This window comes from Camarhynchus parvulus, chromosome 13 (genome assembly GCF_901933205.1).
Source record: "Camarhynchus parvulus chromosome 13, STF_HiC, whole genome shotgun sequence".
Classification (NCBI taxonomy): Eukaryota; Metazoa; Chordata; class Aves; order Passeriformes; family Thraupidae; genus Camarhynchus; species Camarhynchus parvulus.
This window is the reverse complement of record NC_044583.1, coordinates 16621761-16754698: the sequence shown is the minus strand read 5'-3', so window position 1 is coordinate 16754698 and position 132938 is coordinate 16621761. Positions and strand designations below refer to the sequence as shown.

General features: G+C 58.6%; 6 protein-coding genes across 8 annotated transcripts in view; 2 read left to right on the top strand and 4 right to left on the bottom strand.

The window, feature by feature from the left end:
* Positions 1-22606: 22606 nt before the first annotated feature.
* IL17B (interleukin 17B) lies at positions 22607-24147 on the top strand. Its single transcript, XM_030957642.1, has 3 exons — positions 22607-22627; positions 23490-23776; positions 23898-24147. Exons 1-3 carry the CDS (start codon positions 22607-22609, stop codon positions 24145-24147), a joined length of 558 nt encoding a protein of 185 aa, XP_030813502.1.
* An 868-nt stretch (positions 24148-25015) lies between these two features.
* Positions 25016-28038, bottom strand: PCYOX1L (prenylcysteine oxidase 1 like). The gene is made up of 6 exons (XM_030957321.1): positions 27930-28038; positions 27477-27683; positions 26857-27031; positions 26567-26778; positions 26338-26478; positions 25016-25827 (listed from the first exon to the last, which is right to left on the bottom strand). Exons 1-6 carry the CDS (start codon positions 28036-28038, stop codon positions 25169-25171), a joined length of 1503 nt encoding a protein of 500 aa, XP_030813181.1. The 3' UTR covers positions 25016-25168.
* Positions 28039-30472: 2434 nt separating this feature from the next.
* GRPEL2 (GrpE like 2, mitochondrial) lies at positions 30473-42979 on the bottom strand. Its single transcript, XM_030957720.1, has 5 exons — positions 42845-42979; positions 41145-41689; positions 37040-37208; positions 35850-35931; positions 30473-33934 (listed from the first exon to the last, which is right to left on the bottom strand). The coding sequence occupies exons 1-5, from the start codon at positions 42977-42979 to the stop codon at positions 33576-33578; spliced, it is 1290 nt and encodes a 429-aa protein (XP_030813580.1). The 3' UTR covers positions 30473-33575.
* A 317-nt stretch (positions 42980-43296) lies between these two features.
* AFAP1L1 (actin filament associated protein 1 like 1) lies at positions 43297-63037 on the bottom strand. 3 transcript variants are annotated; one of them, XM_030957326.1, is made up of 19 exons: positions 63022-63037; positions 50781-50909; positions 50298-50381; positions 49879-49970; positions 49632-49743; positions 48759-48857; positions 48193-48404; positions 47681-47860; positions 46937-47023; positions 46615-46708; positions 46344-46496; positions 45760-45971; positions 45371-45516; positions 44996-45074; positions 44725-44842; positions 44439-44603; positions 44084-44262; positions 43682-43810; positions 43297-43464 (listed from the first exon to the last, which is right to left on the bottom strand). In XM_030957326.1, the coding sequence occupies exons 3-19, from the start codon at positions 50362-50364 to the stop codon at positions 43441-43443; spliced, it is 2148 nt and encodes a 715-aa protein (XP_030813186.1). In that variant the 5' UTR covers positions 50365-50381; positions 50781-50909; positions 63022-63037; the 3' UTR covers positions 43297-43440. The 3 variants fall into 3 exon arrangements, with proteins under 3 accessions (XP_030813186.1, XP_030813184.1, XP_030813185.1); XM_030957324.1 differs by lacking the exon at positions 63022-63037 and adding an exon at positions 62405-62479; XM_030957325.1 differs by lacking the exon at positions 63022-63037 and adding an exon at positions 62405-62479 and having other exon boundaries at positions 44725-44839.
* A 769-nt stretch (positions 63038-63806) lies between these two features.
* ABLIM3 (actin binding LIM protein family member 3) lies at positions 63807-109902 on the bottom strand. The gene is given in 24 exon segments (XM_030957215.1): positions 63807-64062; positions 64490-64570; positions 65059-65066; positions 65229-65289; positions 65887-65945; positions 66303-66332; positions 66872-66943; positions 66946-67018; positions 67655-67719; positions 68099-68218; positions 69534-69584; positions 71024-71122; positions 71942-72071; positions 72537-72566; positions 73448-73603; positions 73966-74037; positions 74297-74355; positions 74849-74936; positions 76271-76364; positions 76447-76573; positions 78700-78812; positions 78900-79083; positions 82332-82469; positions 109601-109902. Coding segments are annotated over 24 exon segments (2037 nt in total). The 5' UTR covers positions 109614-109902; the 3' UTR covers positions 63807-63948.
* Positions 109903-123527: 13625 nt separating this feature from the next.
* Positions 123528-132938, top strand: part of SH3TC2 (SH3 domain and tetratricopeptide repeats 2) — a 14929-nt gene continuing 5518 nt past the window's right edge. The window contains 12 exon segments of the mRNA XM_030957516.1: positions 123528-123795; positions 125467-125571; positions 126376-126503; positions 126902-127007; positions 127296-127439; positions 127541-127742; positions 128222-128295; positions 129008-129203; positions 130139-130275; positions 131079-131120; positions 131376-132688; positions 132690-132938. The exon segment at positions 132690-132938 is cut by the window's right edge and continues 151 nt beyond it. Of these exon segments, the coding sequence (XP_030813376.1) occupies positions 123528-123795; positions 125467-125571; positions 126376-126503; positions 126902-127007; positions 127296-127439; positions 127541-127742; positions 128222-128295; positions 129008-129203; positions 130139-130275; positions 131079-131120; positions 131376-132688; positions 132690-132938 (2964 nt within the window).

Here is a 132938-nt window from a genome sequence, read left to right as displayed (position 1 = left end):
ACAGCTTGGATATTAGGAAGAAAATTTTCAGCCAAAAGAATAATAAAGTACTGGAATGCTCTTCCCAGGGAGGTGGTGCAATCGCCATCTCTGGAGGTGTTTAAAAAAGACTGGACATGGCCCTTGGTGCTGTAGTCTGGGCGAGGTGTTTGGGCACAGGTTGGGCTTGATGATCTTGGAGGTCTCCTCCAACCTCATTGTTCTGTGATTGTGTGATTGTGTGTGATTCTGTGATTCTGTGACTCTGGGATTGTTGATTGTGTGATTGTGATTCTGTGATTCTGTGATTCTGTGTGTGATTCTGTGATTCTCTGATTCTGCGATTCTGTGCGATTCAGTGATTCTGTGACTGTGACTCTGTGATTCTGTGTGTGATCCTGTGTGATTCTGTGTGTGATTCTGCGATGATTCTGTGACTCTGGGCTCTCTGTAGAAGCACTTTTGGCTCCCCGTGCTCGCTGCCAGCCCCTTGTGTCCCTGCGGGAGCATCCTCAGCTCCTGCGGGGCTGGGCCGGGACAGGCGGCGTTCCCAGGGATCTATCCCAGCCCGGGGCAGCCCTGGGGGCACAGAGCCGCCTCTCACTCGCCCGTCCTGCCAGATCAGCATTTCTGCTCTCAGAGCCTGCCCGGGCACGGCAGCGCTCCTGCCATCAGCAGGATCCATCGGGAACATCCCTGTGCCTGCTCCCCCTGCTCCCCCTGCTCACCTGGCAGGCTCTGCTGCTCTGCTGCCAGCGAGAGCCCCGCCAGGAGCGGGGCTGGGAGCCCCCTGCCACTGCTGGCCCACCCTGTGCCCCTCTCCTGCTGCCTCCCCCTGCGCCCGAGCCCCCAGGATGGCTGGACGTGTCCCCTGGCTGGACGTGTCCCCTGGCTGCTGGGCTCAGGATGCCATGTGCAGCAGTGTGCAGCACTGTGCAGCAATGTGCAGCCATGTGCAGCAATGTGCAGCAATGTCAGTTCCTTTCCAGGCTGGGCTCCCTTTCCCCAGCAATAAGAACTTGCAGGGCACTTTTGGAAGTGCTCTGCCCTGCCTGCTCTGTCCCGAGTGACTCTGGAGCTGCAGGGCTCAGGCTGCTCTGTGCCACCCCCAAGCACCCAGCTCCAGCTCCTTCATCCCACTTAGCCCAGATTTTCTCTAAATAGGTCACTCCTTAATTGAGGGCAAGCACAAAGTTGTTCTGTTTCTCCTTGCTCTGGACAGACCCACTCGAGGAGCGGCCAGGGCTGGGCAGGGCTGGCTGCTGGGAGCCTGCAGGAGCTGTGCAGGGCAGGCTGGGGCTGCCTCTGCCCCTCCAAGGCCGTGTGAAAGCCCAGCCCTGGCTGGTCTGCAGCAGGGGAGGCCGGCAGAGCCTGGCTGGTGGCTGCTGGCGGGGAGGGAGCAGGATGGGGTTTTACCCTCTGTGGTGCAGGGGAACAGGCCCAGAGTGTGTTCCTGCCCTCAGGCTGGCTGCTGCTGCTGGGAGGTGACACCAGGGTGACCCCAGGGTGCTGGGGACAGTGTGAGCTGTGCTCTCCCCCCTGTGTCTGGGTGTCCCTCTGGAAGGGGATCTGTCGCAGACATCTTTTATGAAAAATCCTTTCCTTAGGGTTTTTCCTCCTGAGAAGCTGAGAGGCCTCAGGAACAAAATGTAAGCAATGGTTATCTGCTGCTGTGGAATACAACAGGTGCATCTGTGATTGGTCTCATGCAGTTGTTTTTAATTAATGGCCAATCACAGCCCAGCTGGCTCAGACAGAGAGTCAGGGAGGGTCTGCTGGAGCAGGGCATTGGGTGCCACCCTTGGTGCTGGCGCTGCCCTGCTCTGGTGCTCCTGTGCTGCTTGTACCCTGCCCAGGAGCTCATCCCCAGCCCAGGGTGGGGTCGGTGGGGTTGGGGCAGCCTCAGGACCCGCTGGGAGGACTTGGAGGAGGAGATAAGGCTGGAGCCGGGCCCGTGGAGCTGTGCCTTGAGTCAATATTGGTTGTGGCAGGCCATGGGCATTGCTGGCAGGGCAGCAGGGCACTCAGCTGTGCCCTGGGCTGGGCTCTGCTCGACCTCTGGGCTCTGGGCATGGCTCAGGGCACCCTGGGGCTGCCCTGGTGGCTCCCACTGCCACCCCTGGTGCTGGGTAGGTGCTGGCAGCGCCCAAACCGCCTCCCCTGTGCCAGCCAGGCCCTGGCAGCCGTGTTTGGCACCGGGCTGGGGCATGCCAGGCTGGGACACGGCAGCGCCCTGCCCAGTGCTGAGTCAGCAGGCACTGCCTGTCAGCCCAGCCTGGCGCAGGGTGCAGGGACAGCCCAGCCACGCTGCCACCCCCTCCCTGCTCCAGGGGGCCATGGCTGCCCCCTTTCCCATCCCCCTTCCCTTCCCTTCCCTTCCCTTCCCTTCCCTTCCCTTCCCTTCCCTTCCCTTCCCTTCCCTTCCCTTCCCTTCCCTTCCCTTCCCTTCCCTTCCCTTCCCTTCCCTTCCCTGTGCCAGCAGGGGGAAACTGAGGCAGGGCCTGTGGTGGGTGCCAGGGCGGCATCTTGCCCAAGGGCATCCTCACCCACTGGGGTGGAGCAGAGCCCTGGCTGGGCTGTTCTGGGGGCAGGGCAGCCCTGTGTGCCTCAGTTTCCCTGGCAGTGGCTGCTCAGCGCTCCTGGGCTGGGAGTTGGGGATGCACCTGGAAGGTTCCATGGGGTCGTGGCTGGGAGCTGCAGCCCAGCCCTGCTGGGAACCAGACTGGAACGTCCCCACAGAGCCTGGCCCAGCTGGGCCACAGGCAGGCTCTGGCAATCAGGAATTCTCCAGTTAAAGAGCTTTTTCTGGTCCGAAATTACTGATGTTGTCCAAACCTAAACCTCTCTCAGGGACAGGGAAAACCTTGGCAAATTTTCTGGCTGGGAAAAAAGGGATAGGGGGAAGGGCAGAAGAAAGAAAGAAACTCAAAGCTCTCTGAGCTGGCATTTCCTGAGTCAGTGCCACATTTTTTTAATTTGGGCGTGTGAGAGCCGTGGCTTTCCCTCCTGCCCCGGCATGTCCTGCAAGCCCCTACCAACCCAAACCCAAACAAACGCTTGGAAAGTGTGGAACCAGAGCGGCTGGAGCACGGCAAAGCCCCGGTGCTGGCACGGGGAGGAGCAGGGCTGCATTTCAGCTCTCCACGATTTGTGATTTCCACTTTTCCTGCTGGTGTGGGGCAGGGAGGGCTTTCCCCTTCCCTTGGCTGGCTTTGGGGTGTTCTCCTGGGGCTCTCCGTGCCCCTCCCAGGCACCCCAAACCTCGCTGTGTGCCCATTCCATCTCCCCAAAGGAGTTTCCAGGTCCTGCATGGGGCGTGTGGGGGGTCCTGGCCCCACGTCATTGTCCCCTGGGACAGCTCTGCTGGCCTGGGGACAGAGGGACAGAGGGACAGCTCTGCTGCTGCTGCCAGGGCTGGGGAACCTCTGGGGAGCAGCCCGGGGGGCTCCATGGTGGCATCTGGGGAGCGTGGGATGGATGGGATGGGATGGGATGGGATGGGATGGGATGGGATGGGATGGGATGGGATGGGATGGGCAGGGCTGGCCCTGCCGGCTGCCATCGAGCCACCAGTGCCACCTGCCGGCCTGCCCAGCCTGTACCTGCACCTGCACCTGCCTGCTGGGCCAGGGCAGGTTCAGGGCGGGCAGAGCAGGGATTTCCCCATGGAAAGGGGGCTCAGGCACTGGAACTGCCCTGGGAGGGTTGGATCCCCATCCCTGGAATGTCCCAGGAAGGGCTGGAGGTGGCACTCGGGGCTCTGGGCTGGGGACAGGGTGGGGATGGGGCAGAGGTTGGACTCGATGGGCTGGGAGGGTTTTTCCAAGAGAAATGGTTCTGGGATTCTTCTGTGTCCATCCAGCACTGGGTGCAGGCAGGGCTGGGTGCAGCAGGGATCACTGCAGGGTGCCCGGGGGCTGCAGGGATCAATGCAGGGTGCCCAGGGGCTGCAGGGATCAGTGCAGGGTGCCCGGGGGCTGCAGGGATCAGTGCAGGGTGCCCGGGGGCTGCAGCGATCAGTGCAGGGTGCCCGGGGGCTGCAGGGAGAGCCCCCAGCCCATGCCCAGGCAGCTGCTGCCTGCAGTGCCCTCGGTGCCCCACAGGATCACACATCGGGGCTGGGCAGGGCTGGCCATGGGGGGACACTGGGGGACAGCAGCCCCAGGGCTGTGCCCCACAGGTGGTTCCTGTCCCCCCACACTGTGCTGGCACCCCCCCCCCCCAGCTCCCCCCCCAAAGGACCAGCTGGGACAGTCACTGGGGACAGGAGACCTTTATTGAGCCTGGGGGGCCCAGGCGCCCCCTGCCCATGAGCCACAGCCCCTGGCAGAGGGTGGTGACCCCCGGGGACACCCATCACCCCCAGGGGCTCCCCTCAGCCTCCCCCTCCGTACCTCCATTCCTGGCTCCTGCTCGGTCCGGGGCTCCCCGGGGTGGCTGCCAGGCCGTGGCCCCAAGAACAGTATTTCCAGGAATCCCCATCCTAGTGCCCAAGGGATTCCTGGGAAAACTGGACCCTGAGGACACGGCACCCCCGGCGCTGCCAGCCCTGCGTCCTCGCTGCTGCTGTCCGGGTCCGGCTGTGGCTGATGGGGGGAGCCACCATCCTGGTGTGTCCCTGCTGTGCCCCCACCCTGCCGTCCCTGTGGGACCCGTCCTGTCCCTGTGGGACCCCTCCCACTGAGCCCAGCACCGGGCTGGGGGTCCTGAGCAGACACAGGGGTCCCTCTGCTGCAAGGAAAAGCCTCCCCACCCTCCTATCCCTGCTTGCTCTCTGCTGGGAGCACTGGGATGAGCCCTATTCCTGCAGCCAGGGCCCAGCCGTCCTTGTGTCACTTGTCCCCGCGGCTGGGGGTCCCCAGGGCGTGCAGCTCCTCCCTTCCCGAGCTACAGTGCTTCATCTCAGACTCCCAATTGACCAGAGATGCAGCACTGCACCTTGGGCTGGGAGACATGGATGTGTCTGTGCCCCCTTCGCTGCGGGGCCGGGCCTGGGGACAGGCAAAAGGGAGTCCCCAACCTCCAGGGACAGGCAAAGGGGGGTCCCCAACCTCGGGGGACAGGCAAAGGGGGGTCCCCATCCTCCAGGGACAGGCAAACGGGGGTCCCCATCCTCGGGGGACAGGCAAAGGGGGGTCCCCAACCTCCAGGGACAGGCAAACGGGGGTCCCCATCCTCGGGGGACAGGCAAAGGGGGGTCCCCAACCTCCAGGGACAGGCAAAGTGGTGGGGCTGCCTCTAAATCCCAAACGTGTCTCTGGTGCAGAGCTGGGCGAGAGGGTGAGGGTGAAGGGGATGAGCAGGACGGTGTGGGGCTGTGGGTGCCACACAGCACATCCCTCCCTGCCCTTCCCCACCCTGGGATGAGGAGTGTGTGAGAGCTCCTGCTGTCCCTCCCACCCCTGTCCCTGTCCCCAGGAGAGCCTGGGATCCATGCCTGGGATCCATGCCTGGGATCCATGCCTGGGATCCATGCCTGGGATCCAGCCCTGGGATCCATGCCTGGGATCCATGCCTGGGATCCATGCCTGGGATCCAGCCCTGGGATCCATGCCTGGGATCCATCCTCTGACATGGCACTGCAGCTGGCCAGCACCTCGGCTTCCCAAGCCAAACCTTGGCCTGATCCATTCCCAGCTGGCAGAGCCCAGCCCAGCCCTTCCCACGGGCTGTGGGACAGGAGCTCCGTGGATCTCCTCCCTTGGGCCTGGACAGGCTTCGGCCCACCTGGCCTGGGAGTGAAGATCCGGGGGGAAGCAGGAGGCGAGGGAGGATGGAGGGAGCAGCCAAGCCCAAAACTCTCCTTCCCAGGCGAACACTAACATCCTGAGCAGGGCTGGAGCTGATAAACAGACCATCCATCACAGCCCCAGCAGCCCCAGCAGCCTGATGAGAAGCAGATGCTGCAGCTCTGCCCTGAGCCCCTGCATCCGGCCCGGCCCCCGGCCACGCTCACCCAGCTGGGACCCGGGGCTGGACCCTCTCTGTGCACTGGGCTGGGCTCCCCCTGCTGCCCCCTCCTCTGTGGGGGGACACAGCAGGGAGAAGAGCCCTGTGAGCCCCAGGATTGCAGCACCCACTGCTCAGGGACGAGGCATTGGAGCAGCCTTGGCCAGCACGGGGCTGTCTCTGTCCCAGCCACGGCCAGCCCTGAGCCCCGGCCAAGTGTGACAGCAGCCACAGGGACACGGAGCAGGGGAGGTGCTGCAGGGACCCTGCTGCCTGTGCAGAGCCTCTGCCTGGCCCTGCACAGCCCCAGGGAGGGGCTGCAGTGAGCTCTGCAGGAGGGATGTGCAGGGCTGCAGTGTGCCCTGGGATCCATCCTGGGATCCATCCCCTGAGATCCACCCCCTGGGATCCATCACTGGGATCCATCACTGGGATCCATCCCTGGGATCCATCCTGTGATCCATCCTGTGATCCAGCCCTGGGATCCATCCCTGGCATGGCTGGCAGCCTGTCCCTGCCTGTGCCCAGGCAAGGGCCCATGGTGGTGGCCGTGTGGCAGCGTGGTGGCACATCAGCTCTGCCCTCTCTCCTGGTGGCCGTGTTGGGGCTGTGCCATCCTCTCGTGCATTCAGCAGCTTCCAAACCCCAGGGGCAGCCCCAGCTGAGCCTGTAAAACACAGAGCAGGGGGGTCAGCAGGGTGTGAAGGGCTGAGTGTGCAGCCACAAGCTTTGGGTCAGGGATGGCACTGGGGCACGGGGATGGCACTGGGCCTGTCCTGGGCAGCTGCTGTGGGGCCCCTTTGGGTGCTCAGCCCCCCTGGGCCTGAGGACAGCAGTGCCAACAGCTCTGTGCACACAGCAATGCCAGGACAGCTCTGTGCCCACAGCAAACCCTACAACAGCCTCCCAAAACCCTCCTTTTGCTGCTCACAGCCCTGTGTGCCCAAAGCCCATGGGTGTGGGACACGTCTCCTCTGCTGGGAGCCACTGCCAGGTCCCCCGGGTGTGTGGGAGCCCTGCCCTGGGCCTGGGCATGGCCCTGTGCTCCCCTGGCACCAGCCCCTGGTGGGACAGAGCCCGGCGTGCCCCTGGGGCAGGGCTGGGACAGCTCAGCTCTGTCCCTGTCCCCAGGGAGGTGCTGGGGGGAGGAATGCTGGGCCGTGCATCCCGCAGGGATGGAGGCAAAACATCTGCACAGCTCCCCCTGCCCCGCCCAGAGGGGCTCTCAGGACAGACAGACAGACAGACACCCCAGAACTCCCTTCAGAGTCCCCACAATGGGACAGAACCCCAGCCCTGCGGGGCCTGCCCTGTCCCCCTTGATTCCGCTCGTGGTTTTCTCCCAGATTCCAAGGGAAGGATGACTGCCACCAGCCCAGCACTGCTCCCCACACTCCCACTGCTGCTGGCACCTCCCGTGGGGGACACCAGTGTCCCCTGAGGCAGGAGGGCTCAGCCCAGGCTGCCCATCTCACTGCTGAGGGTGTGAGAGCACCACACGGGCTCGGAATGATCCGGAATGACGAATGGCTGGGCGGTGCTGCTGCCAGCACCGGGCACCCACCCGCCACTGCCATATCCCCCTGCTCAGGGTGGCCAGAGGGTGCCCAGGGCACGGCCAGGACAGTGCCCTGGCACCTCCCATGGGCACAGCAGCTCTGCTGGCACTGCCCATGCCCCAGCCCATCGCTCACCTCCAGCCTCGCCTGTCCCTGGTGTCCCTGGTGTCCCTGGGTGTCCCTGGTGTCCCTGGTGTCCCTGGTGTCCCTGGGTGTCCCTGCTGCTGCTGCTGATGCCCGAGGAGGAGGAGGAGGAGGAGGAGGAGTGGGTGAGGGCTCCAAGAGCTCCGTGGCCACCCCGAGGAGCTGCTCCCGGCAGCGCTGGGCTGACTCAGAGCTCGGCCCTCCCCGTGGTTACAACACTGCGCCCTTTCCCCTCTCCAGGCTGCAGGAAATGTCCTTTTTTAATAGCACTTGGGATTTGTTCCTCCTTGAAATTCCCCAGCCCTGCCAGGCCAGGCTGGGGCTCCTCAGGGATGTCTGAGCCCCCAGGCCAGGGCGGTTCTGCTGTGAGCAGCTCCCTGCTCTCGGCAGGGTGGAAGGCACTGGGTGATGCTCAACCCCATTCAGGTCCTTTTCCCCTCCTCCTGGCCCCCAAAATCCCAATCCCCAGCAGCCATCAGAACCCCATCCCTGCCCCAGGCAAGCTGTAATCCATCAGCTTCCCAAACAGCCCTGATGGCACCACCGAGGCAGCACCAGGCAAGGTAAATCCTGCCCAAGAACCCCCCCGGATGCCCCTGCTGGTGCTGAGCACTGGGATCATGTAGGAGAGCGTGTCCTTGCTGCCAGGACTCCCTCAGCTCCAGAAATGCACGGGGCTGAGCCCAGGGCAGCTCCTGCAGGCAGTGATCACACAGGGTGCTGCTCCCTGGCACTCTGCAGCACAGGCTGCTGGCAGCACAGCCCCAATGCCCCTTCCAGCTCTGCCAGCGTCCCCATCCATCCCTCAGCGTCCCCATCCATCCCTCAGCGTCCCCATCCCGTCCCCCACAGACCACGGTGGCCTCTGCAGAGGAGAGGTGCCTCCCCTCTCCCTGCCTCCCTCCCTCCCTCGCCAGCGCTGCTATTAAATCAAAGCTTTATGAGAAAATGGAGGGGCCAGGGGAGATCCTAATCTGGTCACAGGCTGATTAACCCCGGGTTCAGGCTGAGGTCCTGATGCTCAGCTATAAATAGCTCTGCCTTCCCTTTCCCATCCTCTGCCGGGCCTGCGTGCCTGCCCTTTTATGGTCAAAAAGGCAGATTTGGAGCCCGAGCAGCCCCCATCTCCCCCCATCTCCCCCTGTGCTGGGGACGAGCCAAGGGGGCCCAGGGGATGCTGCTCTGGCTCCCTGGGTTCTGCTGGGATGAATTCTAGTGCCAGGAACAAAGGAGCAGGTCTGGGGGGCTGCAGCAGGGGATGGGGGCACAGGGGAGAGAGCATCTGCTTTGTGGGGCCAGAGTTGGGGAGAAATCACCTCACTTGGTGTCTCTGCACGGCTGGCATCCTGCACAGGCTGCTCTGCTCTGGTGGCACGGCACGGCACGGCATGGCATGGCATGGCATGGCATGGCATGGCATGGCATGGCATGGCATGGCACGGCACAGCATAGCATGGCACGGCACAACATGGCACGGCGTGGCACGGCATGAGGGAGCCCAGGGACCAACGAGGCCTCTGCCACGGCTCTGTTTGTCACCCCAGGGAAGGGCAGTGTCCCCACTGTCCCTGCCTGGCCACCGCCGTGCCCGGCTCTGCCCTGCAGAACCCCCTGGTGCCAGCGCTGTGGGGAGGGGCCGGAACCTTCCAGCTGCAGCTCCTGGCCTGGGGGTGAGGAGGCTGCAGCAGGAGCAGCAGAACAGGGGCTGGTTCATGCCTGGAAGAAGCCATGGCAGCTGCAGAAGAGCCCAGGCACACAGAGCCTGGGCGCTGCCATTCCCACAGCCTCAGCCCTGCCCTGCTGCTGCCAGGATCCCTTGGATCACCACTCCCCATCATCCCTGCTGCTTTCCTCCCCCAGAGCTGCTCCCCAGCCCTGTGCCCGCTGCCCAGCCCTGCCCTGGAGGGGGTTTTGGGGCACGGGGATGGCACTGGGGATGGGGATGGCTCTGGGGATGGCACTGGGGCACAGGGATGGCACTGGGGCACAGGGATGGCACTGGGGTGGAGGGATGGCACTGGGGCACAGGGATGGCACTGGGGCTGGGATGGCACTGGGGATGGCACTGGGGCACAGGGATGGCACTGGGGCAGGCACTGGGGTACGGGGATGGCACTGGGGATGGGGATGGTACCAGGGCAGGCACTGGGGCACAGAGATGGCACTGGGGTACGGGGATGGCAGTGGGGCTGGGGATGGCCCTGGGTCTGGGGCTGGCCCTGGGGCACGGGGAGCGTGGGAGCCCAGGCTGCAGCAGCCTCCCCACTTTGTTTACACGTCACATTCCCGGCCTGCAGGAAGTGGTGCAGGGGTGAAGTCCCAGAGGGGACAGGCCAGCACGTCACCGGGAAGGGCTGGTGGGAACCCAGAGCGCTGCAGGGAGAGCTCCCCATGGACGCTGTTCCCAAGCAGAGCAGGGAGGCTGCTCCAGCATCCTCCTGACCCCGGGCTCTGCTCCTCACCCCGCTCCTGCAGGGCTCCTGATGGCACAGCTGGCATGGTGGGCATGCAGGAGCTGCCCAGAACCCGGAGCTGGAGCTGCCTCCTCGGGCAGAGGCACGGCCATGGTGTGCTCCTTCAGCTGCACAGCTTTGGCTGCTTCTCCAGGTTCTATCAGCTTATCTCTTGGTAAGGTTGTAATTCACATCCCTCCCACGGGCTCCCAGCTGCCCAGCCATCTAAACAATAAAAGACACTAAAATGAAATAAATAAAATGCCCTAAATGGCTCCAGTTCCCAGCACTCAGGAGATGAGATGTGGAAAAACAGGGAGCACAAATTTGCACCAGGATCGGTGTAACAGGCATGGCAGAGCCTCCGGCAGGGATTGTGGGGCTGCAGGTGGGGAAGAATCAAATTAAATTTAAAAAATAAGGTTGAAAAAGGAGAGGGGAAAAAACAAAAGACAAATCTGCAGTGAGGGGTCCCAGTTTAAAAGGCCAAGCTGCAGAGAGACACTGTCCTGGGTACCAGTGGCCACGGGCTGGTCCCACAGCGAGAGCAGGGTGACCTGCTGTGGTCACCCCATCTGCCCCACATGTGCACACCAGACCCCACAGCCCCATCCCAGGCCCTGCTGCTGCCATCCCTTGTGCGAGGGGAGCTGCTCATCCCGGCAGGTCCAGCCCAGGGACAGACAGGGCTGGGGACACCTGCTCAGGGCAGCCCCAGCCATCTGGGGGGGGAATTCTCCAGCACTGCCAGCACATCCCAGCCCCTGCCACCACCCCTGGCACTGGCACAGCCCAGAGCCACGCAGGGCTGAGCCCCCTGAGATGCGCTGGGGCAGGTGGCACTGGTGGCACCCTGCAGGGCTGGCAGAGCCCTGGGCAGCCCCCCAGCACCTCCTGCACCTTGGGCACGCCCTGCAGCTCCAGCAGTGCACACAGCACGTTTCAGTGAGGGTGGCACAGGGACGATGCTGCTGCTCAGAAGCTCCTGCCTGGCAGTGTCACCTCAAGCAGAGCCTGGGCAGGGTGACCACGCACATCTGCCACCTCCCCAGCTGCACACTGGGCACACACTGGGGGCACAGGGCTGGCCATGGGCCTGCCAGCCCTGCAGAGCTCCCCTCCCCACAGACAGCATGGCCATCCCCAGCGTGTCCCCAAAGCAGCTCCAGCCTGACCTCAGGCAGCAGCTGCAGCCCTGGCACTGCCCCTGCACGGAGCTGGCTCCAGCCCCAGCCCTTGGGCTCCATGCCCATGCCAGCCTCTGTCCCTGCTGTCCCTGCCCTGAGCCAGGGCTCCCAGCCAGTGACCCCTTTGGGGGCACTACAGGAGGAGGAGACCCTGTGCCCTCCCAGTGCCCGGCTGGCGGGGGCTGTGCTGGGCACACACTGCCCCAGCTCCCCCAGAGCGGGCAGGCAGCACATCCCCAGCAGCCAGGCATGGAGACAGGGCCGGGATGAGCCCTGTGAGCACACCCAGCCCCGGGCAGGCAGAGGGTTTGGGGTTCAGGAGCAGAGAGCACCCCCAGCACCCACTGGGACGTGACTGGGGCTTCACCCGCCCCGGCCGGAGCAGATCTGCTCCCATGGCCTGCTCTGCGCTCCCAGCCAAGGTCAGGCCATGGTGAAACAGCCCCAGAGCTCAGATTTCAGCCTCTGGCCTCATTGCCGAGCTCTGCTGCCTCTGCCCTGCACAGGCTCAGCTGCTGGGGCTGCCCTGGGACAGCGGGGTCCCCAGCCTGGCACAGCCCCTGCGCTGCCCCGTGTGTGCCACACCACTGCCCAGCACTGCCAGGGCATGGCACAGCACCCACCATGGCCAGAGCTGTCACTGACCAGGAGAGAGCAGTGCCATGGCCAGAGCTGTCACTGACCAGCAGACAGAGGTGCCATGGCCAGAGCTGGCACTGACCAGCAGACAAAGGTGCCACGGGCTGAGGGAGAAGTTCATCCCAGCCCCGCTCTCCAGGAGCCACTGCAGGATGATCCACCAGGCACCAGCACTGGCTGTTCCCACCCAGCCCCAGGAGAGGAGCAGGATGCCAGGGAAGAGCAAAGGCAGGTTGTGGGAAATGGATTTATGGAAAATACCCGGGCACTGCAGAGGAACAAACCTCAAAAAAAGCCTGATCAGGGACAAGGGTAGTTCTTGGACAGAAAAGGAGAGCAAGAAGGAAAAAAGGGATCTTAATCATGTGCAGGCTGTCTCTTGACAAGTGTGGAGGGAAATGCCACTCTCTCCAGCAGCCACCCAGAGCTGCAGCCTGTCTAGACACAGCCTTTCCCCAATTCCTGCTGATAACTGCTTGGGAAATCTCTGGCGGAGGCGTCTGCCTGTGTTTGTTGGGAGTTGACTTCTCTCCCACCAGCAGGCAGTGAAGAGACAGCTCCACTGTCCTTTGGAGGGCTCCCTGGATGGTGCACAGGTCTGGGGAGCCAGGCTGGGCACAGGCAGGACAGCCCCGTGCCAGGGACATTGCCACGGGGATGGGGACACATTTCATGTCCCAGCAGTGGCTCCCCAGCCCATGCCAGGGCCAGGATGCTGCAGCTTCCCCAGGGACAGCCAGCCACCGTGAGAAACCCCTGAGGAACAGCAGAGTGGGGACAGACTGGGGCTGTGAGAGGCTGCAGTGCCCTGGTCACTGTCACTGCCCTTTGCAGAGGGACACAGAGCCCATACAGAGCCTCCTGCACCCCCAGGGATGGCACCGTGCCCTGGCTGGACCCGCTGTCCTTGTGCTGGACCCAAATAACACCTGGCAGTTGTTCCTGCAGAGGAAGGAGGCAGGAGGACGTGGCACCTTGCAGTGTCCCCAGGTGACCCACTGGGAGGGGACAGCCCCTGCCAGGGCTTTGGGGGCAGAGCCAGAGCACAGAGCCAGCCCTAAACCCCACAAAGGCAGCCCTGAGGGACGAGGCACCACCCGGGGAGCCTCTGCAAGGCCACCAGCCCTGCTGGCCGTCACCTGCTGCCCTCCCTGAGCCCTCCCCTGCGTCAGGACAGGGCTCAGCTGCTGACCCCGCAGGGTCACTCACTGTGCAGCCACCACGGCAGCTCCGGGGGCTTGAGGATGCAGCCACCGTTCCCCAGGACAGCGATGGGGCCGGGGAAGGGCCCCCGGCTGGGAAAACTCGATTTCTGGGCCCATTCCCGGGGGATAGAGAGAGGCAGGACAGGGCTGGGTGGGCCCGGGGTCCCCAAAGCCGTGGGCAGCAGGAGGATGCTCCCAGAAGCCGTGGGCAGCAGCACCAGGATGCTCCCAAAAGCCGTGGGCACCAGCACCAGGATGCTCCCAGTCGGTGTGAGCGCTCTGGGAACGGCGGCTCCAACACCCAGCGAGCCTCGGGCTCTGAGCCCTGGCCCCACTCCCTTCTCAGAAGGGGCAGCAGCACAGGGGCCAAGCAGGGGTTCCACGTCCCCGCTGTGTGAGGAGCCCACCTGCCCGGGCTCACCTCCACTTTCCCGGATTTTCCATCCCAGCCATCCACAGGGCAGGCAGCAATTCCTCCCCCAGCCCCGGGAGGGTCCATCCCCACCAAGCCCAGCACCAGGACGGAGCTAGAGGCAGAGATTTTGGGGAACCCCTTTGCCCAGGATCCCCTAACCCTGAGGAGGTTTCAGCCACTCCGTGCCCAGCAGATTTCCCTGCTCGTGGCTGTGCTCCACTCAGCTCCTGGGGTGCAGCCCAGAGCTGCTTCTGAGCATCCTGAGCTGGGCTCCACTCAGCTCCTGGGGTGCACAACCCTAACCCAGCTCCTCACAGCTGCTGCTCAGCATCCCAGGCTGGGCTCCACTCATCTCCCAGGTACAGCCCAGCTCCCCAGAGCTGCTGCTGAGCATCTCAGGCTGGGCTCCACTCAGCCTTGGGGTGCATCCCAGCTCCCCAAAACTGCTGCTGAACACCCTGGGCTGTGCTCCACTCAGTTCCTGGGGTGCATAACCCTAACCCAGCTCCCCAGAGCTGCTGCTGAGCATCCTGAGCTGTGCTCCACTCATCTCCCGGGTACAGCCCAGCTCCCCAGAGCTGCTGCTGAGCATCCCAGGCTGGCAGAGCGGATGCTGGACGAGCTGTGTTTCAGACAGTTCTCCCACCCCAACCTCCCCATCCCCAGTGCCCCACACACACACCCGTGCCCCCTCCACCCACGGCCACCTACCTGCGAGCCCACAGCCGCCCTGTGGCACCGCGGGGACACGGCCACGTGCCCGTCACCTCCCGGTGGCCGCCGCCACCCGCCACTGCCACCCCGGCCACGCCACTCGGGCCTTTTTGAAGTGGCCGGCACGGGAGCCCTGGGTGCAGAACTCCTCGCAGGCTCCCGAGAAGCTGGAAAAAGCTTTTTGTTTTTACCTTATATGAGCTGGCGGGGGAGGCCAGGCCGCGGCGGGCAGCGCTGTCAGGGCCGCCGGGGGGATCCATTGGCTGGGGGGCCATCACGTGGGGCCCGGCGCTGCTTTTACCCCCTAAGGAAGGGCCGCTTGACAATTTTCATATTTCTTCTAAATTTGGAGATTTCAGACAATGCTGGGAGGCTTGGCTCGGGCCGCCAGAGGCCCATGTGGAAGTCATTAAGGCGGAGAGGGGGAGAGGAGGGAAGGAGGGATGGGGGAAGCGAGGGGGAGGAGAGCGGCCTGGGCTGTGCCTGGGAACCGGGGCCATGCCGGCCGGAGAAAGTTGTTTGGAATAACTCAACTCACTTGGAATATCGCACTTGGAATAACTCAACTCACTTGGAATAACTCTTTTGGAATAGCTCACTTGGAATAGCTCACTTGGAATAGCTCACTTCCTCCCCGTGTCGTGCGTGGACCCTTGTTGCTCCATTCTAGCGTTAATTCTCCTATTTCAATATAGGCTAGCCTGTTAATGGGGAGGGAGTCGTAAAGTTCTTGTGTTTTTGTAGTGTAGAGCTTTAATGCACTCGTTGTTGATGGCTGCTTTGTTGATGCCCCTTCCCAGTGTAATTGGGGAATCAATATTTATCCACACGTAGAGATTGCATTCTTTTTTAAAGGAGCTGTACCCCCTTTAAATAGCCCGTATTTCGCTTCATTGGGGTTCGTGGGTTTTCCTTGGAGAAGAATTCATTCAGTAGAATCCCAGAGCCCATGGGGAGGATGGCTGCAGGGAGCTGGGGTGGTGTGCAGGCCAGCAGAGGAGGAGGAGATGCTCCCTGGCCAGGCTGGAGGGTCCCGTGGCTGCCATGACTTTGAAAAGCTCCACCTGGCCTGGGAGAAAAGGCCTTGCAGCAGCCCTGGGGCTCTGCTGGGAGGGCAGGGTGAGGTGCCTCGTTTTCCCAGAAGGGGCAGCAGCACAGGGGCCAAGCAGGGGTTCCACGTCCCCGCTGTGTGAGGAGCCCACCTGCCCGGGCTCACCTCCGCTTTCCCGGATTTTCCATCCCAAACATCCACAGGGCAGGCAGCGATTCCTCCCCCAGCCCCGGGAGGGTCCATCCCCACATCTGAAGAGCTGGGCGAGCCCCACCAAGCCCAGCAGCAGGACGGAGCTATAGGGACAGATTTTGGGGAACCCCTTTGCCCAGGATCCCACACCCCTGCGTGTCCCCAGGGCTGGGACACCCGTGGGGTGGTGGTGGCAAGGCTGGAGCTGCAGGGCTGGCTGCCTGTCCCGGTTCCAGGGGTGGGGGAGCCTGGGTGGGAGCTCCATCACCAGCCCAGCCCCTCCTGGCCCCGTGTGAGTCCATGTATGGCCTCCAGCCCCCACGACGAGCAGCAGTTGGCAGCTGGGGCGGGAACAGCCAGCACTGAGCGCCTTCATCCCCTGCTCCGTCAGCCCCAGCAGGGCAGGACGGGGTTTGTCCCAGCTCTGGGCACTGCTGCTCTGCTGGGTGACACTGGCAGTGAATCCAGCACAGAGCTCAGCTCTGGAGCAGCAGGAACAGCCTCTGCTGCATGAAATTACTGAGGGAGACACTGCCAGCTTCAACTCTGGTTCTCAAGGTGGTGACCTTCCCTGAGGGGAGCACAGAGCTGGGGTCTGTGTCCATCAGAACGTCCTGGCTGTGGGAAGGAGGCTGACCCTGAGCCATGCACAGGCACAGTGGTTGCTGTAACCTGCATGGGGACAGATGTGGAGCAGGAGTCAGGCAGGGCAGGACTTCCAGCAGGAACACATCCCAGAGAGGGCTCCTACCATCCTCAGACCCCTGAGTGGTTTGGGACAGCCCCAAAGCCAGGGCCAAGGCCTCTGTGCCATCATGCCAGGCTTTGCACAGGGATGGTGTGGAGTGCTTGGCATCCCTGAGGCTCTCCCTGGGCTTAGGCACCAGCTCAGCACCAGAGCCAGTGCTGCAGGAGCTGAACATGCCCTCAGCACTCCGGGGATATCCCTCATCCCAGAGGGAGCTGCCCTGCCAGCTGCAGGACAGGAGAAGCAGGACGAGGCACCAGGGAGCTGCCAGGAGAGCAGGGATGGAGCAGCAGGGCCTGCATCTGCCAGCAGCGTGCCCACACCTGGCAGGGACAGGCACCTGGTGGCCTCTGAGGAGCCAGAACCACCTGTGACCTACCTGGAATAGGAAGCACTTCCCAGGGGCTGCTGGGGAAAAAAACCAAAACCAATTATTTTTGAATTGCTGCAGTGGCCCTGGCAGCACAAGCCTTGGTTTTGCCAGGGCCCAGCAGGTCTGCCCACTGTCAGCAGGGCAGAGATGAGCCCAGGCTGGCTGAAACGCAATGGGAACAGAGCACAGCCACAGCAGCACACCCAGCACACCCAGCACCCCGTTCCCCTGCTGCAGACAGCCTTGGTGCACAGCACTGGGCTGGGACAGCACCTGTGGGATGTCCCCAGGGGCTCTCCCTGGGCACAGACCGTCCCTCACTGCCTCCAACCCCAAACTCCTCTCTGTCCCCAGCTCAATCCCCGTGCCATGCCCTGGGAGCCAGCAGGGAGATCTCCCAGCCCTCCCACTGCCCTCTCCCTCTGCTCTGGGAGGGCTGGCTTTGAGTGAGGCACAGCCATTAAACAAACACTATAATTAGAAACCAGGTTCCCTAAATGAAGTGAAAAATGTAACGTTAGCCTCTGTTTGTTCGTTGGATGCTGCGCTCTTGTTCCATGACCCAGAGGGGTCGTGCCCTGCGGTTTCTGAGAAGCCTTAATAAGGTAATGTTTAGGAGGTTACTATCTTTACAGCTCTTGTCTTATTACAACTCCATAAGAAAAACATTTGGGGCAAAGCAGGATTCCTTGGCGCGGGTTTGTTTTTGTTACTCCTTCACTAAGATGCTGCCCAGCCATCCCTCCTCAGCATGGCTTCAGTTTCAGTATCTCCACTGAAGTGACATTTTTGCTGACCTCCAGCCTCTCTGGCTGGGTGTAGGGACAGGGGTCAAGTGGCAGTGGCAGCTCTGTCCCAGGTGGGGAGGGGATCGTGGCTGTACAGGGGGCGATGCCACAGGGCAGTGATGGAAAGGGAGCCCCGGGCTGCTCCCACCTTCCAAGAGCCTGGGACGTGCAAAGAGAAACCTTCTCCTCCAAGCCCTGCTAACATCCAAACACACCAAATTTAGAACCTTTTCATCTGCTGCCCAACGCCAGAGGGGGCTGCAAGGGCAGGAGGGCATTTCTCAGCCCGTGTGCGATTACAGCCCCTGCTCCCTCAGCCCCTCGCAGGGGCAGGGCAGTGATGAATGGGGAGCTGGGCTGCAGCAGCTCTCAAGGTGACCTTCAGGAGCGGCCAGTGCTGCCCTGCAAATCCCTTCCCTCCCTGACTGCAGCACGCAGGAGCAGGGAATGGGGAGCAGGGCAGGGAACTGCCTGCTCTGACTTCAAGCCAGCAGTTCCCACCTGGGGGTGATTCCCCAGCAGTTTGGGGGTCCCTGCATGGGATCCCTTGCCCAGGGGCACGGAGGGAAGTTTGGCTTGGTCACAGCCCTCCAGGACAGACGTCAGTGCCACTGCTGAGCTTTGCACTTACCTCCTCCCTTCGCCTTGCCCTGGGAACTGGCAGCTTGGACTCCTGCCCACCAGAAAAAGCCACCAAAGCCCTTCAAGTAAGAGGCTTTCTCCTCACAGACCCAGAGGGCACTGCTGCCCTGGCAGCACGTCCCTGGGAGCATCCCCCAGCCCCCTGGCCTTGCAGGGAAGGTGGTGGGGATGGCTCCAGGCTGCTCCATGAGTCCCACATGGGGCTGAAGGACGAGCCCTTCCCTTGGCCAGGAGCTGGGATGCAGAGGGCATCCCCTGTCCTGACAGGGCTGTCTCACCTTTGCAATCCAGCACAAAATGAAGCCACCCCTCCAAAGCACTCAGGGGTTGGTGTCTGACTGCCTGGGGCTGCAGGGGGAAGGAAAACTGAATTATTTGGAAAGCCAGCACTGCCCAGCCCATGCTCTGTGCTGGTGGGCAGGGGGGCACAGGCAGGACAGGCTGAGGCCAGGAGCCCAAAGGGCTGGAAAAGGTCAGACAGCAAGCACAGGGGGCACAGAGTGAGCAGGGGCCAGGCTGGATGAGGGGACCCATGGGCAGGTAGTGGCTCAGTGGTCCCTGCCTGGAGGACACCGTGGTTGTGTCCCCCTCGGTCCTACAGGAGCCTGAGGCTGCCCCGCACAGAGGGACTCACTGTGAGCAGGGTCTGTCCGAGCCGTGCACCCGCACCGGCCCCTCCAGCCCTCCCCGGAGCCAGCACCGGGGACCAGAGCCGGGCAGGGACTGAAGGAAGCGGCCGTTTCCAGAACAGGCTTTTTCCATCAGCTGCTCTGTCTCCAGCAGCAGGAGGCAAAAGAAAACAAAAGGCGCGAGAGGAGCGGGACAGGAGGAACCTGCGCGTCTGGATCGTGTAAGCAGCGACGTGCTGTAAACGCGAGCGGGTGATGGATGCGCCGGAGGGGCCGCGCAAGATGTGCCGGACGGACGGACGGACGGACGGACGGACGCGCATCTTCCCCCGCCCCGCCCGCCCGGCGCTGCCGCTGCCGCTGGCCCGACAGCCCCGGTCCCCCCGGTCCCCCCGGTCGGGGGCTGCTGTCCCCAGCGCCAGAGGAGAGCCCGGCTCAGCTCTGCCTCCCGACGCCCAAATCCGGCTGTTACGGGATGGGATGCGAAGGACGTGATTTACAGCCAGCCCCGAGCACGGCCCAGCTGCCCGCCCGGGGGAGCTGGATTAGAGCTGTATAAATAATATTAATAATATTGTGCAGTGATGCAGGGCCCGGGCCAGCCAGAGCTCGGGCTGCCAGCGTGGTCCCCCCTCCTGCCCGCAGCACCCGGGCACCACGGTGGGGCAATGCCCCTTCCCTCCCTCCTGCCAGCATGAGGGATTTTGGGACAGTGGGGACACAGAACAGGAGGGGTTCTTGTCCCACAACAGCTGCTGAGGGGTCCTTGTCCCACAACCCATCCTGCTCGATGCCAGCAATAAATTCCTGCCCCCCTGTCCAGCCGTGCCTGTCTCTGTGTTTATGCAATGGCAGGAGGCGGCAGAATGAAGCACTTTTTGTTTTTCCCTTTTTTGAGAATGGGGAGTTTTAATTCCCACCAAACAATGTTCTTTTTCCAGCAAGCTTAAAATAAGCTTTTTTGGCTCGGGTGTCTCTGGAGCCGTTGTGCAAATAAGGATGTGAGCTCCGTGCTCTGGCGGGGCCAGCAGTACCTGCCAGGGGGGTTCTGGGGGGCCTGACCCCCCTCCCAGCACGGCACGGGGCTGCCTCTGGCCAGGACAGCTGGCTGGAGCTCTCCTTTGATGAGTGGAAAATGTTGCTCACGCAGAGATAGGGATGAGGCCGTGCTGGAGCCTCCTGCCAGACCCGCCTGTCTGGCCGGGGTGGGTGTGTGCTGGGCTCAGGTGTGCACAAACCCCACGAGGAGCTGGGTTCTGGAGCAGCCTGGTGCCCGCAGAAGTGGCCATGCCCTGCAGAGTGGCAGCAGCAGTGTTGCTGCCCATTGCCCAGTGCAGGTGGAGGGGACTGCAGCCCCCACCCCTGCAGGGACATTCCTGCTTGTGGGAAACTGCACAAAGCTCTTTTCTGCCAGCCTGGAGCTGTGGCCTGACTTCCCCCCGTTCCCTTAGCTGCAGTCCCTGTGGTGTGCTCTGCCACATGATCTCTGCCCAGCACATCCCTGCTGCCAAGCACGAGCCTGGCACGACACAGATGCCCTGCATCTCTTGGGCTGGGGTGGGTTCCACGACGCTCATCTGGCCAATAAACACCTGGGTTTACTCAGGGCAGGTGCAGCTTATCTTCACATCCTCCCCTGCCCCATTTGGATCCCCGTTCCTCATCTCCAGGCCTCACTCTCCACCCAAATTTCCCATGGCAGTGTGGCAAAGTGATGACAGCAGCAGAGATGAGCACAAACCAAACCTGCAAGCACCACCAGGCAGAGCTGGCCACGACCCAGCCTTGCAGCACTCCAAGCCCAGCACACGCTGCTCCCTCAGGGGTGGCACTGCAGCCAGGATGGGCACACGGAGCCCCCAGGCTGGAGGCAGAGCTGGCCATGGCCCAGCCTCCCCATCCCAGCCCCTTCCTGGGCGAGGCCGGGGGGAGAAGCGTCCCGCGCCCGCCCCCGCCTCCCCCAGCTTATCAAATTTGGCCATGTCTGAAAAGGCCTGGTTTCCTTTTCACCAAAAAAGATCAAAACTGGGTAATTGGCTGCCGGCACGGATGCCTCTGCGCCTCTCTCATGTGTAAACAGCATTGCCGAGCGCTGACACAACGCTCGCTCGGCACACGCAGGCGCCCGCGGCTGCCACCGGCCCTGCCACAACAGGGCTGGAGTGCCTGGGTGCAGGCTGGGGCTGGCTCTGCACCCCAAAAGTGCTGGTGGCCAAAGGCCGGGGGCTGCCCACACCTGGAGCACAGGCGGGTGGGTGCAGGGCTCCCCCGGCAAGGTGCTGAGGTGACAAACGGGACCCTCTGTGCTCAGACCTCAGCCCAGGTGCCGAGGTGACAAACGGGACACTCTGTGCTCAGATCTCAGCCCAGGTGCCGAGGTGACAAACGGGACACTCTGTGCTCAGACCTCAGCCCAGGGGACAGCAAAGCCTCTGGAGCACTATGCTGGAGCTGTCCTTGGGGGTGTTAATGTGGGCTGGGCAGGGGGAGCAGCCAGGCTGCTCCTGCTGCATCCCAGGGCTGCCAGGAGGAGGGGGACAGCGTGAGCTGGGCGTGCAGGGACCTTTACCCATTTATGGGGTTTCCCAGAGGCACGGTTCATGGACGGGAAAAGGAGGTGGAAATTTCCCTCTGCCCTACAAAGCTCAAGGGCCTTGGGGTCCCTGGGGATGCACAGCGAGGCGGGAGGAGGAGGAGGAAACATCCCAAGGAGCGGGGCAGAGCCCGGGAGCGTGGGGAACAGCGGCGGCATCCGCCTGCGGCTGGGGCTGCAGGGGAGGAGACGGGGAGGGATGCGGGGAGGGATGGAGAGGAGGAGGGATGGAGGGCGGGATGGAGGGACGGAGGGATGCGGGGAGGGGGGGAGAGGAGGAGGGATGCAGGGAGGGATGGAGGGAGGGATAGAGGGCGTGATGGAGGGAGGAGGGATGTACGAAGGGATGGAGAGGAGGAGGGATGGAGGGCGGGATGGAGAGGAGGAGGGATGCACGGAGGGATGGAGGGCGGAGGGATGTACGAAGGGATGGAGAGGAGGAGGAGGGACGCAGACGGGAAGGGCTGGGAGCGGTTGGGTGGCGGACAGCACCATCGCGTGGCTCTTGACCGCACGGACAGCGACAGAGCAGGAGGAGCAATGCCAGCCCTTGTCCCCTGGACGGGGAATTAAGCCGGCACCCCCGTGCCTCAGTTTCCCCCACCGCAGCACCCTACACCGCGGTGCCTGGCATCGGAAAGCCAGGGCATCACCCAGCACAGCCAGCCCCCCGCAGCCCCACGGCCAGCTGTGGGCACAGCTGCTGTGTCCCCACGGCCGGAGCTGCAGGACAGCACAAGGGGAAGGGTTTGGGGACAGACAGACCAAGGGTGCCATGAGTGATGGGTGCCACGAGTGATGGGTGCCATCATCTCACTGCTGGGCAGAAGGGTCTGGGGGCTCCTGGGACAGCAGAGCTGCTGCTGGGGGTGGCTCACAGATGACAACAGGCCCTCAGGCCCAGGTTACCCACTCACCTTGCTGCCAGCCCGGGACACAGCCACCCCTGCTCCTGCTGTGAGCCCCTGCTCTGCCAGCCCAGCAGCCGCGCCCCTCCAGCCTGTCCGGGCTGTGACCATGCTGGTGACACCGAGAGAGCCCAAACGCCCTCCCCAGAGCACGTGATTGCCAGGAGAGCCCCTCAGGGCTGCCTGCTCCACAAAGGGCACCCACCACTGACCACAGCCACCGCGGGCAGCAGAGCCAGCGCCCGGGGCGGGGACGGGTGGCCGAGTCCCAGACCACGCTGGCCCCCTGCCCTGGCTGCTGCGAGGCTCCCTGGCACCTTGGGGACCGGACACACCTCTGGCAGGGCACAGCCGGGGGCTGGGGCTTTCCCTTTTTAGCTGCCCGGCTCGCAGGGAGCGGCCAGAGTGCAGGAGAGCGGCCGGCTCCCCTCGGCGGCCATGGAGCGGGCTCCAAACCTGGTAGGTGCCTCCCCGGCAGCTCGGGGCTTGCTCCTCGCTTTCCTTCTCTAGCAGAACTGTTTGCATGCTTGTTTGCCTGGGGTTGTTTGCTTTGGAGGTGCTGCCAGGGCCATCCCCCCGTGCCCAGCAGGGTGAGGATGCAGCAGCTTGGGAAAGCAGAGCCACGGCCGGACAGACGGACAGCTGGACAGTCCGGCTCCGGCCACTGAGCCTCCCTGCCCCGGGGCACTGCACACCCACGGGCAGGGTGTGGGGCAGCCTGGGCCACTGCAGGGACACGAATAGCAGCGAGCAGCACTAGAGAAAGCAACTTTGTTCCCTGCTGGGCAGCCTGCCGGGCGGGCGGCAGCACTCGGCTGCGAGGCCGGAGGGAGAAGGGAGGGAAAAAAGCATCTTTTCTCTCTCACCGTCCTCAGAGCACAGAGGGAGGGCTTGGATAAAGATCTCATTCTTGACTGTGTCATCTCTGTATGGCTCCTTTCAAACCAGAGGCTGCCCAGGTACAGCCTGAGCCGGGTCACTCCCCATGCAGCTGCCTCAGCGTGGGCAGGGAGGGCACAGGGCACAGCTCAGGCAGGACAGGCAGGGGCACTTTGGGCAGCACAAATTGCCAGCTGCAAGCAGGGTGAGGGGCAGCCACACGCATCAGCTCATCACGAGTGTGCCCACCATCCCTGCAAACTGCCCTCAGGTGTTTCTCACCTGCAGGCCAGCACTGCCCTTGGGCATTGAATGTGCCATCTCAAAGCCAGTGTGGTCCTGCCATCACCTGGTGACCCCTGCGAGGAGGGAGAGCTCCCCTTCCATGCCAGTCCTGCAGCACAAGCAGCCCCTCACCATCCTCATCCTCCTTCTTCCTCAGCTTCTCCTCTGCATCTTCACCTTTGCCATGGTCCTGGTTCCCGAAGCCAAGGACCAGAGCAAGGCAGCCAAGGGCAGGAGAAGGGGCCTGGCACGGGCACCCACAGCCCCCCCTGGGCTGGCCTGGGCCCCGGGTGAGCCCTACAGCAGCATGGCAGAGTACGAGCACAGCATCCAGGACATGGTGCGCCAGCTGAGGAACGGCTCCGAGCCGGGGGACACCAAGTGCCAGGTGAACCTGAGGCTCTGGAGGTCCAACCGCAGGAGCCTGTCCCCCTGGGCCTACAGGTGAGCTCGGGGACAGGCAAGGTGGCTCAGTGCCAGCACAGGGGCTGGGGTGGCTGTGATGCAGAACCCACCTCACCCCATCACCACCTCTCCAGCCTCATCCTGTCTCCCTCTCCTCCAGGATAAACCACGATGCCACCCGGATCCCAGCAGACATCCCCGAGGCCCGGTGCCTGTGCAGTGGCTGCATTAACCCCTTCACGCTGCAGGAGGACCGCAGCATGGCCAGCATCCCCATCTTCAGCCGCCTGCCCGTGCGCCGCCTGCTCTGCCCGGGCCAGCCGGGGCACAGGGCACAGGGCAAGAGGTGCCACAAGAAGTACCAGATGGTGATGGAGACCATCGCTGTGGGCTGCACCTGCATCTTCTGAGGCTGCAAAGCTCAAACCCTGCAGCTCCCCCAGTGCTGGCCATTCTAACCAGCTTGCTCTTGCTTCCCCAGCTTGCCCGGCCCTTTGGGAGAGGCCACCTGGCTGGGCAGCAGGGTGAGGGGAGCTCCCTGTGCAAGAGCTCCTCAAAACCCCCTGCAGACTCCGTCAGCCTCAGCCCCAGCAGCTGCTCTGGGGACACCCAGGGCAGAGGCAGCCTTTGGATCAGGATCAGGATCAGGATCAGGATCAGGCCTCCTCCCTTCCCAAAGTCCCCACTTCCCTTTGTTTGCTCCATCGCTGCCACAGCTCCTGGCAACACCCAGCCCTCCCAGTCCTTCCCAGTCCTCCCACAGGTTCCTCTGTGCCAGGCTGGGCAGCCCAAGGAGCAGGGTGAGCTGCTGGTGCTTTGGGCAGCTTCTGAGGTCTCAATAAAGCGCATTGCTGGCCCTGGTCTGAGCTGCCCCTCTGTCCTACTCAGCTTCTCCCACCGAGGCTCTTCTGCCCCCCAAACACAAGCCTGGACACCCCCAGAAGCACAGAGCACCCAGCAGGAGCTGTGAGAGCCCTCCCTGCATCCCTGGGGCACAGGAGCAGCGTTGGGCTCCAGGCATGGGAGAGGCCCTGGGATCTCCAGCCCTCCCTGTGAGGCTCCCAAGGGCAAAGCCAGGAAGGCAGCAGAGACTGGTGGGAGCTGGGAAGCTTGGGGGGACCCATCTGCTGCCAATGCCAGCCAGTCTCACCCCTGAAAGCCCCCCAGGATCCCTCCCAAACACTGTGACCCTTTCTCAGGAGAAGGCACAGGCTCCTTTCCAGCAGAGCCTGGGGTGAGGGAACAGGGAAACTGAGGCACACAGCACAGACACAGCAACACTGGGCAGGAACTGTATTCCTGAAGGCCTTCAAGTCATTGGGACACAGCCTGTCCCTTGTCCCCCAGCCCCCCCTGGCCTCCCCAAGGCAATAAATACTCCCCAAACTACCACACACCCCCAAGCTCCTGGCCCACCACCCCTCAGGGGCCTCACAGCTCCGTCTTCACCTTGTGCATCAAGTCCTTCTGGTCGATCTTGTCCAGCTGCTGATGCCAGCGGTTGTAGGCCAGCAGGGCCACGTTCTTGGCCGCCACGGCCGTCATCTCCATGGAGCTGGCCACCCACTCCACGCCGCTGAGGTAGAAGAGGCTCTCGTGGAGCACGACGGGCGGCAGCGCCTTGGCGGCGTCGTAGCGCGGGTACGTCGGCCACTCTGCCACCTGCACCGAGTAGTAGGACCTGAAGAGGGTCTTCAGCTGGGGCTTGTCCAGCGGCCGCGGGGACAGCACGCGCCACACGGCCGCCTCCTGCGGCTGCTTGCGCCGGAACGCCGCCGAGATGTTGACGGGGCAGATGTTGTCCATGGCGTGGAAGAAGAGCTCGGGGGTGTCGGTGGTGAGGATGCTGGTGAAAGGGAACAGCTTGGGGTCGGGGAAGCCGAAGTAGGAGGAGTTGAGGTAGCCGTGCACCACGGAGGTGACGGAGGGCTGGAAGGCGCCGGGCAGGTCGGCGATGGGGGGGTCGAAGTTGTCGAAGGTGAAGTTGCTCCTGCTGGGGTGCAGCGGAGTCGTCACCACCACCAGGTCGTAGAAAGCCGAGCCCTGGCCTTCGGTGCTCTCGTAGTGGACCTGGTACAGGGCTCTCCCCTCTGAAGAGAGACAAGGGACAGTCAGGAGCAGCCCTGAGCCCCAGGTGGTGCTGCCCTCACCCTCTTTTTTCCAACCTGACCTCCATCCCCTGGTTTTCCAGCACACACCACAGCACCTGATGGTTACGGATGAGTTTCTGATGCCTTAGGGTGCCAGAAAGGCTTCATTAAGACATAAAATGTTTCCAGAGAGGCCCAGCCTAGTGGAGGCAAAGAGGACTGGGGGAACACAGCCCACATCCCAGGCCCCAGATGTTTTTTTGCTGTGGTGGAAAGGGGAGCGAGCCTGCAACAAGGATGGTGCCACAGGAGAACCTGATGGACCTCAGGAGGGAGGGCAACCTCAGGGCTGAGGTTGGAGCTGCAGGGTCCCCACTGGATCAGACAAAGGGAGAAGGACAGACCCTCAGGGCCTCTCCCAAAGGCCTCACCAGGACCAGGATGCCCTCCAGCCACAGCATTCCCATGCTGCCACCACCAACCTCCCACCACACCCGTGCCCAGGCTCACCCGAGCTGTGCAGGGAGATGCCAGTCACCCTGGCTGAGATGACATTGGCTTTGGTCAGCTTCAGCAGACCCGAGCACACCAGCTTATTCCCTCCTTCCACCGCCCAGGTGCTGCCCTGGGCTCCCGCCAGCGACATGGCCCCTGCAGAGAGGAAGACGAGGGTGGCTCCACAGCCGGGCCGCAGAGGGGACACTGAGGAGCGTCACGCAGCAAGAGGAGGTGGCTTCACCTGCGAAGGCGGGCACCAGCACGGACTGGCCGTAGCTGGAGCGCAGGACGGCGGCGATGACATCGTCCACGAAGCGCTGGGTGACACCAACCTCCAGCAGGGACTCGGCCACCGAGCGCTGGGTCATGTTCACAAAGGCCTCCCCGCCCAGCGAGCGCAGCAGCTCCTCCAGGCTGGAGAAGGCGTAGCCGTGTGCCTGGTACTTGTAGATCCTGGAGGGGACAGGAGCAGGGGGCACCCAGTGACGCCCCGGTGCCAGGGAAACCCCCCAGCCCCACGGGCTCTCCTACCTCATGAACTTCTCCATCACCTCCTCCACCCACATCTGCAGGCGCAGGAAGCTGATGCCATAGTGCCACCAGAGGCGGAAGAGGTTGAGCAGGTACCAGTCGGTCTCCTCCAGGACGAAGTGCTCCCCGCTGAAGATGGCGCTTTTCCCGGCCACCTCCCGCCGGTGCTTGAGGCCTGTGGGAGCACAGGGAGCGCGTGGCTGCCCCTCCCTGGGGCTGGCTGGCTCCTGGGAAAGGCCAGCACTGGACATGTCCCGGCAGGGATACAGGCAAAGATGCTCTTGGAGGAGCATCAGGAATGAGAGACCCCCAAGGCACGGATTCCCAGCCACATCATGTTGGGGCGTCCCATGGAGCTGCTGCCGACTGGGACAGACTGGCAGGAGTTTGTGAACAACCACCCAACACTGATGCCACCAGACCCCCTGATGGTGACCACCCTGTCCCCTTCTCCCTCCAGGGCACAATAGGAGAGCCAGCAAGGGGATCACCACATGCCTTGGGTGCCAAGGGGGGCTGGCACAAACCCTCCCCACCACCCCAAGCACAGAGCCTGGGGGTGTCCAAACCCTGGAGCTCAGCGAGGGAGGCCATGCAAGCGCTGGGACGCCCAGTCTCACCCAGGATCTTGACGAAGTCCTGCATGTGGAGGCTGAGGGCGTGGATGGAGGCTCCGCGGCTCTCATACTGCTGCTTGTTGACGGTGACGGTGGCCAGGCGCCCTCCCACGCCCGCCGCCTCGTACACGTCCAGCTGCACCTGCGGCCCGAAGTGCTGCTGCAGGAAGTACGCGGTGGCCGAGCCCCCCAGCCCGGCGCCCACCACGGCTGCGGGTGAGAGCGGCCAGAGGCCGGGTCAGCAGCGCCCCGGGGCCAAGGGGGTCCCGCCGCTCCCCCGGCCTCGGCGGGGATGCGCCAGCGGGGATGGGGATGCGGGGATGCGCGGGGATGGGGATGCAGGCTGCCGAGCGGAGGGGTGCGGAACGCTCGGTGCCGGCCCCGGCGGGGCGGGGAGGCGGCCCGGTGCTGCCGGTGCTCCCGGACGCCCACCCCAGCCAGGGCATCCCCGCGTACCGATGGAGCGCGGCGCGGCGCGGGCGGCGGGCGCGGCCGGGAGCGCGGCCAGGAGCGCGGCCAGGGCCGGCAGCAGCGGCAGCGGCAGCGCGGCGGGCGGCGGGGCCATGGCGCGGAGAGCGGGGCCGGCAGCGCCCGCCCCGGCCCGCCCCTCCCGCAGGCTCGGCCCCCGCGCCCCCCGCGCCCGCCCCGCCCCGAGCCCGGCGCGGCCCCGCGCTCCGCAGGGCGGAGAGTGGCGCTGAGGGGACGCGGGGGACAGGGACAGCCTGCGACAGCCCCTGCCGGCATCCCCCTGCCCTCCGCTCCTCACACGCGTCCCACTGCGAGGGCCCGGCCTGAGCTGCCCCGGCAGCACCGCGCTCCTGCCGCCGCCGTGCCGGGGCCGCGGTGCTGCCTGAGCACCCCGAGCACGCTTTCCATGAGCTCCATGTGCTCCGGGTGATGCTCACACAGCTCGGGCCCCGGTGCTGCCTGAGCACGCTTTCCTTGAGTTCCATGTGCACCAGGTAATGCTCACACAGCTCGGGCCCCGGTGCTGCCAGAGCAGGTTTTCCATCCAGCTCCATGTGCTCCAGCTCAGGCCCCAGCAGAGCAGAGCAGGCTGGGTCCTGCCCGCCTCATGCAGCAGCAAAGGCGTTTCCAGCTTTCGCTCGGACTTTCTGCCCTCGGCAAAACAAGGTGTCTGACAGAGAGCGGTTTGTGCCAAGGGCATCCCACGGGAGCCCGCTGCTCCTCGGATTACAAAGGATAGCAAAGGCTGAGCAAAAACTCTCGAACAGGTTGGACATGTAATTACAGACCCAGAGCCTGCTCCAGCCCAGGGCTGGCTCCTTACCAAGGGACAGAATTTTGTTTGAGAATCCATCACTTTGTCTCCAGGAAACACAACACAAGCACAGGCCCCTTCCTTTCCCCAGCCAGGAGGAGCCACTTCAGACTTTCTGCATGGGGAGCACGTACAGCCCTGAACCTCAAGGCTGAATATCTGGGGTGGGCACAGACAAAAATGACCCTTGGTCAGCTTCTCCTCACAACGGCCAGGATCCCACCTGGATGGGGAGATGATCACAAGCAGCTCAAAAAAGCACACAAATATCTTGCAGCACATCTCTGGTTTTAACAAGCTCTTACTAAACCAGCCCTGATTTCCCCAGGGCTGTGGGTGACAAGAAATGTGCTGTGCACACAGCAGGGCTCCCAGGCAGGTCAGCACTGCTCCAAGTCCCCACCCTGCTCGCAGGAGTTTGGATATTTTATCATGCCATAAGCAAAATGCTCTGCCCCAAGCTCTGAGGCTTTCCTGCACATGGTGGTTTGAGAACTCCCACCTCTCACTGCTGCTGCAGAGAAAAACCAGCAGAGCCAGAAATTGCCTAATGGCAGCAGCAGGATTTCCTGGGCTGGGGTGCATTTTAGCAGGATGAGGAAAAGCCCTGTAATGGGCCATCACCCCTGCAGCACGGCTGGCTTTGCTGGCAGATCTTTAGCACGGAAATATTGATCTCACCCCCATAAAGGCTATTTGTAAATGGTCTTTTGCAAATGCTTTTTATTGCAGGGAGAAGTGCCCGGGGGCATCCAGAGCTGTGGCAGAACAAGGCCCACCCACAGGGCACCAAGTGCCACGGCAAAAGCAGGAATGGAGGCCCAGCTATTTTTGCAGAGAAGGAAATCTGTTACAAACACGCCCTCACAGAGAAAGCCTCATCTTTTTCCCCTTAAATCCCTGAAATCACAGCCTGCCTGTGGGTACCAGTGTGAAGGTACCCTGTAAATTAACCCACCCTTAACTGCAGTGCTGCACAATCCCTGGATTGCTGCGGCACAGCACACACAGGGGCAAACAGGCAGCAGAGCCAAGCAAAGACAAACCCAGAGATCCAGATTTCAGCTGAACCAACCACCACCAGAGGCTGGCAGAAAACATTTCTCTCCACAGCCACCCAGGAGCAGACACAGCAGAAGGTGTGGAAATGCCTGGGCAGGTTATCAGTGCAGGAATCACTGACACCAACCCTGTGTGCGTGCATTTCTGGGAGGCCTCCTAAGGCATCGTTAATAAAATGCTCAGCCAAATGCTGCTGTGGCCCTGTCACAGACAATGGGACCAGGAACAGCCAGAAACTTTCCCATGTGCAGCCCCAGCTGGCTGGAGTTGGAATGAGCAGCAGTTTGAGGCAGGGAAAAGGCAAGAGAAGTCACTGCAATTCTTCTGTTTTATTAGCAAATGGACAGCATCTGGACAGCTAAAGGAAATCAGACCTTTCCAACATCAACTCAAATGTTGTAGTCAATTTCTTGCACTGCTCCCACACATCTCTGTCTTTCATACAGCCAGAACCTTTGGGTAAACAAAGAGCACAGAAACACACAAAAATTACAATATATACACGTTTTTCCCCCACCTCAATGGCCTTGGATTTTGGGACATTAGCAATGCTTTGTTCATTTGACTTTGCAAATAATAACAAAACACCTCGAGTTTTAAAATAAAAAAATACTACAATATTCACAATATAAAACTTAAATACTTTTTTTTTTAAATTAAGGTACTGCTAGGAGCTATTGAGTGATCACAGCTCTTCCAACAGAAGCTCTGCTGCTGAAGCACTGGAAGTTAAGGTTCACAAAGCAACATCCATTTCATTCTGCACTGCTCCTGGTCAGAGTTCAGATCTTGCCATGTTCATGACAGTGCCACTGGAGACTTGTCCAGGTGTGGAAATGTCTAAAAGGTACATGACACTTCCTCTCCTCTGCTATTCCTGCCCTGTTCATGTATTCCTGTGTTTTAGTGAGCAGTCACTGGATAAAGTGACTGCAGAGGAGCAGCTCATGTGTCAGTGCCCTCCCTGCAGGAGTTACAGAAACAGGGCAGAAAAAGCAGCAAGAAACAAGCAGAAATACAACCCACCCTTCCACAATCTCATCCAGGACAAAAAAAAAATCATTAAGTGTGCTTGAAAGGCAAGAGAATCAAATTTTACCTGAAATCTGGATTCTGTGATGGAATCCAGGTTTGGTTATTTCATTTTCACTTCACCTTTCAGAAGAAGCAGAAACTGGGACAAACAACAGCTAGAGGATTTATCTCTTTGGTAACATCTGTGAAAGTCTCTCAGCATTGCCTCAGTTTCACAGGAACCATAAAACCTGACAGGATCCTGTAGTTTTGTAGGTTTCACTGGGAGAAGAACTTGCCCCAAATTAAAGAGGGCCTCTGTGAGGGTGGGGAAGACTGCAGAGGGGCTGGATCCCTCAGAGTCCTGCTGCAGCCACACTGCAGTGCCTCAGTGGGAGCAGACCCCAGACAGACAAAATGATAAACCATCTCAGCACAGACAGAAGGTCTGGAGTGCATTTTAGGGTATTTCCTTAAGGCAGAAGTGGGTGAACACTGGCTGAGGAGAGAGGCAGAGTTGGCAAACCCAAGTTAGACTGAGTGGCTGTAATATTTTTTTTCACAGTCCAGTGGCTCCATGGGTGAGTTTAGAGAGGATTTGGATTCCATCACTCCTGGTCAGACCCAGCTGCAGCCTCTCTGTGACAGAAAACTGTAGTGTAAAATGTCAGTGTTTCTGTTTGGCTCCTTACAACTAAAGTTTCACTTTCAAAGTTGGTTTCCAGCTGTCCCCTCATACTGCAAGACTCAGCTGGTACAGCAGGGGCTGAAGAGGCAGCAGAGACCCCACTGCTCCCTCCAGCTGAGGACATGGGTTCCTCACTTTTGAGGAAGAACAGCCCCATTTGTAGTGTCACATTTCATATTTTACCATTCTTCTCCGGAGAAACAGCACACGCTGGTGACCTGCTCAGCACAACAATGGATAGGAAGTCCTGTTTATCTCTGAAACTTCCAAAACCATGGCAATAATACAAGACACTTAACAAGAGGTCTGCCCATGAGCTAAAGCTGCCAGAAGTGCTGTTTCAGGGCTGAAATCTCCAGTACCTTCCTCAGAACCTACTGCAGAGGCAGAAACCCACACTCCAAAAAGGATCCACAGACTCACACCACAGCTGCCAGTAAAAAAGGCTGCACGGAGCAGGTTAGAAATGTGCAAATTACTTAAATTTCTGGGGTGCCAACCCACTAACTGCACACAGTCTCCCCAGGTGAAAGACTGGCAGTATTAAGGCTGTGACAATCTTGAAGTCCACCACTAAAGGGTTTTTCAGCTGAAGCCTCCAAAGGAATGGGAGAAGAATAGATTTTCTTCCAAACCAGGGATGGCATCCACTCTAAAAGTAAAGCATTTTTGGAAGTGGATTTGTCAGATTATGAAACCAATTCCAGAAAGTAAAAAGGAAGGAATGAACAAATCAGTAAGAAACAAGCTGAAAACCAACCATTCCTGGTTTTGTGGCTTAACTGTTCTTGCTGTCATTTGACTGCTTGCTGCTCTGCAAAGGGTTAAATTCTGATCCTCCTCAGTGACTGCATCCTTTCAGCTGAGATAAATGAACTCCCAGGCAATAGGGCCAGTGGGAAATACATATGTGCTGTGACAACAGCATGCCTCCAACCAGGAGGACAGCTCGAGGTCAGCTTTCACTTCCTCAGACTTCTGCTTCTCTGGCTTTCTTGTCACTGCTGCTAAAATTGGTTCAAGGGCACTTGAGACTTTGGAGTAAAGAAGGTTTTTCTCCTTGCATCAAAACCTAAAAGGTTTCATATTTACTAGGATCATTGAAAGTAGAGTCAGAGTGAGGACTGGAAGTTGGTGTAATCTGAGGATCTCTGCCGGAGAGCTGAGAAAATAGAACAGTCCAGATTTCCTGCTTAAGGGCACAGCTCCATTTTGCCAGCAGCTGCAACAAAGAGCACATAGTTTATCATGCTTGAAAGCTGCACAAATACCCACCAGGGAAGAGAAATTACTCTCCTCTAAAACATACATTTGGGTTGGAGATTAAGAGATGTGAGGACAGTTTTCTGGCTCTACCACAAATCACCGTTCCCTGTTTTACCTTTGGGAAAAAAGAGTCAAGCTGGAATTTTACCTGGAGAAGGAATATTAACATTAGTCTGACCTAACAACTGAATTCTTTTTAAACCCTCATCTCTATTCAACTCTAGTACAACAGAGATTCCATGAATTCCAGATTGTTTTCCTGAAGCAACGTAAGAAAAAGCTGCCCCTAAATGTTATTTCAAGTGATCATCTTCACCCCATCTGAGGGGTGTTGGGACAAGGGAAGACATCAAATCCAGGTGATAATAATCCCTCTGGACTTTTCCCAGTGCTTTGCACATGAAAAGCCTCACCACATCCCTGTGAGGTAGGTCAGTATTAATACAGCTGGGGAAAGTGAGGCAGAGAAGTTCCTTTCCTGGAGGCCACTGCAGGAGACGGAAGAGGGAGACAAGAAGAGAATTTCCCTTTCTCTCCACATCTCCCCTCTTCCCCATACAAACCATGGAGAAATAAGCATAGAAGGAGGCTACAGTGCCCCAGATTTCTGTCAAACAGCAGGACCCCACAGCTCCAAGGAGGATCATTAAATACACGAGTACCTCGGAAGGAACGGCGGCGACCCCGAAGCCATCCCACGACACAAACCCAGCTCAATAAATAAGTAAATACAAACAGCTGTGACTGTCCCCAGCCCAGCAAGGTCCCAGGTGGAGCAGCTGGAGGCAGGTCACTCCTGTGCCTCCACGGCCACGCCGACCAGCGCGTGGCGGATGGTGCGGCCGTGCAGTTTGTAGCCGTCCTGCGTGACCAGCGCCACGGTGCCCGGCTGCATGCCCTCGGCTGGCACGTGGCAGATGATCTCGTGGTCGTAGGGGTCGTACCTGCCCCCCACAGGGTTCATCTTCTGCAGGCCGTGCTTGGCAAAGACGCTCTGCAGCTTGGCCTCAATGAGGGACAGGCCCTCGTAGATTTTCTGCAGGGTGGGGTTGGGGTCGCTGGGCTCCTCAGCGTGGCCCGCGGCGCTCTCGGCTGTCTTCTCCAGGATGTCTGCCACCTCCACCAGGTCTCTGCAGAAACTCTGGATGCCTGCAGGAAGGGAGTGAAGGACAGCTTACAGAACATCCAGAGCTCCGGCACCAAGGACAGACAAAGGCACAGCGGTTTGAAGGCACCTTTAAAGCTGCTCATTGATTTGGAGTTAATTTAGCAAGACCGGGAGGTGTCTTCTGATTGCTGGAACCAAAGCTTCAGCATTAAAAGCAATCTAAAGATTCCCCACACCAAGGTATATGCAGGAAATGCACATCCATACCATGACCATATCTATGTTTGGTACTCCTGACAAAGCAGAGCATTAATGTCTCACTCCAACAGCTTTTTGCAACTCACATTTGTCATTTAGGACTCTGCTCCACACCCCCTGCTCCAGTCCCACTGACATAATTTTGTCACACAAATGCCCATTCCACAGGGAACAAACACAATGGGGGGACGCAAAAACAATGCACAGCTATTCAGAAGTACAAAATCCCCAATTTATTCATAGCTTAAAACCATTGTGGAAGGACTGAACCAAAATGGTCCTTGGGTTGGTAGTGAAAAGCCAGGCAGGTTTTGTCATTCGAAAATCATGACAATAGGGTTAGATTGGCTGCATTTCCAGCGGTAGTTTCTTGCACAGTGCAGAAATTCCAGGAAAAGCAGCCTCCCTCAGTTACATAAATGTCATAACTCCCTGACTGGAATGACACATTAGGGAAACAGAGAAAATGAGGCAATAGTCAGGTGCTGTCTGCAGCTGTACATGTGAACAAAGGAGAGGAAGGAGATGCAGCAAAGCAGCAGACAGAAGCCCAGCAATTACCACTCATTTCATGGAATCAGAGTCATTCAGGCTGCTCAAGACCTTGAAGATCATCAAGTCAGCACTGCCAAGGCCACCACTAAACCTTTCACAGTCTTTCCAACACCTCCAGGGATGGTGTCCCCACCTCTTCCCTGGGCAGCCTGTGCTCAGTGAAGAAATTTCTCCTAAAATCCAATCTAAACCTCCCCTGGCACAATTTGAGGCTGTTTCCTCTTGTCTTGCCTCTCATCAATTGGGAAAAGAGACTAACTCCATCTTGCTATGATCTCCTTTCAGATTTTCCCCTTATCTACACATCTCCAAGTCTCACTCTGTGAGCAATTTCTAATAAAGAACTTATTTTTTCTTCATGCTACATATCAAACCCCAAAAGCTCAAAAAACACTCCCAAAATCAATGATCCTGTCGTTGATTATCTCCAAACTCAGCAGCCATTTTATAGCACCATGGGTGGAAAGTAAGAAAATACAGCAGCTCTAATTTCAAGGCTGCTAGAATTAGCTAACAATAAACCTCTTGAGATTCATGCAGTATGGAGAAAAACAGTTTTTCATTCTCAGAGATGGTTCTGGCACAGTGCAATGCCTGAACAGCACTTTCTTCCCCGCTCACCTGCTTCTGCTGCCAAAGCTACAAATCCAGCTCGTTTCACTGATGCTAAAATATTTCTTTTAGAGGTTTTAAACATCTAATCTAGAGATTGACAACTACTGCCCCAGGCTGCATCTACCTCCAATGAACTGAAGCACAGGAGGCTGTTAATACAGAAAAGGAGATCACAACCTGATGGCACAGCTGAGTATAAAATGCACCCTGCCAGAGCCAATCCTCAGCACACAGCAGAGCCTACATTTTCAACCAAGTCAGCAGAACTAAACTCAGTTGCAACTGGGACTATTTAAAAAAAATAGTCCCAATTCTGTGATTCTGTGGGTAAACCTGACAGGACAGGACACAGCTGGACACAGAGAAAAAAACAGTGATTAAGCCCAGATATCAAGAGTCCAGGCCAAGCATCACAGCAGGATCTGAAATAAACGTGGGAGGGCAGGACAGGGGGACAGAAAAGCTGCTGATCAGCATTTTCTGCTCAGGCAGGCAGGCCAGTGCAGTAAACACAGCTCTTCTGCTTACCAAAGAGTTTGGCATCTTCCACAAACTTCTGCGTTCTCCTCCGGACATTTTCAGAATCTGCCAAAGCTCGCCGGTATCGCTCCTGTAACCAGAGGGGACACATCAAACCTGCAGGTGAAACCCTCTCCTGACACTGCAAACCCCTCAGAAAGGCTTTAAAGAGAGAAGCTTGTGCTGGGCTGCTGCATTTTCATACAAAGACAAGTCTTTCCACTGATTAACCAAAAACTGCAACTCTTTCACAAGACCCAAGGCCAAAAATATTCTGGGCACTGAATGGCTGAATTCAGCTGAACAGCCACAGTCAGGCTGCTGCTGAGATCCTCCTCTCTCCAGCAGGCAGCTCTGTGACTGCTGATTTCTCACTCAGGGCAGCATTCTCAGGGTGATTATCTCCAGAACAGCCCAGTGCGGCGGCATTTAATCCTCCCCCAGTCACGTGTGTTCTTCAATATAGAACCTGATTTGAATCACACACAGGCACTTAAAAGGGCTTCCCTTCTCGGATAATCTGGATCCAGTGTGACATAAAGCTGTTAGGGAGTGTCCAAAGGAGGGGCATGAGGATGGGGAAGGGTCTGGAGAGGCCCTGGAGAGCAGCTGAGGGCACTGGGATTGTGCAGCTGGAGGAGGCCGAGGGGAGACTCCCTGGGGGCTGCAGCTCCTCCCGAGGGGCAGCTCCCATCTCTGGGACAGGGACAGGACCCAGGGAAGGGCTGGGGCTGGGCCAGGGGAGGCTCAGGCTGGATTTTGGGAAAGGTTCTGATTCCCCCAGAGGGTGCTGGGCACAGCCTGAGGCTGCCAGAGCTCCAGGAGGGCTTGGACATCCAGAGTGGGATTTTGGGGCTGTGCAGGGCCAGGAGCTGGGCTGGATGATCCTATGGGAACTCAGGATACTCCATGACTTTATGCCAACATGTGACGCTAATCAGCACGAAGCTACTGCCACAAGGCTGTGAAAGAAGTGACCAGCTCCAAGACACAGCTTTTCCTGCCAGGATCACACCATCAGTGCCCTGCTGCAGGCACTGCTGACAGATGGTGTTTTGGGTGCAATTTCACCCTCTCACACTCAGGGCACAGCAGCTCTGGAGCTCTATGTGTGTGTGTCACAGCATTTAGGGAAAAATCCAGGGCTGAAAACCAGACCAAGCCAAGGGGACTGAAGCAAAGGCGTCCAGCACACTCACAGTTAAATCCCGGACTTGCTCTTCCAATTTGATGGCTTTGTGCTCCAAGGCACAGTCAGAGAGGGGGTGCTTGGGCTCCTCACTGGGCTCCTCTGGGCCACACTCGTCTCCTGTACTCCTCTGCTGAGCTGCAGTGCTGAAGGCACAGGGGCACCCTCTGAAATACAAACTAGGGACACAGAAACAAAGTTGAGTAACTTCAGGGTCCGTGAGAATTCCAGATTAGTGACAGTATTAAACGCAGGCTCTCTTAAAAGAGGTACACAGGGTTCTAGTCACAATTGTAGTTCTTTTCAGAAAGCACACACAATCAGCAAAGAAACACAAAGAGGTGGGTTTGATTTATTTTATTTTAGACTAACATGGCACACAGAGGTTTTGCTCCACTTCTTTGGCATACCTTCAAAAGAGTCAGATTTTCGGAGAAACACAGAATGAGGTTGGAAAACCCCTTCAAGACCACCAAGTCCAACCTGTACCCAATCCCCACCTTGTGACCCACCCAGAGCCCTGTGTGCCACATCCACTCATTCCTTGGACACTTCTGCCACCTTCCTGGCCTTTTCCAACATAAATAATTCTGTGATTCCCTGATTGTGTTTCACTTTTCCTACTACTACACTCACTTTTACAAACCAACCTAGGCAGGGCTCATTCCTGCCAGTGTGAGCCTCAGCTCCACCTCCCTCTCCCACCTCACACCAGGAAGAATCGGCAGAACAAAAGAGAATTTACTTCCAAACCAGCTCCATCCAGGAAGCATTTCAGTACACACCTAACAAGGAAGGGTATATTCCCCTTTTTTGAGAATACCTGGGCTCTTCCTCTGAGCAAAGCTTCCAACACCCCCATCGTGCAATGTTTTATATCCCCTCTATGCAATATTTTCCATACATTAAGTGCACATCTAGCCCATGAAAGGCAGCAGAGCCCAGAAATCCCTGTGCTGGCACCAGCTCCACTCCCTGTGCTTTTACAGAACAATTCCACTCTGCACAGAGAGGCTAATTTAGACCCCAGAATCGATTCAGCTGCATTCACATTACCAGGCCTGCACCACGAAGCATTCTTCCTCTTTAGCAAGGCTGCACTGCTCAGGTTCAATGTCACACAAGTGCACAGAGTTTGTTCTGGGGTCTATCATGAAGCCTCAGTGCTGTTCAGCTTTTGCCCCCTTTATTCCAGCACTGGAGCTGAGCAGAATTCAATCTCAAGGAGTTAAACCAGCTGAAAAATAACCCTATAAAACAAGAGGACTTTTCTCTCAGTGTCCCTGAATAGGTCTGCTGCCAGATCAGATCAGTGCAAGTGCCAGTACCAAAGAGAAGCCAAATATGTGAGATGTGGGGCAGGGAGAAGGTGTCTCTGAGGGTTTAGACTGGCTCAACCCTCAAAGCCCAGCTCAAGAGATCTGTATCTGCCCCAAGACCACCAGGAATCTCCTCCCATCCCTGTTTAACAGCCCAGATGTTTCCTCATTTAAATCCTTAATAGCAGGGTGCTAAAAGTCCCACAGCACTAATGACAAACTTCCTCTCCCCACCGGATCACCTGTATGTTAAACCACTCCTTTTCAACAAATTATGTGCCAAATACAAACCTCAAAGTGCTTTCTCTACTTACACTTGCTCTAGAGGAGGATGTTCCTCAGACTAATCTTTAAGAACTGTCTTAAAGATTAGTCTTTAAGGGTTCCAGGAATGCCAACACAGGAAAAAAAACCCCACATTTCATCCCTGGCTGCTGTTTGGGGCACAAGACCACATCTTGAATGATTTTAAGATTCCTGTCACGTTTGTTTTATTGACTGATTAACAGTACTTTATCAAAGTTAGAGAAAGTACATTAAACTAGAGGGGAGGACAGAGTAAGACCCCTTCACCAAGCCTTCAAAATCAATCTGAGGCTTCCTTTGCACATAAAAACGTCCATGGGAAGCAGCAGCTACAAGCTTTATCCTTTATCATCTCACATTTCATTTCAAAGAGCTGCAAGGATGGAAATCAGCCATGCTACAGCTGAACCCAAGAACCTGAACCACAGCTGAGAAATCTCGCTGGGGCCCTCAGAGGTGAAACTCCAGTGTTTTGAAAATAGGCTGTGCAGCTCAGGTAACTCCTCTGCCCCCAAGATGCCAAAGCTGGGGAGGTTTTTCCCTCTGCCGGTGGTTGCTGGCAGGGATGGGTGTGTTCTGCGTGGGAGATGGGCACGGAGGAGCCGGTCCCAGCTGCCTACGTGGAGCAGGGAGCTGCCTGCATGGACTCCTCTGTGCAGCCTCTGAACCCAAATCCCAAATCCCAGAGTGCTCCCCCGAGCAGGGACATGCCCTGGCAGTCACAGGCTGCCCGGAAAAGTTATGGCCGAGAAATCCCAGCCTGACTCCAAAGGGAATTCTTCAGGTCTGTTATGCGGGAGTTGAAAATGCTGCTCGATTGACTCCTTGCTGCAGGATGAAAGGAATTCTCCCCAACAAGTGGCAGGAGCTATTTACAGGCTGTCCACTGACTGGGCTCCATCTTCCAAAGGCTGGTCTGATCACAGCTGCCCTAAAAATAGGGATGGATCCCACGGGAGGAAGCTGACACATCCTGAAGTGACAGACACGTGGAAGTCGCGGGCGTGTGAAGGGAGTTACACAAGTTGGTGTTACAGAAAGATTTACAAAGCGATGTCACAGAAAGCCAAAGAGATAAGAGAGAGCAGAGAAGTTGATTGCAGCCATATGGCTTAAGCCAACTGTCCTTCAAGATTAATATTTCAGTGATGAGAGAGGGTTTCTGGCCGGAGCTACAATGGTATCATCACCTCTTTCTGGAGCATCCGACCATTCCGAAGTGACAATCAGCTCTCTCTAACTCAAGGGTCCTTCCCCACCCTGCTGGAACACTCCCTCCTCCTCCTCCCAAATCTGCATGACAAAGCTCTCGAGTGCTGAGACACAGGAACATCTGCACTGGTTTCAGCTCTGACGAGCCTGCTTTGGAAGGAAATGTAATTACTGCCAATTCCTCCGCGCTGTTTCATCAGGGAGTGACTGCAGAGATAATGCAGCGCGAGCAGGGCACTGTCCCGCTCTGGGGTGGCCGCACCTCGAGAACTGGGGCAGTTTTGGGTGCCAGGATGTGAGAAAGGCCTAAAGCTCTTAGAGAGTGTCCGAAGGAGGGACACGCAGATGGTGCAAGACCCACTGCACATTTTTCAATGGGGCAAAGCAGTTTTCACGCACGTAAGAGGGAGAATTTCCTGACATACATCTACATTTAGTCCCAAACACAGCTGCCTTTACTATGTGCTGCAGATTTATTATATTACATTTAAATAGTCTTTTAGTGGTGCTTCTCTTCTAGACAAAAACAAAAAATTAACACGCATTTTGGCTTTTTTTCTTTTCATCTGCCCACACTTCAAATAAGCAAAGCACCTTTATGGAGTTCTCTTTTCTAAGCCATATTCCATGATGTAAAAAAAAGCATGAGTGGACATTGTTCCTGTCTAAATATTGACACAATTAAATGGATTCTCTGCCTGCGACCACCCAAAACACACTGATAGCATATGTGCTGCCTCACCACCAGAAACAAAACACGAGGAGCACATTAAACCTGAATAATTAATGAATAAATTAATGAATATATGGTTCCGCCGGGCGAGACACAGAACCCACCCACAGTGGCAGGAAACCACCTCCCAACGCGACTTATCGAGCGCGGAAACGCTTTGCCTTAAAAATGAACAATAATTTGCAAAAAAACACCCAAAAAAAGCCTTTTCTGGGAAAGGAGCTCGGTTATGGGGGGTATTTCTGCTCCAGGGCGTTCTGAGGAGCGCAGAACGGCAGCGCGGGGTTTCGGGGTGAGATGGGGAGCGGCGGGGGATGATGGAGACCGGCAGGGTCTGGCTGTGGGTTGGGGTCGGGGTCCAGATCCGGGCCCGGGTCGTGTTTGGGGTGCGGGTGTGGATCGGCTCCGTTGCCGCCCCCGGCGCGGCGCCCGCCCGGGCCCGGCCCCGCGGCGCTGCCACGTCTGTCCCCCACACCCCGCGGCTCCGGGCCACCCCCGGCCCCCATCCCGGCCCGGCCCGGCCGGTCCCAGCCCGCCCCACGTACCTGCCGGTGCCGGCCTTCCCGGCCGCGGGCAGCAGAGCCCTGAGGCGCCGCAGGAGCGGGCGGCCATGGCCCCGCACGGAGCGGCGGAGCAAGCGGCGGCGGTGCGCCCGCGGCAGCGCCGAACTACAGCTCCCACACGGCCCTGCGAGCGGCGGGCGGGCCGGCCGGCCGAGGGGCTGCGGCCTGAGGGGAAGGCGGGCATGCGGGAATGGAGGGCGGGCGGACAGCGCTCCGCCCGGCGCCGCACACGCGGCTCCGGGACACCGGGACTCGGCTCCGGGCACAAAGGGCCGGGATCCGGGGTTTGGCTTCGGGACCCCGGGACTCGGCTCTGGGCACAAGGGACAGGGACCCGGGGTTTGGCTCCGGGAACCGGGACTCGGCTTCGGGCACTGGCTCTGGGACCCGGCTACAGCTCCCGTGTTCCAGGGATCGGACCCGGGCACGCAGCAGCAATTCCCTGGAGCTCGGCCCCGGACCCAGCTCCATCCCCCGGGACTCTGATTCGGACTCGGCCCCAAGTCCTGCCCTGGCGGAGCTCGGACCTGGACACGGGTACACAGCTCCGGTCCCCTGGGCTCGGACACGGGCACACGGCTCTGCCCCTGGGGCTCTGACCTGGTCCCCACAGGGCTCAGACCCTGCTCACCCCGAGACACACAGCTCCCGCCACTGGCTGGGCGGGTTAAAGGTGATAACAGGACAGGTTTCACCTCTAATTCAGGAAAGGACTGGAAGAGACTGCGAATGTTCCTTACCCGTGGTGAATAAACATTAAGCAAAGCCCAAAGCCTTGGCCAAAGTTGCCAACAGCTGCGTGAAGGATGAGGGGGAATGGCTTCAAACTGCCAAGCACAGAGTTAGATGGGATATTGGGAAGGAATTCTTCCCTGTGAGGATGCTGAGGCCATGGCACAGGGTGCCCAGAGAAGTGTCCAAGACCAGGGTGGATGGAATCTAGAGGAACCTGGGATAGTGGAAGGTGTCCCTGGCCCTTGGAATGAGATGAGCTTTAATATCCCTTCCAACCCACACCAGTCTGGGATTCTCTGATGTGCTTTCAGGGAGCTGCTTGTCCCAGCAGCTGCTGGCACAGCGGTGCTGAGCCCAGCCCAGCCCCTTTCCCTGGGAGCAGGAGCAGCATTCCCACCCTGTTCCCTCAGCCACAGGACCGGGCAGGCCAGTGCCAGTGTTTTTATTAAAAGCTGCTTACCTAGGTACTAACACAGGGCTGTGGAAGAGTGAGCTCCAGAGGTTAATTATGGCAGTCCATAGCATGAGAGGGTGATGATGACTCCCTTGTTCCCAGCACAAAAGCTGGGGCCTTTCCATTCCTATCCTTTGTTTCTGCCTGTGCTGAATGACCTTACTCTATTTCACTTTTCTGCTCCAACAGCCCTGCTGATTTTTTTTTTATTTTTAGACTTCCCTTCACTCCATTTTGATCACATGCCTTACCAACCTGTGTCTGAGTGCAGCAGCCAGAGTGTGAATGTGCTGTTGGCCAGGAGACAGCCCTGTCCCCTTCCCTGCTACCCCCAAAACCAGCATGAGACCAGGGCAGGAAGCTGGCCTGCCTCCATCCCCAGCCCTTTGCTTCTAAGCTGTTTAGCAAAGGTAAAAGGTGCCCACTGTTAATTTCCTTTCCAATGCTAACACTTGAGCTTCCTTCATTCCAAGGGATGGCAGCACACCCTCACCCTTACTGCCTGGAGGACAACAAGGAAATACTGGACAAAGGCACTTAGTTGAGGCACAGCAAGCTCGAGCCATGAGGAACCCTGAGATGAGACCCTGCAGAGCTGGGAGCAGTGAACAGGGTGAACAACTGGCATCTCCGAAGTGGCTGGTCCTGAGCAGCTCCTGAATCCCAAAACTGAGGGGGCCAAAAACCCCGACGAGTCCATGGTTGCTTTGGCAGCTGTTAGCCTGGACACACGCTGATCCCCAAAACCGGAGCACCTGCTGGGCACTGCCAACTGCCAGCCCAGGCTCTCCCCTCCTTCCTCCTGCACCCAGAGTTTGTGTCACACTCCTGGCTCCAGGGCAGGCTCCCCCAGAGCTGGGTTTCCCAGCAGTTTGTGACCCTGATCCACAAGGAACTCCCTTTCCCCACCCGCCTCCCCAGTCCCCTCCCGCCCCCTTCCCCTGGTTTATGGTGGTGGTGCCATGGTGGTGGGGCTGGCAGAAGGGCTCTTCCACCACGCCTGGCCAGCACCCTCCCAGTGTCTCAGAGAAAGGGGGCTGGCAGCTCCTCCGTGATCCCCACTGTGAGTTCAGGGCTTGGCAGGCTGACTTAAGTCTGCTTCTTTTCCCATTCCTGCAGAGAAAGGAAGAAAAAAAAAAGGAATTAGAAAACATCACTGGAAAAGGAACACTTTAAGGTATCCCTCCCTGCTGGGGGCTTTGGACCCAGTGTCTTCCAAGCATTTCCCTCTCCCACCCAGCCCTGCACTGCCATGATTCCATGGTTAAACAAGGGGCAAAGACTGAGATTTCCCGGGGAGCCAGGGAGGAGAGCGAGAGCTGAGCAGGACCTTGGCTTTCCTCAGCACGCTCCCCGTGTTGGCAGGGATGATGGAGGGGCTTCTCTTCCTCAGCTCTGCTGCACAGTTCACAGGGACCAAGTGCTCAGGGGGGCTCCCGTTTGGCTTGTTTGTAGTTTCCTGTGGAAAAGGGGGAGAAAAGAAAAAGCTCAGGAAAGAAAAGCAAAGCTCAGGAAACCCAGGAAGCATAAACAACCAGATTAAAAAAAGAAAAAAAAAAGGTGTGAATTGTAATGAGATAAAAGTTGAGGTGACCAAATTCAACTCACACAGCTCTGTCCTCAAGGGACAAAGCCACAGGGATGTCTCCTCTCCCTGTGCTGCTCCCCACAATACCCCAACCGCTGTTCCGTGCAGAAGCTGGAGCTCTGAGTGAGGAAAAAGGATGCATACCCCATTCTCAGCCTTGCTGGTCACGGCCAGCCCCAGGGCCGGCCCTCCTGCCAGCGACTGCTTCAGCTGCTCCTTCACTTCGGTCAGTTTGAGCTCCAGATCGACCCGAGACTCCTCCTTCTGCCGGCAGCGCTCCTCCAGCTCCGCCACCCGCTGCTCCAGCTCCTGCAGCCGCGGCCCTGCTTGCACAAGCACGCAGCTCAGCGCCGGGGAATCCACCCATCCTCCGCACAGGGACACTAGATGGGGCTGGCAGAGCGCTGCAGCCAGCCCAGCTCTCGGTGTCGCTGTGGCCAGCCCGGTGTCGCTGTGCTCGGTGCCCCAGCGCCTGGCAGCTCCCATGGCCCCGACCTACCCGTGCTGCCCTTCAAGGCTTCCCGCAGCTCCCGCTTCTCCTTCCGCAGCAACATCAGCTCGCTGCGGATCGATGCCTTCTCCTTCTCCAGCTTCTCCTTCTCTGTCAGGAATCGCCTGGCGTCCTCCTCGGCCCGGTTCTTGCCGTACCTGTACTGGTTGGCACCTGCAGGCACGGGGAGAGCCCATGAAGGGCTGCACTGATGGTACCCCCACATCTCTGTGGGGAACAGCCCCTTCCCGCACTGGCCAGGAGCCCTGGGGAGGTTTGTGGCCCGGGGACTCACTGGATGCGTGTCGCTTCACTTTGACTTGCGGGTCCACCCGCCGCGACTTCTCGCTGCAGGACGAGGCGTGGCGCTTCACCTGAGCGGCCCCCGGCCGCCCCGGCTCCTCCTCCGTCTGCTGCGGGGAGAGGGAGTGAGCTGAGACACCTGCAGGGCCATGTCCCCGCTGAGACACCTGCAGGGCCATCTCCCAGCTGAGACACCTGCAGGGCCATCTCCCAGCCCCTGGGCCACTGTGGTGGGAGAGGATGAGCCACGAAGTTGTGCTCACCTGAACCTTCTCATAGGGGACATCATCGTAGACCACGCGAGAGGAGTCTGCCCGCTGATCCTGGGAGGAGCTGGCCCACCTGCAGAAGGAGGCGTGGGGTCTTCCTTTCCAGAATATCATTGCCAGCCCCTCAGGAAACCCTTCCAGCTCAGAAAGATTCCTGCATCTCATGACCCCACCTTAACACACCCTCCATCAGCATTGATGAAACCCTTTCAGCTTCCCATGCTGCCCTAGGGAACAACCCTGTCCCTGAGATTCCAGCCACAAACCACCGCCCAGCCTGTGCCCGTTCTGGGGACTCCACAGGGCCAAGGATCACCGTGCCCAGCCCAGCACCCAGCCCCTGGCACTGCAGGAGGCACACAGCCTTACAGGTAGGAGTGTCTCACGGCCGTCACGATGTTGGCAATGGTCTCCACATCCACGTAGTCATAGTGCAAGGCCTCTGGGGCTGTCTGGGAGCCTGTTTCCACCAAGAGGAGACCCAGCCAGCGGCCCAGGTCTTCAGAGCAGCTTGCCTGGAGGGCAGAGGAAGAGCTGGGGTGCACACTTGGCTCCCAGCCCCTCATCCTTGCTGCCTGCAGCGCACAATCCCCCTCCATGCACCAAGTTCCCATGTGGCCGCCCCAGCTCACCCAACAGGTGCCCTGAGCTTTCCAGGGGAGGGCAAAACAAGGCACTGCTTGCATGGGGTGCTGATCACCCCAAGAGCTGCTGCTCCCCCAGCCTGGCAATGCTGTCCTGCGAGCCCCCCCGCTCACCTCGAGCGCCGTCACCTCGTGGCCGTGGCGCAGGATGCGGAAGGCGAAGGGGTGCTTGGGGCCCAGGCCGGGCAGCACCTCGCAGCCCCGCAGCACGATGGCGTTCACGTGGGTGCGCAGGTCCGAGCGCTCCTTGTGGAAGTACAGCGTGTTCCCCTTGAGGCGACACCAGCGCTCCTTCCAGCACTGGTTCACCAGCACGCTCAGGTAGCCTGCGGTGCCAGGGGAGGGAAGGGCATCAGCGCCTGCCCGGCTGTGCCTCAGGCAGGCTTTGACAGGACAGAGCTGACAGCATGGCTGCCTGCTCATCCAGCCCTTCTGGGCCTCAGTTTCCCCCCACACAACCAGCTGGGACCAGGGGAGCTGCCAGCTCAGTACCACAACATCCCCTCAAGCCTGTTTTTGGGGACGTGGGTGACTCCTTGCCCACTCATCACTGGAATTTGCAGAGCCAGGCCTGGGCAGCATTTCCCCCACAATGAGCTTGTCCCCACCCCGGACCCCTGCAGCCATGCTGGGGGATGTCACTCCCCACTGATCCCACTCCACTCCCAGCCCCATCTCTGCCCCCAGCCCACACAAACCGCAGCAGGGGATGTCCTCCTCAGTGGAGGAGGTCTGGGTGTCCTCGGGGCATGGCTTTTTCTTGGAGAAGCTGATGATCCTGGTGATTTTCTTCCCTGCTGCCCGGCTCATTGAGCCCTTCAGGTCAGCCAGGCCGCTCTTTTTGCCTTTCCCTGGAAGGACAGGGTAGCTGTGTGACCCTGGTGTGTGTCCTGCCATCCCCCCAGCTGCAGAGGGTGCTGCCCAGCTGTGGGCACACAGCTGGGTGGGCAGTGGGGACAGGGACTGTACCGTGCTCGCCGTGCTCCCTGCGGGTGGCAGGGGACCCGGTGTCACCCATGGCCACACTGTCCGAGTCTGAGGTGTGCTTCTCCTGGGACAGCCGCTGTGGGAGAGCAGAATCCCATCAGCACCACCCCCAGCCCTTCATCCCCCTGCACAGGGCTGGCATTTCCAGCTCCTGTTCCCCTTCCCAGCCCTGCAGAGCTGCTGTGAGAAGGGGAAAGGCTCCTCGTGCAGCCCCAGGAATTTGGGGTCCCCCAGCCCCGTGTTCCCCAGTTTTGTCCACGGCAGCCCCACACAGCCCCCAGACAGGGACCCTAGAAACCATCACCTTGTCCAGCTCCATCTTGCACGGCATCGCTGGCGAGGTGGGGGCTTCCATCCCGCCTGCTGCTGGACTGCTGGCTTCCTTTATCACCTGCACAGACAGCCCCAGCTGTCACCTCAAAGTGACCCGAGGGCCAGGGCTGCCCTCCTGGCTCACTCCTTCACTACCAGAGCCAGGCTGAGCCAGGGGGACACGTCCTGGTCCCCACAGCTCAGGGCAGCACACCCACATCGGGACTGCGCACACCTTGGCCCCTTCAACACTTCAACCAGTTTTGTGGATTTTGTCAGGGAGCTTGGAAATCTCAGAAGGGACAGACTTAGTTGCCAAGGCAGCACCACCCTGCCAGCACAGGACACCTCGTGACCCCCCCTGTTTTAAGGTGTGGTGTGCCCTGGGTGTGTAAAACCCCCCGTTCTCCCACATTTGGGGTGACAGCTGCGTCGCTGCTGTGCTCAGAGGCTCCTTTCCCACCCACCACCCCTTCCCTGCAGCCCCCACTTCCCGGCCCTGAACAAAGGCAGGAAAGGGCCCTGGGGAAGAGGAAGGGGAGAGCAAACATCCCCCAGCCGGGGCTATCAGCGCCGGAGCCGCCCAGGCCCTGGGAAGCGGCCGATAAGGGACAGGAGCAAAGCCCCCATCCCCTTCCAGCGGGGCAAGGCCGCTCCCAGGGCAGCCCCCTCCCCAGCCTGGGCAGGGAGGATGCCAAGGGGGCTCTGTGGATGCCCCTGGCAGGAGCAGGGGTACCTTGAGCCACTCCTCAGCCTGCTCCTTGCTCTGCACAGCCAGCACCAGCGCCTCGGCGCCCGGCAGCGAGAACCGCAGCTCGTGCTTCTTGCGCCGCCCATCCTTGGGGACATAAATGACGTTGCAGGTGGGCAGGGGCACCTCCACGTGTGGCTGCCGGTCCTTGGAGCTTTTGTAGCACTGAGGGAGGCAGAGAGAACTGCTCAGGGCTCAGCCAAACCTGCCTGGCTGGCTGCTGTGCTGGGGGGTCCCACAGGTGACACGGGGTCTCAGGGTCCCTCGCTGGTGGCACAGATGGAGGTGGCTCATCTGAGGGTGCCCTCTCACTCCATGGTGTCCCAAAAATAGGGGAGCCCTCTGTTCCCTTGCAAGGTAAGTGAGGGCATCAGCTGCTCATGTGGCAGCCTTGGGGCAGGGGCTTTGTTTGGATGGTGCTTTTGTTCCTTCAGCTCGGGCTCAGCTACCCTCCAGACCCCCCCAGGGGGTTTCTGTGCCCCCCAGGCCAGGCTCACCAGCAGTTTGCCATCCCGGATGATGGTGAGCTGCTTGGCCCACTGCCCAAAGCGCTTCTTGCGCAAGAGGAAGGCGCAGATCCGGCAATCCTTCACCAGGTTCATGGAGGCCTCCTCCGAGGGCCACTGGTGTGTCAGCTGCTGGCCCTTGCCCTCCTCCTCCTCCTCGTCGTAGGACTCGTAAGAGCTGCTCATGGCATCCGAGTCGTTGTCTGGAAGAAGCAGGGGAGTCACCCTAAAGTGTGCCACACACCCTGCCAGGGTTCCCCACGCCCAGCAGCTCCAGACAGAGCTGGGTGCCAGCAAAGGTGGATTCCCTGTCATCCTCTGGAACAGCAGCGTTGGGCAGCAGCCACCTCCACTTCCCCTGGAATCCCAGCAGGATTCCAGCCCCAGGTGCCTCTATCCAGAGCCCTGGGCTGGTTTGTTTCTCTGCAAGGCTCACACTTTGAAACCCTGGCTCTCCAGCCTCAACCCCAGCAGCCCCCAGCCCCCAGCTCAAGCCCCACCTCGGGCTGGACCTTGCAAAGCTCTCCCCTCCCTGCTGAGGACACCCAGATACCTACAGGAACTCTTCTGCTCCCCATTTATCCTGGTGACGGGGTAGCTGCTGTCTGCATCCTCGTAATAGCCGTCCTCGATGGAGTTGGGGGGGCTGGAGCTGTCTGCAGGGGAAGCACAGCGGGCTGGGGCTGCTACACCCTGTTTTCCCTCACGGATGCTCGGTGGGGCACAGCCAAGCACACCCTCCCAGGGCATCCCACCCTCCCGTGGCTCTGATCTCTCCCATCTCCTCATTCCCAGTCTGGCTGGAGCAAACAACTCCTTGCAATAGCAAGTGGGATGGGAGGGAGGGGGACAGGAGTGCTGCTGGTGGGAGCAGCGACAATTCCTTCCCAGGAATATTTATTTTTGAGAGGTGCTGCTGAAAAGGTCAAAGCAAGACCCTGATTTTGGTGGGTGGTGGGGGTGGCTGTGATGACACGTGGCAGATTTGTCCTTCCCTGGCATCTCCTGGGATGCAATCCCAGCTCAGTCCAGCTGGAATTCTTCCCTGGCAGGGTGGGAAGGCCCTGGAATGGATTTCCCAGAGAAGCTGTGGCTGCCCCTGGATGCATCCAAGGCCAGGCTGGATGGGGCTTGGAGCAACCTGGGATGGTGGAAAGTGTCAGGGTTGGAACTGGATGATCTTTAAGGTCCCTTCCAACCCAAACCATTCCATAATTCTATGAGCCTGTGATCTCAGTGACAGCAATAATTTGGAATCCAGGCATCCAATGTGTTGTATTCGCAGGGATGCCCCGACAAAGGCAGGAATGATGCATCTGACTGGATGAGGCACTGAGAGCTGCCTGGCTTGTCAGGCAGGTGAGGGATGCAGTGGGCAGCCCGTGGGGCTCCCCCAGCCCTGCTGCTGGCCTGGCTGGAGCAGGACTCACTGCGGGAGGTGATGTACTCGGGGGCCTTGCCAGGGCCCAGGGGCAGAGCTTCCTCGTAGTAATCCTCAGGAGGGGGAGTGGTGGGCAGAGGAGGAGCAGGATCCACAGGAACCTAGGGCAGAAACACCTCCAGCTTTAACCAAGGCAGCAGCAGGGGCAGGAGCCCCAGCAGGGCACAGGAAGGGTCCCACCCTGGCCATTGTCACCTCCCCACACAGAGCTGGCTTGGGGACAGCCAGGCACTTACAGGTTTGGCTGTCTGGCTCCCTGCCAGCTCCAAGCCAACGCTGGTGTCCCCCTCCTCCTCCTGCATGTCCTGCAGGTCCCGCAGGTCACAGTCTGCACGGAGCAAACAGAGGGTGAGGGGAGCAGGGAAGCAGAGCTGGACATCCCAGCTGTGCCCTGCAGGGATCTCCGCCCATGGCCTTCCCTGGGGAGGTGCTGGGAGATGGGAATCACTGCTAACCACAGCTGGAGCGTGGGTTCCTGTTGTTAACCTCTGGTTCCCTCATGGCCAGCCCCCAGACAGCTCCAAGGGAGCAGGAACAAGCACCCAGAGTGATGATGCCCACTCTGGACACAAGGATGTAGCTGTCACCCTTCTTCCAAAGGACCCCAGGACCAGCATGATCCCCCTGGGCACCCCTCCAGCTCAGCCACACGTACCAAACTCCTCAAAGAGGGACTCCACGAAGCTGGTGCCATTGCCCAGGGACGCTGTGTTGACGTACATGTAGTCCACATCCTTCCCTGGAATTGAGGGGGGGACACTGAGCCTGGGGCAGGCACTGCTGCCCCTCGTGCCCACAATCCCAGGGCCACAGAGCAGGGATGGAGGAACCCCCAGGGCTGCTGTGGCTCCCCCAGGAGGGCAGAACGGGGGCTCTGTGAAGGCCCAGGTGCGCAGTGCTGGCGGAAACCCCTGTGCTCAGCCCAGAGCCGGGCAGGAAGGGCTCTGGATGCAGCGTTTCCGCAGGGAGCAGCCCTCCCTCCTGCCCCCGGGGCACCGCTGACGCCAGCCCTGCTCCGGGGCAGGGAGGAGCTCAGAAGGGAAAGCAAAGTGCCCTGATGGGGCTGAGCAGGTGCTGGGCTCATCCCTGCCCTGCTGGGGACACCCAGTGCCTCTGGGAACAGGAGAGGGACACGGACCTGCAGGTGGCTGCAGCTTCTGCAGGATGGTGGACACAGCCAGCTTCTTCTCCTGCGTGGTGGCACTCAGGTACTCGTGGTCCAGCAGCTTGAGCAGAACGCTGAGCTCTGGCAGGAGCTGGTCCAGCACTGAGGGGAGCAGGAAAAATCCCATCAGCCAGGGGGTGTTGGGATGCTGGGGTTAAGACAAGGCAAAATGGGCTGGAACTCCAGCAAAGTCGGAGCTCTGGATGGGCAGAAAGCAAGAGCTGCAGTTGCTCCCAGTGCAGGATCCTCCTCTTGGCAGCCACCAAACACCCTCTCAGCACAGCTGGGGTGGCACACAGCTGGCTTTGGGTCTCCAGGGACAGCAACAGAGGCCAAGGGTCACTGCAGAGGCAGCTCGAACGTGCTGACTGATGGGGATGGCTCCAAGGAGGGGACACTGTGTGCCCCAGAGCGTGGGGACACCCTGGCTGGGCTGTAGCTGTCCCCACACTGCTCCTTGGCACAGCAGGGCAGCAGCAAGGGCTGGCACAGGGATCTCCCAGAGGAAGGGAAGGATCCTGAGGCACTGATGGGATCCTGATGTAAGGAACCTGGAGCCAAAAGCAGCACAATAAAAGCAGCACAATAAAAGCAGCTGGTGTTTAAAGGGTGAAGGGAGCCCAGCAGGAGCAGTGCCAGCCAAGATGAGCCCCTGGGCACAAAGACAACGTGCCAGCCCAAAATGCCACCGTGCCAGGACATGGGGCAGGATGTGGCTCACGGGGCTCTTCCTGCCTCCCTGCACTGCACAGACCTCCTGCTTCCCTCCCCAGTGCCAAGCTGAGCCTCAGCCCTTCTGGCCACAGCACCGGGGGAAACAGGGACTATGCAGGCTCCTCCCTGCACTGGCTTTCCACAGCTCACCAAACCCCAGGCTGAGATGTCACCAGCATCCCCCCACTCCCAGGACACCCCAAACCCCACCCTTATTGGGTCAGCAGCATCCCCCCACTCCCAGGACACCCCAAACCCCAGGCCTTGGTGTCACCAGCATCTCCCACACTCTCAGGACATCCCAAACCCCAGGCTGTGGGGTCACCAGCACCCCCATCCCCTACCACATGTAGGACATGTCCCATCCCAGGCACCAGCTCTGTGTCAGGGCTCTGGGCCAGCCAGGGCCCAAAGCACAGCCTGGTTTCCATGAGCAGCGCCCCAGCAGGCAGGGAGGGGGCACAGGGACCCCCCTGGGGTGCCCAATGTGCCAGGGCTGCTGGCAGGGGCTGGGCTCAGCAGCAGTGCCCCGAGCTGGGCACACTCAGCACGGACACACAGCTCTGAAGGCGCCTTTGTTCCCCCAGCTGAGCTGTCCCCTCAGTCTCCCTTGTTAAACATCCTCCAAAATACAACGGGGGAGGGAGGCAGGGGCAGTGAAAGAGGCCTGTGATCCCAGGAGGGCACTGAGCACAGCCTGGGGGAGCACAGGGAGGCAAGGATTCATTTCCTATGCTCGTTAGGCTTCCAGGCTGAAGGAAATTAATGGGGGGGCTGCAGGAAGTGAGGGCAGATTGCTCCAGGGGGCAGCAGGGGGTGGGGGGGACACCCAAGGTCACCTGGCAGGCAAGGAGCAGCACGGACAAGAGCTGGTGGGAGTGAGCTCAGGGCCCCAGAGCTGGCCCAGGGGACAGGGACACATCTCCTGTGCTGGGGTGGCCACTGGGGGCTCTGAGCCCGGGGACAGCACGACAGCAAAGGGCTCCTGGGGAGGAGGGCTGGGCTGTCACAGTGACCACAGGTGACACAGGGACTCTGTGTCCCCTGCTCTGGGACACCTCCAGATGGTGCTGGCAAATGGCTCCCACCTGCTGCTTTCTGCTGGGGCTCCTCCTGCACCCAAAATCGGTGGGACCACCCCCCTGCCCTGCACTGAGGCTTTGCACAGCCCAGCACAGGCAGGGACACCAGCAACGCCCTCCTCCACATCTGAGGCAGGGTGGGAGATGTCCACGAGCTCTCTGGGCCTGGGAAGGCCAGGACCCGTGGCAGCAGATGGCTTTAGCATTAACCAACAGGCCTGGAGGGGCTGGGGGACCCAGGGTGACCCAGGGGACAGCAGCAGGACATGCTGCCATGCAGGACATGGGGACAGGGCTGCCCCATCCTGCCCTGGCTGCAGCACCAGGCATGGTGCAGCAAGGGAGCTGCATCCCCTGCAGCCCCTGCAGCCCCCCTCTCCAGCCCAGCTCTATTTTTAGACCCCACAAGTGCTCCCCTGCTCAGGGAGCCTTTTCCCAGCACACAGATAAGGGCTGGACACAGGCTGCAGCTGCACAGCCTCCCTGGCTCTGCCCCAGCACAGCAGCACAAACCGGGTCCTGCTCCAGCAACCCGCAGAGAGGAGGAGGAGGAGGCGGAGGAGGAGGAGGAAGAGTCTCTGGCCAAGCCAAAGCAGGAGTTTCCTGGTGTAGAGAGACCCGGCTTTAGCAAGGGGAGAGATAACAAGCCCATGGAGGTCTCACCCCCAGAAAAGCCCAGCCTGGAGTTTGAGAGAGCCCCGGGGAGGGGAGAGGCTGAATCACAGCTCTGAAATGTGGTGGGAGCTGCTCAGGGACCCCCATCCTGTGTTCCCAGCTCTGAAATGTGGTGGGGGTGCTCAGGGACCCCATCCTGTGTTCCCAGCTCTAAAATGCAGTGGGAGCTGCTCAGGGACCCCCATCCTGTGTTCCCAGCCCTGAAATGTGGTGGGGGTGCTCAGGGACCCCCATCCTGTGTTCACAGCTCCCCTGCCTCCGGCCACGCTTCCTCCCGCGCCAGGTGATGCCTGGGGCCGGGGGAAATCGGATGCTGGGAGTTAACAGCCATTGTTTGTAGCTAAAATAAAACCCAGGCACAAATAAATCCTTCCTGTTGGCAGGGCAGGGCGCTTGGCTGCTCTGCCTGCCAGCACAGGGCTCCTCACAGCTGCCACCCCAGCAAACCAACCCTGAGAGCTCCTGGGGAGCCCCAAACAGGAGGGGACAGCACCCAGGGACACCCCAGCCCCGGGGGGAGCCCTGCAGGGAGGTGCCTGTGGCACAGACAGCCCCAGGGCTGCTCCCTGCAGCACACCAACCCTGGTGGCACAGACAGCCCCAGGGCTGCTCCCTGCAGCACACCAACCCTGCTCACCTGTGCACAGGTGGGTGTGCAGCCACCTGCAGAGCCCTGCAGTGCTGGGACGTGTCCCCAAGCCTTGCTGGGTGCCCCAGGATGGCATCACCAGAGGGGTGAGATGCTGGCAGCCCCCTCCAGCCCGGCACTGCTGCTCTCTGAGGAAGCCCATGGGCTCTTTGCTGAGCTCCCAGGGCAGCTCCTGTTCCCATCCCCATTCCAAGGAGGTTTCTTCCCACCAGGGAGGATGAAGTGCCTTGGTGAGGGTGGCTTGGTGCTCCCAGAATCGTTCCTTTGTGCAGGGGACAGCAGGACAGAGCTGCCTGCACCCACTGCTGCATCACTGCCCTGCCAAGGGGCAGGAGAGGGGCAGCACTGGGCCCCGGAGGGGACAGGAGCCAGCCAGGCTCTGGTCCCATCACCCAGCACCTGCTGGTGTGGGGCAAACTGGGATGGGCTGGGAGGGCCAGGAACAGCAGCATGGAAAACACCTCATCATCCTCCTCCTCCTCCTCGTCCCAGCCTGTCCTGCTCCAGGCCTCGGGGGTTTCAGGAAAAGCCAACCATCAATGCTCACTCTTGAGCCCTGGCAGCATCCCCTGAGAGTGGAAGATTTGCTGAGGGGCCACTGGGTGCACATGAATCATCTCCTCCCTGCCAACAAGGGCCCCTTGAGCGGGGAGGATGGGGCAGCCTCTGCCTCTGCATCCAACAATTCAGCAGCACTGAGCACCCAGGGCTGGCTCCTGGCGCCCTGCCACCCTCCCTGGCCCCCAGCTGCCCCTCACTGGGGTAACTCCGTGACCCTGCTCCCAGGTTGGGTGCTGCAGCAGCCCTGGGTGCACAAGGCAAGCTCAGATCTCAAATCTCAGCACCTCCAGCACGCAGGCAGGGCAGCCATGCACAGCCCTGGGGCCCTCACCATGGCCTGGCAGTAACTGATATCCTCAGTGCTAGCCTTGGGAAATCAGTGCTGGGAGGTGAGTGTGGAACATGACTGCTTGAGGGGGCACGAAGCCCCCCAGTTCTGCCCCCAGAGCAGAGCAGCAGCTTCTGAAATAAAGAAGCAGCTCTGAAATAAAGAAACTGGTTTCATTTCCAGCTAAAGGCTATTCCTCATTTCTACTATTTACTTACACATATACTGAAAAACAGACAATCAAAAAGCCATCTTTTTTTCTGAAACTCTGGAATAGAGTGTCACTTATAGACACCAGCTAAAGGCTAACAAAATATGAAAAGTTTCTTTAATCATATCATTATGAAACTATCTATACTGGGAAGCATTTTTCTTGTTTTTTTGTTTGCAAAAAATTGTCATGGTAAGAGTTATATTCTTTCAACAAGAGGATTTCTCTCATTTTTCACTTATTGGTCCCTCTCATCTGTCTGAATTATCTTTCTGAATCTCCAGTGAGTAATTTTTTGCCAGCTTAATGAATAACATTGTCTTGCCATTGGATCAGATAAGTGAAGAGTTAAAGGATGAGCTAGATCCCTACAATGAGCCACTAAAATAACACAAGGGCTTGGAGGGCTCCTCCAACCTGGGAGAGGGGCACCAGAAGGGTTAAAAGCACAAAGGATGCCCTGGCTGTGCCACCAGAAGGGTTGGAAAGCACAAAGGTGCCTGCTGGCTGCTGTCCCTCCCCAGAAGTGTTGCAGACAAGCACAAGCAGGTGCTCTGGGGATGCTCTCCCGCCCGTCCCTGCGCCATCCAGTTCTCCAGCAGCACACCTCACTCCAGCAGTGGCACCAGTTCACTCCAGCAGCGGCACCAGTTCACTCCAGCAGCCACCAGTTCACTCCAGCGGCCACCAGTTCACTCCAGCAGTGGCACCAGTTCACTCCAGCAGTGGCACCAGTTCACTCCAGCAGTGCCACCAGTTCACTCCAGCAGTGGCACAGAGCATCCTGGGCCTGTCCCAAGCCTCTGCCAGCTCAGGCTCCTCTCCCCAGGATAAACTCCCTGCACAGAGCTTTATCTCCTGGCCTTGCCCAGCAAGGACCAGCCCAGAGCTGCTCCCCCAGCCAGGCTCTCCCCAGTCCCCTGTCCCACCGTGTCTCTCTGCACAGAGGGGCTCTGAGCCCTCAGCACGCCCCAAAAACGGGAGAAGAGCTGTGGGACAGCCCTGGAGCCCCAGCTCTGCCCTGCACAGGGAGCTGCACACAAGCAGGACCGCAAACACCCCCTGTGAGCACAGCCCTGTCCGGAGGAGAGACAGCTCCTCACACCCTCCTCCCCTCCTGAAGGAGGAAACAGGAGCCCTGAATAGAGGGAGCTGCAATTACAGCTGATGGAGCGGGCAGAGGGCAGAGATTATCACCTGCGTGGGTGTCCCTGGCAGCTCACACACTGCAGCAACCATCACTCCGGGGGGCACAGAAGCCTCTTCCCTGAGTAATTACATGAAATGGGAACGAGGATTGAATGGGAACAAGGGTTAATTGGGATCCCACCCCGGCCCAAGGGAGTGGAGCAGTGCTGGGCTCCCCCCAGGCTGGGCTGGGGCTCTCCTGGCGGTGCCACACCCCGAGCAGAGCCTGTGGGTCTGAGATCTCCTCCTCAGTCCCTCACCTGGGCACCCCAGTGTGGGCAGTGCCCCCCAGCACAGCCATGGGGCACCAGAGGGACAGAGGCAGTGACACCACCCCTGGGACAGCCCCTGCAGGGCACGTCCTCCCTCACAGCAGCTCCTGAGTGCTGCAGGTAATGATTACCCGGTGATTAAATCACTAGGCAGCCAGCGACCCCCAGGGCTGGGGCAGGACCCCTCTGCAGGGGCTGTCCCCCCTTTTTTCCGCCTCCTGGAGAAGTTGTGGCTGTTTGCTTTAGCTCAACCAAAGCAAACTCCATCCCCCTGGCCTGGAGGCTGCAGCCACCCCCAGCCCAGAGGAGCAGGGAGTGGTTCCAGGGTCACCCCTCTCCCAGAGAAATGCTGAGCAAATAAAATCACCCAGGTGAGAGATCTGAGTGACCCTGCTGTGTCCCCAGAGAGGCACAGGGAGCCTCCACACTCTGCTCCTAACCCCAGCCATGAGGGGTTTCCAGCCCCAGCTCAACACAATCAGCTCTGGAAAATCACAAATTCTAAACCTGGAGCAGGTTTAGAACTCCCAGACTACATTTTAGAACTCAGTGCCAGGCCCAGACTACACTTCAGGACTCAGTGCCAGCCCCAGACTACATTTCAGTGCTCGGTGCCAGGCTCAGCAGGCTCATGGCAGGATGCTCCAGCCTGGGAGCTGGGCTCAGAGGCTGCTGGCTGGAAAACACATGTAAATAATGAATGAAAAGGAGAGGTTTGAGATGCCCTTTAAAGGAATAGTCAGGCAGGGGCGAGACCTGCTGAGTAATGTATAAAAAACAAGCTTCAGGCAGAGGAGAGATGTTAGGATTACTCAGGACCCAGAGTAAACTGTGTTCCCTCCAACCAAAATTTCGGTGTCGGCCTTTTCCAAACAAACTCCAGCACCAGGTCGGCCTGGGCTCCTCTCCAGAACTGGGAGAGGCCCTGGGATGGTGCCCCAGCCCTGTGCCCACCCTCTGTGGTGGGCAGAGCAGTGGGAAGCCTCCCTGGGTCACACCTTGCTGCCCGTGGGGACCCGGAGCTGTCACCAGCCCTTGGTGTCCTCCAAACCTCAGCCTCCAGGAGAGCTGGAATTCCAGCTAAATGTGGGAACTCCAGCTAACTGCAGGGATTCAAGCTAATTGCAGGAATTGCAGCTAATTGCAGGCAGGGATTCTAGTGGGAAACCCCAATTCCCACCAGTCCATGCCACCACCCAGGACTGGATCCAGCCCCTACATCCCCAAAATCTCCTCTGGTGGGGTGGAAAGCTCTCTGCACCCCAAGAGAGACTTCTCCACAGCCTGTGCATCCCCATTCCCCAAAGCCAAGGTCCAAAACGCCTTGGATGCAACTCCAAACCTGCAGGGGTGAGATGTGGGGAGGCCACCAGAGCTGGCACATCATCTTGGGAGGAAAAGTCACCCGGGGAGCTTGTGACAGGATCCTGAGCAGGAGAGCAGGATCCCAACCCTCACCTAGCAGGGCATGACCGGGGATTTGCTGGTTCTGCTTTCCTAAATCCCACTGCACCTCCCCAAATGCCTCCAACAGCAGGATGGGGATCCTTCTTTACAGAGCTGGTGGAGGAGAACCCACAGATGCCAGTGAGGAATATCCCGGCAGATAACCCACAGATGCCAGTGGGGAATATCCTGGCAGATAACCCACAGATGCCAGTGGGGGATATCCTGGCAGATAACCCACAGATGCCAGTGGGGATATCCTGGCAGATAACCCACAGATGCCAGTGGGGAATATCCTGGCAGATAACCCACAGATTTGGGGAATATCGTGGCAGATAACCCACAGATGCCAGTGGGGAATATCCTGGCAGATAACCCACAGATGCCAGTGGGGAATATCCCGGCAGATAACCCACAGATGCCAGTGGGGAATATCCTGGCAGATAACCCACAGATGCCAGTGGGGAATATCCCGGCAGATAACCCACAGATTTGGGGAATATCGTGGCAGATAACCCACAGATGCCAGTGGGGAATATCCTGGCAGATAACCCACAGATTTGGGGAATATCGTGGCAGACAACCCACAGATGCCAGTGGGGAATATCCTGGGGCAGGGAGATGTGCCCAGCCCCCAGCCCTGGCATCCCGGCCGTGACCCCAGCAGTGCCCAGGAGTTCAGAGCTGTGCTGGACACGAGTCCCCCTCCCTGCTGGGGGGGCTGGGACCCTCTCAGGGCCACCTCAGCCCCGTCCCCAAGTCCTGGGGCACAGCAGAGGGTCCCCGTGTGCGGGGCTGGGGCTGCCCCCGAGGACCCAGGGCCAGCAGGATGAGCGTTATTTTCTCAGCCCTTCCCTTTCCTTCCCTTGCATCAGGTGCAGCGGCAAGGCCACCATCGAGAGCATTTCCTACCCGGTTAACCCCTGCAGGGCCGGGTTGCAGGGGCAGGAGAACCGGGATGTCCCGGTGACAGGGTGTGAGCGACTGCTCCAGTGGCTCCAGCAGTGCTGGGACTGCTTCACCTGCTTTTCACTCCAGGACACCAAAACCTGCTCTCAAACCTGCTGCGACTCAAGTTCTATTCCTTTTTCTGTCCTTCACAACCACGGTTCTCCAAAATTTTGGACCACATAAAATGAGCAGCTGTTCCTCCATCACAAACTTGGGTGGGTTTTATGCTCAAAAAAAAAAAAAAAACCAACCAACAAAAAACCCCCGGAGAAAGCCAAAGCCATTCTTCAAAGTGCTCCTTACACATCTCCTGCTAATTGGCAGCAATCAGAGCATACCAGCGTCTCCCCCAGCTCCCTCTTATCACTTCCAGGATCAAATGCACACGAAAACCACTTCAAAAAAAAAGAAAAAAATTATTTCGAGCATGGAAACCCCTTGCAGCAAAGCTGTTTTTGTTCCAAACTGTTACGAAATGTCAGTGTTTCCCCTCGCCTGCCAAAGAGCCGCCTTTGATGCCATGGCAGGCTTTATCAGGAGCAGGAAAGGAAGGAGCTGCAGCGGGGGGAGGCTCTCGGAGGTTATTTTATCCTTCCCCACTGCAGATTGTCAGCCCAGAATGCCCCCGGGGACCTGAGCTCCCCAAATGCCGCTGCTTTCAGCACCAGGGGGTGATGACAGGCGCTGCTGCCTGCCAGGGTGCCCTCCCTGCTCTGTCACCTCCCGGGTGCCCTGGCTGGGGTGCCAGCCCCTTGTTTGTGCAGGGCTGGCACTGAAAGGTTTCCAGCCCCATTGTCTTGTCGCTGGCCTGGGACAGTGACATTTAATTGGTATTTTACAGGACAGAGAGCTGTGTCAGTAATTTTAAGGTTCCTTATACAGAGGAGGAGATGCGTTCCTCAGGAGGGAGTGTGAGCTGTGCCAGACTAGATAATACGGAAGGGTTAAGGGGTTAGGACAGGAGTCTGGGAAGCCAGAAACCACTTCAAGCCTCCACTCTGCTCCACTGTTATCTCCTGAACCCAGCAAGTGATTTGGCCACTGAGCAACAGGCAGAGCTTGGGTCGAGCCCAGTGCTCTGCTCTGAAAAGGCTTCCCACTGCTTGGGATGAGACAGCTCCTTCAAAACCTTCAACAAAGCTTTCCTGGGCAGGGAGAGGAACCTCCTGCGGGCCCGCGGGAGCTCTGCTGCACGGCAAAGGGCACGGCAGCCCCGCGGCTCAGCACGTTTGCACAGGAAAAGAGCATTTCCAGGTCAAGAGTGGGAAAGAGGCAGGTTTTCCAGGCGGTGCAGGCAGATAGGACAGTCCCCAGGGCTCCTGGCTGGGGGACACCATCCCACAGTGTCCCTCCCCTCTGCAGCTGCCCCTCCAGAGCTGCCGGGAGGCTTCACACCCATCCAGCCTCTCCCTGCTACGGCCAGCGCTGCACACAGCAGGAGATTGGAAAATCCAGAGGGGCAAACAACCCCAGCCCTTCATCAGCACCAGCATCCCACCTCCCAGCCTGTTTCAGCCACCTCAGCCCGTTCCCCACCTCCCCCGGGCCAGGAACAGGCGGTGGCCGATTTCCATGGAAGGAATGGCTGCAATGCAGAGCAGAGCTCGGCGCTAACAGCTGCCCCGGGCTGTGCTCCTCAGCGCCCAGAGCCTTCCTTGCAGGCAGGATTCCTGCTGCCAGCCGGGCAGCAATGATCCCGGCTCCCTCCCACCCGTCCTGCAGCCTCGCCATTCCTGTGGGCGAGCTGGAGCCAAGTTTATCCCCGACACATCTCCGCCGGCTCTGCTGGATTTAGAGCCCAGATAAGTTTGGGGCAGGACCTAAATTGTGGTGGCTCAAAAGGTCAGGGAAGAGGCACTAATGAGGGAGGAGAAGCCACGTGGGGGCACAGGCGTGTTCACACTTTGGGTTCTCCATCAGCACATCCTAAAACAGCTCTGCCGACAGCACCAATCGCCCAGTCAGACATCGGTGCAGAGCTGGGCCATGCTCTGGGTGCTGCCCAGCCTGCTGGGCACGAGAAAAAACTGGCAGGTGATAAAATCAGGATACAGCAGGGCCTGAGCAGAGCTCCAGGTGAAGGAAGGGGCTGCCAGAGAGCAGCCAGAGACTGGGAATGGGCACAGACCCCCCCTTTCACTGGGGAAGGGAACCTTCCCTCCACATCACAGCTCCCAGAGGGCTCCAGCTGCTCTGGCTGATGAGCAGGAGGGGCTGGGGGGGGTTTCCATTAGCAAGGAGCCATCCAGGTGCCAACAGCAATTTGTCACAAGCACTCAAAACACAGCAGGCAGGCACCAACGAGGGGGATAAAACGGCTCTTCCCTGGCAGGGTCAACCTGTGGAGAGCCAAACCATGTCCAGACACTGCTCCCTCAGTTAGGCATCCCCTCTTTCCCTGCCATGAGGTCCTAGGTTTGATTTTTGGGGTGCAAACAGGGAATTTCCCATCAGCTCACACAGTGAGAATGGGGAAGCTGAGACCCTCTGTCCCCCCTGTCCCCAACAGTGATGTCCTCTGGAGGACAGCTCTGGCATCGAGTGACACTGGACAACACTCCCCCTCCTGCCACAGCTCCCTCCTTCAGAGCGGGCAAAGCCACCCTGGGCACAGCCACAGGGGATGGCTGTCCCTGTCCCCATCCCCGTCCCCTCCCGGGCTGCAGCCACCGACACCGAGCCTGTGTTTGCAGCGGTCCCAAACCCCTCGGAGCCGTTTCCAGGGGAAACGCCACCCCATCCTTTTCCATGGGCAAGGGGAGCTCTCGCCCTGCGGGTGTTGGTGGCGCTGCCCCGGGGCTCCCGAGCCGCCCTGGCACCCCAGCGTGCTCCTGCAGCCAGAGACGCCCCTGGCCGCTCTCTTATCGCTTCTGGCCGGTGCTTCTGCAGCACCTCCAAGGACAGGGCAAGGGCCAGCACCCCCGTGCTCCACCATGTCACCACCCGCAAGGAGCAATCCCCCCGCAAACCTCCCCGTGCTCCCTCCAGGGACCCAGCAGAGAGCCGGGACCTTCCCTGCAGAGCTGGCCCGAAGCCCCGGCAGGTTCATACACATCCCAGATCAAAGCCCCGGAGCTCGGCGGTGCCACAGGCTGCGGGCAGGAGCCCCACACGGGTGGGAAGGAGCTGCTCCCACCCAGCAGGGTGGGGATCGAGCCCTCCGCGGCTTTGGGAGACTCCCGGACAAGGAAACCTCTGAACCCCATCAGGGAGCGTCACCTCCCTCTCCACCACCACCACAATTTCCCCTAACAAGAGCTTACACCCCACAGCCTCCCTTGCAGGCTGCTGGTGGTTTACCCATCCCACCAGCGAAGAGAAACTGGTTCCAGTTGGTGCCCGGCCGGCCCTGCTGGAGCAGGGTCCCACAATGGATGCGCTCGCTCGGCTGGGACGGGATGCGCGACCCGCGACTCGCTGCGCCTGGCACGGGCATCCCCGGTGCCCTCCGCGCTGTGCCCGGGATGGGAGGGGATGGGATACGCGTCCCTCCCGTCCCGTCCGTCTGTCCGTCCCTTACCGCTGAGCCGGTCCATGGTGCGGAGCCGCGGCCGCCCCGGGAGCCGCGGGCGGGCGAGTGTCGCGGGCAGCGGCCGCCCGGCGGGGCCGGCTCTGGCTGGGAGCGGCCAATCCCTTCATCCGCCCCTCCCTCCTTCCCTCCCTCCCTCGCTCGGAGCGCGGCAGCGCCCAGCCCCGGCACGGCGCGGCACGGCACCGGGGACAGCGCTGGGCTGGGGTCCCTGCCCGCCTGCATCCCCATCGGCACCCAGAGACACCCCCGGGAAGGGCTGGGGCCGTGAGGGGATCACCTCCACCTGCCCGGTTTAGGGGGAAAACCCCGAATTCCCGCAGCCCGTAGCACGAACAGCTCCCCCTGAACCCTCACTGCTCGTTTCCCCCTCCCCAAAATCCCCTCGGTGGCTGCTCCCTCCTGAGCCCGGCGTGTCCCTGGCCATGCCACTGTCATTGTCCCTGCCCCGCACAGCCCTGCAGGGACAGCCTGTGGCACGTGTGGCAGTGCCCCAGGCGTGGCAGCAAGGACAGCGGCTGCTGGCGCTGCCAGGACAGTCCGGGCTGCAGCCGAGCCCTGAGGGGACAGCGCGGTGGGACAGAAATGTGATGAGCTTCCACACTTACCCAATTATCACCTTGGAGAGCAATAATTGACATATTAGCTGGGAATTAGCAACTGGCCTGGAGAAATTCCCCTTTTTGGGGCAATTTCAGCCCAGGAAACTCAGCTCCTCTCCTCTGGCCTCCCCCAGCTCCCAGCTGGAATATCCTGGAATACTCAGCCCTGGACAAACCTGAAGAGCAGCAACAGACTGCACAAGGCAGGGGGTGGCTTTGGCTGCTCCACTTAAGAGGGGCTGGGTTTGGGGATGGAAAGTGGCTGCTCTGGCACCTTGGGAGGATAAACTGGCTCAGGAGCAGCCCAGGCTTTGCAGGGAAAGGCACCAGCCCAGGAGGGATCGGGACCCAGGGTCCCCAGCACTTCCATCCCCTGCCCCAAACTCTGCATTTCAGGTCCTGAAGTGCCCCCAGTCCTGGCCATGTGAAGGCAGGGACGGATTTAAGGAGTCTGGAGTGAGATCCCACTTTCCTGCTGTTGTGCCCAGGGCCTTTTCCACCCCAACTCCACAGCCCAGCTGAGCAGGAGGGGATAGGACACCCCAGTGCAGCCTCCATCCCAAACCCCTGCTCTCTGGAAAATCCTCGCCTCATGTCCCTGTGGAAACTGAAATATCAGGTGTGAATCCTCCCCTCCCCTCGTGTCCCTGTGGAAACTGAAATATCAGGCGTGAATCCTCACCCTCCCCTCGTGTCCCTGTGGGGCAGCAGTGACAGACACCAAAGGGAGAGCCCGGGGATCCCCACAGAACTCAGGCTGGAAAAGGAAAGGAAACACAGAGCACCAAAGGATCTGCAAGACTCCAATTCACTCTCAGGGGTGCAGGGAGGGCCCCAGTGGCCCGTGCAGCCCCCAAAATCATACAGAGCTGCCATATAGAGATCTCTCTATGTATATATTTATAGGTATGTATATATTTATAGTGCCCTGGCTCAGAACAGCCGGGCCTGCTTCTTCAGCTCGTTCCTCTTCCACAGCGCCAGACGGTCGAACTCGGCCATGGTCATGCCGAAGATCTGGTAGAATTCCTCCTGGGACAGGTGTCTCTGGGGAGAAACAGGAGGCTGGGCCAGAGCTGGGCACCTGCCAGGGGCTCTGAGGGCATCCCCTGCCCGCTGGGACAACGGGGTGACACGAGGCCAGCACTGCTCCCCTGGGAATGGGGGGGACCTGCCCCTCGTGTGCCCCTGCCAGAGGCACAGGGGACAGCAGGAGCCCTGTGACACTGCCCTGCCCCTCGTGTGCCCCTGCTAGAGGCACAGGGGACAGCAGGAGCCCTGTGACACTGCCCTGCCCCTCGTGTGCCCCTGCCAGAGGCACAGGGGAAAGCAGGAGCCCTGTGACACTGCCCTGCCCCTGAGCAGACAGGGAGATGCTCCTCACACAGCCCCACACACCACGTGCCAGGGCCACCCCCATGGGATCAGGTCCCTCTGTGCCCTGGTTGTCCCCAGTGCCAAGGGCTCCTCTCACCTCTAACCGAGTCCTGTCCACGTCTTTGGGCAGCTGGTTCCTCCCCCTCGTCTTCACCAGGAGCAGCTCGTAGGGGTAAATCTGCACAGGGACAGGGACAGGGACCCTGTGGGGCAGCCACCAGACACTGGGGCACCCTTGGGAACGAGGGCAAGGCCTCCTGCTGTATTTAACAGGCTTTGGGTGGCACAGCTGCCTCCAGGGCTCGGCTGGGACAAGGAGAGGTGCGAGCTGCTCTCAGGGTGACTCTGATTCACCTCTGTGGTGGCTCTGGAACAACCTGCTCACTCTGCAAAAGCAGGAATGACCCAGGCACGGGTGTGAGCAGGAAAACACCGGCACAACCCCCCTGCTCTGCTCCTCACCCAGGGGACAATTGTGCTCAGCAGCACCTGCAGGAGGGGACGGGCTCTGGTGTGAGCCCCGCGGTGCTGGGATGGGGCTGTCAGGTCCAGGCTGGAGCAGCACAAAGGCAGAGGGCTGAGCTTCCCTCTGAAGAGCCCGGGGACACACGGACACATCCCTGGGGCTCGGGCTGGTGGCCTCTCCTTGCAGCAGAAGGCTCTTACCTTGTACTCTGTGGGGAGAGCAGACAGACAGACAGACGTGAGCCACAGCTCTGCTGCCACCGCCCTGCCCCGAGGCTGCCTGGGGGGACCCCATCGCCCTGCAGAGCTGCCTGGGGAGGGGTTGGCAGCCCCTCAGTGTGTCCCCGGGATGCCCCAGTGTCCCCCCTCACCTCGCATGCCCCAGTTGACGGCGTTGGTGCTGTCGTAGTGGAACAGCTCGGCGCTGGGAGGCTGCGGAGGGACGGACAGATGGACAGAGAGAGAGGGGCTGTGAGAGAGAGGAAGGCTCCTCCAGACACCCCAGTGGCACCTCCCACGTCCCCGGGGGGGACACCGAGGTCCCCACCCAGCAGCAGGGAAAGCGAGGCACGGGGAGGTGAAGTGACAAGCCCAGAGCCCCTGATCCCAAACTACCCCCAGGATACAAAGCAAAGCTCTCCTGCTGGAAAGCAACACCAGCATCCCCCTGGAAACTGCCCTGTGGGAGTTTCAGGGCAGACACTGCCTGCACAGGGCACTTTGGACACTAATAAATAATGACTATTAATGATAATAACAATTTCGGATTGGCACAGGGCAGCGGTGACAGCAGGGACGCAGAGGAGGGGGAAACAGGATGGAAAGGGAGCACTGGGGGCTTGGAGGAGCCTGGGAGACTGGGGAAAGCCTGGGAGATAGAGAATGCCTGGGAGAAGAGATTTGGGAATGCTTGGGAGATTGGGGAATGCCTGGGAGATTGAGGAATGCCTGGCACAAGGGGGAAAGCCTGGCACAAGGGGGAATGCCTGGCACAAGGAGGAATGCCTGGCAGCAGCAGGAGGCGCTCACCCTGTGCAGCCCGTTCCTCCTGTAGGCAGGGAGGGAGGCTGACTTCGAGATGAGGGGATCTGCGAAGAAGGCACCAATTCCATCAGGGAAAAAGCAGCAATGACAGCCCAGGACAGCCCCCACCCTCTGCCCCTGTGCTCCCAGCTCTGTCTCCTTCCAGCTCCAGCTCATTTCCAGCCTGTGCTGATATTCCTCTCCCCTTTCCCGTGGCACCCTCCCACCCCACCCTTCAGAGCAGCCCATTCTCCTCTCCCAGCTCCCCCACTCATCCTCTCTGCCCTGCTCCAGCTCTGTCCTAACCCAGCCTTTCAGGGGCTCCTGTTGGCTTCCCTTCTCCCCTCCCAGGCCCCAGCAGCTCCTCCAGCCCAGCTCTGCATCCCAGGAGAAGCTGGGGAGGGCTCAGGGCAGGCACTCACCGCTGTCAGCCAGGTAATGGGTGCGGGGAGCTGCAGGGAGAGCAGAGCTGCTGTCAGGGCCCCATCCACGCACAGCTGCCCATCCCCAGCCCCACAGACCCTCCCTGGGGCTCCCTGGGGCTCCCTGAGCATCCCCAGCCAGCTCCACCAGGGCAGATGTGCCACGAGGAGGGGGAGCATGGAATGGACAGGGCCATCTGTGCTGCCAGGCTCTCAAGTGGCCCCAAGGGCAGGGCTGGGGCCCTGGGGCTCTGTCAGAAGAGCAGGGCGAGCAAGGCAGCCCTGGGGTGCCAACCCAGAGCAGGTGACAGCACCTGGGCATGGCTGTGCTGCCAGAGCCCCAAGGGACCCTCCAGCCATTCCAGGCTGCCCACTGGGCAGTGCCCCATCCCAGCTGGGGCACAGGGGATGGATGGGACCCTCCAGAGAGGAAAAGAGCCCAGCTCCCTGCCCAGCACCCCTCATCAGCCCTTTCCTCATCCCATTCCTCCCTCTCCGCCCTGCAAGCTTCCTGAGGGGCTGGTGGGACAGAGGGACAGAGGGACAGAGGGACAGAGGGACAGCCTTACAGCCATTGAGGGAGCCCTCGTAGCCCGCTGTGTGCAGGGCCTCCCTGCTGCTGGCCGAGCTGCGAGGGGGGTCCAGGGGTCTGCGTAGGAGTTGGAGCGAGCCTTCATCTCCTCCCTCAGGATCAGCCTCCCGATGCCACTCTGGATCTGCCGGGGGGGAAAAGCCACCTGGCACCCTTCCTGTGCCTGCCCAGCCCTCCCTGGCACCCACAGGAGGGCACAGCATCCCCTGGCACCCTTCCTGTGCCTGCCCAGCCCTTCCTGGCACCCACAGGAGGGCACAGCATCCCCTGGCACCCTTCCTGTGCCTGCCCAGCCCTCCCTGGCACCCACAGGAGGGCACAGCATCCCCTGGCGGCACCCTTCCTGTGCCTGCCCAGCCCTCCCTGGCACCCACAGGAGGGCACAGCATCCCCTGGCACCCTTCCTGTGCCTGCCCAGCCCTCCCTGGCACCCACAGAAGGGCACAGCATCCCCTGGCACCCTTCTGTGTGCCCAGCCCTCTGCACCAAAAACTCCCTGGCACCCTTCCTGTGCCTGCCAGCCTCGGCACAAGAAGGGCACAGCATCCCCTGGCATGAGGATGAGCCGCTGGGCTGGGGGTGCCTCGGCAGGGGGATGCTGTCCCCTCCTTCAGAGCCCCTGATGAGGGTGGCCAGGAGGGGACAGATGGCCCAGGGCCATGGGCATGGTGATGGCACCTTCTAGGGTGGCTGAGCCTTCTCCCCAGAGGCAGCTGGGGACAGTTTGGTGCTGGCTGTGCCCAGCAGGGCTGGCACTCACCTTGTGCATGCCCCGGTCGTACCCGTCCTCCTCCCCACCTGAGGAGAACCTCCGGGCCCGGGGAGCTGCAGGGAGACACATCAGGGGTCAGATGGGGACAAAAGGAGGGCAGGCAGGGAGGGGGCAGTCCCCAGCTCCATGGGGACACATCAGGGGTCAGATGGGGACAAAAGGGGGGCAGGCAGGGAGGGGACAGTCCCCAGCTCCATGGGGACACATCAGGGGTCAGATGGGGACAAAAGGAGGGCAGGCAGGGAGGGGGCAGTCCCCAGCTCCATGGGGACAGTGGCTCCCAGACACTCCTTGGGTTTTGGGGTCACCTTTGGGGTATCTCAGCCCAACCCCACTTTTGTGTCCAGATCCAACTCAAAATGGGGTTTTCTCCCAGAAAACGTGGAGCAGGAATGGGTTTGCCTTTCTCCCAGCCCAAAGGGAATTTGTTACCTTTGGGTGAGCCCTGGAAGGACCAGTACTCAGACTCAGAGTGGTAGTAGGGGTCAGGGGAGTAGGCAGGGCTGTACTTGGATGACTGAGCAATGTCCTCGCTGGTTTTGCTCTTGGTGGCTGCAGAGGGGGTGTCTGCAGAAGGAGAGGGCAGAGCCAGGGTGAGGATCTGCAGAGACCCACCCCAAAGCAAGGCAGATCCTCTTCCCTCCCCAGGACTGCCAGGGATTTGTGTCTGGGCATGGAGCAGAGCTGGGAATAATCCGTTTTCCAACTGCTGACACCTCCTCCAGGGCGCTGAGGCAGACAGTGGGGACAGTGACAAGCAGAGGATGTCACTGATGTGGCTGGGAAGGGACCCAAATGGCTGAGAGCCCACGGCACCACAAGTGCTGGCTCCTGCACCGTGCTCATCCAGCGCCAGCAGTGCCACCAGGCCGTGCTGTGCTGTCCCCAGGAGGTGGCAGAGGGGATGGAGGAAGGCTCAGCCCCAGCAGTGCCACCAGGCCGTGCTGTGCTGTCCCCAGGAGGTGGCAGAGGGGATGGAGGAAGGTTCAGCCCCAGCAGGGACGGGGCTCTCTGGGTTCTGCCAGGGACAGGTGGCAGCAGAGGGGCTCTAGCAGGGCTGGCTCCTCATGGCAGGGACACACAGGGTGCTCAGGCTGGGGACAGCACACAGGGGAGCCCAGGGGGGAGCTCTGCTGCACCAGAGGCCAGGAGGGTGACAGGGGAAGGAGCAGCAGGGCCAGGAGGTGGCAGAGCCATGCCACAGCTCGGCAGGCACAGGGCACCCAGCAGTACTTACAGCAGCAGGAGCAGGCAGCAGCGGGCGGCGGGAGGCGGGCGGGAGGGAGGGGAGAGCAGCGAGAGAGAGGAGACACAGTTACTGCCCAGGGAGAGCTGCTGTCCCTCCGTGAGCAGGAGCAGGAGGGGACAGAGCCAGCCAGCCCCTCTGAGAGCCACCAGACACCGGGGGCCACCCAAACACCAAGAGCCACCAAACACCGAGGGCCACCCAAACACCCTCCCCAACCTGCAACACCCCCAGGCCTGTTTCACGCTGGAGCAGCCACCCTCGATGGGCTGCATTTTCTCCAGGGCTGCATTTTCTCCAGGGCTGCATTTTCTCCAGGGCTGCATTTTCAACTGCAAATTGATTTTTTCATCGCTTTTCCGAGGCTGCTCTGACTCCCTTATCCCAGCAAGGCCCTGCTCCCCCTCCCACAGCCATCCCTGGTGTCACTGGAGCCTTTGCTGCATCCCTCACAACTTTGCTGCTCCGAAGTCACAGCTGTCCCCTGCTGATCCCTCCCTGCTGCCCAGAGCAGGGGCAGGAGCATCCCACCAGAGCCCAGCCCCATCTCCCACCCAGCCCTGGGCACAGCTGTCCCCTCCCGGGGTGACACGGGGACAGGGACAGACAGACGGACCGTACCGTGCCGCTTGTAGATGGGTGGCTTCCTGTAGATGTTGCTCTCGCCAGCAGCTGGGGGGAGAAGAGAGAGAGAAAGGGAAGAAAGAAAGGAGGAGAGGGAGGTGAGTGCGGGCGTGCTGGGAGCGCACAGGACACGGGTCCTGCGGGTGCCACGTTCCCATCACAGAGACACCTCCGGGCCCTCCACTGTACCGGGAGTGCCCGGGAGGGATCCGGGAATGCCCCGGGAATGCCCCGGGAGGGCTCCGGGAATGCACCGGGAATGCACCGGGAATGCCCCGGGAATGCCCCGGGAGGGCTCCGGGAATGCACCGGGAATGCCCCGGGAATGCACCGGGAATGCCCCGGGAGGGCTCCGGGAGGGCCCCGGGAATGCCCCGGGCCGGCAGCCCGGGCAGGGAGCGCGGTCCCGGCTGCGCAGGAGTGCCAGGACATGCAGTGAGCACCCAGCGACAGCATGCACCGGGGGCAGGGGCACAGCCCGGCAGCCAGGCACCGTTCTGGGGGTGCCAGCAGCGGCAAGAGCCGCCTGCGAGCTACCTGGGCGAGCCAGCATCAGCCAAAGCCTCTTTCCGCAGCACAGAGAGAGAAAAGAGCGAGTCGGGAGGGAAAGCGAGCTGGAGCAGGGAGGGGGCCATCCATAAACACCGAGCGGCAGGGCAGGGATGGGGTGGGCAGGGATGGGATGGGCAGGGAAGGAATGGGACGGGATGGGCAGGCCAGGGGTGAGATGGGCAGGGATGGGATGGGCAGGGCAGGGAAGGGATGGGATGGGCAGGGCAGGGGTGGGAGCGGAGCTGGAGGAGCCTCCGGGTGTCCCCAGGGCATCGGCGATGCCTCGGCGAGGGTGCCAGGCTCTCGGGGCACGGGGAGATGCCCCAGCTGGGTGGCCGGTGCGGGGCTCTGACCCCAGCGAGGGGCGGTGATGGGCAGCTCTGCCTGCTTCCCAACCCCCTGCCCCTTCCTGCCCCGTCCCCGTGGGCTCTGCGTGGCGGGGGCGGGGGTGGCCCTTACCTGGTGGCCCCCTGCAATCCCTGCAGAAGGGGAGCAGGCATCTGGCAAGCCCAGCGGACACTGGGGGGAGGGAGCGGCGGGCCCTAGGGGGAGTATAAAATAGTCACCTGTAGCGGAGGGGCTGCCTCTGGCAGACACGCTCCGGCTGTGGCCCTGGGGGAGGCAGGGATGGGGACAGGCTCTCACCAGGACACTCGTCTCGGTGTGGGGAACAGTGGAGGGAGGGCAGGGAGGAGGAAGAAGAGGGATGCTGCAAGGATCGAGCAGACTCCGGGCGGCTCTGGGACCTCCGGGTGGTGATGGGGAGGAGAAGGAGGAGGGTTCAAGGCGTAGGTCCTGTTTATGGATGGCCTCTCCCAGGGGTAGGTCCTGGCTCTAGGCAGGCGGCGGAGCTGGGCATGCGACACAGCGGGCACGGCACATGCGGGCATGCCACGGACACGGCTCCCCGGGCAGCGGGGCGCTGCCGAGCCTACCTGGGATGTGGAAATGCTTGGGCGCTTGGTATGAGGTTGGAGTGGAGGACCTCACATCTAACTGGCTATAGTAGGGGGAGCTGCGCCCGCTCTCGGTGCCTGCGCGGGGCCCAGCAGAAGCAGCCGTGAGTGACCGAGAGAGAGAACAAGAGGCAGAAGAAAATGGGTGTTAAATGCAGCGGTGTTAGAGCAGCGGCGGTGACCCGGGTGAGTTTGGGGTGACCGGGATGGGCTGGCGCTCCGGCAGTGGCGCTGATGGAGCGCGGGGCAGTTCCCGCATCCCCGGGATGCGGAGCACAGCCCGGTGCGGGGCTGGGAAAAGCCGAGCGTGCTGCAGAGGCAGTGAGGAGCCGCTGGCGGTGCAGAGGGGCTCTCGGTGAGCTCAGAGTGTTCCGGTCCTTCCTCCGCAGCCCCAGAGGACGGGAGACACAGCCCAGGCACGCTCTGCTCCCCGCCGGGGTGTGTGTGTGCATGTGCGTGTGCAAGGAGCTCGGCGGGCACAAGCATCTCCTGCACGCCCCTCCCAGAGCCACCAGGGCAGCTGAGGGGTCTTCACCAGAGCTGGACCCCATCCTGCCTGAGCCCCAAATTCCCCTTGGCCTCTCCTTGCTGCTCACAGGGGCACAAGCATCTCCTGCACATCCCTCCCAGAGCCGCCAGGGCAGGTGAGGGGTCTTCACCAGAGCTGGAGTCACCGGCCTCCCACCTCGTCCTGTCTGAGCCCCAAATTCCCCTTGGCCTCTCCTTGGTGCTCACAGGAGTTTGAGAACTAGGGGATGGGCAGAGCTGGGCACTGCTCCCACCATGGGCCAGCCCAGGCCTCCTGCTGCTGGCCAGATGAGGAAGCACAGAAGTCCCAGCGATGTTTTTGTGATCCTCTCTCCCCCTGGCGGCTGGGGGTGCAGCCCAAATCCTCACCTGAGCGGTAGAAGTGGTGGGGGGACCTGGGCATGGTGGGGGACATGCCCTGGCGGCTGTAGGTGGGCGAGTCGATGTAGCCGGGGCTGGAGGCTCGCCTCTGCCGCGGGTCAAAGCTCTCGTAGATGTCCTGGCGTGGGCAAGGTGTGGAGAGCGGGGTTAGAGCAGCAGGGGTGTCCCATGGCGAGTCCCAGCCTGGGGGTGCTGTGTGTGTGACACTGGCAGTGGCTCTGAGTGTCCCCTGAGGCTGGAGGGGTCCCCAGCCTGCCCTGCCAAGGCACAGGCAGCACAGCCCGGGCTTTGGGAGCAGGTGACAGAGCTTTTGTGCCTGGAGATTGTCCCCTTCTTCCCTGGAACTTGTCCCCAGTTACTGGGGCTCCCTCCACGGGGCAGAAGCTGCACCCTGAGGCCATTCTGCCAGAAAGGGCTTTGACCCCGCTCTCCTTGGGGCCTGCAGGACACACAGCCCCCCTCCCCTGTCACCCCACACCCTGGGACAGCCACCAGCCCAGGGGGACGAGCAGCAGAGGCTCTGGGCAGGGGGACATCCTGGGGCAGCAGCAGGTGGCAGACCCAGTGCCCACAGGGACATTACCTGTGAGTATGGGGAGAGGGTCCCCAGGGACTGCAGGCAGCAGGAGGCAAAGTGAGGAGGAAAACAGAGAGAGAGAGAGAGAGACAGCACATGGTTATGAGGAGCAGGGACAGACTGGGGTGCCCCAGCAGCTGGGTTACACTGGGGGTGCAGCCAGAGCTGAACTGGGCAGGGAGCCCTGGCCAGGAGAGGAACTGGCAGGAGCAATCAGCAGCTCTCAGACAGCTCTGTGCAGAGGGGGAGGCACACAGGGCCATGGCCACGCTGCCTGCACCGTCCTGGTGGGCTGCAGGACACCAGGCTTGTGGCAGAACCTCAGGGGTGGGGATGGGAAAGGTGCTGCTGCCAAATCCTCTTGCAGCCCCCTTCAGGTGCCCCCTGTGTGAGCTCCTCTCCTTCCCTGGGCTCCCCCAGCAGGGCAGGCAGGACCTGCTGTGCCTGAGCCCCCCCTGCTCCCAGCCCTGCAGGAATGCACTGCCCAGCCCTTCCCGGGCTGCAGGGACAGCACGCACAGGGCAGCCCTGCCCCAGCGGTGCCCCAGCGGTGCCCCAGAGGTGCCCCAGCGGTGCCCCAGCGGTGCCCCAGCGGTGCCCCAGCGGTGCTGTTCTGGCTGCCTGCAGGATTGCCTGCCAGGGGCCATGCTCAGGGCAGTGAGGCTGCATTCCCTGCCCATCACTCCTCTCACACAGCCCTGAGCTCACTGGGATCTCTCTGACTCTACAGCAGCATCACTTCACCTCCATCACAGACCCTCCCCACGCCTCTGGGCCAGGCCCTGCCCCACTCCTGCCTCCCTGCACGGCTCCCCCTGGCATGGCCAAGCCGCCCAGAGCTGTGCCCAGCCTGGGGCCTGTTCCTGCCCCCCAGCAGGGCTCCTGCACCTCAGTAGCTCCCCATAGCTCTATCAGTACCTCCCCATAGCTATATCTCTCCAGCGTCTCGTCCGACGTGTATCTGTGATAGGGCTCGTAGGAAATGAGGTCAGGACGCTGCACCTCATAGATGGCTTTAATCTTGGGAAGAGCTGCCAGGTCTTTGTAATTAAGGATCTCATTATCCACTTTAGCCTGGGGAGAGGGAGAGACAGACACAGAGATGGAAAGGAAGAGGAGGAGAGAAGGGAGGGAGGCTGGAGCGCAGTGTGGAGCCAGCACAGGGCAGACAGAGCCCATTGTCACCCCAGCAGCAGGGACAGGTGAGAGGAGAGGCCTGAGAGGCAGCAGGGGAGGGCACAGGAGCTGGGAGGGCAGGACTGTGCTCCTCCTGTGCCCCTGAGTGCTCTTGAGCTGTGCCATGGCACTGGTGGCACAATGTGCTGCAGGGACAGGGGGACTTGGCCATGCTGTCCCCGAATTCTGGGCTTGTCCCACTGAAGAGCAGCTCTGGCAGCTGCTGCTGCCACCCCTGGGGAGAGGCAGGCTGGACTTACACAGATGACTCGGTTTGGGGAGCCAATGCTGGAGCCAGGGGGCGAGATGGAGGTTTCTGACGTCCTTCTGTGCTGTGGAGGCACAAACGGGGAGGGCGGGTGAGGGCAGGGCAAGGAGGGACCCCTGAGCAGGCAGATTGCTGGCTTGGGGCTGAATTTCACTGTCACAGCCCCAGCCCCAGCCAGCCACCATCCTCTGGGCAGCCTCAGGCAGCCACCCCAGGTGTGGGCACTGCCAGAACAGCCCAGCTCCAGCAGGGACTCGGGACAGTGGCGCCTGGGATGTGCCACCCCTCACCCTGGGACGTGCCACCCTCACCCCGGTGCCTACCTTCAGCTTCTTCTCTGCTCTGGCTGCCTGCTTGCAGATGGGGTGCCACACCTCAGAGCCTGCAGGGCAGCAAAGGGACAGTGCTGTCACCCCTGCCAGGGCCCAGCCAGGTGCCCCTGCCACGTCCCTGCCACCTCCAGCAGTGCCATGGGACTGAGTGTCTGTGATAAGGAATGGAGCAGGGCAGGGCCAAACCTCAGCTGGGACAGCAAACTCGGCTGGATTTGGGGTGGCCCAACCAGTTGCTGCTGGTTAAACTGGGGTGGCACCGAGCTGGGGACACCACAACACCCCCATCCTTTGGGCTGCAGTGAGCAGAGATTGGGCTGTGCCCAGGTGTGCAGGGAGAGCTCCCAGCTCAGGGGCAGGGCTCACGGAGAGCAGGGATTTGTGCACACAGCAGCTGGAGAGCAGTGGGAGGGGATCCCTGGCGCTGCTGCACACACAGACTCTTGCCAGGAGGCCAGGGCCTGGCCAGGATGTGCCAGGAGAACCCAAACCTGGCAAATGGCAGGAGAACCCAAACCCCCCAGCCCTGCTGTCACACTTTACCTGTCAGGTACATCTCCTCTCCCTCTGTGAACATCTGGTGGCAGCGCACACATCTGGCACAGGTGGGGTGGTAGTGCTTCCCTCCTGCCTGTGAGGAGAACAGAGAGGAGCCCTGAGCCAGGCAGGACACGCTGACCTGGCCTTGTCCCTGTCCCTGAGTGACCCTGCCAGCCCTCACAGTGACCAGGTGAGCAAACTGGGGTGGCCCTGGAGGCCTCCACATCCCACGGAGAAACCAGAGAGGGCTTCATCCCCACTGGAAACTTGCAGGACCTTCTGCTCTCCTTCACACCAGGACCTTCTGCTCTCCTCAAAACCTCCCACACCAAGCAGAGCCAGGGGTCCCAGAGCAGCAGGGCACTCACTCACCTCCAGGACCTGGCACTCACCTCCAGGACCTGGCACTCACCTCCAGGACCCAGCACTCACTCACCTCCAGGACCTGGCATTCACCTCCAGGACCTGGCACTCACTCACCTCCAGGACCCAGCACTCACTCACCTCCAGGACCTGGCACTCACTCACCTCCAGGGCCCAGCACTCACTCACCTCCAGGACCTGGCACTCACTCACCTCCAGGACCCAGCACTCACTCACCTCCAGGACCCAGCACTCACTCACCTCCAGGACCTGGCACTCACTCACCTCCAGGACCCAGCACTCACTCACCTCCAGGACCTGGCACTCACAGGACCTGGCTCCAGGACCCGCACTCACTCACCTCCAGGACCTGCACTCAGACCTGGCACTCACTCACCTCCAGGACCCAGCACGCACTCACCTCCAGGACCTGGCACTCACCTCCAGGACCCGGCACTCACTCACCTCCAGGACCCAGCACTCACTCACCTCCAGGACCTACCACTCACCTCCAGACCCGACTACTCCAGATATCACCTCCCTCCAGCCCAGCACTCACTCACCTCCAGGACCCGGCACTCACTCACCTCCAGGACCCAGCACTCACTCACCTCCAGGACCTGGCACTCACTCACCTCCAGGACCCAGCACTCACTCACCTCCAGGACCCGGCACTCACTCACCTCCAGGACCCAGCACTCACTCACCTCCAGGACCTGGCACTCACTCACCTCCAGGACCCGGCACTCACTCACCTCCAGGACCCGGCACTCACTCACCTCCAGGACCCACCACTCACTCACCTCCAGGACCTGGCACTCACTCACCTCCAGGACCTGGCACTCACTCACCTCCAGGACCCAGCACTCACTCACCTCCAGGACCTGGCACTCACTCACCTCCAGGACCTGGCACTCACTCACTCCAGGACCCAGCACTCACTCACCTCCAGGACCTGGCACTCACTCACCTCCAGGACCTGGCACTCACCTCACCTCCAGGACCCAGCACTCCTCACCTCCAGGACCTGGCATTCACCTCCAGGACCCGGCACTCACTCACCTCCAGGACGCGGCCGCTGATGTAGCGGTCACAGGTCTCGCACTTGATGCCGAACTGGGCGTGGTAGTCGGACTCGCAGTAGGGGATGCCATCCCTGGGGAGAGGCACAGAGGGGTGGGTGCCAGGTGAGTGCCAGGTGAGTGCCAGGCCAGCCCCAGCCCCGAGGTGGCACTCACTTGCTGATGTACTCGCCGGTGAGGATGACCCCGCACGTTTGGCACTTGAAGCAGCTGACGTGCCACTGCTTCTCCAGGGCCAGCAGAGACTGGCCCTGCTTGATCTCCTCCTTGCAGCCAGCGCAGTCTGGGGGGACAGGAGGGGACGTGGGCACAGCAGGGACACCCCCAGCTGCTGTGTGACAGCCCTGGCAGTGCCCTCACCCCCAGGGGAAAGCCCTGCCCCGGAGGATGAGCCAGGGATGATGCTGTGTCACCATCATATTTGCTGAAAAATCCCTGTGCCCAGGATTTTCTCCTGGGAAGCTGAGAAGCCTCAGAGAAAAAAAAATGAAAGCAATAATTATCTGATTTGCTTCTCCTGTGTTTTGCTGGTCCAGCTGTGTCAGGATTCTGGAAGGAGTCACGAGTTTTCATTAGTATCTCTCAGCCTTCTGTCTGTGTATTCTTTAGTATAGTTTAGTATAGTATTCTTTTATATAATATAGATCATAAAATAGTAAATTAGCCTTCTAAGAACATGGAGTCAGATTCATTCCTTCCTCCTCAGTCAGGGGAACCCTGAAAATACCACAATGCTGTTACAAACACCCTGCCCCTGAGGCAGCCTCGTGGGGATCATTTCACCGTGGCAATCTGTCACCTCTGCTTGTCCCCAGCACAGGAAAGCAGGGACCTCAGAGGTACCTCTGGCACCCAGCCCCAGCCCTGGGCTTCCCTCGGGGTGCCCAGTCTGAGCCAGGCCAGCTGGATATCAGGAACAAACTGTTATCTGAAGCAGTGCCTGGGCCCTGGAATGGTCAGCCCAGGAGGGGCTGGGTCACCGTCCCTGCCTGGGTTTCAAAGCCTGGGCCTGGCACCCAGTGCCAGCTGAGGAGGAGCTGCTGGGTCACAGCTTGGACTCGATGACCTCAGGGTGTTTTCCAGCCTGGTTCATTCTGTGCTGGGCTGTGGGAGGGCCCCATGGGCTGGCAGGTGCCCAAGGGTGAAGTGTCCGGCAGAGGAAGGGCTGTGCTGTCCGGCCTCGTCCGGCCCCGCTCCGGCCTCCCTTCCCTTCCTCCCCTGGCTCCCAGCAGGAAGCACACGGGCCTGGAGCCCTGACCTTGATTCCTCCTTGTCCTCCCCTCCCCTGGGCTCCAGGGCTGCCTGAGGGGGTTTTCTTTAACCCCGTCCCTGCCAGGGGGGAAGCAGGAGCAGCCAGCCCAGCCCAGCCCAGCCCGGGCTGCTGTGTCCCAAATCCCTGCCTGGAAGATTTCTGAGCCCTGCACAAAGGCAGGATCTGCTCCCTCCTTCGGGTCCTGCAGGGCTGGGGCTGCAGGGAGAGGCTCAGCACGCTGCTCCTGGGGATGCCTTCGCTGTGGAATGCAGCACAGCTCCCTGCCACCCTGCTGGTGGCACTGCCAGGGCCACCGGGGCCACCAGGGAGGGACAGGCTCTGTGTGCCTGCAGCTGCCCTAAATAGGGCGTGGTGTCCTCAGGTAACCCCAAGGCGTGGTGTCCTCAGATAACCCCACTGCAGCGCCGGGGAGGGGATGGGGAGGGAGAGGAAGGCGGGAGGGAGGCAGGGCCCGGCCTGAAGATGAGGGAATTCCTGTCCTTTGGCTCAGTCCAACCGTGCCACGTCCCCTCCACCGAGGCTGGGGAGGGAGGCAGCTTGGGGGGCTCACAGGGGGTCCATCAGCACCAGCCCTGCCACCATCATGGTGACTGGGTGACGAGGAGCGCGGGTGACACCCAGCCCTGGCTGCAGGACTCTGTGTCAGGCACTGAGCTCCAGGGCAGGAAGGGAAGGTCCTCCCAACCTGGGGTCAAAAGCAAGGCCAAACCCACCCTGAAGAGCTTGTCCATCGCTCCAGCTGATTTTTAGGGCATCTCTGGGCTTCACCAGGGCAAGGAGATGAGCAGAAAAAACCTTTCAGTGCTTGCAGACCCAGCAAGGAGCACCGGTGCTGTCACAGCCCCAGGTGCATTCCCAGGGCAGCCACTCGGACACAACTGACTTGGAGCAGCTTGGACACAGCTCCAGAACCTCCCCATGAGCTCAGACAGCTCCTGCCAGGGCGGTGGCACCTGCCCAGGTCACCAGCAGGCCAGGGGTGTTCCCTGGGTGGAGCTGCAGGACTGCCCCGTCCCTCCTCCCACCCCTCGGTGGCACCGTGGCTCTGCAGGGCTGCAGGGTGACCCCAAACCTGCCCTGTCACCCCTGCAGGGACACGTGGCCCCTCTCGGTGCACCCAGCACAGCACAACTTACGGCTGGGCCCGTGGATCTTGATGGGCTTGGTGCTGAGCAGGGCGTGGGAGCAGTTCTGGCAGACGCAGTCCTTCCCGCTGAATGTCACTTTGTCCCCGATGGGGAACGGCTTCCTGCGGCCAGGGACACGTGGGGAGGGGTCAGCAGCGACCCCCGGGGGCTGCTCCTTCCCCTCAGAGGGGCCAGCAGCTGCCACTGACCTGCAGGTGCTGCAGACAAAGCACTTGGGGTGGTAGGTCCTGCCCAGGGCAGAGATGACCTCGCCGGTGATGAAGTCCCCACAGCTGTCACAGCGAGTCCCGTAGAGCTGCTGGTAGTCCTGGGTGCAGATGTACTCCTGGTTCTTGAAGAAGAAACCCGACTGGGCCAGGTCACAGCCGCACACTGCAGGGAGGACACGCAGCCATCAGGGCAGGTCCTTCTCCAGCCTCCAGGCCCGGGCTCCCCCTTCTTCTGCCCCAGGTATCTCACAGGGTTTCCCTCCAAGGTTTCCCTCCTGCAGGTATCTCACAGGGTCTCCTATCTCCAAGGGCTTCCCTTGCCTCCTGCAGGTATCTCACAGGGTTTCCTATCTCCAAGGGTTTCCCTTGCCTCCTGCAGGTATCTCACAGGGTTTGCTTCTCCAGGCTCCTCCTGCAGGTATCTCACAGGTGTTTCCCTTGCCTCCTGCAGGTATCTCACAGGGTTTCATCTAGTGCTCCTGCAGGTTTCACGGTTTCTTCTCCAAGGGTTTCCTGCAGGTTCTCACAGGTTTCTATCTCCAGGGTTTCCCTTGCCTCCTGCAGGTATCTCACAGGGTTTCCTATCTCCAAGGGTTTCCCTTGCCTCCTGCAGGTATCTCACAGGGTTTCCTATCTCCAAGGGCTTCCCTTGCCTCCTGCAGGTATCTCACAGGGTTTCCTCTCTCCAAGGGTTTCCCCAGGCTCCTGCAGGTATCTCACAGGGTTTCCCCCGGCCTTCTGCAGGCATCTATCTCGCAGGGCTTCCCTTGCTTCCTGCAGGCATCTCCCAAGGTTTCCTATATCCCAAGGTTTCCCTCTCCTCCTGCAGGCATCTCCCAGGCTTTCCCTTGCCTCCTGCAGGCATCTCCCAGGGTTTCCCTTGCCTCCTGCAGGTATCTCCCATGGTTTCCTATCTCCAAGGGTTTCCCTCTCCTCCTGCAGGTATCTCCAAGGGTTTCCCTCTCCTCCTGCAGGTATCTCCCAAGGTTTCCTATCTCCCAGGGTTTCTCCAACCTCCTGCAGGTATTTCCCAGGGCTTCCCTTGCCTCCTGCAGGCATCTATCTCCCAGGCTTTCCCTCTCCTCCTGCAGGCATCAATCTTTGAGGATTTCTCCACCTCCCTGCAGGTTATCTCTGAGGTTTCCCCAGGCTCCTGCAGGCATCTCCCAGGGTTTCCCTGGCCAGCCGAGCTCCGGGCTCTCCCAGCAGATGTCAGTGTCGGGCTGCGGGCCGGGGCCGCTCCCGCAGGGATCCCGCAGCCGGCAGCAGCCCCCGCACTGCAGCACGCACGGACACGGGCACAGCCCGGGCATCCATCCCCGGCCGGACCTGCTGCCCTGCCCGCGCCTCGGCCCCTCCGCGGGGTGAGGAGGGTGAGCGGTGTTGTCCCTGCCAGCCCCGTGCTGAGCCACCTGCAGTGCCACGGAGCCCTGCCCTGATGGGAGCAGCTCCTGGGAACGCTCGGAGCTCTCCCCGCTCGTTTTTCCACGTGTCCAGCCCTGCTGCGGGAAGTGTGGGTGGTGCACAGCCCATCACAGGAATCCGAGCAGACGCGGCCAGCCCTGGCCTCAGCATCATCTCCCTCCCACGGCCTCTCCAGCCAGAGGGGCCTGCAGAGCAGCAGAGCCTGGCACTGGGGTGGCACAGGGTGGGCACCATGCCCAGCCCGTCCTGCAAGGTGACACGGTGGGCAGGGGACCCCAGAGTGGCTGGGCACCCGCTGGCACAGCCCACCTTGGTCTGGGCTTGTCCCTCTGTGCTGTCCCTGGGTGGCAGGGGACAGCTGGAGCTGCAGGGCACAGGGAGCAGCCCCTGCCCTGGGCAGCACCCCCTGGCCCAGCTGCTGCCTGGAGCTGGGTGTCGCAGACAGCTTTTATGAAAAATCCTTTCTTTAAGATTTTTCCTCCTGAGAAGCTGAGAGGCCTCAGGAACAAAATGTAAACATTGATTATTTGCTGCTGTGGAATGCAACAGGTGGATCTGTGATTAGCTCATATTGGATGTTTCTAATTAATGGCCAATCACAGCCCAGCTGGCTCGGACAGAGAGTCCGAGACAGAACCTTTGTTATCATTCTTTGCTATTCTATCCTTAGCCAGCCTTCTGATGAAATCCTCTCTTCTATTCTTTTAGTATAGTTTTAATGTAATATATATCATAAAATAATCAATCAGCCTTCTGAACCATGGAGCCAGATCCTTGTCTCTCCCCTCAACCTGGGACCCCTGTGAACACAATCACAGCTGGGGTACCCAGCAGGGAATTTGGGTCCCCCAAACACCCTGTCAGCAATGAGGGACAGGCCAGCAGCTCGGGGACAGCATCAGGAAGCAAATGCAAGGTAAACTGAGGCTGCTCTGTGCCCTGCTTGCTGTGGAACAGCTCATCCCTCACTCACTCCTGTGCCAGCTCAGCGGGGCTGGAGCCAGCCAGAGGTGGCAGGAGGTGAGAGCTGCGAGGGAAGGTGAGACAGGAGGATTTCCTCTCATTATTTATTCCCTTTCACTTGGAAATCGGGCAGTGAGCTCTGCCAGGCTCTCCCTGCTGGCTCCTGCTCCCTTTGGAGCTGTCTGAGCTCTTTGTCTGGATGCTCAGCTCCTGCTGGATCGCCCAGGCTGGGCTGGGGAAGGGCAGTGAGCTCAGCACGGGGCCCTGCAGCTGCAAGCCAGCCCTGAGGGCATCCTGGGACAGATCCCCCCTCCCAAAACCTGGGGCTGCCCCCCACACGGGGGACAGGGCTGCAGCAGGGTGGGGACAGTGTCACCTGCAGCCAGCCCCTGTGTTCTGGCAAGAGGGTGGCCGGGGGATGGGGATCATGCTCGGCACAGAGAGCTTGGAAGAGGCCATTAAAGAGCCCTGGAATGGGGCATTTTACAGCCTGCAGGAGCTGGTTGAGAGCAGCTGCTCCCATAAAGGAGCTGAGCAGCAGCAGCAGCGCTGCACCATGAGCTTTACAGCCCTGCAGCTCTGCCCTGCTGCTCAGGAGCATCCAAAGAACCTCTCTGCTGCACTCCTGCCAGCCCTGGGGGCACCAGGTCCAGCTGCATGCCATGGGCAGGCGGCAGGGATGTCACAGGGATGTCACAGGGCTGTGCCACCCAACCCCAGCTCTGCCAGAGCTGCTCTGGGCATCTCCCCACCTCTCAGCCAGGCTGGCAGTGCCTCCTCCCCCTGCTCTGGGAGCAGCTGAAGGACACAGTGACGCCCCCAGACACAGCTGGACACCTTTGGGACCTGCAGGCTGCTCCAGGGAGGTGGCACTGCACACCCAGAGGTGCCACTGGCATCACTCAGGGAAGGCAGACGTGCCACACCACATCCCCCTGCAGCTGCCATCCCAGTGGGCCAGGCAGGTCTGTCCCAGGGCTGTGGGAGTCCTGGGCAGGAGCTTTTTGGGGAGCCTGGTCCTACCTTGGCAGGTGAAGCAGCGGATGTGGAAGTGGTTGCTCTGCACACGCACGACCTCGCCCTTGCAGGTGTCCCCACAGCGGTAGCACTGGATGGCAGAGGAGCTGCTCCCGGGGCTGTAGGGGCTCTGCTGGTAGGGAACTGCTGGCAGCAGCGGGGGAGAGCAGGAGGAGAGAGGAGAAGGCTCTGTTAGGATGTGGGACATGGCCGGGTGTCACTGCACTGAGCTCAGCCCGGCCGTGACAGGGCCAGCACTGAGGGACAGCACCCAGTGATGCCACATTCACATTTTATGAAAAATCCCTTCGCCAGGATTCTCTCCTGGGAAACTGGGAAACCTCGGAGAAAAATGAAAACAATAATTTTTTCTGAAAAATCCCTTTGCCAGGATTTTCTCCTGGGAAACTGGGAAACCTCGGAGAAAAATGAAAACAATAATTATCTGATGTGCTTCTCCTGTGTTTTGCTGCTCTGGAATGTGTTTGGAGATTGTTTACCCACAGGTGGTTGTTTCATTGGTTTCATGTGAATTGTTTTAAATTAATGACCAATCACTGTCAAGCTCTGGAAGGAGTAATGAGTTTTCATTATTATCTTTTAGCCTTCTGTCTGTATCCTTTGTGTATTCTTTAGAATAGTTTAGTATAGTATTCTTTAATAGAATATAGATAATAAAATAATAAATTAGCCTTCTATGAACATGGAGTCAGAATAATCATTTCCTTCCTATTTCTGGGAACCCCAGAAATACCAGACAGTGACTGTGAGATGGGAGCCCAGCCCTCTCTGGATTTGGGATTTCCCTGCCCACAAAAGAGGCTCCCAGGCCTGCAGTGCCAAACTCTGTCCCTGCAAGGACAGCCAGGTGACAGCACCACCCCAGAGCTGCCCAGGTGCTCTCCTGCCCCCAGAGCAGGTGCAGAGGACGCTGCAGGGACAGCCCTGGAGCTGCTGATCCTGAGCAAGCTCCGAGCTGGCAGCAGCTCAGGGAGGAACTGCTGGGCTTTTGGAGCTTCTTGTTTGCTTAGGATGTGGAGGAAGGAGACATTTGTCAAGGAGCTTTCAAACACCACAGCAATGGAGTGCCTGGCCCTGGTGGGGCTGTCACCTCCTCAGCAAGGAGAGCAGCCCAGCCCCAGGGCTCCTTCAGGGCAGGGAGGTTCTGGGGGCTGCAGGCAGGGCAGGGCAGGAGCTGAATTCCTCCTGCTGCAGGCACTGCTGTGTCACGCTGGTTTTTTAAGATTTTCTAAGCCTTCTGATGTTCACATTCTTGTAGTGAACTTTCTCACACACTTTCTGTAAATAACTTGTTGTTTTGCATTCCTTTATAAAAGAGAAAAAACTTGATGAACTGTTAGTTTGTCCAGTGTCATTGGAGAGGTGGCACTGTCACCCTCCAACCCACTGTCACTCCTGGAAAACTATAAATGTTGGGGGTCAGAAAAATAAACTTCCCTTTTTCTTCACCTTGAGAGCAGCGGTGTGCGCTTGTGTTCTTTCGTGTCCTACAGCGACACTGCTGGGCTTCACCTCCACTCCTCACCCCTCTGGGACACACAGGGGATGCCCAGCAGCCTCACCCCACGCTCCAGAATTCCCAAACACAGGGAGCAAACAGAGCAATTCCTGCTCTCCCTGCCCCTCCCAGGAGCGCTGGGGCTGGGCAGGAGCCCCAGCCAGGCTGACACCACGCCAAGCACCACAGGATTTATTTGCTGTAAGATTTCCGACAGGCAGTCACAATCTGGGCAGGTCAAGCAGCAAAAAGGAGGATTTCGACGGGCCAGAGCTTTTCTGACCCAGGGCTGAACTGCATTCCCAGGAACAGGAGAAGCAGCTGATTGAAAGGCAGCCTGTGAAGTGCCTGCAGAGCAGGGAGAGGGGCACAGGACAGAGGAGATCACTCATCAGAGGCTCCTCGCTCACCCAGGGGCAGATCAAGTGACAGGGAACAGAAACAGCCCATTATCAGCTTCAAAAGCCAGGCAGGAGAAGTCAAAATGACATTGAGACTGTGGCACAGCAAAATCCCATTCCCTGTGCCAAGGGCCCAGAGCCGCAGGGGCTGAACCTCCTGGAGCAGAGCTCCATCCCTGGAGCTGCTGGGAATGGGCTGTGAGGGAGCCCCCAGTGCCTCCTGCGCTGCTCAGACCCAGCCTTGACTTCCAGGAGCTGCTGGGATTTCCCTTCCCTGCAAGCCCAGAGCTCTCTGAGGCACTAAAGGACACCAAGTGCCAGCAGAGGAGTGACAAGGCCTGGAGCCAGCCCAGCAGAGACTAATTAATCTAGACCTAAATCACTCTGAGGCCCCAAAGAAAAGGAAGGGAGCAGGGACCCCCCACCCAAGAGCCAGCAGCCCTGGGAACAGGGATCCAGCACCTCCTGTCATGGTGACTGGTGTAATGGGCGCCCAGGAGCTCTGCAGCTGCCTGGAGGGGACCAAGAGGATTTCCCAAGGCTGGAATAAATCAGGGATGTTCTCCAGCAGAGCAAGAGTTACAGAGCTGAGCCTTCCTCCCACGCACCCACAGCTCACACCCTGGCCCAGAACAAGCCAAGCCCTGGGACACAGCCATGGAAATCCACAAAGCTGGGAGAGGAAAACAGCACAGAGGCAGGGGGGGAAGCCAGGAATTCATCCACACTGAAAGATTCACCACAAAGAAAGGGGGGAGACCAAAATAATAATAATAATAATAATAATAATAATAATAATAATAATAATAATAATAATAATAATAGTAATCTGTGTCGGAACACACAGGCATCACTTGGTGTGGGCTCCTGGTCTCCAGGGAAAACTTCCTGGTGTCCATAGCAACACATCCCAAGCCCTGGCTGCTCTGATGGAGAGGAGCAGAGGATGGCAGAGATGCTTTTAGCTGTGCTCCAGAGCTGGCTCTGAGCCACCTCTGCTGGCTGTGCCCGTGGGGACGGGTCAGGACCCGGCTCAGGGCACCCTCCTGCCCAGAGCTCCCCGGTTTGTGCTTCACCCCAGGCCAGGCTGGAACTGTGTGCAGGAACATTGGGGCATTGTGTGCTGCCCGCCTGGTGGCCCCGTGCAGGAAGTATTACCCAGCCCAGAGCCCCAGCACAGGGCCAGCTGAGCGGGGCAAAGCTCATTACACCAAATAATCCCCTAATAACGTAAATAGCATTAGTGGCCTCGCAGGCTGGGACGCAGCAGCCCTGCAGAGGGGGTGGGAGCTGCCCAAGGAATGCCATAATCTGCCCCCACTCTGCTCAGAGCTGCTTGGGGCCAACAATTCACGGGTTTGTGCTGCACTCTCAGCGCAAACCATGCCCAGGGCAGGGCTCCTGTGGGGCTGTGCCTGTGTCCTGGTGGGCTCTGGGCACAGCCAGGCAGGCAGTGCCACGGGGCTGCGTGGGCACTGGGCAGATTTGCCAGAGATCCGGATTAAGGTGGCACCTCCGGTCAGGGATTGCTGCCCTGGGGTCAGGCAGCGGTGCCCGTGCCCAGCCAGGGGTGAGCTGGGCAGGGGACAGCCCCCAAACACCCCCCAGGGCACAGGGGACAGCCCCAAACACCCCCAGGGCACAGGGGACAGCCAGTGTGTGACCCTGGCACAGGGGACAGCCCCAAACACCCCCCAGGACACAGGGGACAGGCCCCAAACACCCCCCAATGCACAGGGACCCTGCTCAAGGGCTGCTCCGAGCTCACAATCTGCAGTTCCCCTCTGCAATGCCCTCCTTGCCTTCAGGAGGGTCAAGGACCTTGTTTGGTTTCCTGAGCTCTTCCTGCCCCTGTCCAGCCTCCAGCAGGATGGGGAAATGCTGAACCTGTGGAACGCTCTGAGCACGTCAGGAGTGCAAGGATAACGGGATAATTTCCATTTGGAGGGGTTGCTGCTCACCCCCAACACAAATAGCAGGGCACAAGGAGCTCAGAACAAGCTCCTCCAGCAGCTTGAGCGCCCCCCAGGCAGCCCCAAACCCCACAGCCCCACATACCCGAGCACAGCAAACCAGGAACAGCTTTCCAAGAGCACCCAGAGGCATTTTTAAAGATCCATCCCTCCTTCCTTCCAGGGACCAGAGCAGGTGATGCTCCTTTCCCACCTATTTCCCTCTTCCAGCCCATTGGCCCTCCAGGAAGGTCTGTCAGGGACCAGCTGCTCCAGGTAGGTTTGGATCATTATCCACAGGGAACTGGAAATTCCCACCCAGGCCTGCTGCCAGCACGGCTGTAACACAGCATCTCCACAGGAAGATGGGCATGCCTGGCTTAATGAACAGTAATTAACATTCACACAATGCTGGGAGAGCCACAGGTGAAGGGGACTGTGGCAAAGCAAAGCATTCACCCTGAAATGGATAAGGAGAGGCAGTGCCACCATGGGAAACTGGGATTGGTGGGTGCCAGGGGGGATGCAGGGACTGAGAGCTGGCACCTGCAGCAAAGGGGGGCCAGATGGGATGGATCCAGCCCTGGCCTGTGCAGGGAGGTGTGGGTGTCACCAGGGGACGGATCCAACCCTGGGCTGTGCAGGGAGGTGTGGGTGTCACCAGGGGATGGATCCAGCCCTGGGCTGTGCAGGGAGGTGTGGGTGTCACCAGGGGATGGATCCAGCCCTGGGCTGTGCAGGGAGGTGTGGGTGTCACCAGGGGACGGATCCAGCCCCTGCAATGCTGGATGTCAGTGGATGCTGACAGGTGATGCTGGCAGGAATCTCCACAGCTCCGTGGGGCTGAACTCCCTTCCAGCAGCTCCCCAGTGCTCCCAGTGCTCCCCAGTGGCTCCCAGTGCAGCCTGGCAGCGAGCAGTGCCCACCCCATCCCCTGCAGGCTCCCTGGGGCTGGAAATCTCTTCTCAGACCCCCCTGCGGGTGGTGGCACCAGCGCGGCACGGGCTGGGGTGGGATGCGGCTCCAGCGGGGAGGGTGAGGAAAGCTGGGCATTCCCGGTGGGCACTCCGGGTGTGCAGTCCTGGTTTGTATTCCTGATGTGCGCTCCCGGTGTGCATTCCCGGTTTGCATTCCCGTGGGCACTCCCGGTTTGCATTCCCAGTGTGTATTCCCGATGGATATTCCCGGTGTGCATCCCCGGTGCGCATTCCCGGTGTGCATCCCCGGTGGGCACTCCTGGTTTGCATCCCCGGTTTGCATTCCCGGTTTGTATTCCCAGTGGGAATTCCCGGTGGGCACTCCCGATGTACATTCCCGGTGTACATTCCCGATGGATATTCCCGGTGTGCATTCCCGGCTGGCACTCCCGGGAAGGGCCGGCTCAGGAAGGGGAAGCCCGGCCCGGCAGCCCCGGGGCTCAGGAGGGGCAGGAGTGGCCGGGAAGGAATTTGGCTGGAAGCGCTGGAGCGCCGGGAGCGGCCGGGCTGAACCAGCGGGGATGGGACGCACAGCGAGGCCAAAAATCCCCTCTGCTGGGATTGGGGACAGGGAGGGGACACTGCAGTGCTGGGGAAGGTGAAACGGGAAAGCCTTATCAATATGATTGCCTGGCAATAGATTCTGAGAATATGGAAACTATAAGTGAGATTGAAATGAAAGCAAGCTTTGAGATACTTTAGTTACTGAACAACTGGAAAACAATGGTGTGGCCAGCTGAAGGTAAAATCCCCTTTTGATGGAACAACACCCTCTGCTTGCAGACAGGCCCAAGGGTCAGAGCAGACCCTGCTAGCTTGGCAGAAGGGGCCCAAAGAGGAGTTTATAGGGTTTAAAATGTAACCCAGTGTGGGAATGTAATGATTCTTATAGGCTGTATGTAAATGCTGTAGGATTTGTATGTTGTACTAGATCGGTTAGTGAGAATTAGAATATTCAGCACAGAAGATTTACTGTATTGTAATGGGAACCTCACGCTCTTACCCTCTCATCCTCTCTCTCATCTCTCTCTCCCCCTCTCTTCTCTCAGCCTGCTCTGAGCTGTGGCTGGCAGCTCCCAGCAGGGCCCTTTGCAATAAACCCCAAGTTCCAAGACCAGGAGAAGATTTATTGTATTGTAACGGGAACCTCACCCTCTGATCCTCTCTTTACTCTCTCGTTCTCTCTTTACCTCTCTCTCTTCTCTCTGCTCTGAGCTGTGGCTGGCAGCTCCCAGCAGGGCCCTGCACTTGGCCCTTTGCAATAAACCCCAAGTTCCAAGCCCTGCCTTCAGAGATCTCTGCTCTCCACCCATCCTGACCATCCTGACCCCCAACGCTCCTCCACTGCAGGACCCTGCACCCCAATGCCCTGCAGGGCACCCGGCTGGCTCTGTAGCCAGGATATTTTCTGAAAAATCCCTTTGCTAGGATTTTTCTCCTGAGAAGCTGAGAGGCCTCAGAAACAAAATGCAAACAATGATTATCTGCTGCTGTGGAATGCAACAGGTGCATCTGTGATTGGTGTCATGTAGCTGTTTTTCATGAATGGCCAATCACAGTCCAGCTGTCTCAGACTCTCTGGTCAGTCACAAGATTTTATTATCATTCCATTTCTTTTCCTTTCCTTTCAAGCCTTCTGATGAAATCCTTTCTTCCATTCTTTCAGTACAGTTTTAATATAATATATACCATAAAATAATAAATCAAGCCTTCTGAAACACAGTGTCAGATCCTCATCTCTTCCCTCATCCTGGGACCCCTGTGAACACCCCCACAGGGCTCCAGGGTGAGGATTTCCCCTCAGGCAGAGCTGAGCCGTGTCCCAGGGGTGCTGGGAGGAAGGGTGGGAGCTCCAAGGCCACGGGATGTGGGTTTTTCTCATCAGCAGCAGGGCCAAAGGCTCCTGCCTGCTGTCCTGCCTGGCCAGGGCTTGGCTGCAGCCCCAAGAACGCCCTGGGAAGGAAGGGGAGGATGGGCTGGCAGGCAGTGATGCTGCTCCTTCAGCAGGCAGGACTGTGCCTTGTGGGGCTGCCCTGAGCCTGGCATGTGCCTGCTCCAGCACAAATCCCAATTAACCAGGCTGGAAAACACCTCTGAGTCCAAACCAGGTCCCTGCGAGGAGGGGACAGCAGCACACAGCTGGGTGAGCGACACAGGGAAGGCTCAAAGGCTCATCCAAATCTCCCCTGAGATAAAGGAAGGGCCCAGAGCTGGGTGAGAAACACAGGGAAGGCTCAGCCAAACCCCCTGAGGTAAAGGAAGGGCCCAGCAGTGGGGATGCTCAGCTCTGGAGGTGAACTGAGCCCTGCACAACCATCTCAGTGCTCAGGCACTTCTCCCATGGAGCTCACGCATATAAAATCCATTCCCAGCAAGCAGAAAATGCCAGATTCACCTCTGGACAAAAGATTTTCTCTCCTGATCCTTCTCCCCCAGTAAAATGCAGAAGTATCACGTGGTTCCTTATTTAATATTTACATTTTTAAGCCGGGGAGGGCTGACAGGGGATAGGAGGAGGCCGGTAGTGAGGGGAGAGCCTTGCAGTACTTCTGGCAATCACAAGTGGGATGGCACTAGTCCTAGTTTTATTGCAATTGCTGAAGTTGGGATCAGGCAGGCTGTTGGGTGGGTAAGTTGGGTAATATCTCACTGTCCTGTGTGTCATGCATTGGTCATACTGGAGAACAGGACAAGGGCAGAAGCAGCTGCTTGGGTTAGGAAGTACTTAGTGGCAGCTTCAATGGCTTGTGGGTGGTGGGATTTTGAGATTCATTTTGATTAATTTTGATTTTGAGCGCTCCTGATGGGCCGGGGACAGGTATCAGGGATCTGCAGTGGGACAATCTGAGCCTGCAGCAGCCCCAGCTGCTCCTCCAGGGCTGGCACTGAACCCCTGAGGCTGGGACAGTGCCCTGGGGGCACCGGGCAGTTCCCAAACCTGCCAGTCAGCTCAGAGTGTATTCCAGGCAGGATTAGAACCCCCTCCAGCCCATGCCAGCCCCTCCTGGCTCCCAGCAAAGCCATCTGTGGCTTACAGCTAAAAACCCTCCCCTGTCACAGCTCCTAATCCAGCCCTAGGCTTCCCTAATTAGATCAGCACCAATTATTGCCCCCACCTGGCTCACAGCGGCCCCTTGGCCCCCGCTGCTGCCACTGCCTGCGTGGGGACACAGAGGAGCCCTGGGTGACGTGAGGGTGGCACCAGGGAGCTGGAGGGGCAGTGCCACCATGGCAGAGGGCACGGGAGGCTGGGCCAGCACTGGCACCACACCAGGGAGGGAAGCAGGGAACCCCCTTCGCTGGCAGGTGCCACAGGTGCCCAAAAAGGTGCCAGAGCATGGTGAGGGCACGGCAGCACGTTGTGCCAGGGTGGGAGCTGGGTCACATGGGGACACGCTGCACAGACGGGAGGGAGGTCAGAAACATCCAGAGGAGATAAAGGAGAGAAGGAGAAAAATCAAGGGGATAGAAGGAAAAAAACATCCAAACCAAACCAAAACAGAAAACCCCAAAACCAACCAAACAAAAAAGCCCCAAAAACCAAAAACCCAAGAAAACCAAACCAAAAAAAAAAAAAAAAAAACCCAAAAAAACAAACAAAAAACCAAAACAAAAAAAAAAAAAAAAAAACCCCCAAAAAACAACCCAAAAGACCCAAACAAACAAAAAACACCCCAAAACAAACAACAAAAGAACAAAACAAAACCCCCAAAAACAAAAACCCAAAAACCCCAAACCAAACAAAAAAAAACCCCAAAACACCCAAACAAACAAACAAACACCCCAAAACAAACAAAAAAGAACAAAACAAAACCCCCAAAACCAAAAACCCAAACCAAGCAAAAAAAAACCCCAAAAACCCAGACAAACAAACAAAAAACACCCCAAAACAAACAAAAAAGAACAAAACAAAAACCCCCCAAAAAGAAACAAACAAAAAGAAAAATAAAACAAAAAAATCCCAAACAAAAAAAAAAAAAAAAAAAAAAAAAAAAAAACCACCAAAAACCAAAACAAAACAAAAAACCAAACCAAACCAAACCAAGCCAAAACAAAACAAACAAAACAAAACAAAAATAAACAAACAAACAAAAAAAAAACACCAAAAAACAAAGCCATGGCCCTGCCTGCAGAGCAGAATTTGCTCCTGGCTGCGTTTGTGGAAATTATTCTCCAAACGAGTGCGGAGGAAGCTGTGATTGTCCCCCAGGCTGGGCTGGCTGCAGAGCTGCCCCTGCCTGCTGCAGGATGTTTACTCCCCACACCGGCAGCGCTGGGATGTGCCAGGGACACCCCAAACCCCCCTGGGGCTCAGAGCTGGCACCTCCTGCCTGCAGGAGCCCCCAGCCCTGGGGGATGTGGGATCGGATGGAAGCACTGGCTGCTGCTGGGATCTCCCCACATCCCCAAGGAAAAGAGGGAAAAGTTGCTTTTCTCGTTCTCAGAGCTGCGGGGAGATTGGAGGGCCTGACTGCAGACAACAGGAAGGCACAGCAGGGCTGAGAGCCTCCCCAGCATGACAGCTGCACCTGGGCTGGGCAGGGCCAGGAACACGCTGCGTCCTGGGAATTCCACTGCATCCCAGGGATTCCTCTAAGTCCCGGGAATTCCACTGCATCCCAGGGGTTCCTCTAAGTCCCGGGAATTCCACTGCATCCCAGGAATTCTACTGCATCCCAGGGGTTCCAATGCATCCCAGGAGTTCCTCTAAATTTCAGGAGTTCCTCTAAATCCCAGGAATTCCACTGCATACCAGGAATTCTACTGCATCCCAGGAGTTCAACTGCATCCCAGGGGTTCCTCTAAATCCTGGGAATTCCACTGCATCCCAGGGGTTCCTCTAAATCCTGGGAATTCCACTGCATCCCAGGGGGTCCTCTAAATTTCAGGAGTTCCTCTAAATCCCAGGAATTCCACTAAATCCCAGCAGTTTCACTGTATCCCAGGAATTTCACTGTGTCCCAGGAGTTCCACTGTGCCCCAGGAATTCCATTGTATCCTGAGAATTCCACTGTGTCCCAGGGGTTCCACTGCATCCCAGGAGTTCTCCTGCATCCCAGGAATTCCCCTGTATCCTGAGAATTCTACTGCATCCCAGGAGTTCCACTGTGTCCCAGGAATTCCTCTAAATCCCAGCAGTTCCACTGCATCCCAGGGATTCCAAAGTATCCTCAGAGCACCAGGGACACAGATTCACCTCTGGACAAAAGATTTTCTCTCCTCATCCTTGCCCCCCAGTACAATGCAGAAGTATCACGCGGTTCCTTATTCAATATTTACATTTTTAAGCTGGGGAGGGCTGAGTGCTCCTGATGGGCTGAGGACAGGTGCCAGGGATCTGCAGCCCTGAGTTCCAGCAGGAACCTCCCTGGCTGGTCCAGCTGAAAAACCCCCAAAAAAAACCCCAAAGAGAAAGCAGCAAAGGGAATTTCTGAGGAAGGGGAAAGGCAAAGGAGCTGTCAGACGTGGCATGTCCTGCTGGGCACCGTGGAGGCAGCGCCAGGGTGGCCAGGACAGGAGGTGACACAATGGAAACATTCATTGCTGCTCACATGAGACAGGCAGGACAGAAAGGAGATTATTGCTGGCTGCTGCAGCAGGGATTTGCTGTTTGCTGCTGCTGTGTTTTTGTGTCTGCAGCTTCCCGTGTGGAAATGCTCTTTCCCTTTCACCTCCACCCACCAGCCCCGTGCATTTCGGGGCCGTTTCCCAAACATATGGCGCATCCATCAGAGACATAAAGGCTGCTATATTTAAAATATTACAAAAGAAAAGCCAGGAGCTGACTTTTTTTTTTTTTAAACTAGGCCAGCCTCTGAGAGAGGGAGAAACGTGGGGATTTAGGATTTTCTCTGCCAGATCAGAGCAGCAGCCCCGTGGGATGAGGCAGAGCCAGGCTGGCACCTCGCCACCCTGCAGCAGACTGTTGCTTCCAGAGTCTGGGAGCACTTTTGGGAGAAGGATCTGCCTGCTCTGTCCCTGCCTGCACCTCCAGGAGGCTAAGCCCAGCCCTGCTGAGCCCTGCTGAGGTGCAGAGCTCCAGAGCAGAGAGCTCTGAGTTCCTTCCTCCCTGGTTTCCTCCTGGGGACTGAGAACCTCCTGAATTCCCCCACTAATCTCTGTGTGTGCTCAGTGTGATATATTATATTATAATATATTATATTATATTATATTATATTATATTATATTATATTATATTATATTATATTATATTATATTATATTATATTATATTATATTATATTATATTATATTATATTATATTATATTATATTATATTATATTATATTATATTATATTATATTATATTATATTATATTATATTATATTATATTATATTATATATTATATATGTGATATATGTTACAGTATATATTATTATATTTTATTATATTATACATACAATAATTCATGCTACAAGAAATTAAAACCACAGCATTTTGTGTACCAAGCCAGTGTCGGGCAACGAGCAGAAATAGTAATATCCCTATGTGATAAGAATGGAGATTCCAACACCAGGAGGACACTGGCTCCAGGGATGGATATTTCAAGGGATATTTTTCATCTGCCAAGACCCCAGCAGGAGGTATTTGATTGGCATCATCAGAAGTTTATCCCAGGAAGTTTTCACCTGACAGGATTCCAGGAATTATCCACTGGGAAACACGGCAGCAAGAAAGAAAAAACTACAATAATGTGCTAAAATATGCTGAAGAAGGGCCTCCTTCCAGAGCCCAAAGGACTGTATAAAACAGACCCCAGAAATGACATTTTGGAGACCCACAGGGACTTTGTGCCATAGAGGCCAAATCCTGGGTATCCCCAACCCTGGCTCAGAGTCGAATCCCTTGTGGCTTTTTCCAAATTTATACTTTGATAATTTAATACATTTCCTTAATTATTAAATTGGAGTATTCATTTATGACACCCAGCATGATTTATCTGCCAGGCAGACAAACTCCTGCCTGTTTTATAAAGCCAGGGGCTCCTCCAGGTCCTTTCTCCCTTTGCAGAGCGCAGAGCACTCCCTTGTTTTATTTTAAACCCTACTCCTGTCGGCATTGTAACTCCAACCTGGGAGTCTGCGTCAGAGCCAGGGAATGAGGGGTGGTGGATTGGCTATTTTTAACTCTTTCTACTCCGGGGAGCCAGCTGAAATCAAATCCCCATGCAGAGGCACTGCACGGATATTAACGCAATGGGAATTCGGGCTGGGGGCGACAGCTGGCACAGCAAGCCCTGGCGTCACCGAGGGGACAATGTCCCCAGAAATAGGCTGCAGGGCCGGGATATTTGTTACAGAGCCCTCTGAATGCCACCAGCACCGGGCAGTCCCATTCCAGGGGATGAGTTACAGCTCGGGCTGGGGGCAGAACTCCAGCAGGAGCTTCCTTGGCTGGTCCGGATTCCTCCGAGTGCTCCCAGAGCCTGGGAGGAGCTCACTGGGACAGCTGGGAGCTCTGTCAGAGCCAGGGTGGGCACTGCCACATCCCCCCGGAGCCCCCCAGCACTGCCACATCCCCCCGGAGCCCCCCAGCACTGCCACATCCCCCCGGAGCCCTCCTGAGCCAAACTCCTGCAGATTTTGGGGCTGGAAGAGGTGAAATCCACTCCTGCCCTCCCCTACCACAGAGCAACACCAAAATCCCCATGCCAGGGACACAGCAGGATGGAGTGGTCACTTGGGGCAAAAATGAGGAGATAAAATAGATCAGTAAATATATAATACATACATTAAAAAAATACAATTAAAAAGATAAAATACAATTTAAAAATAAACACAATTGGAATAAAATTATAATTGAAATAAATAGAATTTTTTTTAAAAAGTAATAAAATAAATAAAAAATTAAATAAAATAAAAATAAAAAAATAAAAAATAAAATAAAATAAAATAAAGTAAATAAAAAATAAAATAAAATAAAAAAATAAAAAATAAATAAAAAATAAAATAAAATAAAATAAAAAAAAAAAATAAAAGTAATAAATAAAACATTAAATAAAATAAATAAATAAAAGATAAAATAAATTAAAAAATAAAATAAATAAAAAATAAAATAAATAAAAGTAACAAAATAAAATAAAAAATTGAATAATAAATCAAAAGCAATAAAATAAACAAAATTAACTAAAAGATTAAAATAAATTTAATAAAATAAATGAAATAAAAGTAATAAAATAAATGAAATAAATTGCCCCAACAGCAAACAGATCCCCGTTAATGGCTGGAATCTCCTTCCAGCTCCAAAGCAAGCTGGTGGCACCTTGTCCTGCTGGTCACCTCTCCCTGCAGGGTGTCCCCACCCTCTGAGCCCTGCACCTGCACTGAGGCTGCACAAGGCACCACAGTGGCCCGGGGAGGCCAGGACTGCCCCCAGCCCAGGGCAGGCTCAGTTTCTCCATTTCCACCCCAGGCAAGCACTGCTGAAAGCCCCAGGTGGGATTTGGCATCCCCCCCTGGCTGGGACGGCCCAGGAGGAGCGAGGCTGCTCTGGGGTGCTCTGCCTTGGCAAACCCCACTCTGCTTTCAGGCTGTGTGGAAAGCAGAGCTGAGCTTGCCCAGCCCCTGACATCTGCCCCAGGCAAGCAGCAGCACACAGGCACAAGCAAATTTGGCAACTTGATGCCTGTTAAATGTGCTTTTAATTGAGATTTATAGGGGAACTCGCAATAGCAATTGATTATCAAAATCAGATTATTTATGGAGGTTTAGCAGCTATACAGGAGATTAATGCCGGTTGCAGAATAAATCCTCAGTAAATGTATGTTTCCCCAGTAATCAGCTAATAACACATCAACCTAATTATCTCCTGCAAGGGGGCCAGCAATTCTGACACACACTGCAAGGAGATATTGCCATCTGCAAATCGCCACCAGAAGGCCACGAGCAGCTCTGCCTCCACACCCCAGGGGCTCCCTGGGCTGCAGCAGCTCCTCTGTTTTCCTCAACTGGTGTTTGCTCATTAAAAAAATATTTACTGAAGGTTTCATTGGCATGTTTGTGGCAGCAGTGAAGCTGTGCCACGCAGCCAGCCCTGCACCCCAGCCCTTCCCTGAGCTGCTCAGGGCCACCCCACGCTGTCCCCCCCTCTGCCCAGATGGCCACAGGGATGTCCCCAGGGAATGGCATCCCTGGGAGGGGCAGGAGGGCGCCCTGTCCCTGCCATGGCCAGGCTGGGCACAGGAGCACTGCTGTGGGATGCAGAGATGCTCTGGCAGTCACCATGGCAACCCCAGTACACAGCCAGGAGAACAAAGCTGCCAGCAGAGAAACAGCAGAGGGAAGAGAAAAGGAAGGTGGGGAAAGGGGGGAAGGAAAAAAAAGCAGGGAAGGCAAAAAGCCATGGAGCAAAAACGGGGCAGGAGGGAGCCATGGGGAGGGAAATCAGCTGTGCTGGAGGGTGGAGGCTGCTCCCCTTGGGATGACCCTGACACAGGCACCCTCTGAGTGCACCACTGGGACATCTGCTGTGTCCTGCCACTGTCCCAGCAGAGGATCCCTCCAGGACACGGCCTGTCCCCTGCCAGTGGGACTGTGACAGGAGGTGACAGTGCCAGAGAGCCCAGAGGAGCCTGGGGCATGCAGGGAGGGATGAAGGGATGAAGGGATGGAGGGATGGGGATGGATGGATGGATGGATGGATGGATGGATGGATGGATGGACCAGGTGATCCAGCAGCTCTCCCTGTCCCAGCACAGAGGGCTGGCTCAGTTCTGGGGCACAGCACAGCACACACATCACAGCAGCTCAGGCCTCTCCCGCTCTGCCCCAGTTCTGGGCCCAGGCACATTTCTCAGCCCAGCTGTGCCAGCTCTTTGTCCTGCTGCTTCCCAAGTGGAGCAGAGCTGCCTGAGCCCCCTAAAAGGCATCTTAGGGGTCAGAACACAAACAATAACCAATCCCAAATCCACAGCAGTGGCTGGCTGTGAAAGGAGCCTGGAACCAGGGGAAAATAAAGTCCAGGATAATCCATGGCATGGCTCAGGGCAACCCTGAACCCCAGAGCAGGGCCAGGGTGGGAGGCAGAGGTGCAGCCACCAATCCCTTGGGCAGCAAGAACACATCCACACTCCCCACTCTCGCTTCTCCTCCCCACTTCAAAGGCAGAGAATCCAAAACCAGACATCAGGGATGGCTAAGAAAGCAGCAGCTCCAACCTCTCTCAGCAGGAATGGAAAATAACATCCCACTTGGCTGTTTATCCTAAAGAAATAACAAATCCAGAGGGAAGATCCCCTGTGCAGAGCAGCCCTGCCTGCAGCTGAGCAGGAATCAGACACAGCCTCTTGCTGTGAGAACAAGAACGGGCACCCAGAGAGCTGGAGGAGGTCACAGGTCCATGGAAACCTGGCAGGAATGGCAGAAAAACAGAGAAAACACCCAGAAAAGGGCCTGGTGAGGCAGCTCAGCCATTTTAGCACAGAGGAGATAAAAAGAATCACTGAGGTGAGTGGCACAGGTGCCGAGGAGCTGCTGGGGCAGGGATGGGCACCCGGGAAGCTGCTGCAGTGGGAGAGGAATCTCCACGAGTAAAACCACAGCTCTGCACCAGTGTGACCCTCCCCAGGGGGCTCCACATCCCCCAGCCCCATCCTGAGCCTCCCATGGGGCATCTGGGGGTGCCCAGCAAGAGGGGCCACACCTGGAACTGTGAACCCCCCATGGCACACCAGGGGCTGGGCACAGATGGGATCCACAGAATCCACAGAATCACAGAATCCACAGAGTCACACAGAATCACAGAATTCACAGAGTCACACAGAAACCACAGGATGACACAGAATGACAGAATCACACAGAATCACAGAATCACACAGAATTCACGGAATTCACGGAATAACACATAATCACAGAATGACACACAATCACAAAATAACACATAATCACAGAATTCACAGAATAACACACAATCACAAAATAACACACAATCACAGAATTCACAGAATCACACACAGAATCCCCAGGCTGGAAGAGACCTTCAAGACCATCAAATCCAACCCAGCCCCAGCACCTCAACTCAACCCTGGCACCCAGTGCCACATCCAGGCTTTGTTAAACACACCCAGGGATGGGGACTCCAGCACCTCCCCGGGCAGAACATTCCAGAACTTTATCACCCTTTCTGTAAAAAACCTTTTCCCTAACATCCAACCTAAATTTCCCTTGGTGCAGCTCCAGGCTGTGTGCTCTGGTTGTGTCAGTGCTGCTGCAGAAAGAGCCCAGCCCCAGCTGAGCACAGGCACCTTTCAGGAGCTGTGCAGAGTGATGGGGACACCCCTGAGTCTCCTTCCCACACTGGGGCTCCCCTTGGCTCTCCCACTCAGAATCCCAGGGCTGGGGGAGCTCTGGGCAGGCAGGGCTGGCTCTGCTGAGAGCCTCTGGTGCCTTTCCTGGGGCTGGGCCCTCCTTCCATGGGCAGGCTGCAGGCGAGGGGCCAAGCCCTGGCACGGCTCCTGCTGCTCCTGGGCACAGACTGAGTCCTGCTGGTGCCTTCAGGGGCTGCCTAGAACGGAGGCTGGACTGGTAAAGGAATAAATTTGGGATTTATGAAAAGCCCTTCACAGGACACACCTTGGGCAGTGCCAGAGCCCGGCCGTGGCTCCACCCCAGATGGATCCTGGCCACGAGTTCCCACACTTTGATAAGTTTGGGTCCATTTCCATCCTGGGGTTCAGTGTCCAGTTCCAGCCCCAGGTGATGCAGTCCCACCCTCCCAGGTTGCTCCTCCATTCCCTGCTGTTTGCACTTTTGGGGCTGAAGCTGCAGCGGTGTCCTTGGTTGTGGGGCTGGAAAAGGATTGTTCTGTGGGGCTGAGCTGTGAGCAGAACTGCTGACACTTTGTATGGCGTGCAGAGTTATAAACTAACACAGTACAGAGTCTGGAAAATATGAAAGCTCAAACTTAAAGCATCACTTAAAACATGGGTGGGCTTAGCCCTCTCCATCCCACCTCCCCACGTGGAAATAAATTTATCTGTGCACGGGGGAGCACCAGAGACCCTCTGGACCCGAGCTGCGGGCACAGGAACTGGAGCATTCCTCGCTAACAAAGCCATTCATGCAGCTCAGCTCAGCTCAGCTCACCCACGCAGGGCACGGCTGCCTTCCCCGCTGAGCTGTCCCTCCCAAGCCGAAGCGACAGTCTGTCCCCAAGAGCCTCTGCATGCCACTTCGCCCAGCTCCTCATTAGCGACAATTAACGGGCAATCAATGGGCCCGGCAGAGCTGGCACTGTCCGGGAACAAGTCCCCTTTCAGAGGGGGAAAAATGAGCGTGGCCTTTGATGTGCTTTTGGTAAAGTGAGCCAAAACCTGCCTGCCCAAATTGTGAATTGTGTCCCAGACTGGAGCCTTGCTGCCACCTGAGCAGCCCAGCAGGGAGAGAGGGCTGCGGCTGCTGCAGGGTCCCCATCCAGGTGTCCCCATCCAGGGCCAGCTGCAGTGTCCCCATCGCAGTGTCCCCATCCAGGTGTCCCCATCCAGGTGTCCCCATCCTGGCCAGCCCTCCCCCTGGACACCCAGGGGATGTTCCCAGCCAAAGTGAGACCAGGGGTAGAATCATGGAATGGTTTGTGTTGGATGGGACCTTAAAGCTCATCTCATCCCACCCTCATGACAGGGACACCTCGCACTGCCCCAGGTGCTCCCAGCCTCATCCAGCCTGGCCTTGGGCACTGCCGGGGATCCAGGGGCAGCCCCAGCTGTGCCAGGGTCTCCTCACCCTCCCAGGGAAGAATTCCATCCCAATATCCCATCTAACCTCACTCCCTGGCAGTGGGAAGCCATGCCCTGTATCCTGCCACTCCATCCCCTGGAAATTTTCTCTCTCCACATCTCTCCAGGCACTGCAAGGTCACAAGTGGGTGAGCCCAGAGCTCCTCTCCTCCAGGCTGGACGATCCCAGTGCTGGGAGCCCAGAGCAGGGTGCAGCCCTGCAGGTGAGCAGGAGGATGGACACTGCCCAGCCAGGAGGTGCTGCTGCCTCAGAGCCACCCCCAGGACCAGGCAGGGCCTCTGCAGCTCCACCGTTCCCTGGAGATGGGCACTGCCAACCCTCCACAGCCTCTGCTTCCCTGTCTAGCTGAGAGAGGGGAAAAAAAAAGATTAAAAAAGGCAAGAAAGCAAAGGGAGATGGCCTGGATGTGACAGGCTGGTGGCTGTGACACAGGAGCCTCGTTAGCAGCGTTTTTTCCCTGCAGTTGGAGCAGGGGCAAAGCCAGGGAGAGTTTTCAGCTGCCTGCACCAAACCCAGGCTCCTGCACAGGGCTTTTCCTGCCAGGGGCAGAGCTGGGCTGGGCTGTGGCACCCAGGGGCTCAGCTGATGGCTCCTGCCACATCCCCAGGATGGCAAACTCCTGTCACCCCTCCTGCAGCTCAAGGGGAGCACCTGAGCCTGCCAGGGGCTGAGTTTGGGGGGTTCACACCCCAGAGAGAGCTCACAGCGCCTCGTGCCACCTGATATTGGGGCCAGCCTGGGGCCAGGAGGGGATGTGGGGATCAGCATGGCCACAGCAGACCCCAGCAGCTCTCCAGGGCATCCAGAGCAAGGAGCTGGCAGATCTCTCAGCTGACTAAGAGCTCTTTGTGCCCAGTGGCTGTGCTGTACCCGGGGAAGCCAAAGCAATTAGCATTTCTTGGAGACACTCTGGAAAACCCTCCCTGAGTGCTGGGGAAATGCCACAAGCTCAGCAAAGGGCCTGGAGCCTCCTCCCCTGCAGGGGGACGCTGTGCAGGCAGGGCAGAGCAGCACTGTCCCCCTGCAGGGCACTCCTGGGGGCTGTGCCCTCCTTCCTGAGCCCCCTGCCAGTGCCACCAGCCCGGGTGGCGCCCTGGGCATCACCAACTGCCAGGAGCACAGAGCCAGGCAGCTGCCAGCACCTTCCCCAGGGTGGGAAAGGGCACCTCAGAGAGATCCAGGAGAGACCCCATCCCTCAGCTGCAGCCTGCAGGGAGGGGAGGAGCAGGGATGAGCAGTTTGGGATGAGCAGTTTGGGATGAGCAGTTTTTGGGATGACCCAGGAGCAGCAGCTGCAGCTGGCCAAGGCACAGATTATTTTTAACAGCTACTTGTAGAATGCAGGGAGAGCCTGGGGGAGCCACAGCCCGAGCTGCTGCTCAGCCCAGCCCCGTCCCCAGCACGTGCAAGGCACAGATCCCCCAGGCAGGCTTTTTATAGGGTTTCCTGCTCCTGCTGGGCAGCAGCTCAGCGTGGCCGCCCCGTCCCCTCCCTCGGCAGCCACTCACATGCCGCGCACCAGAGTCTTTCCATTCCCTCCCGAGCTGTTTCCTCTTCTCTCCTTATTAGGGATCCACCCACCTATCCATCGTCTCATTCTCTCCCCCTCTGGGGCTATTTTTAAGATGCCATAAAAGCTTTCAACGGGGAGCATCCTCAGGGAGGCAGGGGATTTTATATGGAGCCCATCAGGAGGAGTCATCACCAATAACTCACCACACAGGCACTGCCTTTCCTTGGTGGTTTTTTTTTTTGAAAAGCAGGGGAGGGGAGAACATCCACACTCCATCCCTCAGCCAGCTCATCAGGCACCTCCTTTTGCAGAGGAGAAGGACCAGCCCAGCCCACTCCTCTCCTGGTGGGACAGCAGTGCAAGGGCCCTGGGGGTGGATGGAGGGATGGTTTTGCTCCCTGAGCCCAAGCTGGGATCACCCAGAGCTGCCAGCAGACCAAGGATGGCCCTGTTGAGAGGGGGCTGAGCTCTCCCTGTGTGCCCACACGCCTGGAACTGCTCCTGGGCTCATGGTCAAAAGGGGGGGGAGATTCCAGCCAAATTACCTCCAAAGGCACAGCCTGGACAGACAGAAGGACCAAGAGCTCCCTGCTCTCACAGGCACAGCCTGGACAGACAGACAGAAGGACCAAGGGCTCCCTGATGCCCACAGGCACTGCATCAGCCCCACAATCCCCTCTTTGCCCCCCTCAATCTGGTTATTCCCTGTGGGATAGCTGCCACCCTCTTCTGTCCCAAAGCCTGGCCACAAACGCAAAGGACACCCCACCCGTGCCACCTGCAGCCTGGCACAGCCTGGCAAGAGCCTAAAGCAGGCTGGCACATCTGGGGAAGGATGCTCACAGTGCCAGCCGGGTGTGGGCACAGTGACCCCAGTGCCAGCCGGCTGTGGGCACGGGGGGCCCTGCAGGTGCCGCAGCTCCTGCTGTGCCTCAGGAAGGGGTTCCACGCTCAGCTTTGCTCCCCTGCTCCTCTGAAGCTTTGAGGGATTTGTTCAGGGGGTGCAGCAAAGCCACCCTGGGCCACCCACCCACCCCTCTGTGGCTGCCCTGGCAGCAGCTGGCACTGGGAGATGCCCACACGTCCCAGCAAGGGCCTCTGAGGCAGGCCCACACCCAGCCAGTCCCCAGGGGGATTCAGGAATTGCTCCCATTCTGCAGCAAGAGCAATCCCTGGAAGTGTCCAAGGCCAGCTTGGGCAGGGCCTGCTCTGTGCAAGGGGGCCCTGCCATGCCAGGGGGTGCTACAAGAGCTTGGAGGTCCCTTCCAGCCCTGGGCATCCTGAAATTCCATTAAAAGATTCTGCAAAAAATTCCACAAAAAATTCTGCAAAAATTCCACCAAAAATCCCACCAAAAAATCCACAAAAAAATCCCACCAAAAAATCCCACCAAAAAATCCCACCAAAAAATCCACAAAAACAAGAAAACCAGAAAAAATAAAGATAAAAAAAATCCAAAAAATTTTTTTAAAATCCAAAAAATATTCCAAAAATATTCCAAAAATCCCCCCAAAATCCCCCAAAAACCCCCAAAAAAAATCCCCCCCAAAATCTCCCCCAAAAATCTCCCCAAAAATCCCCCCAAAATCTCCCCCAAAATCCCCCAAAAAATCCCCCAAAAATCTCCCCAAAATCCCCCAAAGGGCTGGCAGCACAGCACAGCTGGGATGTTGGGAAGGACAGGCAAGGGGCTCTCCCAAGTGAGGTGTTTCTGGGGGGGCTGTTCCTCAGGGCCTCGCAGGGGATTTGGGAGCCCTGCTCTACCTCTGGCTGTGTGATCCTCCTGGCAAACAGTCACACAGCTCCCTGCTCTGAGCACAGGTCAAACCTGGAGCTCAAACCCAGCCTGGGTTGAGGAAAGGTTTTTGAGGCTGGCATTGGCACCAGCAGAGCTTCTCCTGCTCCCCAGCTCTCCAAATGTGCCACTTGTTGCCAAGAACATCCAGACGCCACAGGGATGGCTCCAAACCTCAAGCACCTGCTCCCCAGAGAAACCTTCCCACAAAGAACTCCCCAGCTCTGAGCCTTCCCCAAGGCTCAGCAAGAAGCTGATTCAAAATGGAAGTGGAGTAAAAAATCCATGAACAGAAAAACCAGGTGATCCTTGGGGCTCTGCAGACCTTGCCAGGCCAGCAAGGGTAAGAAGAAAGGAAGGTCAGACAGGCTGGCTCAGGAAAGCGCAGCAGCAGCAGCAGCAGCTCCTTTTCCTTGCTGCTCCCCGCCCCAGGCAGTGCAGAAAGCTCATCAATTCCCAGGCCAGGGCTCATGGCTGATACTGATAAAGCATCCACAAAACTGCACCTGAGCTGAAAAATGCACCCAGAAACGGGGACCTATCAACCACCCGAGCCACCAGCAGATAAATGGCACCTGTGAGCTGAGTTTGCTCCTGGGAGAGATCACTTTGGGCCTGATAAACCTTTCCTGAGAGCCAGGAGTGCCCATGGGCTGTGGGGCTCAGGGCATCCCAGGAGTGCCCATGGGCTGTGGGGCTCAGGGCATCCCAGGAGTGCCCATGGGCTGTGGGGCTCAGAGCATCCCAGGAGTGCCCACGGGCTGTGGGGCTCAGAGCATCCCAGGAGTGCCCACGGGCTGTGGGGCTCAGGGCATCCCAGGAGTGCCCACGGGCTGTGGGGCTCAGGGCATCCCAGGAGTGCCCATGGGCTGTGGGGCTCAGGGCATCCCAGCTGCTCTGCTCCCCCAGGGATGCACGGAGCCCCCTGACCCCAGAGGTGCTGGGCACAGGAGGACTTGGCACAGCCAAAATCCCTGCTCCAGGCCCTGCCAGCCTTGCCCACAGCCACAATCCCTGCTCCAATCCCTGCCAGCCTTGCCCACAGCCACAATCCCTGCTCCAATCCCTGCCAGCCTTGCCCACAGCCAAAATCCCCAAGCCTGAGCCACCTGTTCCTTCCCTCCACATCCTGCAGAACTCCCCATTGTTCCTCAGCCCAGCTCCTGCCATGACCACTCCACCCCCAGATGCTTTCTGGAGGTTCTGCAGCGCTCCCAGCTCAGGCTCTGATGTATTTCAGAACTAAAAATACCAAGCGAGGTGTTCCCAGAGCTTCGTGATGGCCCCGGCACGACGGGGCTGCAGGGTCTGCCAGGAACTGGGTGGGATTTTCCTCCCTCCTTCCCAGCAAAGGCAGCAGCACAGGGACTCCTGTCCCCAGCCCAGCCTGCTGGCACCCCAAAGGCTGTTATCCTGCTCAAGCAGGGCCAGTTGATGATTAGAAAATGCGCTTTTTGTTTGAGAGGAGCACGCCAGGCCCTTGGAAGAATTCAGTGGCTCCCATTGACCTTCCAGCACGCGCTCCACGGGCCTGCAGGGCTCCATGGCTCCTGCTCTCCCAAGGGCCAGCTGCCAGGAAAGAGGGTTTGAAAGAGCCTGGGGGAGAGGACAGAGCCCATCCACCAGCCCAGGCACAGAGCTGCTGCCTGGGATTGGAATTCTCTGGCAGCAAAGCAAATGCAATGGGTGATTGTCCCTCTGCTAGGCTGCCCAGGAAAACAGGGAGTGATTTGTGTCTGCTTGTTTGCCAGGGCGCTGAGAGCACTGAAATGCAGGCAGGCAGTCTGGGAGTTCCTCTTGGTGCCCAGAATCTGGAAAACTCCCTGCTCATGACATCACCAGGCTGATCCCTTGGGTTCCCTGCATCTCTGACCATGGGAAACCCTCCCAGCGGGGTGGGGACACCTGGTGGATCACCTGCCCCAGGAGCAGAGCTGCAGCTCCCAGAGATGGGCAGCACCACGGGATTCCTCTTTAATTACACAGGCCCTTAATGGAGTTTGCTGGTAAACACCTTGGAGCCACATGTGCCTGCAGATTACGGGGTAATCACGCTTAGAGGATCACGATCTGAGAGAAGCATGATTGAGGGAGGACAAAAATAACCAGGCAAACATGCTGCATGCACCAGGGTCTGTCAGGAAACCTCCCTTCCCAAATGCTTCCCTGCCCAGCCTGTCCTCTCAGAGCAGGGGCAGGAATCTGAGAGGTGCCAGGGGTGGGGATGGCACTTTGCACTTGGCACACCAAACCTGCTTTGGGAGCTCTCCGTGCTCCCCAGGCTCCCACTGCTCCAAGGATGGGGAAAATGGCTCAGCCCACCCTGAGCTGGTTTGCCATCACATTCTGGCCCTGTGTTTCCCACCTTGGGGACAGGAGGGAGTCTGGAAGATGCCAGGTGTGTGAGCCAGCCCCATCACCCTGTGCCACACTGATCCAGAGCTGCCCAACCCAGAGCTGGCCAGGGTGGCACCTCCAGGGGCTGGCATGTCCTGGGTGGGAGCCAGAACAAGCAGGGGCACCTTGCTGCTGCCCAAGGCAGTGCCCAGGTGGCACAGCACAGGGGCACGCTGATCCTGCCCAAGGCAGTGCCCAGGTGGCACAGCACAGGGGCACCTTGTTCCTGCCCAAAGCAGTGCCCAGGGGGCACAGCACAGGGGCACCTTGCTGCTGCCCAAGGCAGTGCCCAGGGGGCACAGCACAGGGGCACACTGATCCTGCCCAAAGCAGTGCCCAGGTGGCACAGCACAGGGGCACGCTGATCGTGCCCAAAGCAGTGCCCAGGCTGGCACAGCACAGGGGCACACTGATCCTGCCCAAAGCAGTGCCCAGGCTGGCACAGCACAGGGGCACACTGATCCTGCCCAAAGCAGTGCCCAGGTGGCACAGCACAGGGGCACCTTGCTGCTGCCAAAAGCAGTGCCCAGGTGGCACAGCACAGGGGCACACTGATCCTGCCCAAAGCAGTGCCCAGGTGGCACAGCACAGGGGCACACTGATCGTGCCCAAAGCAGTGCCCAGGCTGGCACAGCCCCCCTGCCACCCCAGCAGGGAGCGATGATGTGCAGATCCCACGGGGTGACTCACAGCCAGCACTCCAGGGACCTGCAGCACCCAGCCCTGCTGGCTCCCTGCAGAGCAGCAGAAGGGATCCTTCCCACTCCCTTCAGAGGCTGAAATCCTCGGGGCAGGGGCAGCTTTAACCCTTTCAGCACAAACACAGCAGCAGGCACGCCAGGCTCCCTGCCCAGGCTCCCAGGGAGGTGCTGGCTGCAGGCAGAGCACATTCCAGGGGCTGGTTTAGGGGTGTTCTCTTGGCCAAGGGTTTGTCCTACAGGCTCCAGCTGCCGTGGGAATGCCAAGCAGCAGCACGGACCTGTCTGCTAAGCACAGCTACCTGTTTGCTAGGTAGGGATCCATTTGTAAGCAATTAGTGAGTGGCAGTGATAGCCTAATGAATGTAAACACCAGCACTGTGCCCTCCAAGCCCTCTCTGCACGCCTGCCACCCCAGGAGCAGAGGCCACCTGCCCACCCTTCCACCCTCAGGGCCACCTGAGCTCCTCTGCAGCCCCAGGACAGGAATTTACCCCTGACATCAAAGTGCTTTTATCACCCCAAACACACAATTTTCATCTGGCTTTGCCTTCATCATGGGACAGCTGATGGCACGGTGACGCCCAAATCCAGGCTGCAAACCACCCCTGTCCCCTCAGCAGGGCTCCTGTGTGCTGTGCATGGAGCATCTCCAGGGATAAACCCAGCAGATCCTGCCCAGAGCTCCCGGAGGCCTCTCAGATTTGCTCAGCAGCGTGGCTCAGGGCCAGCCATGGCCCACAGCCACAGGTTTCCTGCCTCACATCAGCCTCAGGCAGGGGAGAAGCGTGAACAAAATGCACCCAGAGAAGTGGGAAGCAGCGGTGGGAGTTCACAGATCAGATGGTGGCATTCTGTCCTCAGCTGTGCATCTCCTTGCTTTGCCAGGCCTGAAATTTTAGCCCTGCAGGCACTGCAGGCACACCTGGGCATCATAAATTTGTGCACAATCTGGCTTCTTCAGCCCTTGTCCTGGGGGGAAAAACAGCCAAAAAAAAAAATCAAAGCAGCAGTGCTGCCCATGCTGGGAGGGCTGGGAAGTGGCACCAAACTCCAGCGAGCCCCTGGCCACCAGCAGAGGGGTAAAAGCCATGGTAGGTCAGTGCCAGGGGCATCACGGGGGTCAAACAGAGGTGGCACTGGCACAAGGCTGCCAGGATTTGGGTTTTGTGCCTCGTGGATGGATTGGAGGGCTAGAGGCTGGGGACGGATGCCCAGAGCTGGGTGAGGCAGTTCTTGGCAGCGTTCACAGCACTCCCAGAAGGAGCTGATGGCAGAGATGGCCCCACAGCCCAGCCTGGCTCACAGAGTGAGCTGGGACAGAAGTGAAGCAGCATTTGGGCATCCAAGGCCTGCTCAGAGCACTCCAGCTGCTGGGAGAGCAGTGGGAGCCCAAGAGGGCAGAGCCAGCCCCCAGCAGCGTTTGCACAGCCCTGGGGTGCTCCCAAGGCACCCAAAAATCACCAACCCCCAGCACCCTGAGCGAGCAGGAGTTGCCAAGCCTTGACTACAACACGTGGCTACTTCTAATGGGGTAATGGCAACTTGGGCAAGGACTGCAGAGCCCCCCAAAGGGCTTGGCAGAGCTTTGGCACTAATGAGTGATGTGCCCAGGGCCACAGAGCTGGGCAGGGCCAGAGGAGCAGCTCCCAAGGACTCCTGGCTGTGCCCAGGGGCCTCCCCTGTGTGGCAGGGCAGAGCAGGGGGCACAGAGCAGGGGGATTTAGCTCCCTGGCACCTCCATGGGCAAAGCAGGGGCAGGCAGCAGGGTTTAGGGCAGGCAGCAGGGTTTGGATCCCTGGCACCTCCATGGGCAGAGCAGGAGGGTTTGGATCCCTGGCACCTCTCTGGGTGTGGGAGGCCGCAGCTGAAGGAGTTTTGCAGCACCATCAGATAGCTGGAACACAGCAGTGCCATAAACAGCCCTTATCTCCAGCAGCAGCCCAGGCTGCTATTAAGAGCTGGGAAGGAATCCCAAAAGGAACCAACAGGCGTTTGTCAGAATTGGCCCGGAGGAAGCTCAGCGGTCCCACCTGACCGGGGAGGCCCGTGATCCCAGCAGGGCTGAGCAGCAGACCTGAGCTGCTCCCCCGGAGGAGCAGAGGGAGGACCCTTTGTTATCAGGCATCCTGCAGGCTCGGAAAGGATCAGTCCCTATTGTTTCCCACCCCGGCAGCGCCAGCCCCGCTGCCCCGGGAGGGGGGGGCTCGCTCCTGCCCCAGGTGTGGCTCGGGCAGAGGGCACCTGCAAAGTTTCCTCGCCTCTGACACAGCCCAACAGAGCTGGAATCACCTGTTCTGTTGGCTCGCAGCATGCCAAGGCATTTTTCACGGTGTTTTGCTCGGGAACCACCCCAAGCCCTCGGATTGAGAAACCTCAGCACGCCAGTGCAATGGAGAAGTTGTTGCTCTGCTGTTCAGTGCCTGGGGGAGGGCTCCGCTCCTCACACAGCTCCAGGAGGCACAGCAGGGGCAGGGGGGCTTCCCTGGAGGGGTTAGGCCAGCAGGAAGCCCCTCAGGTGCCCATCAACACCAACTCCTTCACCAGGGACCTAAAGACGGGGATCAAAGCCGTGCCAGCGAGGTGGGCACAGCTGTCACACAGCACGTCAGGTAGGAAAAAAAAATTGATTGTGACTTGCTCGGCCCTGATCAATCTTCCCAGACTTTCCAGCAAGGGCACAGAACCCAAAGTGAGCAGCCTGGTGCCAGTTCTCATCTTATGCAGCACATTTCCGAGCTCTGCTTCTTTAGAGATTCATCCACAGCGCATGAGTGCCTCCGTCCCTGTCTCACACGCACAATAGCAACACCCACATCCCCAGCTGCAGAAGGCTTGGGGGCTTTTTTTTTCCCCCCAGGATTGCACCTGTGCTTTGCTCAGGTTTCTGGGTCTCTCCTCACCCTTCTCCTCCTCCCCTCACATCCATTTCTGCCCAGGCAGAGGCAGCAGCAAGTGAGGCTGTGCCCGTCACAGCGCTCCTGGCTGCCTCTCACCATGTTGCGTATCGACATTTCAGTCGATGCTCTGCCCTCCAAAACCCCAGAAATCCAAGCCAAGAAAAGTACTCCGTGGAGATAAGCACCGCGGCTCAGCCCACATCAAACACAGCCGAGCCAGAGCCTGTCAGAAAGCAGGCGAGCAAAAGGCAGGCAGGAAAATAACCCCAAATCCATCCCACTGGGCTTGTCAGCGCTGCTATGACATTTTCTTTCCAATTCCTCCCAGCCAGCTCGGTGCGGTATCAGCCCCATTCCCTCAGCCAAGGCGAGAGGACGCCGTACTCACTGCTAGTGCTCATCCTGCCGCTGCTTCCCCGTCCTTCTTGCCCAACAAAGGGGCCAAGATGCTCCTTAAATCCGCTTCTCCTGCCGCTCCCCGGCCGCGGGAGGAGGCTGCCGCTCTCCCTCTCCCAGGAGAATATTCCCGTGCGATCCGCCGCCTATCGCATCCCCGGCGGCTGTCCCCGGCGCTGTCCCCGCGGCCGGCGGATGCCAAGGTCACGGCCGGCGGGGAGGGGACGGGACCGGCCCGGGGGAGGGTCCCGGTCCGGGGGAGGGTCCCGGCGGAGCAGCGGGGGCCGGCCGGAGCTCGGCCATGCACTGCGGAGCGCGGCCGCGGCCGCCCGCTTATAGCGGCTGGGAGCGGCGGCGGGGCCGCGCAGCACCGGCACCGCCCCGGCAGCACCGCCCCGGCACCGCCCCGGCCCAGCGGCACCGCCCCGGTACGGCCCGGGCACCGCCCCGGCACCTCCTCGGTACCCCCCGGTACCCCCCGGCACCGCCCCGGCACCCCCCGGTACCCCCCGGTACCGCCCGGGCACCACCCTGGCACCGCCCCGGCCGCCCCCGGCACCGCCCCGGCCCCCCCGGCCCAGCGGCACCGCCCCGGTACCCCCCGGTACCCCCCGGTACCCCCCGGTACCCCCGGTACCGCCCGCGGGCAGCGACCGGCCCGGGAGACACGGGCGGGGCCGGGCGGACACGGATCTCTGTAGGGACCCGGAGGCGGCTGAAGGATGCTCAGCCTTGGCAGTGCCCTGCCCTGCCCTGCTTTGCTCTGTCCGATGCCCTCTGCTGCCCACTGCCCTGCCCTGCTCTGTCCCGACTGCAGTCGTGCCCACAGCCCAGCCCAGCTTTGCCCAGCCCAGCTTTGCCCAGCCCAGCCCAGCCCAGCTTAGCTCTGCCCTGCCCTGCCCTTCCAGCTGCCCTGCCCCGCCCTGCCCTCAGTCCTGCCCACAGCCCAGCCCTGCCCTGCTCTGCCCTGTTTTCAGCCCCTGCCCTGCCCTCAGCCCCGCCTGCAGCCCCCGAGCCCCCTGGCCGGTCCCTCCTTGCCACAGGGCTCCTGCCCAGCCCTGGGTGCCGCTGCTGCCTGCCCTGTGCTGTTTGCTGTCCAGCTGAGCATCCCAGAAATGCTGTCCCGGGACAGAGGGATGTGGTTTATGCAGTAAACTGGATTTCCTCCCGTGCCAAGATTCCCTCCTGCAGCTGTCCAGGCTGGCACCCTGGCTCTGCTGGCAGCCCGGGTGTCTGTCCCATGCCAGGATCGGGAAGGGAGCTGAGGGTGTTGGCAGGGCTGTGGGACAGAGAGGGGCCCTTCCCTCGGGATCAGAGCAGCCTGCAAGGCTCCAAAGCCCTGAGCCCCCTGTTTCGTGGCTGAAACACTCTCAGTCAGAACAGAGCCATGCCCAGGCTGCTCCCCAGGTGCCCACAGAGCCGGGCTGTGCCCTGCCCAGCGTGCTGCCCTCCCAGGCTGTGATCCTCGCTGTGATTGCAGGATCTGAGCTCAGCCCTGCCATAACGAGAGAGGTTTGCCATGCAGCGTGGCAGGCGCTGTGTCCCTGCACTGCTGGGGCTGCAGAGCTGCTCAGAGCCCCTCTGCCTTCCCTTCCTCTCGCTGCTTCATCTGCAGCAGCTGCTGGCGGTGACGTGACAAGACAGGTAGCACTGAGCTGTGCTGGGGCTGCCAGCTCCCTGCAAGCCCTGCTGCCTGTCCCCTCTGGCTGTCCCCTCCCCTGAGGCGGCAGGGAAGAGCAGGAGGAGCAGTGGGAGCGGGAGCCTGGAGGTTCCTGCAGGGCTGGGGGGAGCAGAGCTGCTGATACAGGAAAGGTTGAGAGACGCTGTTTACAGGAGCATGTAGTGACAGGACAGGAGGGAGTGGCTTTAGAGGAGGGTTAGATTAGATATCGGGAAGAAATTCCTCCCTGTGAGGGTGGGGAGGCCCTGGCACAGGGTGCCCAGAGAAGCTGTGGCTGCCCCATCCCTGGAGGCGTCCAAGGCCAGGCTGGATGGGGCTCAGAGCTACCTGGGCTAATGGAAGATGTCCCTGGCCATGGATGATCTTTATGATCCCTTCTAGCCCAGGCCATTCTATAATTCTGTGGCGATTCTATGGCACAGCACGGTGGGATGGCTCAGGCTGCACTTGCCCTTCTGTGAAGTTTCCTGTCCAGGTGTGCTCTCCTCAGGGAAGGTCCCCATCCCAGCCAGACTGTCATGAATGGTGTCAATGACCCCATCTGAGGAGTCCATAAAGCAGCCAGGACATGAGCTGGTCCCCACGGTTCAGCAGCTAATTGAGCTTCTTCCGTTGACCTGGTTTCCAAATCTTGTTAACTTGCTGCCTTTGGAACAACTTGAAATCTGCGGCACAGACAGGCTGGGGTTGCAGAGGGCTGCACAGGAGCATGGGGTGCTCTGGTGGAGCTCAGGGGGCACCGGTGCAGAACCCTTGCATCCCCTCCCCAGCTGGGTGGTGCCAGAGGCGCTCTGTGGGGAAGGGGAGAGGGCACTGCCAGGTGGGCAGGGCGCTCCCTGCGGTGGCATCTGTGAGTTTTGGTGCTGGGGAGGTGGCAGCAAGGCGCTGTGACCCTTGGTCACCCCCCCAGCTCAGCCAGCAGCTCCTGGGCGCTGCTCCGAGCCCCTCAGCACCAGCGCTGCCGTCCCAGGGCGTTTTGGAAATCCCATTTCCTTTCCTTTGTCTGAAGGAACTGCCTGCGAAAGCTGCCGCGAGAGGATGTTGGGGATGCCTGAGACAGGAGTCAGAGAGGAGGAAATGTCAGGATGTTAAGGCAGCCTCCTTTCATCCCTTTGTGTCTGTGCGCTGCAACATGAATTTTCACAGCAATTATTGGACGTGTTTTTCCCACAAGGCTCCTGCTCCGTTCAGCACCTGCAGGTCCCACAGAGCTCAGGCTGTGCAGAGGAAGGGGAACCCTGCACCCTGCAGCGAGAAGGGACACAGGAGTGATGGAGATAAAATGACAGAGGAGAAAAAGGTGCAAATTTCATTTAATTTTCCTTCCCTAGACACTGAGATTTTTGTCCCTCCTCCATAAGATGCTGAGAGTCACCTGAACCAGACTTCCCCCAGCTGCTCAGTCCCTGTGTTCCTGCCTGATCCCAGCTGGAGAGCTGGGAGTTGCTGGTTGCACGTGGAACCACGGGGAGCTGGGCTCAGGCACATCCTGTGCCACACCTGCACCAGGAATGGTGACAAATCAGCCTCGGTACCTCTCCATGTGTCTCTGCCGCGTTTCCATGTCAGGCTGTGCTCAGCTGCTGTCCCTGGGAAGGGATTTTGGTTCCCGGGGCTGGAGGGGCAGCCCCAGGGAAGGGGATCCCTCCTCAGTGCCGTGGGACAGATGAGGAATAGTGAGGCTGCAAGGAGAATTTCGGATCGCAGGCCCCCGAGCTGGGACAGACAGGCAGGAGAGTAAAAGGATCACACAAACACCCTGTCCTGGAGGCACGGGGATGGTCCGTCAGCAGCCTCTGGCGTTTCTGGTTTGTTCGGAGCTGGATCATCCCTTCCAGCACACCTGGACACCGCCCGCACATCCCTGCTTGCAGCACCAGCTCCCAGCGCTCTCCCCACGCTTTCCCAGCCCCTTCCCTTCCACCGGGAGTCATTTGTGTGCACAGCCTTTGCTGCCGGACTCCGAGAATCCCCGGCGGGCTGGAGATGCCTCTGCCGGGGATGGCAGCTGCAGCGCCCATGTGTCCGTCTGTCCCTGCGGCTCCAGCTGGCCAAACGCGGCCCTGCCAGCCCAGCCCCCGGCTCAGCCCCTGCCCAGCACAGCCTCTAGTGTCTCCAGGATGATCTGAGTGCAAAGAGCAGCGGGAATGCCCTTGGGGACAGCCCCACGCCCCGCACGGAGCACTGGGCAGGCTGCGCACAGGCGCGGCTGACTCATCACAAGCTGGTGACATTTTCCAAAAAAAGCCTCCAAGTCCGGGGCTGTGATGTTCCCAAAAGGCAGCAGAGGAGCCTAAGGGGGCTGCAGACCCCATTCTACCACGGCACATGGGCTGTGGCATGGCAGGGAGGAAATTCTGCCTCGCTGGGCAGTTCCCATGCGTTTTCCTTGTCCCTGGTTGCCCTGGGAGGTGGCATCTGGCAGGGGTAGGGTCAGGCGTGGGCAGATGCTGCTGCCCCCTGCCCAGTGCAAAGCCAGGCACTCCTGGTGATGGCAGAATTATTTCCCACGTGATGGAGATGAACATTTTAATTTGTGAGTCCCTGGACCACAGAGCAACTGGGAGCAGAGGCATGAACTGGGCAGTGGGGCCCTGGTGCAAAGGTCCCCCCTCATCCTCCTCATCCTCCTCCTCCTCACAGCCACCACCAAGGCATTTGCCAGTGGTTTGGCTTTCTCCCAGTTTCCCCAGCAGCCCTTCCCCACATCAGCAGGAGGAGACACAGCCTGGCAGAGGCAGATGTTCCCTGGGCTGCCTGCATTCAAGTGATAATCAAATGATAGATTATTTTCAAGCAAACTCTCATTTTCAGCATTAATTTTAGTGCTGTGCAAAGAGAGGCAGTGAAAAGAGCACCCAGGCAGTGGAGGATGGGTGGGATCTGGATGTGCTCCAGGGAAAGCTGATGCACCACAGCCCATCTGTACCTGCAGCCATCCTGCAAAGCTGCCAAGGGAGGGCTCCATCCTCTGGCTCCATCCTCTGGCTCCTGCATCCTCCTTCCTTCTTATCCTCACCAAGGCTGCCTCTGGGTCAAATGCAACAAACATTCCCCAACCAGCAGCAGGTGAGTCAAAGCAAGTCCTGCAGAAGCTCTGCACGTCAGGAATGTTCACATTCCCTCCTGAAAGACCTGGACGGCAGGAGAGGAAAGGTGCTGCATGGCCTGGACTGATGCAGGGGTGATGGCAAAGGTTTAAGGGCATTGTAAGTCAGTGTTTTTCCTAAAACCTGTGAATCTTTCACCCTGGAGTGCTCTGGGAAAGGAGGAGCAGTTGTTGTGTCACACAGCAGGGCTGGGCCCCCCAGGCTCTGTCAGGAATTATTGCCCGAGCTGGGGCTGCTTCATTTCCCTGTCCCATTTGCCTGTGTGTGACACAGAGGGACCCTTTGTGGGCACAGCCACCCTGCTGAGCCCAGCTGGCAGCTCCTGCCTGGCACAGGGAGCTCAGTTCCAGCTGCAGCCTGGATCCCTGCCCTGCTCTCACCCCACTGGAGCGCAGGGGAAGTCGGGGTTCATTTTGGTTTTCTCTCTGAAGTTGCCCTGGAGCACTGAAAGCTGCCGGCAGAAGGAATTCCTCCCCTTGGGCTGGGATCAGGAGATGCTCATGGACAGCCTTGCCCAGCATCAACCATCTGTGGGAAGCCCAGCTCTGGGGTCTGTGCACTCCTGGAATTCCTCCCACCTTCCAGAGCTCCTCAGGGAGCACCCCCTGCTCAGGATGACCTGGGAAATGCTGCTGATTTCTCATTGCTGCAGTGGGGTTGTCACAACAACTCAGTTTTCCTTTTCTTCATCAAATTATTCCATGGGAAAACCAGGAATCAGGGTGATTCTGGGGGAATTTAGGGCACCTCCAGGAACTGGAGCTCAGGCCAGGTCTCCAGATCCTCAGGAGGAGGCCAAATGCTGTAATTAAGGAGAGCTAATTTCTTTTTCCACTTCTAAGCTGCAGAATGGCTCGCCCCAGGTAAGCAGCAGGTTATCTCTTTTCTAGGAAATCTCACTCTCTTTTTTTTTTTTTTTTTTGTTCCTCAGTCTAAAAATGGAATGCAGACCCTGAAAATAAATTCCCAGAGAACACCACTGTGCAAACATCCCAGGCTTTGATTCAAAGTGTTTGGATTAATTAGCTTAAACTGAAAGCTTTCATTCTGATTTCAGCCTCGGCTTTATGGACAAAAAATTAAAGCAGCAAAGCTTTGGAAGTTGAAAAATCAAAATGTTCCAGCCTGGAAATATCAAAACAAGATGCTGAGCCTCGCTGAACTGCTTTGTTGCTTTCTAAAAGGAAATGGCATCAAGACCAACACCTTTACAAGAAGCTTGGATCATTAAGCACTTCAAAAAAAAAACCCTAGTTCAGCATAAGCAATTAATTTCTTAATTAGATTTTCTCTTTTTCTTCCAGAGGGAAGTCTAAAAATATTGATTTTTTACCATTTTATCCCAAGATTTCTTTAAATATGATCCCCTCACTGGATGGTTAAGCTGGAGCTTGAGCTGTGGGAATTACATGGGGTGGTTCATTTAAATTCACTTTGTCATCTTTCCTTCTCCTTGTCCTGTTTATTTCTGTTCCAGTGGCAAAACAACACCAGGGTAAGAGCAGAGGATAATACAGAAAATAGAGACTGGAAGGGAAATTGAATATGAACATGAACTTGAACATGAACATGAAATATTTTGGAAATCTCATTTTCTAGAGGTGAAACACATTTCCTTGGGAAGCCTCTTGGAGGAGAACAGCCTTGATGTTTGGAGCAGTTTTCCTGCTGGTTTTCAGCCAGCTCCATCCAAAGCAGCGCCTGGATGAAGCTCAGCTGGACATTCCCATCAGCATTACCTGACCTGGGGTGTCTTTAACTCAGAACCATAAAACCCCAGCTGGAATTGCACGTGGCTGTGCTGAACACTGAGGCACACGCAGCTGGGAGCTCCCAAAATCCCTGGGAGAAGGTTCCAGAGGGTTATTTTCCTGGAGATGCCCTCCAGACCCAGCTCCTGTGTCCCTGCTGCTGCTCCCCTATTTTGGAGCTTTGCCTCGTTTTTCCTGATGATCCCAATTCTGCAGCCCCACAGGGCTTGGGGTTTTTTTGCCAGCCTGTGGAGCTGCTGGGGCTGGGGACAGCAGGGATGGGGACAGCAGGGATGGGGACAGCAGGGTTGGGACAGCAGGGTTGGGGACAGCAGGGATGGGGACAGCAGGGTTGGGGGACAGCAGGGGTGGGGACAGCGGGATGGGGACAGCAGGGTTGGGACAGCAGGGATGGGGACAGCAGGGTTGGGACAGCAGGGTTGGGACAGCAGGGATGGGGACAGCAGGGTTGGGACAGCAGGGTTGGGGGACAGCAGGGTTGGAGACAGCAGGGATGGGACAGCAGGGTTGGGACAGCAGGGATGGGGACAGCAGGGATGGGGACAGCAGAGTTGGGACAGCAGGGATGGGGACAGCAGAGTTGGGACAGCAGGGTTGGGACAGCAGGGTTGGGGGACAGCAGGGTTGGAGACAGCAGGGATGGGACAGCAGGGCTGGGGACAGCAGGGCTGCAATCGCGTTTTCCCCATGCTGGGACGCAGCGGAGCGGTTCCTGCTGCCATCTAATGGCTCTGACTATGAACACCCGGCAGGGAGGGCCCGGCTCAGCCAGCGCTGCTGGCTGGGGAGTCCCTGAGCTCTCCCGAGGGCTGCAGGAGGTCACACCGAGCCCAAACCACGGCACGATGTCCCTGAGGGGACGCTGGGCACGGGGGGAAGGGCAGGGACAGACATTCCTTTTGCAAAGTTCAGCACAAGCTCCTTTGGGATGATGCTTCTGGTGCCAGCAGCTCTGCCCTTCCTGGGGCAGGGTGAATGCCCCTCTCACTCTGAAATGCATGGATGTAGGAATATCCTGAGCTGCCAGGACCTGTAGGATCAGCAGTGCAACTCCTCACCCTGCACAGCCCCAAAATCCCACCCCAGGCATCCCTGGAGCTCTGTCCAAACCCTCCTGGAGCTCTGACAGCCTCGGGGCCGTGCCCATTCCCTGGGGAGCCTGGGCAGTGCCAGCACCCTCCTCTGGTCCTCCCTTCCTCCTTCCCATGCCCCATGCATGGTCTCACTTCCCTGGCTGTGTCTGGGACAGTCTGGAGGCTGCCCTGGCTGTGGCACTGAGCTGCTGCCCTGCAGTGATGGTGCCTGGAGCAGGGAGGGTTCCTGGGATTCACAGCCCAGTGCCAGGGAGGAGACCTCAAACCACAGCTCCTGGTGTGGCAAAGGCTCCAGACCCACACAGATCCATCCAACACACACTGAGCCAGTTTTCCCATTTTCCACGTTTCCCATTTTCCACTTTTCCAGTTTTCCCATTTTCCTGGTTTCCCATTTTCCAGTTTTCCCATTTTCCACTTTTCCAGTTTTGCCATTTTCCACTTTTCCTGTTTTCCCATTTTCCACTTTTCCAGTTTTGCCATTTTCCAGTTTTGCCATTTTCCACTTTTCCAGTTTTGCCATTTTCCAGTTTTCCTGTTTTCCCATTTTCCACTTTTCCAGTTTTGCCATTTTCCAGTTTTGCCATTTCCCACTTTTGCAGTTTTCCAGTTTTGCAGTTTTCCAGGAGGGTTCATTTCCTCCCCTGGCTGAAAACAATGCGAGAGGAGCAGGACTCAGCATTTCTGAACATGAAGCGCTGAGTTCAGCTCAGTTCAGCCCCAGAGCCCTCTTAACCCTTTAGCTGTGGGATGGAGCACAATTCCCAGGGCAGCAGCAGCAGTATCTTTGGATTGCCTTGTGTTGAGAGAAGTCAGAAAGGGTTTGGAGGTGGAAGAAAATTCCCGAGGGAGGGCCATTGATGAGGAGAAAGATCTGAAAGCCAGGCCAGTCTGGCTGCACTCAGGGGCTGGCCACACCAGTTTGGCTGTGAAAGCCCTGAGATTTCCATGTGTCCTCAGCCACACACGAACCCCCTCATTCCCCAGTGCCCCAGCTGCCAAAAAAAGCTGGGAAAATGCTGTCCCAAGGCCACCCAGGGATGGAGGGACACGAGGCAGGTTCTCCAGGTGAGCAGCCCGAGGGGTCCTGGATTCCTGGAGAACCTGGAGGGGGCAGGTGCTTATCGCTGCTCCGTGCCATTTGCACAGGGTGACAGCGAAAGCAGAGCTCTGGAATGAGGAAATGTCCCCGAGGAATTGTCCCCTGTGCTCCTGCCAGCGTCCCAGCCCTCCCCCACTGGGATTTCAGAGGGAATAAGGAAAGCTCTGCTCCATCTCACACCAAAGTGGGTACCAAAGGATCAAACCACGAACCAAGAGTTCCTTTGGCCTCAAACAAAACCTTTCATCTTTTTTTTGTTTGCTTTTTCCTCCAGCGAAGCTGGCTCTGGGCTGACTTCCTTTGCTTTCAGCTTCAGTGTGGAATAACAAGCTGAAAAGCCACGAGGCTTCGTTTTTGAACCTGCCGAGGAATGGCCGACTTCAGAAGGAGCAGAAACGTGGGGAAAGCTCCGTGTTAACTGTTTAATCGCTTCCACATCGGGAAAGCTCGGTGTTAACTGTTCCATCCCTTCCACATCGGGAAAGCTCGGTGTTAACTATTTAATCGCTCCCACATTAGGAAAGCTCGGTGTTAACTGTTTGGGGAAAGCTCGGTGTTAACTGTTCCATCCCTTCCACATCGGGAAATCTCAGTGTTAACTGTTCCATCCCTTCCAAGAGGAAAAACCTCCCCGTGATTGCCCTGCCGCGGACTTTAGCCCCAATACTGCTGGGTGCACAGATCTCTTGTTCTGTGCGCCTGTATTTGCATTTTGCGAGGGGGGTCGGAGCTGGGATTCCCGAGGGAATGCCTGTCCCGGCATTCTGCTGCCGCACAGCCCCAAGGACGGCGAGCGGGACTCAGGTGAGGCCGGGAGAGGCTGCTCCTGCCAGGGAGGGGAGATCCCTGCGCTTGGCACGGGCACACGGTGCCCATGGAGCCTCCCTGGAATTGTTTCCTGCCCAGCCGGGCGAAGGAGGCGCCGGGGAATTGCGGGAGCCGCAGTTTCTAACCCAGCCCTGGGTAACTCATTGACCTCTGCTGGGAAGCGGAGGTTCCCAGGATGATAAGGAGCTCTTGGAAGGAATTCCTCCCCTCGTGTGAGGGAGTGGCAGCGCTGGGCACGCTCTCAAACACGTCCGCAGCCCCGGCAGCACAGCAGCGTTCCCTCGGGGCTCGGAGAGGCTGGAATTGGATGCGGGAGCTCTCCGGGAGGGAAGCGGAGCTGGGAGCAGGTCAGTGGAGCCGCTGTGTGTCTGTCCCCGGGGATGTCCCCTGCCCTTCGGCCCAGCTGGGCAAAGCCAGCCGGCAGCTGGTGCAGGTGGCTGGAGCGATCCAGAGCCTCTGGAATCCCAGGCTGGAACGATCCAGAGCCTCTGGAATTCCTGGCTGGATCCAGCCCCTCTGGAATTCTGGGCTGGAGCGATCCAGAGCCTCTGGAATTCCAGACTGGAGCGCCGGAGTTCGGGGCTTTGGCGCTGCCTGGGTCAGGGGCTCAGGGATGGGCACGGAGGGAGGGACAGGAGGGTTTGGGTGCTTTGGGACCAGGGGCTCAGGGATGGGCACGGAGGGAGGGACAGGAGGGTTTGGGTGCTTTGGGAACCGACAGGAGAAATGGGTTTGGGAAAGGGGGTTTGGTGCCAGGGCTGGGTGTCAGCCCTGCAGAGCTCTGCGGTTTGTGGCAGCTCTGTCCCCGAGCCGAGGGTGCCTGCACAGCCACTCTCACTCCATTCTGCGCCCAGGGCAGGGAAAAGTGGCTGACAGTGGGATTGCAGAGGGAGCAGAGCCCTTGGAGAGCAAGGCACAGGCAGAGAACCCCCTCTGGAACAGGCTGAGATGCCAGGAAATACTCCAAACTTATCCCTGGCTTTTCCAGGGAGGCCAGGCTGCAGCAGCAATGAGGGCTCTCCAGGGCAGTTCCAGGATTTGTTGGGAAGCAGAAGTGTAGGAAGTGGAGTGAGAGGTTTTCAGCTTGCTGGCCAAAAGGCAAATTCCAGCTCAGGTCAAACAGGAGGTGACACCTTTGCTTGTGCAGGGATGGGTTTGGTTGCTAAATTGTCAAGGTAGACTTGAAAACAAAAAGACATTTCACAACCACAAAGGAAGACATTTGTTTTAAAATATTAAAATATTAATATTAAAATATTAAATCCTCCCATTTTGTTGCTTTAAAAAACAATCCCCTGTGTAGAAGAAATTGATGCTAATTGGTGAGCAGGAACTGATAAAAGCAAAAAGCTTTGTTTATAAACACTGCCCTGCTCGAGTTTTGAACACTTGGACTGCATGGACCCAAAGCAGCAAGACCTCTTGTGTAAAGGTGTGCCTGAATCCACCACAGAATTCCATTTGTGTGCTCTGAGCACAGGCAGGCTGCATTCCCCCTCTGGTTCCTGCACCTGGCTCAGCTGGGGGAGGATTTTAGCTGTGCAGCTCCCAGGGTTGGTGAGCAGGGACCAGGCTCTGCCTTTGCCCAGGGGGAGCAGCGCTGGCCTGGCCCAGCACTGCCCTTCCTGCTCTGGGTGCAGAGCTCTGGGCTCAGCAGCAGGATGGAGGGGATGCTCCCTTCTCCAGGCTGGTATTTTGGGATGTGGATGAGGAATCCCCACTCCTGCAGCTGCTCTGAGTGTGCCCCGAGCACCTCTCAGTGCAGCCCTCCCTGCACAGGTTGGTTTGCCTTCCCTTTTGTGTGGAAGCTGCCAGCCCCATGCAGGTGGGTTCCATCCTGCCATTCCCACAGCCGGGCACTGCTCAGGCTTTGCTCTAGGGGCACTGCAGTTGTGCCAGGCGTGGGAATCTGTCTGCTGAGAAATTCCCTCTCTGGGTCATGGAATCACAGAGATCACTAGATCTGGGTTAAAAGGGACTTTAAAATTTACCTCTGTTGGTGGGCTGGAGCACCTTCCACTGCACCAGTGTGCTCACAGCCTCATCCAGCCTGGCCTAATTATTCCCTCCTATAATAATTCATATAATAATGAAGCCCTGGATCAATTAATAGATAATAATTAATAATCAACTAATTAATAGATAATAATTAATATATAATTAATATATAATCAATTAATATAATAATATAATAATCAATCCCTGGATCAATTAATATATAATAATTAATAAATTAATACATTGATTAATTAATATATAATAATTAATGTATACTCAATTAATATAATAATTAATATAATAATCAATCCCTGGGTTAATTATTCCCTCCTCTGGAGAAGTCCAAGGCACTGCCATGGTTTGGGATGCAGCCTGGGAGAGGCAGCAATGCTCCTGGAGCATCCCCAGCACACAAATCCCTGCAGTGGTGGCACTGCCTGGTTGCTGCAGTAAAAACCCATCCCTAAAACCCCTCAAAACCTGCAAGTCCTCTCCCTAAACCCTTTTGGGTTTTATTTTGCAGGGGCTCTGTTGCTGCTGCCCAACGATGCTCTGCAGACCCCGTGCAGCTCAGTGAGCCCTCCCAGGCACCCCAAATCCCGACCCTGAGGGCTGCGGAAGCTCTGAGGATGTGAGTGAGGAGGGAATGAGGCTCACCCTCATCCTGGGATGCCCAGGGGATCCTGCAGGGCAGCCAGCCCCTTCCTGCTGCTGTTGGAGCTGGGGTTTGGAGTGCCCGGGCTGCAGAACTCACCTGGCTGTGGGTGCCAGAGATGCCCGTGGTGCTGCCAGCTGCCCCCCGGTGACACAGGAGAAGCATCAGGCAGGAAGGAGGAGCAGGATCACAGCCAGCCCTGCATGGAGGATGCTGGATGGGCCCCAGCTGGACATCCCCAAAGGTGAGGGAGCAGCTCTGCCTCTGGGAATGGGGCAGAGCGGCTGGGAGCTGGGGCAGGCTTGGCAGAGCGAGAGCAGGAATGGCAGGAATGCGCCATGTGGGACGGGCGCTGCCCTCCTGGAGGCAGAGTGCACGAAAGGAGGCTCAGGGGGCCCTGCTGGCTCTGCACAGCTCCTGCCAGGAGGGGACAGCCGGGGGGATTGGGCTCTGCTCCCAGGGAACAGGGACAGGAGGAGGGGAACGGTCCCACATTGCACCAAGGAGGGGTTGGGTTGGATATCAGGGAGAATCTCTCCATGGAAATGCTCGGCAAGCGCTGGCACAGCCCATCCAGGGTGGAGTCCCCATTTGAAGGACATAGATGTGGCACTTAGGGACACGGTCTAGGGGTGGCCTTGGCACCATCAGGTGTGTGGCCAGACCTGATGCCCTAAAGGCCTTTCCAAAGCTAACTGCTGCCCTAAAGGCATTTCCAAAGCTAACTGATGCCCTTAAAGGCATTTCCAAAGCTAACTGCTGCCCTAAAGGCATTTCCAAAGCTAACTGGTGTCCTTAAAGGCCTTTCCAGAGCCAGCTACTGCAGTGACTCCCTCCTGTGCCCCCCCTGAGGCCGTGCCCGCCGCCCCCGCGGTGGCAGTGCCCTCTCAAAGGGGACATTGTGCATTGTGGCCGTGCCCAGCCCCGTGCCGGGCGGGCAGCGAGCAGCCCTGCCCCTGCCAGCCCTGTGCCAGCCCTGTGCCAGCCCTGTGCTGCTGTCACTGCACACATGGGCTGCTGCCTGGGGACCCCCTGGCACCAGGAGCTGGCGCTGGGATGCACAGGTAAGGTGCCCGTGGGGCTGCAGGGCTCCTGCCACGGGCTGGGAGCCTTGGGGACACCCTGGCACTGAGCACTGGCCCCTCTGGCCACCTGCCTTTCCTCTGGGATGGCTCCTGGTGCTCTCTCCTCTTGGATTGGGGCGTGCAGGGAGTGAGGCAGGACGTTTTGGCCAGGGAGGGGACAGGGTGACTCAGGGACTGGTTTATTCCCATGCTGTTGGTGATTCCCCTCCCTGCCCAGGAGCCCTCCAAGCACAGCCCATGGGTGCTGGCATCCCCCAGGGCACCATCCCTGCTCCAGGGTGTCCCAGTGAGCTGGGACATGGCTCAGGGCCAGCCAGGGCCAGAGGGTGCCCTGAGCACCAGCCCTGGAGCCAGGAGTGCAGCCCTGAGTGCGGGGACCTGGCTGGGGCTGGAGCTGTTTGCTGCCCACTGGTACAAAATATTTTGGCACCGAGGAGGCCAGTGAGTCACTGGCACGGCTGGGAACAATTCCCCAGCTGCAGTTTCAATTGGTCTCTTGAAAAAAAAAAAGCTCCCAGTTCCCTTTCTGAGCGTGGCTCAAATGAAAATAAACACTGAACCCGCGAGAGCGACCGGAGTGAGCCCTGGGGACCCATGGACAGGCTCTGTGCTGCTGCAGGCAGAGGTGGCACGAGCAGCGTCCCACCTGCCACCTCCTGTGGCACATCCCAGGGACACCGCTCAGGCCGGGAGAATCCTGCCAGGGATGCGGACGCCTCTGCCCCCCCTCCAGGTGAGGAGTGTGAGTCCTGCTGGCCCCGCCCGCCCGAGCTCCTGCCCCGCGGGGACCGCCTGCACCGCCGGGGACAATGGTGGGACACGGACACGGCACCGGGGACACAGCTCCAGGACATGGCAACAGGTACCCATCCATGGGACATGGCATCAGGGATCCCTCCCCAGGGAATGGCATCAGGTACCCAACAACAGGGCATGGCACCAGGGACCCATCCCCAGGGCATGGCACCAGGGACCCATCCCCATCCCCAGGGCATGGCAACACATACCCAACCACAGGGAATGACATCAGGTACCCATCCCCAGGGAATGGCATTATGGACTCATCTCTGCCCCCAGGGAATGGCACCAGGTACCCACTCCCATCCCCTGGGAATGGCAACAGGTACCCCACCACAGGGAATGGCACCAGGGACACATCCCCAGGACATGGCAACAGGTCCCCAACCCTATCCCCAGGACATGGCATCAGGGACCCAGTCACAGGGACTGGCATCAGGGACCCATCAGGGACCCATCCCCAGGGAATGACATCAGGGACCCATCCCCAGGGAATGGCATCAGGGACATATCCATTGGAAATGGCACCAGGGACCCGTCCCCAGGGCATGGCAACAGGTACCCAACCACAGGGAATGGAATCAGGGACCCATCCCCATCCCTAGGGAATAGCATCAGTTACCCATCTTCAGGGAATGGCTCCAGGGACACATCCCCATCCCCACCCCCACAGAATGGCACCAGGTACCCCCCCCAGGCCCTGCCCGGCTCTCTGGGCACAGAGAAGGGAGGAGGGCAGCCAGGAGTGGAGCAATGGCAGGAGCCAGCTCAGATTTAGCTCTGCCTCTGCCTCCCTTCACTTCCCCTTCTCCATTTCCTCATGTGGAGCTGCCACACGAAATGTTAAGACTTTGTTCAATGTAGACCCTTTTCTTTCAAAGCAAAACTTATTCATGGCCTGTCCAGCCTTGGGCTGCTCTTTTCTACTTGTCAGCTCTACATGAGAATTCTATTTCTTTGCATAAGAATTCTATTTCTGCATGCAAATATCAGTTTATTTGAGTGGCTGGCAAAGTTGGCTCAGTAAAAAGAGCCGTAGAGCAGAGTTCTGGTCAAAGAAGTGACTTTAAAAAGCTTCTGCACATTCCAGCTCTGCATCTCCAGGTACAGGTTTATCTTACAAATCCTGTTTGATTGCTGACAAAAATTGGGGTTTAATCTGGTTATCCCTCCACTGCCAATGCAGCTGTGGAAGAGCAGGGCTGGAGTTGTGTGTGCCTCAGCTTTCATTAACATAATTAGTGGCTCACATAGCAGGCCCTGAATCCTTTATGGCAATAACTGATGATGTGTGGAGCAGGGAGAAAGCTGATTGGGTTTTGGATACTCAGCAGAGCAGGCAGGGGAGAAAAATCTCATTTAGATTTTCAAATTTTTGAACGAAGAGTTTTGCAAGGCCTTGGCTCTCCTGTGCTGGGGAGTTGAGGTCTCCTCCAAAAAAAATCTTTGCTGGGGATTCACCCTTTTAACAGATCTGCTCATCTGAGGGTCTGGCCAGGAGAAAGGAGGGAAATCCCCTCACTCCACTGCAGCACTGGGAAAAAAGCCCAACATCAAGGGAGTGATGGAGTCAGACCCCATCACTCCCATGGATCTCTCCAACCTTGAGCACGACTTGAGGCTGGTTCCAGAGTTACACAGTCCCCAGCAGATGGGCAGGAGCTCTCAGCCGAGGCAGGACATCCCAGAGCTCTGCAGAGCATTTCCAGCAGCTCTGCTGTTCCCTCCTCTCCAGGTAAGGCTGGGCTGGCAGAGAGGAGCAGCCCCGCTCCCGAGGCAGGACACGGCTCCCCGGAGCCCCCGGTGGTGCTGCTGGCTCTCAGGGACACCCTTCCCCCAGGTAAGGAGCTCCTGGGGCACCTCCCAGGTTCCCTGGTTCCTGCAGTGCCTCGGGTCTCACCTTGGTGCTGAGGAACGAGGATGGGCTGGGCTTGTGCTGTGTGAGCATCACAGCCAGGCTGCATGTGCAAACCCAGGGCACACAGGGAATATTCCTCTGTCTGCTCTGGGTGCCCTGACCCCAGGGGAGCACTGACTTTGACTCTCATTCGTGGAGAAGTGTCCTCATTCAAGATAGACTGGAACCCACAAAAGTGTGAAATAGATTATAGAGAGCAGTGTAGGTGTGTCACTTGGTGGGAAATTGAGGTTTTGGGATTTTTAGTGTGTTGTGGATGGAAGCAAGATGGAGGGCACAGGGTGTCATCCTGGGTTTCTTCTTCATGCTTCTTCTTCCTTCTTCTCCATGGGTTTGGGCGGCATTTTGTAATTGGGCAGAAAAATCTTCATTGTGGGCTCTGTGAGATCAGTTATTGGGTTAAAAGGGAAATAATCTAGGTGTCAGTTCTTAATTGGATAGTTTAGTCTTAAAAGACTTTGTACCAAGAGATTGTTGGCCATTTTGTGCCTTCTAATGAAAAGTTGCAGAACTCACAGTGGTGAGACTGTTTTACTGATAAGAAACAGCACCTGAGTCTGAACATAAACTATCATCTCAAGTGCCTTCAATCCAGCCCCAGAGAAACCCACAGCTGGGTTTCTGGTGGCCCTGGCAGGGCGGCAGGGGTGGCTCTGTGTGGCAGGGGTGGCTCTGGGTGCCACAGAGCTCCTCCTCCCCTCCCACCCTCCTCTTTTCCCTTCCAAGAGCTCTCTCTCTCCTTTTCCGTGGAGAGCCGCTCCTGCGGGCGCCGCAATGCCCAGCTCCAGGAGGCTGCCAGGAGGAGGCTGTGGGCTCTGGAGAGCGATGACAGAAGTGTCTGTGCCCTGTTCAAGGTACAAACCCCGTGCCAGCCTGCTGGCATGCTCCTGGAATGGCGGGAGGTGTGCTGGGGTGCCAAACCCAGCTGAGGGGTTCCTCCAAGGCCACTGCGGGGGGCTCTGGAGGGGACTGGAATGATGGGGAAGATGAACTTGATGGCAAGTGAGAGGCAAAGCTGAGCCTTGTGCTGTTTTGGGGTATCTGAGCCTAAATAGGAATTCACAGGGCTGAGATCACCAAATCCATGTCCCTGCTGGAGGGGACAGCTCTGGACCGGCACAGAGTTCTCAGGCTGGGTTTTATACCAACAAATCCCAGCTACAGAGAGGATGCCTGGACTGAACTCTCCTTGCCTGTTGGATTTCACGGCTCCAGGAGGGTCCCTTGATGCTGCTTTGTGTCCCCTGTGCAGGAGCTGTCAGCCAGGCTGGTCTGTACACAGGCACACGAGGATCGCTTCCTCCTCACCTTCAAAACCCCAGAGGAAGTCTGGAAGTTTTCCACCTATCTGACTTTAGGTAACGTTTCCAAGGTCTATACAGACACCATGAGGAGGGTTTTTGGAGAAGGCATTGCCTGACACAGAACCGCAATGTTCAGGGTGGACAGTGAGAAATGAATTAGAAAACTTTGCAAGTTGTTGTTTGTGAAATCTCTGTTTGGATCAGGGAGAATCGGGAGGATTCCTTCTGGGAAATTTTGGAGACAAAATTAGAAGCTTTTGCCTTACATTTGGAAATCCCCAAGACCCTTCCTGCTGTCCAGAGAGGGAGGTGCTGATCCTGATGCCCCTCTTGGCTTCTCAGGGTACGTGGGGACCTGCCTGGAGCAGCTGCTCTTTGCCCAGGACTTCTGGCTGGACTGTGCCCTGGTGGAGGACACAGAGCTCAGGGTCACCGTGGATGAGGAGCACCTGGCCACCATCTACATGGATCTGCTCCTCCAGGAAGGTGTGATGGGAATGCACGTGGGGGAATTCCTGAAAATGCCCCAGCAGGGCTGGGCTGGAGCCCCTGGTGCACTGATCCCACCTCTGACTCTCTCTCTGCAGGGAACTTCTTCTGCAGGGCAGTGCCTGGTGTCTGCAAGCTGGAGCAGCAGGGAGAGGAGGATCTGCAGCTCTGCAGGAATGAGCTGGTCCATGTGAAGAGTGCTGGACAGGATTCCAGATGGGAAGGGATGTCCCTGCTGACGGGGCAGCGAGGCATGGTGCCCGTGACTGCTCTGGAGCCAATAGCTCACCCCTTTTACCAGTAAGTGCTGAAAGAAAGGGCTCGAACCAGGATTCTTTCCTGATCCTGGTGCATGACTGGCACCAAGGCTGGCTGGGAAACTCCTCTTGCTCCTGGCAAAGGGCAAGAGCCTCACAATTCTGTGAGGATATTTCCAGGAGGACCCATTAGGCATAAAGACTGGAATTAGTGCATCCTCTGTCAATGGGACACAGCAAGGACATTCTCCTACTTCAGATGTGGTTTTTGTAAGGTATTGATTGAGGTCATACATGAGATTATCTCTGGTTAACAGATGAAGAAGTGGCAGAAAAGATTCAGGCAATGCCAGCCAAAGTGGGGCTTCACACTTGTCACCTGGCTGAGCCTTTTACTTGGAGAAACCTTTCCTAAAGATTGCAAATTTATCCTGCTCCTCCCCTGTGGTGTGACAGCATCCCTGGGCTGGCCTGAGCTCAGGAGTGCTCACCAGGACCACTGAGGTCCCTTCTGCCTTGCAGGTGGTTCCTGAGGAATTATTCTGTGAGCTTTGGCCTCTCCCAGGAGATCAGTGGGACGAGCTCTGGGGCCATTGGTGAGTGACACCTGTGCACTGTCCCAGGCTGGGCACAAAACCTGGGTTTGGCCACAAATAGCCCCAAATCCATCTGTTCTTCTGGGACTGACCCTACCACAGGGGCTCTGAGGGAATGCTGCATCTCTGGACCCTCTGGAATGCAGATCAGAACTTGCAAACCATGTTCTGAGGAACACAGAGAGCAGAGAGCTGCTGGTGACGCCCTCCTGTCCTACTTCAATTTTATGTTTCTTTTCATTCTTTCAGAGTGAGGTTTCAAACCATGAGGTTCCCCTTGTGCTCACATGAAAGCTGTGCCCTCCATCCAGCCCTTAACCCCAGCCCAGTCCAGTTCAGAGCAAGCTGGACACAGGAGGTCCCTGCAGCTGTGACTTTGCCATGTAGGGATGGACATTGGCACTGTCCAGGATTTCACTCCTGGCAGAGTTGAGATAGGGCAGTGTCTGTGAAAATCCATATTTCCAGTCACCTTCCAGGCTGCAGCTCACAGAGGTGTGGAGTTTATCTATCCTTCTTTTATTTTGTATTATAACCCACTTCTCAAGGAGAAAAGGCAGAGAGCTGGACCCAAGATCACAATAAATCTTAGGGAAGAGAGGGGCAGCCCTCTGCAGCTGGAATCATGGCCTCTTCCTGCCCAGATCTCTTCCAGTGAAGAAGTTTTAGCAGGAATCCCACTGGAATTCCCTTTTTTGCCTTGGTTTCCCAGTCAGAGGCAGGTGCATCGCCACCAAGGACCACAGAGGAGAGGCGTGGGATGAGCTGAGCTTCTCCAAAGGAGACCCCATAGAAATCATTGGATTCTTCATCCCTGGGCTGCCCTGGTTTGTGGGCAGATCCCTCAGCACCAGGAGCATCGGCTTCGTTCCCACCCGGCACGTAAACCCCCAGGCTTGCGAACCTCTGTGAGTTTATTTAAATTAAATTCTGGAGAAAAGGGAGGGGAGGCTCCAAATCCCACCTCAAGGCTGTGTGAGAGCCTGGGGCAGGTGATTTCCCTTGCAGGACCTTCACAGAGGATGGGTTTGAGGTGTGAGCAGAAGCTTTGGCCAGGCTCTGCTGCAGCCCAGACACAAAAATTGCATTTCACCTGCCTTAGGTGATTCTTGGAGAGGAACAGATCCAGCCCTGGGCTAATTCCTGCAAGCTGGCTTCCCAGTTTGTCCTAGAAATGTCTTCAGTTCGTAGCTCTGAGGGGCTGGGAGCCTGGCAAGGGTGGGGAGAGCATTCTCTGCCCAGGACACAAATCCTGTTCTCCTTCCTCCTGCCCTGGGTGTGGAGGCAGAACTGGCACAGAGCAGAATTCCACACCCTCCCAAGGACACGGGGAGAGCTGTCCAGGGAGGGAGGGTGCTAAATCCCACCCTGACTCAGCAGCTGTCTCTGGTGGTGGTTTCCATTTGATGCCCATCCCAAGAGTGTGGGTAGGAGGACAAGGTTTTAACCAAGGTCTGCTGGGCTTTCCCCTCTCAGAGTCACTCCAGGTGAGTTGTAGCACTTTTCTCTGACACCCCAGAAGGGACAGAACAGATCAGGTGGTGTTCTGTGGCTTCTGGATTCCAAACCAGACCAATAGGTCCTTTCCTCTGGTGCCTTTCTGTTCCTTCATGGAGAACCTGGATGGTGAAGGTGTCCAGAATCCTGTGTTCATCTGCAACACACCTTCTGTTGTGGGAGGAAGAGAAAGGATGGGGAAACTTCCCTTCCCATCCCATCCCATCCCATCCCATCCCATCCCATCCCATCCCATCCCATCCCATCCCATCCCACTCACCCCACAGGCCAGCTGCAGTGTCAGGGGCTGGGCACACGCTGACTCTTTTCTCCTGCCCCACCCCAGGGGAAAGGGCTTTGTGTTCCTGAGTGAAGAGGAGAAGTCCCCAGTGCTGCACATCCCCTGCAATGGTGACGAGGAGCACTTTGCCACCCTCCTGGGGGACCTGGCACACACTGACATCACCTCTGTGTACAGGCTGGGTGAGTGTCCCCTCTCTTTATATCCCAGTCCCTGCATCCCCAGGGAGAGCTGGGCAGGCCTGGAGAGCCCCAAGACCATGGGAATGCAGTGGAGGCAACTTCTGGGGTGGAGGCAGCACAAACCTGTCTGTGGTGGTGTTCACAGGGGTCCCAGGACCAGGGAAGAGATGAGAAGCTTGACTCCATGTTTCAGAAAACGGATTTATTATTTTTTATATATCTTATATTAAAACTATACTAAAAGAATAGAAGAAAGGATTTCATCAGAAGGCTTGAATGGAAGGAAAAAGAAAGGAATGATAATAAAATCTTGTCACTGACTGAGACAGTCCAGACAGCTGGACTGTGATTGGCCGTTAATTAAAAACAACCACATGAGACCAATCACAGATGCACCTGTTGCATTCCACAGCAGCAGATAATCAATGTTTACATTTCATTTCTAAGGCCTCTCAGCTTCTCAGGAGAAAAAACCCTAACGAAAGGATTTTTCATAAAATGTGTCTGTGACACCCATGCTCAGCCTGGTGATGGAGGCTGGAGGTGTTCTCAGGAGGTGACCCAGCCATGCTGGAGTCTGTAGGGACCTTCTCTGCTGCCAGGGCAGCTCCTGAGCTGGGATTCACCCTGGCAGGTGCTGCTCTCCACTGAGCTGTCCACTGGCCTGCAGGACCAGGGATGGGGTTTCTGGGGGCTCTCGCTTTCTCTGTTCTGGCTGGGTGGCTTTGGGACTTCAGCTGATTTCTGCACATTGACACTGACCAAGGATTTGGGGTTTGTGTTCTGTTTGTCTCTTTGTACAGCTGGGTTTGAACCCACAGCCGTGTTCCCACAAGTGCCACCAGGTGAGTATGAGGAGGGGACAGAGGGGGAGGGTTTGGTGGTGGCTTCTGAGGGTGAATTTGGACAGGAGGAAACATCAGAGAATGGTTTGAGTTGGGAAAAACCTTAAAGGTCATCCTTCCATGGTGAGGGACACCTTCCACCTTCCCAGGTTTCTCCAAGCCCTGTCCAACCTGCCCTTGGACAATTCCATGGGTGGGGCAGCCACAGGGAAGAATTTCCTCCTGATCCCACTGTGGTTTCCCTGTCCCTTCCAGAGGCTGCTCTCCATGGCAGTAAAGAAATCCAGGTGCTCCAGTCTTGGGAGGAGATCAATGACTGGGCTACCAGCAGCACCTCAGAGCTGTCCAGCCCAGGCAGTGAAACAGCCCCTGCCACACTGGAAGATGTTCTCCTGGAGAAGCTGGACGACTTGGATTATCCCAAATTCTTCATCGACCTCAACACTGGCCACATGGAGGATGCTGATGTCTTTGACCCCATATTGACCTTCCTCAACCAAGACAGTTTCATGCCCAGTTTCCAAAGCTTTTATGATCTCAGCTTTTCCTTTCTCCACTCCACTTTTTATGGTTTCTCTGATGAAGAGGAACTGGTCCTGTACCTTGAGACTTCCCGGAACTGGGCCAAGAGGACTCGTTCAGTTTGGGCTCACGTCAGGCTCTGTTTCCTCTTGGGTAAGCTCTGCACCAAAAAGCTCAAGCTCTCCCAGGCCCGGGTGTACTTTGAGGAAGCCATGAATGTCCTGGACAGGGGCTTTGGGGACCTGCCCCTGCTGGCAGCGCTGCACGGGAGCCTCGCCTCCATCTACCTGAAGCAGAACATGAAGCACAAGTTCTCCTCCCTGCTGGGGAAGACAGTGACCCTGCTCGTGTGCCTGCCTGGCCGCTCCTTCAGCTCGGAGAATGAGCTGGAGCTCCTCACCTATATCCTGAGGGAATCCATCGCCGTGGGCAATGCCCCGCTGGAGGCCCGGATCTGCTTCCTCATTGTTAAGCTCTTCCTGCAGCTGGGCAGGACCGAGGAGGTGCTGCCCTTTTTGGAGCATCTCCAGTGTCTCAGCACCACCTGGCTCAGCCCAGGCAGCCGTGCTGGGCCCCTGGATGCCACTGCCACACTGGGCTACCTCTATGACAAGAAGTGCCTGCCGAACATTGCACTGGCCTCCGTCAGGTCCTTCGTTCCCAGCGGCACCAAGGGCACACCGACCCCCATCTGGCGAGCCGGCTTCATCCTCCAAAATGCTTCCAAGCTCCTGGGGGGGCAGCAGCTGGACAGGAGCAGCATCCCAGCAGTGGCTTGCATGTACCTCAAGCAGGCTCTGCAGTTCTGCTGTGAGGGCAGGGCCGTGCCCATGCAGAGGACACTCTGCACCATCCTGTCCAGGACGTATCTCCAGCACGGCCTGCTGGACGGAGCCATTCCCTACACAGCCAGGGCTGCAGCTCTGGCCAGACTGCTGGGGGAGGAGGAGGCGTTTGAGTCCTCGCTGTGCCTGGCCTGGCTGTTCGTGCTGCAGCGGCAGCCGGGCCCGGCGGGGCAGCTCCTGCAGCGGCTCCTGCGGCGCTGCTGCGCTGCGCGGCGCGGCCTGCGAGACCCCGCACGGCGCCATGCACAACCTGCTGGCCATGGCCCTCGCCGCCCAGGGCCGCCTCCAGGAGGCCGCTGAGAACTTCCTGAGGGCCCTGCACAAGGCCAAGGAGGCGGGGAGCTGCAGGAACCAGGCCGTGGCCCTGGCGAACCTGGGCCAGCTGAGCCTGTCGTGCGGGGCCGCCCAGCTGGCCGAGCTGTACCTGCTGTGGGCAGTGCGGCTCTACAGC

Excerpts from the sequence above, each read along its gene's own strand:
- PCYOX1L (XM_030957321.1), bottom strand. The coding sequence starts at position 28,038 with ATGGCCCCGCCGCCCGCCGCGCTGCCGCTGCCGCTGCTGCCGGCCCTG. Across the intron at positions 27,032-27,476 it reads GGACTTCGTCAAGATCCTGG|GCCTCAAGCACCGGCGGGAG; the intron begins GTGAGACTGGGC and ends GTGCTCCCACAG. Across the intron at positions 26,479-26,566 it reads GCTGGTGCCCGCCTTCGCAG|GGGCCATGTCGCTGGCGGGA; the intron begins GTGAAGCCACCT and ends TCCTCTCTGCAG.
- IL17B (XM_030957642.1), top strand. The coding sequence starts at position 22,607 with ATGGAGCGGGCTCCAAACCTG. Across the intron at positions 22,628-23,489 it reads TGGAGCGGGCTCCAAACCTG|CTTCTCCTCTGCATCTTCAC; the intron begins GTAGGTGCCTCC and ends CTTCTTCCTCAG. Across the intron at positions 23,777-23,897 it reads CTGTCCCCCTGGGCCTACAG|GATAAACCACGATGCCACCC; the intron begins GTGAGCTCGGGG and ends CCTCTCCTCCAG.
- GRPEL2 (XM_030957720.1), bottom strand. The coding sequence starts at position 42,979 with ATGCCAGTTGTTCACCCTGTTCACTGCTCCCAGCTCTGCAGGGTCTCA. Across the intron at positions 37,209-41,144 it reads GGGAAGGCCGGCACCGGCAG|TTTGTATTTCAGAGGGTGCC; the intron begins GTACGTGGGGCG and ends CTGTGTCCCTAG. Across the intron at positions 35,932-37,039 it reads AGCAAGTCCGGGATTTAACT|GAGCGATACCGGCGAGCTTT; the intron begins GTGAGTGTGCTG and ends CTCTGGTTACAG.
- AFAP1L1 (XM_030957324.1), bottom strand. Across the intron at positions 46,709-46,936 it reads GCAAGATGGAGCTGGACAAG|CGGCTGTCCCAGGAGAAGCA; the intron begins GTGATGGTTTCT and ends GCTCTCCCACAG. Across the intron at positions 43,465-43,681 it reads GCGTGCTGAGGAAAGCCAAG|GAATGGGAAAAGAAGCAGAC; the intron begins GTCCTGCTCAGC and ends CTTTCTCTGCAG.